This window comes from Bidens hawaiensis, unplaced genomic scaffold, assembly GCF_021521415.1.
Source record: "Bidens hawaiensis isolate Kalapana, Puna unplaced genomic scaffold, B.hawaiensis_p1.1 tig00012085_1, whole genome shotgun sequence".
Taxonomy (NCBI): domain Eukaryota; kingdom Viridiplantae; phylum Streptophyta; class Magnoliopsida; order Asterales; family Asteraceae; genus Bidens; species Bidens hawaiensis.
Window position 1 is genome coordinate 362444 of NW_027491971.1, and position 144179 is coordinate 506622.

The 144179-nt window shown below is 36.9% G+C and overlaps 10 protein-coding genes, 1 non-coding gene and 1 pseudogene across 14 annotated transcripts; 4 read left to right on the forward strand and 8 right to left on the reverse strand.

Annotated features, from left to right (window-relative positions):
- Positions 1 to 4603: 4603 nt before the first annotated feature.
- Positions 4604 to 6336, reverse strand: LOC143539912 (transcription factor MYBS3-like). The gene is made up of 3 exons (XM_077033102.1): positions 5659 to 6336; positions 5292 to 5488; positions 4604 to 5004 (listed from the first exon to the last, which is right to left on the reverse strand). The coding sequence occupies exons 1-3, from the start codon at positions 5999 to 6001 to the stop codon at positions 4684 to 4686; spliced, it is 861 nt and encodes a 286-aa protein (XP_076889217.1). The 5' UTR covers positions 6002 to 6336; the 3' UTR covers positions 4604 to 4683.
- Positions 6337 to 11101: 4765 nt separating this feature from the next.
- Positions 11102 to 16214, reverse strand: LOC143539913 (inactive protein kinase SELMODRAFT_444075-like). Its single transcript, XM_077033103.1, has 8 exons — positions 15379 to 16214; positions 14617 to 14729; positions 14393 to 14487; positions 12604 to 13799; positions 11998 to 12158; positions 11679 to 11903; positions 11427 to 11576; positions 11102 to 11328 (listed from the first exon to the last, which is right to left on the reverse strand). Exons 1-8 carry the CDS (start codon positions 15539 to 15541, stop codon positions 11293 to 11295), a joined length of 2139 nt encoding a protein of 712 aa, XP_076889218.1. The 5' UTR covers positions 15542 to 16214; the 3' UTR covers positions 11102 to 11292.
- Positions 16215 to 31749: 15535 nt separating this feature from the next.
- On the reverse strand, positions 31750 to 35250 carry LOC143539914 (mitochondrial carrier protein CoAc2-like). Of its 3 annotated transcripts, XM_077033105.1 has the most exons (8): positions 35108 to 35250; positions 34104 to 34186; positions 33797 to 34004; positions 33398 to 33524; positions 32542 to 32726; positions 32247 to 32381; positions 31956 to 32124; positions 31752 to 31888 (listed from the first exon to the last, which is right to left on the reverse strand). In XM_077033105.1, exons 1-7 carry the CDS (start codon positions 35231 to 35233, stop codon positions 31972 to 31974), a joined length of 1017 nt encoding a protein of 338 aa, XP_076889220.1. In that variant the 5' UTR covers positions 35234 to 35250; the 3' UTR covers positions 31752 to 31888; positions 31956 to 31971. The 3 variants fall into 3 exon arrangements, with proteins under 3 accessions (XP_076889221.1, XP_076889219.1, XP_076889220.1); XM_077033106.1 differs by having other exon boundaries at positions 31750 to 32124; positions 32247 to 32366; XM_077033104.1 differs by having other exon boundaries at positions 31750 to 32124.
- Positions 35251 to 41206: 5956 nt separating this feature from the next.
- Positions 41207 to 45169, reverse strand: LOC143539915 (protein NDL1-like). The gene is made up of 10 exons (XM_077033107.1): positions 45009 to 45169; positions 43528 to 43627; positions 43348 to 43445; positions 43159 to 43247; positions 43019 to 43079; positions 42825 to 42911; positions 42646 to 42723; positions 42492 to 42548; positions 42210 to 42401; positions 41207 to 41661 (listed from the first exon to the last, which is right to left on the reverse strand). The coding sequence occupies exons 1-10, from the start codon at positions 45066 to 45068 to the stop codon at positions 41422 to 41424; spliced, it is 1062 nt and encodes a 353-aa protein (XP_076889222.1). The 5' UTR covers positions 45069 to 45169; the 3' UTR covers positions 41207 to 41421.
- A 4204-nt stretch (positions 45170 to 49373) lies between these two features.
- LOC143539888 (uncharacterized) lies at positions 49374 to 53696 on the forward strand. The gene is made up of 6 exons (XM_077033074.1): positions 49374 to 49779; positions 50601 to 50711; positions 51337 to 51405; positions 51533 to 51664; positions 51856 to 52053; positions 53343 to 53696. Exons 1-6 carry the CDS (start codon positions 49561 to 49563, stop codon positions 53538 to 53540), a joined length of 927 nt encoding a protein of 308 aa, XP_076889189.1. The 5' UTR covers positions 49374 to 49560; the 3' UTR covers positions 53541 to 53696.
- Positions 53697 to 54715: 1019 nt separating this feature from the next.
- Positions 54716 to 60639, reverse strand: LOC143539889 (protein arginine N-methyltransferase 1.1-like). The gene is made up of 8 exons (XM_077033075.1): positions 60443 to 60639; positions 59587 to 59749; positions 58870 to 58933; positions 58642 to 58784; positions 58452 to 58539; positions 58107 to 58222; positions 57665 to 57815; positions 54716 to 54956 (listed from the first exon to the last, which is right to left on the reverse strand). Exons 1-8 carry the CDS (start codon positions 60622 to 60624, stop codon positions 54754 to 54756), a joined length of 1110 nt encoding a protein of 369 aa, XP_076889190.1. The 5' UTR covers positions 60625 to 60639; the 3' UTR covers positions 54716 to 54753.
- A 1019-nt stretch (positions 60640 to 61658) lies between these two features.
- LOC143539917 (uncharacterized) lies at positions 61659 to 71367 on the reverse strand (annotated as a pseudogene). Its single transcript, XR_013136509.1, has 16 exons — positions 71167 to 71367; positions 71021 to 71070; positions 69975 to 70035; positions 69596 to 69690; positions 69323 to 69472; positions 68618 to 68749; positions 67819 to 67946; positions 64749 to 64791; positions 64187 to 64270; positions 63912 to 63953; positions 63677 to 63747; positions 63298 to 63351; positions 63109 to 63214; positions 62949 to 63017; positions 62611 to 62754; positions 61659 to 61924 (listed from the first exon to the last, which is right to left on the reverse strand). The product of XR_013136509.1 is annotated as an uncharacterized LOC143539917 (transcript).
- Positions 71368 to 89333: 17966 nt separating this feature from the next.
- LOC143539890 (1-aminocyclopropane-1-carboxylate synthase 7-like) lies at positions 89334 to 91355 on the forward strand. Its single transcript, XM_077033076.1, has 4 exons — positions 89334 to 89793; positions 89979 to 90107; positions 90207 to 90367; positions 90458 to 91355. Exons 1-4 carry the CDS (start codon positions 89623 to 89625, stop codon positions 91329 to 91331), a joined length of 1335 nt encoding a protein of 444 aa, XP_076889191.1. The 5' UTR covers positions 89334 to 89622; the 3' UTR covers positions 91332 to 91355.
- Positions 91356 to 94233: 2878 nt separating this feature from the next.
- LOC143539891 (uncharacterized) lies at positions 94234 to 95985 on the forward strand. Its single transcript, XM_077033077.1, has 2 exons — positions 94234 to 94456; positions 95559 to 95985. The coding sequence occupies exons 1-2, from the start codon at positions 94275 to 94277 to the stop codon at positions 95743 to 95745; spliced, it is 369 nt and encodes a 122-aa protein (XP_076889192.1). The 5' UTR covers positions 94234 to 94274; the 3' UTR covers positions 95746 to 95985.
- Positions 95986 to 118019: 22034 nt separating this feature from the next.
- Positions 118020 to 122061, reverse strand: LOC143539893 (meiotic nuclear division protein 1 homolog). The gene is made up of 10 exons (XM_077033078.1): positions 122019 to 122061; positions 120667 to 120747; positions 119972 to 120088; positions 119861 to 119899; positions 119662 to 119769; positions 119485 to 119547; positions 119354 to 119405; positions 119105 to 119149; positions 118742 to 118821; positions 118020 to 118214 (listed from the first exon to the last, which is right to left on the reverse strand). Exons 1-10 carry the CDS (start codon positions 122019 to 122021, stop codon positions 118134 to 118136), a joined length of 669 nt encoding a protein of 222 aa, XP_076889193.1. The 5' UTR covers positions 122022 to 122061; the 3' UTR covers positions 118020 to 118133.
- A 4803-nt stretch (positions 122062 to 126864) lies between these two features.
- On the forward strand, positions 126865 to 126936 carry TRNAE-UUC (transfer RNA glutamic acid (anticodon UUC)). The gene has a single exon. It is a non-coding gene; the product is annotated as a tRNA-Glu (tRNA).
- A 6057-nt stretch (positions 126937 to 132993) lies between these two features.
- LOC143539870 (uncharacterized) lies at positions 132994 to 133692 on the reverse strand. Its single transcript, XM_077033061.1, has one exon. It carries the CDS (start codon positions 133690 to 133692, stop codon positions 132994 to 132996), a length of 699 nt encoding a protein of 232 aa, XP_076889176.1.
- Positions 133693 to 144179: the final 10487 nt, after the last annotated feature.

Below are 144179 nucleotides of genomic sequence, written 5' to 3' on the forward strand. Positions count from 1 at the left end.
GTTAATGAAAATGAACAGTTAATAATCGGAAAAATATTTGTGCTCGTTTATGTACGTTTATTTTAAATTTAAACGAATAGTTCACGAACATAAATAAACACAATTGAACAAAGATAAACGAACATAGATGAACACACATAAATGAAGACAAACAAACGAATATAAAGTATTAAGTAGATGACTTGTCCAAAACTGAACATACACAAACGTTTATGCTGCCGAACATTTTACAAACAATTCACTGAACGTTCGATTCATTTAGAGTCCTAACTGTGCTGATGGTTGGTGAGTTGGTGATCCGTGGCTAACCATATAGTTTATATCATAATCTCTTGAGTAAGCTATATATGATTTACTTGATTAATTATGTTGATTAATAAGGGTATTGGTGTCTCATGATCATCACTAAGACCAAAATAAAAAAAATCTAAACCAATAACCAACCAAGAGTTTTAACAAAATATTAATTTATCTATATATTTTCTTAGTGTCACATGTTAATTAGATACATATCTGTATTATAAAATTGGCCTCGTTGCTGTAATTAAAACCCCACATGCTAGTCACCACTCAGATTTGGGAAAAGTCAAAGTGTCTATCTACAAATGTGACAACATGTATCATCTTAATTATGTCAGGACCAACTTCTTCCTTCTCGAAAGAAAACGTACCGTAACATTTAATTGTATTTTCCCCACAATTTAAATTCTCTAGCTGTGTTATAGTAAGATTTTTGTCTTATATATTTATCCTTTTCCTATATTTTTCAAAATTTTATTAACTATTTTTGATAGATAAAAAGTATGTGCAATTAAAGATAGTTAGAAGAAGAGAGGAAGGGTGTTGATATGTTTTCTTTTTTTGTTATTTTAACAGTAGGAATATAAATAAAATAGTTATTTTCCTTATTTGATAAAAATTAACAATTTAACACAACTTTTAACGTTAGTTAATGACATTAACAATGTTACAACAAAGTAAAGAGTATAAATAGTAAGTGTAATTTTCAAAAACTTACAATCAAAACCGTAATATTACCACATAGAGCATCCATGTAATTACTCTACTGTGTATCGTTACAGATAAAACTTTGTGCAAGGATCGCTAGCTAAGTAGCTAACCGATATTTCTCAAAATAAAAATAACTTAGAATAAACTAATATGTAAATAATCTGCCAAATATCATTAGAAAATGTGGGATAAGTCTGGGATGAGGTTGATGGTGACACTATTGGACATATATATCCATAGTAACGATAAGATAGATTAATGTCTCCCCCCAAATACTTGTGCAGTGGCAAGTTTTTTCATTTTCTATCAACTTATATCATTATGTGAATGTGTGTTATTTTTTAAAGCACAATATTGACAGCTAGTTTTCTAGCAAAAGTATATATATAGTTATATGATTTGTAAAAATATAATATAGTAATTTATCGGCGCATAAGAACTAAAACTTTGTTTTTAGTATGATTTGGTTTACCTGTCACTTCACTGTAATCGTTTGAATGTTTTTTATATAATGAAAAAACCTTTTATATAAGTATAGGTTAATTTAGATGAGTGAATCTAATAAAAATCGTGTTAAATCCCGAGTGACTCTCACGAATTGGATGGATTCATTTACACCCTTACTTTGATGGTTGGGGACAAAGGTGTATCCTCCACACAAAAACATGTGAATACTATTGATGATACATAAGATGAACAAACAAACGCAAAACAAAAAAGATGATAAAAGACATCCCAGAAACGGCTAATACAGGAGACAAAGGTTTTTTGTTTTTCATGGGTCACTGTTTCTTAAAAGTGTTCATCCAAGAATATGATAGTAAAACAAAGAGATATAATGAGAGTGGTCAACTTCTTATGAGCCAAGTTGGTACTTCACAATTCACATATGAGAATATGTCAAATAGTGTTAATGTTTGTGGTTTCGAATACATATAATATACTTAATTCTTGTAATAGATTGGCTTCATAGAACAAAAAGACTTAATTTGAGGAATGATGTAGTTTGATAGATGGATGGATCATGGTTGGAAACCTAAAACATCATCGAGTCCTATAAGTTTCATTTCTTTTCTTTTTTTAACAACGGTGAAATATCATAAATAACGAAACACCTTTAGTTAGACGTCACTAGTTCGAGAACCAAAGAAAATACAACCATGCATTATCCACTTTAAATTAAAATAAAATTACACCAATCACTCCACTTTAAACTATACATCTTTGATCTAGTGCTAACCCACAAGTAAGCTAGCTATCACCTTTACCTCCTCGATAATTCTTGAAACGAACACCATTCGAGAGATAATAATCCCCCGGACCTACCATAGTATTTACCCCCATCTAAATCGAACGCAGAATTTCCCCAAAATTTTCAACCGATATTCCTAGAACCTTATGGGTGGTACGTACAACAGTAAACAACAATTCAGCCTCTCTTGCAAAGGTAATTCGTTTTTGAATCCAATGTTATGTGTTTTAACCCCTTGAAGACCACCTGCCCGATGTAAGCTAGTTTTTAATTACTTAGTTGGGGTCTAACATGTTTTATGAAAATATGTTCTCAGCTTCTCATGGTCATAAAAAAACCAACTCTTAAGAGGGTAACCATATAAGCACAAAAGCCTGCTAACATACCCGAATTTCACGAGTTACACATCAAAGAGACAAAGACTATATATTTTTAAAGGTTAGATTTGGATGAAGGGATCTTAATCGGATTTGAAATAACCAAATGATTTAGATTTTAGATGATCCAACTCAAGAAAGTTGTGTCCAAGTTAAACGAACCCATCCTTTTCAAACCGGGCTTAATCCTCCAAAAAAAATCTTTTTTTCTTTGATTCTTGTTCATCATGTAGGAATGAACTATAAGGAGACAAAAGCTTGATGATTATATATAAAGCTCTAGACACATCTAAAATCTTTTCTCAGATTGATTGAATCTTTTCATCTTGTCTTCATCCTCTCAGAAGGTCCACATATCAATTCTTAGGTCTCCATCTTAATAGCTTCTAGTTGCTTATACAAAGGGTACAACTCCTTGTTAAATTAGTGGTCCATTTCTTTCAATTCTTGCAATATCACATCCTAATTTCTTGTCTAAATCCAAGGACTCAAAGGTACCCTTGTTACATTGTAGCATCTTTTCATGGTTATGTTCTATCCACAGTCTTTTCTTGCATTAAATTCCAACTAAGAAGATCATATACATATTATTATAGGTAATTTCCAAGATAATTTTCTTGAATCGTGTTATCACTTTCAGATTAAAGTAATTCGATAAATGTCTTTATATCTCAAATAATTAAGAAAAAACAAGAACTGTTATGTATGTTTTTATTGTGAGCATCAACCTAAAGTAGACCAAAGATGGCATTTTATAGTTAGCAAAGCATCACAACATCAACTTAAATGACATAATGCTTCATGAAACTATGTGACAGTTGTTGGTTACCGAAGGTTTCTACTCTTGGTTACCAAGGGGTCATCTATTGTCCGTGTCTGGTAATATATAATGTATCACGTGGTGATTAATAGTTATGCGTTTTTAATGGCTATGATTTATCATTTTAATTATCTATTGTGGTCTATAATTATTGCATAATGTATGTGTTTAATGACTACAATGCGTTAAAGTTTCATTACACGCACAACACATTATTTATTTACCCTTTCGTTTGTTTTTATATAGCCTGATGTTTTTTTTCGAAACGTAACCTTTTAAAAACAAGCAACGTCAACAACAGCCACCTCCCCACGAAACGTAACCTTTTATAAACAAACGTCAACAAGAGCCAAAAAAACACCACTAATTATATTAAGTTAAACGAGCAGAAATTCGACCATAAATTTAAATTTCAAACTATTTATATAGCCTGATGTCACCTGCCGAGTCTTTAATGGTTTTAAGAATTTATGATTTTTATTAGTTTATCATCTGTGACTAAAACACATTTATAATTTAACACCAAAGATATTAAAGTATACTTCGTGTTTCATGACTAAAGAGTAATTAGGTATTGACAATGATGGAATCCTTTTTTACAATATAATATTGTGTTCATGATATGAATATCAATCTATCATTACGAAAGATTATCATTAATTATAAATTATAGAAAAACACATGATAATATTTTTTACTTTTTTATTATCTATACACAAAACGTATTTTATTTTTTTTCGTACATGATACATCTACTTTTCACTTATTTAATTTATTGTTATAGGAACAGTTAATTTTTGGATAAGTTAATTTTTGGATAATGGCATCTTATTGTCTATTTGTCTTCTATTTTGTTGTAAAGCTTACTTTTCCTTTTAAAAAGGTTTATTTCTCGTAAAAAATAGTTAATAGTAGATTCTAAGACATTAATGATGTTACACTAGATACACAGTTTTTAATTTTTTTTTTCTTTTTAACTATAAGAACCAATATATTGCACATAGCATGTTGTTTAAATATACCAAAAAAATATAAAGATTATTCTCTGGATTTTTCCTAATTAAAAAAAGCATACACATATATTTGTAGTTACAAAAATATTATCTATCCGGAGTAGAAGACCTATTCCAAAGGTCTCAAAACTCAAGAAATATATCTACAACATTTGATAATCAGATTCTTAAACAATTAACATACAACAAGTGTTAAGATAAAACCGAACCCTAAACAACACTAATTATCGGACCAAGTTGGAGGGAGGTAGTAGACGATTTGTTCTGGTCCATCGGATTTGGAGATGCAAGAGTAAGTTCTAAATCAAGTGTAGCGCTTGGAGAAGCATGCATCTTGGAACATATTGATGATGTTTCATAGGATTTGATCCTCGGATTAAAGTAGTTCTCTTGTTTTAGAGAACCAAAATCAATCAAAGAATGATTATTGTCGTTGTGATCCTTGTATTCTTCATCGAATGAGCTTGTTCGACTCATGGTACAATTCATTTGTTGATTTTGTAGCACATTCTTCATGCTGTTATCCCTTACCTATAACCACCAAGATAACAAGTTTAGGAACATTTTCATTTACTTACCAAGAAAATAATATGGGTTACAAGTTCACCATAAATTTAGAGTGTCGGTTATCTGCAATATAGTGTTGTATATGTTGCATTATGGGTTGTATTTTGCTCTTAAAGCTTCAAGCCACCCGAAATATATTGTATGGTGAATAAAAGCAAAACTCCGGGTGGTACTTGAGGCAACCAAGAGTGGTACAACCTTTTTATTGCAAAGTGCAACATCGCAATGCATGACCATGCAAAAATACCTACCAAGTCAAAGAGGCTTGAACGACGTTTCTTCTTGACAAGACTCGCCTGCCGGAGGAAGTACTTTTGAGCGTGACTTGCAACTTGTGTAGGTGTCCTTGTGGTCACAAAGTTTCTTGAAATTCCTCTCCAATCACCTTTTCCTAGCTTTTCAAGTCCGGCTAGAAAGCGCCTATGTTCGTCTTCAGACCAAGGAAGACCTATCATATCAACCACTCCAAAATGTTACCATTGAAATCTACATTCTTATATCTCAAGATGTGAATGTATCATGTAACATAACATAACATAAAACATATATATATATATATATATATAGTCATACATGATTTAAGTAACTACTGGAAGATATATAAGTATCCTTGCGTACCCTTTTTTCTTTCTTGAGCGCGAGCAATGAGGCCGTCTGAAAGATAACCAACCGACACACTCTTGTCGGTAAGGTCATTGATGGAGACACGCGAGGAAGATAAAGAAGAAGAAGGTGAAACCGAAGTTGGTAATGGTGAAGAAGATGGGAAACAATCCATGCTAAGGCATTTCTTCATGACCATAGAGTGTGGTGAGTCAAGTTGAACTCCAAAGAGCCTTAATCCTCCTCCACCACCACCATTTCCTACCAAAACTGTGCTATTGACATTGCCTCTATTGAAACTAGTGCAAGTTCTTGAATTGTGGCCTATGTTACCACAGTGTGAGCACTTTCTCCCCATTTTTGCTCAAAGTTGTGTTGCAAAAACAAAGAAGTAAGAATGACCCACAATCATTCAACACCTAAAAAGCACACATAAAGAGAGAAAGATAGACAAGTCTTAGGTTTGGCACCAAGGGAAATAATGATGATGATATATGTGTGGTGGGAGGTGGGGTTTTGAACAAAATTGGATGTAAACCTAAGAATAAATGATTGGATGGATATTCCTTTTTACAATATGGGCACTTACAATTAAAAAAAGGATAACATTTTTATGACTAAAATCACTTATCTTCACAAAATAATATTTTATAAAACAAAAGAATCTACCAAATTGGCATCTCAAAAGGTTATCCCTAGAATATATGAAATAATATGCAAGTGATTATTGCGTACACACAATAGCTAGGTTGTAGAGATCAAGATATTATGTAAAAAAAATCTTCTTTTTTACAACAAAACAATGACTTCTCAAGAGTCTCGTCGCTCTTATTGATATCACTCTCGTCTAAAAATGCTTAACTACATTATTTTAGTGGATTTGTTGTTCTTTGGCCACTAACCGCATTCCTTAAAGTGTTATAGCTTTCTTATATCTGTTTCGGTTAAGATTAATAAGCAAATTAAACTCATGACACATATTTGACAATTTTTAATAATAATGATAAGAATATACTTACAAGATTTTAGTCTTGAAAACTTAAAAATGAAAACAAGTTTGGACTGTTAGAAATATATTTCACAACAGCCGGCATTCATTATTATAGTGGGTAAAGCTCAATTAACATTTTAAATAATCTTCACATTAACATCATTAAAGTTGTAAACATATGTTGACATGATAAATAAAGAAATTATTGCCAAGAATCCAAGATTAGAATAAAATGTAGGTTATTTGATCAACCAAGACAAAACTATTATGGATATTTTCATACCTTAGGTCATCTAATATGTCTAGAAGTTTATATAAAAGTAAAACCTACCCATCTATTATTCAACCATGATATTTTTTTAACATGTATACCAAGGCTTATCGTAGACGGGTCTCTTCAATATTAGAAGTCAACTAACTCAACCAATTAGGTCGTGTCGAATTTATACATTTTATATGTCAACAAATACGCCAAGGGGTATATATGACATTGCCCCGTCAATTATTCAATGTTTTTAAGTTTAGTTTTTAAAGATCGATCTTCATGATTAGAGGTCGACCGAATCAACCAATTAGGTGGGATTAGATTTTATAAATCGAGTTCATACATACAAAATCACTTCATTGGGTGATCTATGCAAAAGCGTATGGAAATTGGCATTACTATAAGAAGGAATCTTTTAACACCATATATGTAGCCTAATAAACCTCCATTGGTTATGCCTTCTCATGACAAAATATTCTATATAATAAAGTTAAGATATCTTAAATAAATATATCAAGTGTTGATCAAACTATATAATAATTCACAACCTAAGTCATATTGGCCAAACAAGATAGTCTCCACTCTGAAAAAAAAAGGTGACAGATTTGGAGTTTGGTTGGCATCATATGTAAACAACATACAATAATATGGCAACTTGCCAACTATAGTTATTATAAGTTTATAACTAACCTTTTGGTTCCTTCTAGAAAAGCAAAGTCTAAACACACATGTAATACTATGCATGCATCAAGTACAACCCTGAAAACAAGCTATATATATATATCCAAAAACCAAAATTGTTGTAAATTACTAAAATATGGCGAATATCGATCCACATTTGTAGCAATGTAAGGATTTAAAATGGTGCTTGGAAGTATATATGTTTGAAGGTGATTCCCGAAACGGTTCTAATATTTAATTTGGCGTGAAGCCAAAATATTACAGAGTTTTCATGAAAATGGTAAGGATAGATAATGTTAGGTTTACAAACAAAAAGAAACCGGACTCTATTTGGTACCATCATACCTTTGTTTTTATTTTATTTCAACTTCATACATGATTATGCAAATCTAATTATGTTGATCAAGAATCATAACCATAATCACTTTGATCAACCTAATATGTTGTTTAAAGTGAAAAAGGTCCACATATATTTTCTAGCACTAATCTTATCATTACCTAAAACCATTTTAACTTTAGTGGCAATAAAAATAATATCTGTTCTAGATATCAGTTGTGGAAAAGCACTAATATAGTTATACTAGATTACTAGGATCAAATCTGAGCACTTTGATCTAATCAGAAGTACTATAGAAGTACAAAAAACATTACAACACTATACCCTTTTTGTACTTGTATTGCATCATTATGTTGTATTATCATCATGTATCAATCTAGTACTTGTTACAAAAGCAAAGACAAACAAACTATGCAACCACTCCCACATATGTTTATAAATGACTTAATACACAAGAAAGGTGTTTAAAATAGGGGTGTAGGGCACATATTAGTGTCAAACATGAGCAACTAGGCCTAAAAAGTACAATTGTGTTAAGTTAAAAGCCAACTAACATGAAAGATTTTTTTTTTCTTTTGTATATATCAACTTGAAAGAATACTGGGTGTAGAAGAAATCTGTAAGAGTCTTATTGGTGTTTTCAAAAAGCCAATAAGTTTAAATGTGTTTGGCAATCATAAATTTTTTTTTCTTATTTTAGCTTTTTGAAATGGCTAAAAAGTAGTTTTCCAAAAGCCTTAAATCTTGGCTTTTTAAAATGACTTGTTGAAAAGCCATAAGCATTTTTCAAACTCATTCCCAAATATGCTCATAGAGTGGTAAGCGGTACACGGCCCGCTTACTTAATAATGGTATTTTTATTTCTTACACATAAAACGGGTACAAATGATCAAAAGTTAGCTAAAACAGAATTAGGTTAAATGATTGTATGTTACGTACCTAAATCAAAAATCTTTCTCAAGTGTATGCTTATCTTTATATTCAAATGCTTACAACCTCCTAAATCATTTTCCACAAAACAAAACATAAATATATGAATAAACTTTTTCATTCATAACAAAATCATGATCGTATATGTGTAGGTAAAAAAGATTTGTTTTCACCTAAGCTTGCTTTGGCCAGCCATAAATAGTATAATTACAACTCTATGTGGCAATTTTGACATGTTTAATTGTAAGTGTGTTGATTTGGTTGTGTTATATTTCAAATACGTACGTCAAATAAAAAAATAGCTAACTAAATGAGTCTAACGTGTCGAAGAGTTTGTACGTAAGTCGGTAACATATGCATACAATCTATTAAATCATTTTGTTTAAAGTAATATAATTATGTTACTAATCATAATTAACACATTATTGATATATAAGAAAACTTGAAAGAAGTGTTTGCAAGCCAACCGAAACCGAACATGTTTCGACCAATCCTAAAAATGACGGCGTTTCAACCCAACCATCTATTCTTGACACCTGCCCACCTTAACATTTTTTTGTTATAACAACCATGTCTATATTACTTTCAGTCCATTTTTGGTTTGATTTCTGTCTAAAGCTAACATTTTATATGATAATGGTGTTGTCACCATCTGAAAAAAACAAGATGAAATGAATCCACTGTCTCGAAGTCATGAACTGTCTGCATCAATTATTAACAGATATATGCGTACCGTGAATAGGTGAAACTGCTAATAATGATGGTAATATGGACACTAGAAAATGCAATGAAAAAAACTGTGAGTTTTGGTGAAGGTATAAATTGTGACGGAGATGCGTGTAGCTTGTTGTCCGTTTGCCTTCTGTATCAATGTCAGCATTGTCTTTTAATGAATGAAACACGAATAAAAAATATGTATCTATTTCATCATATGATACGTCCTCATTTGCATGTAAATATATACATAATACATATGCTACACTTTGAGGTGTTTTATTTTTATAAGGTTAAACTAAAGTGAAAAATAGTTAAAATGATTTAAAGAAACCTGATGATGAGATAATAATAGATAGGGATGAGAACAAAAATGATTAATCGAACTGAAACCGAAAACCAAAATCACTTGTCCAAGCTAATAACAATTTTCGACAAAACTTATGCTTAGTTTTGGTTACGCCTCATTCCAAAATCGAGCCGAACCAAACAACATCGAACTTTTTTGAATATTTATAATTGGATTTATTGCGCAATTCATTATTGTAGCCAACGGTTTCAAGCTCGAATTCATTTACAATTAGTTAAATAAATACTTATAGCTAGAAGTTTCAGGTCTAAATTCATTACTTTCAAAACACCCCTAGAGGTGCACACAATGCCCGGTTCCGGACCCAACCCAGTGTATCTGACCTCCAACTGATTCCTACCTGTACCTAACCCGCGGGTACGACCTGGTATTGGGTTTCTCCCCGAACTTGTACCCGGAACCGGGCCCGTCGGAAACGGTTCCACCTTAACCCGATCAAAACCTGACTCGAAAAATCCCGGTCAAATACCCGACTATACTCGAAACCGGTTCTTACCCAACCTGGTTTTGACTTTTATTGACCATATCCGAACCGTAGTTACCCGGTTCCTACAAAATACCCGGTTTGTGCACCTCTAGACACCCCTAAAATAGATCAAGATATTTCAGTCTTAACTAATGGGCTAAAGTTAAAACGCAACTGGATTAAATGTAAATGGGCCGAAATGAAATTGTGTCTGCTATCGGCAATAAAAAGAAGACTGTTTCTTATCTTGTGCTTTAGCTTTTGTATGTCATGTGTTCTTGTTTAACATAAGCTTAATTCAACAGATCAACACATATCTTTAGATATTAATTTTCACAATCATATAAAATGTATAATACTAACCACGCAGGATACAATACACTACTTACTTTAGTTATCTAGGTCCGTTCGGGTTGACACAAACAAAGTCGGTTCAAGTGTTTTTATTTCTATATATCACTACCAAGTTTACCCAAAAACACAGATTTATGCAAAATAATTGTGTTTAAGCGGCTGAAACATCGCACCGATTTATATTTTAGCATTTAAGAATTGACATACAATACTCGAATAAGTATTACTTCATAACACAAAGTTATCTTTTCTCAAAATAAATAAATAAAAAAACAAACGGGTTGACCCATGAACTAGTTAATTACACCCAGCCCGTTAAGCTAACGTATTCGCCCCAAACTTACAAGTTACAAGTTCGTTTAACATGTAACACTTTTTACTTCTGTATATATAAATGTATATGTACAGTTGTACAAGTATTCCACTAAATGCATAAAATGTTAATATTTCAACTATCCATCGACTCTGCGTACTAAACTACGTCTCCATCAACTGTCCAGCCCGAAAATGGTTGCTGAAAACACACCCGTTTACGTATCAATCACTTAATATCATTATTTTCCAACATCCATAGCACCTAATTACCAAAAAAAAATAATAAAAAATTGAGACAATCGTTACAAATAATTATACAACCCAAAAGTGTGTTCGGACTTCAGAGTTTAATGTTCATACCTGAGACATTCGAGGTCTCGAATGTGGGTCCCGTCCAATGCACAACCATGCACAACGTGACATGCATCTAACCTCTTGTTCCGTGTAATTGTCTTTAAGTTGCGGGTCAATCAAATCAGCAATGGCGGTCTCCTTGAGCAACGGCTGGGCCTGTTCACAAAATGCACAAGAATTAAAGGCAAAATGGATAAAGCGCCAATATATTTTCGGGTCATACAGGTTGGGCCAACCCGCAGACATTTTTTTCCATACCCATTTAGTAAGACATTGTTGGCCCCTAGGTCGGGTCATATCAATCGCTTTTCGTCCTGTAATGAGCTCAATCAACACCACCCCGAATGAATACACATCCGCCTTTTCAGTAATTTCACCACTTTTCGCGTATTCTGGAGCCAAATACCCGAACATTCCAATTATTTTAGTTTCAGCACCCGATTCACCATCCGGCTGCCACCTAGCCAGTCCAAAATCTCCAACCTGTGTTCACATTCCAAAACGAGGTCTTGATCAGGGTTGACTTGAAAAGTCAAAATCTACTGGAAATTGAAAACAGAGTTACATTTATGCATACCAAAGCTTCAAAATCATGAGTTAGTAGAATATTATTCGGACGTATATCGCGATGAACAATACAACCCACTCTGCATTCTTCATGAAGGTACCTTAACCCACAGGCAGCTCCGATCGCAATCTTTTGCCGGGCAGACCATTCCAATATCCCGTGATTTTGCTCTAAAATAAAAATGCAGCTTCTTCAATCAATTTTTGTTCATTTGAATGTTGAACTTCACCAAATTTGACATGTATAAAAGATAATTATAAATGAATGTATATAATTATTTAATAACAATCGAGCCAAACTTAAATGAACTCGATCCTATAAATAAGCTAACGAGCCCAAGCCCGAACTTTACTTATCCAGCTCATGCTGGCTCACGAGCGTATAATTTATATAACTATTATATATATATAATAATTGTATTCATAAATGAATTAATGAATAACAAACAAGCCGAGCTCAAGCAGGCGAGCTTCAAAACTACTCACTAGCTGAACTCGAGCTTTAGAAACAAAGCTCGTAACGAGCCGGGCTCAAGCTCTAGTAAGTCAAGCGAGGCGAGCTTGAGCCCAAATGTATCTTAAAACAGAACAGAGGATTTGTAATGTAATGTTGTACCATAAAGATGAGAATCTAGTGAGCCATTACAAACATATTCATAAACCAGCAGCCTCTGGTCATCATCCACACAATATCCGATCAGCATTACAATATTACGGTGCTGTGCACAGCTCAAACACTCAACTTCAGAGTAAAACTCATTGTCACCTTGAACACTACCAATCTTTAACTGTTTAACAGCAACCATCCGGTTATCTTTCAGCACTCCTCGGTGGACTGACCCGAACCCGCCTTCTGCCAAGAAGTTGGCCTCTGAAAACCCGTCTGTGGCGTCTTCGAGTTCGTTATAAAGGAACAGTTTTGGTGGTGTTCCGGCCACGGGTGGGTTGTGTTGGCATATGGAACAAAGTGGTGGAGGTTTATGTGGCGGGTGTCGGGTTGATGGAAGTGTGTTTTTTGCGTGTTTGGGTGTCGTTTCGAGGCGGTTGTCGAGTTTGGAGAATTTGGCGCGTAACGCGTCGGTGATTGGGGAATGTGAGCTTGTGTTTTCGCGGTCGGAACTGGAACTGGAATTGGAATTAGAATTTGAATTGGAATTACTGGAAGTGGATTTAAAACTGAAGCATGAATTGTAAGTGGAATTGGAATTGGAAGTGGTATTGGAATTGGAAGTGGAATTGAAGTTGGAGTTAAAAATGGAATTGGAAGTGGTAATGGAATTTGAGTTGGAGTTGGAGTTGGAGTTGGAGTTGGAGTTGGAGTTGGAGTTGGAGTTGGAGTTGGAGTTGGAGTTGGAGTTGGAGTTGGAGTTGGAGTTGGAATTGGAATTGGAATTGGAATTGTCAAGTTTGTTATAACTCATGTTTTCACAGTCAGGAACGGAATTGGAAATGGAATCGGAATGGGAATGAAACCCGGGTTTTTTTGAATCCCAATCATGATCAGCTACGAAAAACGGGGAGAACTGTAGATCTAAACTTGATAACGAGGAAGTGTTGCGGCCGTTTGTGGTGAAGGACGAGTGTTCGGGGCTGCCTATGGGTGTTACATTGGGGACTTTGGTTGTATCCCAAATGGTCTCATTTTCTTTGAAACAATCTGTTGGTGTTTCTAAGAAAAAAATCGAGTTTTCGGCTTCTTTTGTTGGTGATTCGACTAAATTTACGAGAAGTACTTTCGGGCCGGATTTGTTTATCACGACGACGTTGCATTCTAGATCCTCGATGCATGTTTTTGCCTCTTTATTCAAGTTCCTGCGACCAGAAATCATTTATACAGTATTAATATTTAATTAAAATTCAAAGAAAATCGAGACAAAAAAGTTGATTTTGGGCCACACCGGATTGGTTTTAAAACCGCTTCGGTTCGAGTAAAAAGGTCAACACCAAATCCGATTAAAATCTGAGAAAACCCAGATCGGTCCAGTTTTAAGCAGATTTAAACTGGTGTCAACCGATATACTTCCACACCGATCGGTTAGGTTGGGGACCGGTTGGTTTTGGATCGGACCAGAGCTCGTTTTGGTGCTTTGACCCGACCCAAATCCCATATTTTAGGGCTCTAATTTTGGATTTTTCTCATGTAGACATATTTAAAGATCTGCTAAGTTTTTAATTTATTTTGTTTTCTATGTAAATGATGTAATTTGACTATTTTGGACAATATATTTTGATCAATATCTACCAAAAAGTACAACATCTAGCAATTCTATAACCTTTAACAATTCAAGCTTTTAACAACTTCAACCCACTATTTATTAATTTTAATCTACTTCCTAAATCATACAAAATATTTTCCGCCAATGCGGGTTTAAATCATATGATATATTTTGCTATAACGTACTTACTGATCCAAAACAACCCATTGTGTTCGTGCTTTCTTAGCCTCAGCAGCCACCACTCCGTGCGTGGTGCCAGAAACGACCTTGATCCTCATCTTTATCTAACAAACCACACAGATTCAATACAAAATCAAACATCAATATAAAAAACGAGCCATTCCAGCCTTGGTTGGGTGGTAAAGGCTCATGCATTTTGTCGTTCTAAAAAATATATATATAACAAAACTCACTTTGTCAGAATCATATATATTATGCAGCTGAAGTATCATTTCAGAGCATGATTCCGTGATATCTCCTTTTTTATCGCGAACATCACTCCGATGAGCTTTCCATAACTTACGACCTAAAAAGATCAACAATAGCGTTTAGTTTATAGAATTCGGTCAATCCCCCCCTTCCCCTTCTGTATTTGTTATTTTTGGTTTGGATATCATATCTACCAAAAGCGTAAAACCCCTTGTAAATAGGGGTGAAAACGAGATGGGCCACTCGCGAACTACTTGAGCTCATATCGATTAAAAGCTCGAAACGAGCCGAGCCTTATCGAGCTCGATCTTAACTCAAGCCTCAAATATAGCTCGTTTAGTTATCGAGCCCGAGCCTGATCCTTATATGGGAAGATCGTTTACGCTTGTCGAGCCTTAACGAGCCTTATGTATATTAAAGTTTCAACCCTTTTGTACTTCTATGTGTTAATTTCACATTGCACAGCCAAACTCGAGTCAAGCTTTGGCATATAAGGTACTAGTGTACTACGCTCGAGCTCGAGACGAGCCTAGGCCTGTTTAAAGTTTTCTCAAATAAATATATAAAAATAAATAATAACCGAGCCGAGCTTGAGCTGAGATCAAGCTTGAGAAAACGACTCACGAGCCAAGCTAGAGCCTAGTCGAGCTCAGCTTGGCTCTTTTACACCCATACTCATAAACCCTTTAACCCAAAGAGAGCCTATGAACCCTAAATAACAAAAAAAAAAGCATAAAATGGTTTACTTGTTTGAGCAGGGATGACCACCAACAATTTAGCATAATCACCAGGTTGAACAACATGAGTCAAAGCCCAAATCAAAGCACTTTTTGAAATTTCTTTTGATGCTTTCACAGCAATAATCACAACTCTCTCTTCCACATCATCTTTAACACCACTTTTCACCATCTTTCAACAACACCAACACAAATGTGCACCCAAAACAGCAAGATTTACCCAAAATAAAACAACCCAAATCTCCTTATTTCTTAAAATCATTATACAATGAACACCCACCTAAATATTCCACTTTGTTCATCATATTTTCAAGAAATTTCAAGAAACCAAGACAAGATTGACCAAAATTTAATAAAGTTGCAAACTTGTTAAAAATTATCAAATACCCATTAACAGATTTGTTTTCTTAAGTTGAAAAACTAATAAATGAGTAAACTTTTTCACAAAATCATAAAGACAAGATTAACCAAAACTGATAAATGTGCAAACTTTGTTAGAAATGATCAAATACCCATTAACAGATTTGTTTTCTTAAGTTGAAAAACTAATAAATGAGTAAACTTTTTCACAAAATCATAAAGACAAGATTGACCAAAACTGATAAATTTGCAAACTTTGTTAGAAATGATCAAATACCCATTAAAAGATTTGTTTTCTTAAGTTGAAAAACTAATAAATGTGGAAACTTTTTCACAAAATCATAGCCCAAAAAGGTATCTTTGAGTCAAGACTTCACAAGAAATGTATGAGTAGAAAGAAAACAAAGAAAGCCTGCAAAGGTAATCAGATCACAATATTTGCACACCAGAGTTTCTGTGTGAAAAGAACAAAAGAGAAGAGCCAAAAGGGTACTAATGTATCATAGAAACAGCAAAACAAAACAAAACAAAACAAAACAAAAACCTTGAAACAGACATGGCGTTTAATGTATTCACAAGGGTGGCCTACATCTTCGTATAATATACTAAAATTTTTGAGTCAATTTTTTTTTTGAACGACCAACTAAGTAACGACGGGTACTTCGTACGCAGGCCCCATTGGCCAAAGGTAGCCCTAGCCGGCCACTATTTCGGACGGACGAAGCCCCTAGCGGTCCACCTTATTGAGGGATTCACCGGATAAAACCCGACTCCCACACCCGCCTAATGGCACGACAGCGAGGAGCCGGTAAAACCGGGTGAGATCAGGACTCAAACCCTGGCAAGCCAAGGTCATCCCTTATATCTCCCATAAAAATAGGTGATAGTGAGGTTTGAACCCCCTATCTCTCACTAGTGAAGTGAGTGCTCTACCATTGAGCCACGTCTGACTTATAAAAAATTATTGAGTCAATGGTAGAGAAAATTGGAAGCCTTTCTCTATTTTGCTATATATATTTAATTGTTACATTTGTATGTAAAGTTGTTTAAAGACACATTTAATAAATCTCATTCCCTAGAACAATCATTATACCAAAGTTTTTAAAGTTGCTTTAAATCTTGGACAGTGTAGAAAGGCCCTTAGGCCTGCGGGTTATACACGAGCTGAGCTGAACTGAAACGAGTGAGGGTTTACTCATCCCTGGCATATTTACAAACTAAACCGAGTTTGAACATTTAAAGTGAACAAATGAACTCTGAAAGTAAAAAGAGAGAGAAATTTTGTAAGCGTTCGACAATTTAATTGTGTGTCAAATAAATATAAAAATAACTCGAGTCAACCGAATCAAGCGTACCTTTACTCATGCTTGGCTCATTTACAAATTGAACCGAGTCAAAATCAAACGAGCGCCTTTTGAACGTATATGAGCAAGTGCCAGGCGATCAACGAGCGTTAACAATTTGGACAGTCCCAGTCAGGCAGTCATGGTCCTTGACATATCACACAAGGTTTTACTTTGTATAAGCCATCTTACTATATCAGTCATTTTATCTAATAAATATATATTTAAACATGATATATTAGTGTATGCGCCTAGTATACATTTGTATATTTCTTAAATATCTTGTGGTATGTAGTGTATGTCATTATATTTCCTGTTTAATACATACGTATACCGTCAAATTACATCATAACAATAGATGGTTTATTAGTATACTATGGGTGTTTGTTTAGCCTCTCTTGTAGCTTATTTTGTATGTTTGTTTATGAAAAAACAAGAGAAATAGAGTAAACTACATGAATAGTATCGTTTGTTAAAGTAACATATTTGATTGTTGCTTTTAAATGATTTTGTAACCTTTTATTAAAAGGAAATGTTATTTTCTTTTTATAAAACTTTTTTATGATAAACAAAATTAATGTTAATAATAATAACAGTTTCAGCAATAGTAATAAGTGAGACTATATAATTAATGATTTCTCCATATAGTCTAGGCAATAGTTGATGACCACAAAATATGATTATAGAACAACTAGGTAATAAGTGATGAAGTAAACGTCTTCACTTCTCTAACATCCTTCAAATCATCATAATCTATTATCTGGCATCTTAATTTTTTCTTACCCTCAAAACTTCCTCGTTGGTCTGTCTTCTCTTTCATCATGTATTCTAACTTTAGAAGAAGAATTGTCGCTTAATATATCTCTTGGGTAAACAATTGTCTTGTGATCGATACAATGCCGCGCAAACATTGTTACTCTTCAGACTAATGTGTCTTTCTAACATAGTTAAAACTAACTTCTTTTTTTGTTTAAAAAAAATACACTATATTTAGATTTCTTTAAGCTTATTTGATCCAAACCCTCTACATTTAATGTATTACTTGCTTTCAAAGTATAAGTAACATGTGCAATTTAATGGAACTCATCGGTTAGCCTTGGATCCCATTTTTTCGTTGAAAACCAATTCTCAATTTATTATTATTAATTTTTTGGGTGTTTTCATTTAGTCAAAAGCAATACCCACTATTTACCACTATCTGCCTATTTGGACATAGTGGGACACTAGTAATATTCTTTTAATGCTTGATATATTTGATTATTAATAAATAAATTCTATTTTGTATTAATAAATAAATTCTATTTTGATATATTTTGTAATATTCTTTTAGTGTTTATTCCTAAATGTATAAATATTCACTCAAATAAAGTTCGTGTATCTATTTTATTTATATAAACCAACTCATGCTCTTTGAATTAAATAAATAGCATATTCTTCACCTTTTGATATTTTCCATCTAATTACATGAAATTTGGAATAGATTATATTATTATATTAGGTAACATTTACCTATATATAAGTGACAAACAAGCAATAAGCTGTGTCGTTAGTTCTTGCATAGATATTTTATTTTTTAAGCATGAAACTTTTATAAAGGCACATAGATCATTGTTGGGTGCGGATTTTTATCCTCGGAATTGAGCCTAACTTAAGGATGTTGACTTAAGCTGTTATTCTAAGGAATGTACGTTGACTAATTCAATTGCCCTATATTATCTAATTGTTTTGCAGATAAGAGCACGTGTTAAATATGTTTATAAGAACGTGGATTGCAACGGAATGCTACTTGAACTTCGTCAACAAACAACGTGGGCAGTAACGGCTTGTTAAAGACTTAGTCTAGGGTTTCCGGAATAATCGGAATAACAGTTGTAATCTTCTTATTATAAATTCGAGCTGATAGTATCGATAGGTCACACACAATTCACTTGTTTAGTTGCTAGTACTCATTGTATCACTTAGCTCACGTTTACTAACCAGCTCCAACCTTTGTAATCACTGATTTTGTTATTAATAATATCGACGGTGATGGTTTTCACCGTCCGGGGGTTTTTTGTGCCGGAGATCATAATAATCAAGCGTAATTCGACCAAAAGTTAATTTCATAATCTTTAACCGAAGAGATTCGACTAAAGATTACGTTGTAAACTCTTGACCGAAACGAAGATTATCATAATCAAGGGTTTTTTCCCTCGTAATCATATCCTCGTGTTCAATCTTTTTACCATTAAGCACTTCGCCTCACGCACTAATTTGATCAAAAGTTAGTTTGTTAATTTTTGACCGAAACAATTTTGCGCCCACCGTGGGGCAAACGGTGATTTGATCATTATTCACTTTCAAACTAAACCCTACTTTCAATATCCACAACATGTCTTCCCAACCAAAGATTGTTTCTCCTTCTGCCGCAGCCTCAGATTCCTCCGGGAAACCGTCCATGCCTCCTCCTCCTTCTGCCGATGTTATTCCGAAGAAACCTGACAACATTCAGAAGAAAACTGCTAATCCAGTATTTTCGGGAACAAGACCATCTCCCCAGGATCCCGTTATGGTATCTAATAATGAACTTTTGTCTATTTATAAGCGGTTACAGGAACAGATGGATCGCCAGAACAAGACCAACCAGATGCTGGTGAAGGAACTGGAAGATATCAGAAAAGCCAAGAAGCCGGCGGAAGAATTCACGCCATTAATCCCGAGATCTCTGGATTTAACTCCTCCAGGATCCTCAGGATTGGTTCGTCCGGAGTCAACCACGGCGTACAACCCTGGATCCTCGCTCTTCCAGCACTCAGGGTCTGCAGGATTGTACTCATCTGGATCCCAAGGATACCTGCATGCATCCTCTGCAGGATTGTACTCATCTGGATCCCAAGGATACCTGCATGCGTCCTTTGCTGGGCCGTTTCAACATGTAGGATCCTCAGGATTGTTGCAGCAGGGAGGATCCTCATGTCCTTTTCAGCAGGCGTTATCCTCAGGATTGTCGCAGTAGGGAGGATCTTCAGGTCCTTATCAGCAGGCGTTATCCTCAGGATTGTCGCAGCAGGGAGGATCCTCAGGTCCTTATCAGCAGATGGTATCCTCAGGATTTCCGCAGCAAGCAGGATTCTCAGAAGTGCCTCCATCAAGGTCCTTCAATCCTCAACAACCATTTGCTCAGACTCAGCAGTTTGCAGGGTCCTCCGAGATGCACCAGGGAGACTTCATCCCGATGCAGACTAACACCTCGACCACTTCATTTGTCACTCCAGGAAATACTATGTTCGGGAATGCTAGCTACAACACCCAAACCGTTCCTCAGAATATCAATCAGGGTAACACTTTCAATACAATTCCTTTTAATGCTAATCAAGGATTTTTGCAGGATGCAGGCATAAGTTCAAGTTTAGCCCGAGAATTACAGAAGCTTAATGACATGATATCAAATGAACCTGGTGTTACCCGTCCCATAGCTGAAGTTCCCACTGATAGCCATAGAATATCCCGATTTGTGCCATCAATTGGTGACGTACAAATCCCAAAATGGTTTCAAACCCCAAATATGAAACTGTACGATGGTTCAACGAATCCCGGGGAACACGTTGCACAGTATAGAGAACGTATGGAGATCAACCCAATCCCTATGGAAATCAAGGAAGCATGTCTTTGCAAGGGGTTTGGATCTACCTTGACCGGAGCAGCCATGAAATGGCTACTAAGTATTCCTCCTAATACTATCACTTCTTTTTCTCACTTAATTAACTTGTTCAATAACCAGTTTTCTTGCAGTAGAACATTTGAGAAAATGACAGGTGATCTTTACAGGGTTACCCAAAATCCTGGGGAATCCTTGAGAGATTTTATTACTAGGTTTAGCAAGGAGTCATTGGAAATTCCAAATCTAAACCCGGCTTCAGCGGTGGAAGCTCTTAAGATGGGGTTGGAAAAATGCTCTTCTTTATATGAAGATCTTGTTATGACTCCATGCAGGTCATTAGATGAAGCGAGAAGCAGAGCTCTGAGGTTTATCAGGCTGGAGGATGATAAGAAAAATTATAAGATCGATATCCCGAAGTATGACCAGACGAACAGGAAAGCCGAATCCCCATGAAAATCATATCAGTCAAAACCTTATTACAAGCCTGATAACCCCAGGATCAATGCAGTTGATGATGAGGATAATGAAGAATATCCTAAAATTTCTTAATATTGTTTTTCTGTTGATATTGGTGGATTAATATGTGACATGCAGGATTTAGGTGAAAAAGCCAAGTGGCCAAAGAAGGTGGAAAAACAAGGAGTCTACAAAGACAAGTCAAAGTGGTGTGCCTTCCACGAAGACTTTGGACACTTGACTGATGATTGCATTGCTCTCAGAAGAGAAATTAGCTATCTTCTCAGTAAAGGCCACTTGAAAGAATTACTTGGCAGGAAAAGGGGAAGAGAGCAGAATCCTGAGAATGTTCCTAAAAAGCCAACTCCTCCACCAACGGATGCAAAAACAATCATGTTCATATCCGAATGATCCAACATCTGTGGAACCTCTTATTCTGCTGCAAAAAGAAATGTTGATCAGAGGAAGTTAGAAGTGGCTGACAGACCAACAAAAACATCCATTCTCACTCAAACACAGACCATGACCTTCGATGAAAGCGATAGAGTCAACATCCAGGATCCCCACCATGATAGTTTGGTAATAACCTTATATGTAGCTAACCATTATGTGCGCAAGATCCTCGTAGATGGTGGAAGCTCTGTCAACATTATTCAATTAGATGTGCTGAGAAAGATGAATATTCCTGAGGATGAGATCGTTCCCAGTTCCTCAGTATTGGTTGGATTCAACGGAGAGACTAAGAACACTATTGGGGAAATAAAGCTCCCAGTATACGTCGAAGGGGTAAATAAAATACAAAAATTTTGTGTTATTGACTGTTTGTCTTGTTGCAATATTATATTAGGCAGGCCCTGGATACACGACATGAAAGCAGTCCCCTCCACCTATCATCAGTGTGTGAAACTCTCAAGTCTGTGGAGAGTCAACAAAATCATCAGCGATCAACAAGATGCAAAAAATTGCTACACATCCTCTATGAAGTGTACTGCCAAACCCCAGCAGGCATAGCAATTACAGAAACCAGCACGAGGCGTAATGGAGGCCAGGGAACAAGAAATCAAAGAAGTACTCCCTTATCCCGAGGATCCTGAAGTCAAAGTTCTGATGGGAACCAGCATTCCTGAGGATATTGAGTCAAAATTGCTCGATTTTCTCAAGTCAAGACTGTCGACATTCGCATGGAAACATGAAGATATGACAGGTATTTCCAAAGATATTATAACACATAAACTTGGAATTGATAATTCTTTCAGGCTAATCCATCAAAAGAGAAGAAAGTTTGCACCTGAGAGAAACATAATTATCCAAGAAGAAGTTGAAAGACTTTTGAAGGAAAATATGATCAGGGAAGTTCAATATCCCCGATGGTTAGCAAATGTAGTAGTGGTGCAGAAAAAGAATGGAAAATGGAGAGTTTGTGTGGATTTTACAGACTTGAATAAAGCCTGTCCTAAAGATCCATTCCCTCTACCACACATCGATTCAATGGTAGATGCTACAGCCGGTCACGAGATGCTGACGTTTATGGACGCATCCTAAGGATTTCAGCAAATCCAAATGGAGCCCTCAGATCAAGAAGACACGGCCTTCATGACTCCCACAGGTATTTATTGTTATATTGCTATGCCCTTTGGACTTAGAAATGCAGGTGCAACCTATCAAAGGTTAGTCAACATGATGTTCAAAGAGCAACTGGGGGACACGATGGAAGTCTATATTGATGATATGGTGGTGAAGTCCAAGAAAGCTGAGGATCACCTCCAAGATCTCAAGACCGCATTCGATATCCTCGACAAATATAACATGAAGCTGAATCCTTCAAAATGCCATTTCGGAGTGAAGGCTGGCAAATTCTTGAGATACATGGTCACCAAAAGGGGGATAGAGGCAAGTCCGGAGTAGATACAAGCTATCCTGAATCTAAAATCCCCAGAATCAGTCAATGATGTTCAAAGGCTAACCGGCAGAATAGCGGCGCTCAACAGATTCATATCCAAATCCTCAGAAAAATGTAAAGAATTTTATAATATCCTGAGGAAAAACAAAAGGTTCGAGTGGACCAGTAAGCATGAGGAAGCTTTAGCATCCTTAAAAGCTTATCTTTCTTCTGCTCCTCTACTGATAAAACCCGAGGAAGGTGAATCCCTATCTCTATATCTAGCTGTATCAAATAATGCTATAAGTGCAGTTTTGGCTAAGGATCTCGAAGGTCAACAGCATCCCATATACTATGTAAGTAAAAGTCTTTTGGATGCTGAAACCAGGTATTCTTATCTTGAAAAATTAATTTTAGCGCTTATTATGGCATCTACTAAACTTAGACATTATTTTGAAACTCATCATATTCTTGTTAAAACTAATTACCCTATTAAGTCTGCTTTGAGAAAACCAGAAACGTCAGGTAGGATGGCAAAATGGGCTGTAAAGCTGAGTGCATATGATATAGCATATGAACCCAGAACTGCTATCAAATCCCATGCATTAGCAGACTTTGTGGCTGATTTCACCAGTGAACTTAAAGAAGAAGCAGACTTGGAAGTCCAACAACTTGAAGAAACCAAAGATAAGTGGACTCTATACACTGATGGTGCTTCAAATGTTAGAGGAAAATGTCTCGGGATCCTGCTGAAATCGCCACAGGGGGACATTATGCCTCAATCCATATCCTGCGGATTCCAAGCCACAAACAATGAGGCGGAATACGAAGCTTTGATAGCAGGATTACAACTAGCAATCGACATGAAAATCAGGTTTATTCAAGTACATGTTGATTCATTATTATTAACAAATCATTTTAATGGTTCATATACTGTTAGAGGAGAAAAACTAATGAAATATTTATAGCTATTCAAAAAACTTGCAAAATGTTTCGAAATATTTGATATTTCACAGGTACCTAGATAAGAGAATGTTGAAGCAGATGCCCTAGCATACTTAGCTTCATCCTTCAGAATACCAGAGGGTGTCAAGATTCCTATCATACACATCCTGAGCCCAGCAATAGAAGAGCAAGGTGTCAATGAAATATCAGAAAATGATGAAGATATGAGAGTCAAGGATCCTGAGGATAATGAAAATTCTTGGATTATTCCCATCAGGAAATATATTCAGGATGGCGTTATCCCCAAAGATGAAAACCCAAGAGCTTTTCGCACAAAGGTAATACCATATACTATAATGAATGATATATTATACAGAAAATCTCTTGCAGGACCATATCTTAGGTGCTTGAAGAAGGCAGAAGCTCAAGAAGTTCTTCAGGATATCCATGAAGGAGACTGTGGGAATCATACTGGGGGCAGAGCACTATTCTCCAAAATCCTGAGAACAGGATACTTCTGGCCAACGATGAAGAGGGATGCTATGAATTATTCTCGGAAATGTGATGCATGCCAAAGACACAGCAACATACTGCACCAGCCGGCTGAACCATTGTATCCTATTATATCCCCTTGGCCTTTCATGAAGTGGGGTATGGATATAGTGGGAAATCTACGAAGAGCTCCGGGAGGAAAAGTCTTTATGCTGGAAATGACAGACTATTTCTCAAAGTGGATCGAGGCTGAATCATTTGTTCAAGTCAGAGAGAAAGAAGTTATCTCATTCATCAAGCGCAACATCCTGACAAGATTTGGAATCCCAGCAGAGATAGTATGTGACAATGGCTCGCAGTTCATTGGTAAGAGGACCACCAACTTCTGTGCCAGTTGGGGAATCAAAATGATCACTACAACACCTGTCCATCCTCAAGCTAACGGACAGGCCGAGTTAAGCAACAAAATCATTATCAATAACCTGAAGAAAAAGTTGGGGTCTAAGAAAGGAAAGTGGGCCGAGGAACTACCCTTTGTTCTTTGGGAAGACAGGATCACTTCAAAGAATGCTACTGGTCAGACTCCTTTCTCATTGGTGTTTGGAGCTGAAACAGTTATCCTGACAGAAATGGTTATCCCTACAGCTAGAGTCAGTCATCAAAATCCCGAAGATAACACTCAAAGTTTACTTGAAGATTTAGATGTAGTAGAAGAACTCAGGGATTTAGAAAAGATCAGAATGACCTCTTATCAACAAAAGATTGCAAAGTCCTACAACAAAAATATCAGGGTTCGTAGATTTCAAGAAGGGGATTTGGTTCTCCGAAAAGCCTTTCAGAATACTACAAATCCTGCAGATGGAAAGCTTGCACCAAAATAGGAAGGTCCTTACTTGATAGATTCGGAAGCAGAAAAGGGGGCATACAAATTGTCCACTTTGGATGGTGACTTACTACCAAGGGCTTGGAAGGCTATCCACCTCAAAAAATATTTTATGTAAGATCTCTATCCCGAGGATAATTTAACAGTAATGTTAAACAAATAAGGTATGTATTCTAATTTATCTTTTTACTTTTTCAATATTATTATTCTTCTATCATGGTACTGATTTAAGCATCGGAGGGGTGTTAGCAAGGCTAACACCCACCCCTCACATAGAGTTGACTGTTTTGTAGCTTGAAAATATGTGGTTTCCCCACATGGAATGGAGTTAAAGTAGGCCATGTCGCCAGTATCTTTGAGTCTTGTCGCCAGTTTATCTCTAAGGTTTAAGGGGTTTTCACCTCTTCTCAAGGGCCTTGTCGCCCGTCGGCTTGTGTCGCCAGTTAAAGGTATTATTCAATACTTTCTAAGGTTTAAGGGGTTTTCACCTCTTCTTAAGATCGCCTGTAGCGCATGTTTATTCGACCATAGTTTGAGAGACGGGGCCAGCACATGAAATATAGTGACTTGTTACCTCGTTATCCTCAGCTATTGGTTTGAATCTCAAGTTTATGGTAGACGTACCATTTCCTAAGGTTTAAGGGGTCTTCACCTCTTCTTAAGGGCCATGTCGCCAGTTTAATCCTAAGGTTTAAGGGGTTTTCACCTCTTCTCAAGGGCCATGTCGCCAGTTTAATCATAAGGTTTAAGGGGTTTTCACCTCTTCTCAGGGCCTTGTCGCCAGTTTAGGCCTTGTCGCCAGTATATTTGGGCCTTGTCGCCAGAATTTCTGAAATTATTCTCAGGATAATATTGCGGGATATCTTTATGATTAGAAGAACAACCTGAGAGGTAATCTTATTAACAAGGACGAAGTGGTCTATACCTTATCAAGTTGGTTACTAAATAATTCTGGTATGACTTCCTATTTTGCAATGTTCTTTATTCCCTTCTATTTAATGAATTTTATGACTTTATGTTTGTTCATTAACTTAAACCTAAATTTTGTTTCTTATCTCACTTAGATTTCTAAAATCAACTTTATTGCGAAAATTCGATAACATAAACGAGGATAAAACACCAACACAAGTCATAAAAGGTTATTCTACTAATATTAAAAGTGCAGGAAAGAGACGATTCAGGTTTCACTCAAAAAAGAGCCCATCCACCTGAACCATCATATTGTCTTAAAGCAGGAAATAAAAGGTTTGGGCTTCGTCCTGAACCAGGATCCCTCCACCCAAGCCGTTATCCTAAGAATACTATGTTATCCTTACATAACCAAAATAGAAATTGTTCAAAACAACCATTGAAAACACATAAAAACAAACTGAAAACCATGTTCAAACTTTTCCACCTTCAGCATCGTCACCTTCCTTCTTCTCCAAATCCCTCGCCTCCCCAGCCTTAGTCTCATTCACATCCTCACCAGCTCCAGCATCTTTGATCACCTCAGAAGTTCCATCCGTCTCATCCTCTTCAAGCTTCTCCCCCCTTAGCATCTTGAGCTTCTTCTTCCAAGCCACAGAATTCCAGGAGTCCATCACATGACCTTTTGCTTGTGCTTCCTCTGACATCTTGATCATCGACTCCAGAATGCTGGCGGCTGCACACTTCTTGGTCTCCTCTAAGAACTCGGTCTTCTCCAACTCAAATGAGGCTTTGAGATCCGAAATCTCTTTATCCTTCTTTTTGAGTAGCTGGTCCTTGGTGTTAACAACTTGTAGAAGATCGACGAGCTTGGTTTCGGCCTCTCTCTTGGACAATTCAGTATCTTGGGATATCGACAGTAACTTTCGGTTTTCTGTTATTCCCAAATTAATATTAGTTTTTCTACATATTATTATTTTCAGGATAAGCAAAAAATACTTATGTTCCAAGAAAGTTAGCAAGAGCTTGAAGCTTCTTCACAGCATCGGTAATGGTCATGTCAGCGAAAGGCTCGGTCTCAGCCGAAGTAGTGGCTTTCCTCTTCTTCTGTGCGGTGCTTTTTTGGCGAGTTGTTGGGACTCTCACCGATGGAGAAAGTGTCTTGGAGTGTTCTTGCTTCACCACAGTCCTATCCTTAATAAGATCATCCAAATCCACTAAGCTAAAAGACTTTGGCTTCGGCATCCCTATACAATGGTTTATCGAGTTATTTTCAAGATAGCAAAATCCCTAGAAAACCTAATATCCCCAAAACACTAACCAGAATTCATGCTCTCAGCGGGTTTTGCAGCAATCACACTCGTTTCTCCTGTTTCTTCCTCTAAGCAAAACTCTCTTTCCTCTGCTGGAATCTTGAACAACGCCTTGAGCCTTTTCTTCGTATCCTTCCTAAGCTTTATCAAATCCTCAAACACAACTGTCAAAAAACAAACCATGTTAAGATGAATCATTTGCAAAGAGAAGTTTTATCCTACAGATTTCCTACCCTTATGAACCCATTTAGTAGGCAAGTTCATCCCATCAGGAATAGAATCCCGACGAACAAAAAAGAAATGTTTTTTCCAATCAGGGTCGCTACCGGACACCTTGGGAACCATGTAAAGACGGTTGGACTTGGATTGAAGACAATAGCGAAAGGATCCGTGAGTCCGGAGGTTATAAGTTGCGGCAATCTCAGGCACACCTATGGATAGTCCACGGGTTTTATTCAGACGGTCTACTGTTGCCAAAACCCTCCACACCATCGGCATGACTTGTGAATACGAGAATCCGGTCACGTCAAAGAACTTTCGTATGAGCGGGGAAAACGGATATGAAAGGCCTATCGAAAAGGGATAATAAAAGAAACACACCCAGGTTTTGGAAGAAAAGTCGGCTTTGGTTTTGGGGTCGTAAGGTCTAATAATGGCTTCGGAAGGCAGCAAACTTGAATCTTTCAAGAACCTGATGTCAAGATCCTTGAAAAGACATTGGTCTTCATCAGTCGCCGGAATGAGAGCTTGGTCAATGAAATCATCTGAGATTGCGAAACAGAAAGGATTGGGCGCACGAGGGGTTCTTTTCCTCATATTTTATGTGAATCGGAAGAAAAACTTCAAGAAATTAAGAAGACAAGAGAGGAGAACTAACCTGATTATGAATCGGTGGAAGAGAATTATAGTGTAGAAGATTGGGAATGCTTTAATTATAACCTAGAGAAACATTTGTAGAGTCTCCTCAATTCCCGCAACACGTCATTTCAAACTGCAGAGATAACATTGATTTTAAAATTCAAAATTTTTGCAGCTGTCACGCGGTAAAAATTGGGGGCAATTGTTGGGTGCGGATTTTTATCCTCGGAATTGAGCCTAACTTAAGGATGTTGACTTAAGTTGTTATTCTGAGGAAGGTACGTTGACTAATTCAATTGTCCTATATTATCTAATTGTTTTGCAGATAAGAGCACGGGTTAAATATGTTTATAAGAACGTGGATTGCAACGGAATGCTACTTGAACTTCGTCAACAAACAACGTGGGCAGTAACGGCTTGTTAAAGACTTAGTCTAGGGTTTCCGGAATAATCGGAATAACAGTTGTAATCTTCTTATTATAAATTCGAGCTGATAGTATCGATAGGTCACACAATTCACTTGTTTAGTTGCTAGTACTCATTGTATCACTTAGCTCACGTTTACTAACCAGCTCCAACCGTTGTAATAACCGATTTTGTTATTAATAATATCGACGGTGATGGTTTTCACCGTCCGGGGGTTTTTTGTGCCGGAGATCATAATAATCAAGCGTAATTCGACCAAAAGTTAAGTTCATAATCTTTAACCGAAGAGATTTGACTAAAGATTACGTTGTAAACTCTTGACCGAAACGAAGATTATCATAATCAAGGGTTTTTTCCCTCGTAATCATATTCTCGTGTTCAATCTTTTTACCATTAAGCACCTCGTCTCACGTACTAATTTGATCAAAAGTTAGTTTGTTAATTTTTGACCGAAACAATCGTTAGGTTTGTCAATTTAATACATTTATGATTGTTCACAAATCTACATTGGATACATGAAACTTATTCATGTGTTTCATAACTATCAAAGTAAAATGTTGTCTAAATATAAATCTACCTAAAATATATATTATGTGCATATTGTAAAAACCTTTAATAATTAATATAAAGCTTATTATGTCTCGATAGTCAACGAAAACAAAACATGGTGACTTGATTTTTTATAGTTATGATTTATATTCTTGGATTTTGTGACAAGATAATTAAAGAATTATTAATAAGTAAAATATATAGCACGTCTTATGATACCACGAGTCACATGAGTATGTGCATAAAAAATGATAAATTAATATAATCATTTAATAATTACAGAATGGATTGTCTTTCCAAATCAAATGGATGATGATGGCACGTAAAAGTTACGTCTAATCAAATTACTTAAATCTAATCTAAGGTTGGAAAAGATGGCTGAAGTTGAAAAAATGCACAAAAAGTCATATGATTGAAATTGATTTATGATGTACAGAAAAAGTTCACAAAATCATTGTTGTGTTTATGTCATTATATATTTTTATTGAACGTCTAATTATATTGAACGAATAATTATTAAGGCTAGCAAGAAGCTAGACACAATATAACATACACACCCACTACATTTACACAATTACATTACATTACATTACATTGCTTAAAAAGAAAACTAACACCATTTCATCCAATCTAACTCCATCATTTCCCTCTTATATTTTACCCTGAGAAAACTATGCCTTTTGATATCTTATTTGAATTGATTAATTGATACCCTTGAACCTTCAAATATTGCCAAATTTCTTTTCTTCCAAATACACCAAATAGCCGTGAGTACTATTGATTGAATGACTTTTCGCTTACTTTCTTGAACCCCATTTGTATAATAAATCGTTAGAAGATCCCGAAATTCGAAAGCAAAAATCGACAGGATCCCACACCAAGAGCTTACAAATTGCAATATTATCGTTGCAACATAGCAAGATAAGAAGATATGATCAACCGACTCCCTTTTGTCCTCACAAAACGGGCACCACTTTATTTCATCTATTGCCTTTCTTTGGAAAAGGGCATCCGATGTGGCAAGACTACCCATTTCCGCTTTCCACCCGAAGAGGTTAACTTTCAAGAGGTTGTGCAAAGGTTAACTTTTGATGTCATTATATATGTTATTGAGTTAATTATGCGAATGTTTGTCAAAAATAACAGTTGATGCATAATTTTAAGAATTAACAAATTTATGTGGTTATAAGAGGGGTGAAATGTGATTTTGAGTTCATCGAGTAGATGACACGCAGACGATGAAGCTTTCACAGTTTACATCCAAAAGATGTGTTATGGGCTTATGGTGAAATGTGAATGTAGAATGAGATGAATGAAATGACTAGTTACATCTTTAATTAGTAATATTTTTTATATAAAAAAAAAGCTTTACAATGTCCTCACGCCAGCTAGCCAACTCACACCACGACCTTTTGCACAGTTTGATGCCCCGGATTGTGCTCCCTTGGTGCCCACATGGCACGGGCTCATGCTCACTCCAACTAATTTTATTAACAACCCAATCGAACTTATTTCTTTCTCTTCCACGTACACAACCCAACCTAACCCAATTTTACACTTTTATTCACAACCCAACCCAAACCAATTATTTTAATACATATATCTAATTAGGTTTTAATTAACTTTTTATTAAAACTAAAAAAATGTTTATTTTTTAAACAATATTATTTTAAGTATAAAAAAATATTAAAAAAGATAATATCATAATTCTATAAAAGTACCTTAAATTTTTACAAGTATTAAAAATTACATATGATAATATTAAAAATTACATATTTTTAAAAGCGCTCCGTTTTTAATAAGTTAAATAATATAAATTATTAAATAAAAATCAAATTATATTAAAAACAAATTGTTTGAAAGAAATTACGACATAGGTTGGGGTTGTGATCTAGGTAATGGGAATATGGGATAAAAAGGATTTTAACTTTTTGTTTATTCCTTAAATAGTGTCATGACCTCTTATAAGTTCAAGCCAATTTAGTCATTTTTTTAAGATCCTCGTTTTTCCATGTTTTTGCAATTTTGCGCATGGACAGTGGACAGACGCAAGCTGATTTGGTTGTATTGAAGCTTGAACGAGAACCCGGGGGGGGGGGGGGTAAGGTATTAACAAAAATCATTAAGCCTGGGTTCAAATTTTTGATTGAAAACGGGTAAATTTACACTACATATAAAAGTTTTCAAACGAAAAGCGGATAAATTTACACTACTGCGCAAAAAAACAGAGGGGGGGTCACTATGCTTCGCCCATGCTTGGCAGTTGGCGCCTAGGCGAGTGTCTACGGTACATGTTATAAACTCAATTAACGGACTTTATACTCACTTTCTTTGTATCAAAATATGCCCCATGAATAGTTGTTACAAAATTGATCTACAAACTTATTGTAATGTACACAATGTTTTGGATCTTGAGATGTAACATATACCATGCATTATTATTACTCTCAACCTATACATTATACACTGCCATAAAACCTAGGTTAGGTTACACAACAATCAAATGTACAATTTAAAATGAGAAAAAGAATACCAGATTATGTTAGATTTTAAGAAGCAGATTGTGATGACGGCAAAGTTGATGTCTGGAGCTCTCTTTTCTTTGTGGCCACTTCAACAGTGGCTTTCTCTCGTGGTGGGACCCGCAAGTACGCTTTCATAGCGTCGTACACAGTAAATCCAACTGCAACGGACGGTACAGCCTGAAAGTTGACAAATTACCAACCAGATTATCAGAACCTATAACTTTTTGCTATTGACTGTATTTAACATGCTTTCAATATTTCCTTGTCACCATAATTAACTGTATTTTCAAGTATTTTACCTTCAGATAATTAATGCTCAGTCCTGAAAATAATTGCTTCCATCCTTCTTTCTGTATAATCATAAAAAGAGTTCCGATTGTTCCTTTAACTGCGCTGTTTGAATTTCGCAACCGTTGAACCTGTGATAATCGAAACTGAGTGGTTGATATAATGCTGCTAAATATGCAAAAAATGTTTGGTTGATAAAGTCGGTAATATGGTGCAAATTGTTTGCTAAAATCATGAAGAAGTGCTGACTTATGTTTATACTTTGACACTTAGGCCCTGTAAAGAAAACTGGATTTTATAGATTACCTGCATTTGCCTTCGCACGACATCTAAAGGATATGTGAAAGTTTGACCAAGTAAACCAGCAACAGATCCACAAGCAAGTTTGACTATTATATTCTTTTTGTAATCATCAGGGACATGGCTTTTCATTTCCTCATAGAAGTAAAACTTCAAACCCGCATAAGGGAAGATTCCGTATAGGGATGGAGCTAACAAAAAAGATAAAAAAATGTTAAAAATAAATCAATATCTTATCTGCATCATAGATCATATCTAAGCAATATAAAGAAAAAACCATAGTACACTAGAGTGGGCTATTTTGACCCATTTATTTATGAGTTCGCCATTCGGGTTAAATTTTTTCTCAAACTTATCAAAAACATAAAGGGGCCAATTTATATGTTTCTAGAACAGTAGGGAAACTGATTTTTATTTTCTTTATCTATGCAATGCGTAAATTTACTCTTTTATTCAGAATATATTTGAAAATTTAAAACTTTTACAAGGATGTGTATGAAAATAATCCATACAAACATGTAGCTAGCTAATAAAGAAAATGGGTTAATATAACTTTTACAAGGAGTGATCTTTTTAATGCATGAAACCTCTCCTTATTCAATTTCTTATGGAAGAGTAGTCTTAAAATAATATAACTTTAGATTAGATTCATATACATTATATTAAAGTTCAATATTTCAAAATTATCCTTCTAAATTTTGTTATAGTATATCGTATTCACTGTTTACACACTGATTGCCCATAGCAATTTTGAACATCTAGAAGGACATATATGAAGTTGACTGCAATACTTTTACACCATCAATGACATTTCAATTGATAAAAAACAAATTAACAAAAAAGTGTTCCGAGTCAACCATACCTACACCACGATAAAGGCCTCTCATCCCAGCGTCTTTATAAGTTTTTGTAAAGCAATCTCTAATTCCTCTAAATGCTTGTTCCCTAACCATGGCTCCTTTAACATTCAATTTAGGAGTGTCCACAACCTATACTGTCATATAATAACTTTTGGTCAAAAGTCAACAATTTTAGCAGACATGGCATAATAATCCATTTACTTTGACAATTAGCTAAATGGGAATGAGACAACAGGTTGAGCTATTTAAACAGGTTAAATGTCATCCTCGTTATTTTTTATGCATACAACCTCCTAAATCACTTTATCCAAAGGTTTGCTATTGTTGTAACAATATAGTTTTTTTAATTAATAATAAATGGCTTCATTTTATTTAAGAAAGTTATTAAAAATGTTTTATACCTGGTAAGCGAGTTTAGTTCTAACTAAATCAAGTGGATATGTAAAGAGAACCGCAGTTCCACCAGATAATGATCCTGCAACTAGATCAACAACCGGCCCGTTGCCCATGGCAGGAAAGTGATAGTTAATCTGCCTTCTATATTGTTCATACGCCATATAATGTAATGCTGCATAAGGAACGATCCTTGCAACACTAGCTCCATTTCCACTGCATACAATATTACATATTATATAAATAAAATTATCTAAAGTTCATATCTTTTCCGTGCAATTTGGCCAAGAAAGAACAGCAAAACTTTAATCTAACCTGTAAAATCCTAGAAGCCCTTCGGTCTTTGCAATCCTTCTAAAAGATGCTAGCAATCCTATATTCTGAAATTCACTTCTTGTCTGTAACATCAACAGTAAAGGAACACATATGGTTACTTCTTGATATATAAACATGTAAGAACAGAAAGCAGGTAAACTGAAAATTTATCATAGATCAAAGAGAATATATCATAAAATAGTAATCAAGTTTCACCATTGTTACACGTAGGCCGTCGGTAAAACATTTTTGAAATATATAGTTATGCATATGTACTGCAATCATGAACCATCTTTATAACTTTAATCTAACCTAATGCTTTCAAAAATAAAACAAAATAAATTCAAAACGCTTAACCGTTAACAAATCCAGCAGGTTCAGCCAACACCCAACTCAGCTGGTTTGATTTAGCTGTTCGGCAAATTTTTTTTGTCAAAACTGGTCGAATTGAGCCTGGTGTTGTAAAAATCGTGATTAGTCACCGATTAAACGCTAATCGACTTGCTACTGATTCAATTTCACCAAAGCAGTGGTCAGTCAAATTGAGTCCAAATCAGTCAAAAGGGGTCAAAATAAGTGTTTGAAAATTACATATAAAACTCCAATCGGATTAATCAGTAGTTGGTACCCGACCAACGCGTACAGAATTCTACAAATGGACCCTGAACACCCTAATGTAATCTAATGGGCTTTTCAAAAAGCTCGCAACTCGCTCGATAAAAGCTTGAACAAAACTAGTTAAAAAAAACTTGATTTGAAACAACCTGAGCTGAGCTGGCTCATTTTCGAAACCAACCCAAGCTCAGCTCAGGTCATGGCTCGATCGTTTAAATTCAAAATCGAGGTCGAGCCTAGCTGAGCTGCCAGCAGCCCATCTAATTTGTTATTTGTGAAAATTAGGGTTTAGGAAGGTTTTATCAATGAAACTCAACAAATCACATTAATAATATAAATAATAATAATTGTAAACCCTAACCTAAACAGAATCACAATGAATAATAAACCTGAAACAAGATCTTGAGGCGCTCGAGAGGAGCAACGACGGTCTTGGCAACACCACCGGCAACGCCACCGGCGATCAATTCTCTAGCAAACAAAGGTATACCTTCTACTGCATCATCTTTGCGCATCCTTGCCTCTCTCTCTATAATAATAATAATAATAATAATCTAGAGAGAGAAAGAAAAGAGATTATTATACTAATAATAATATTATTATACACGACGACTAATGTGAAGAATCGAGATTATTAATGCTATATATTTCGTGAGAGGATGGACAGGATGCTTGATCAATATATACGGCTACTATTTATATTATTTAATTTTATAAACATGTTCTATATATACATATAAATATTCTTTCTACATTACTTTTATTTCTGCCTTACACGAATATAAAACCTACATAATCTCCTAGTCATTTTTAACTTTTCCTTTTCTTATTATCGTAGTTATTTAGTATATGATGTAATAGTTTTCACCTTTTTAATACATAAGACAGATATTTAGTCACTTAATTTCGTTCTCTCTCTTTGGTTAAGTCAATGAAGGATTTTGTATAAATGGTTTCCGTGTAATGAAAGTGATTTTGTATTGAACGCCACTGCATATACAAGTATTCTAAAAATGGGAAACAAAAAGCTTTATTTTATAGGCCACTTCCATATCAAAATAAATTTTACAACACGGGTCATTTTTGTAGTATTTTACAAACCTCAATGCACAAAAATAAAATATAAATATTCTCTCTCAATATTACTATTATATATATATATATATATATTAAAAACTATTTTCGGTTAACTCACATAAACAACTATTTATCTAACTCTTGGTTCTTCTTTTAACACGTGTATCATGGTCGTTATAAGCTTATTACATCTTATTTGTTCTCTTTCTACATCTTATTTTTTTAGCTCCACTGTCACTTGATTCTCTCCATAGTTAAATCTCCTCCGCAATCATCGTCTTCTCCACCATGTAATGTCAGTACAACATATGTCGACAGCGGCACACGGTTCTTTATGCGGGAGTTGTCTTCGTTTTTGGTTTCTATGATCTTTTCCCTATCTTGTTACAAATTGAAAGGGTAATGTATTTCCTTTTCATTATATGTTATACTTTACTAAATCACGTGATATAACAAATGGAAAATAGTGTATACTTTAGATATGGGATATTGGTTTTTAATACTCCTAACTTTCCCTCATTGGTAGATAACACTCCCAACTTTTGATTTGTCACCCACCACTCCCAACTTTCACCCTATTTTCCTGTACCACTTCCCGTCTAAATGAACACTAACCTCGTTAATGTTTTGGACTAAAAATGTCATTCAAATTAGTTGAGAGGGTAAAAAAGAAATTTTATTTTTAACACACAACCTCCATTTCCGATGACTTCGTTTTTCCGGCGACCTCATTTTTTCCGGATAATTTGAGTTTTCCGGCTATCCCGCCTTTCAGAATATCATATCCATCATTTCACCGAGCTTCACATATGATAGTTTTCCGGCGAGCTGCAGGTTTCTGGCGAACACCATATCCATCATTTCACCGCCCACAGCCCCAAACCGCAACCCCCGCCGCCACCAATGTCTCACCCGGCCACCTTTCGGGATCGCCTGCGTGCCGGAAAATCGAGTTGCAAGTTTCCGGCGAGCACCATCTTCATCATATCTCCACCAGTGCACAATCTTCATGATCTCCATCACCTTTTTACACCTCTGAACCATCTCCATTTTCTGAAAAACGAGATAGTCGTAAAAATCAAATTCGCCGGAAAAAAAGAGGTCGCCGGAAAAACGAGGTCACCAAAAATGGAGGTTGTGTGTTAAAAATAAAATTTCTGGTTTACCCCCTCAACTAATTTGAATGACATTTTTTGTCCAAAACATTAACGAGGTTAGTGTTCATTTAGACGGGGAGTGGTACAGGAAAATAGGGTGAAAGTTGGGAGTAGTGGGTGACAAATCAAAGTTGAGAGTGTTTTCTACCAATGAGGGGAAATTGGGGGTATTAAAAACCAATATCCCTTTATATATTCACATGTTACTTTTAAGCCGATTAAAATATGTTCTCAACCCAAAAGCCCACAGCTGAAAATCTGACAAGCCCAGCTCAGAAAATAAGTCCTGTCCAGCCCATCGAAAAATAATACCAAAAAAACAAACACACATGACAACCCCAGAAGTAGAGGTGTTCCATACTTCCGTAGACCGGCAAGACCGGCCGAACTAATCATGTTAAGCGAACCAGTCGTTTAACATTATTAAGTAATGCTTTGGCTTATGTTTTATACATTCTCTTCTTTGTCTTCGATGTGCTTTATACCTAACAAACTTTTTTACTTGAGTCTTTGGCCATTGGGTAACTCTGCGACTTAAGTTTTCATTCTTTAATTGTATACGAAATTATTCGGTGGCGGATCTAAAAATATTCATTAACAGGGTTGAAAATATGTCGCTTTGAAGCAAGACAAGTAAAAATATTTACATTAAGTCGTATTAAAATCAAACTTTTAAGTGGAATACTAATAAAATTACACAAGGCTATAACATATATAAATGAAACTGTAATTCTCAAAAAAAAAAAGAGGAAAAAAGAAATAATAATGATAATAATAATAATAATAATAATAATAATAATAATAAAAATAAAAGATTTTAAGTGTCAAGTCACATTTAAGTAAGTTGTTGTCCTCTCAACATGCTTCGGGTCCTTTCCTATGTTATCTCTTAATTGAATTAGGTATTTAACCATCAACACGTTCTTTTGTCTAGTCATAATGTATTAAATGTATATAGCTACACTAGTTTTTATCCCCCGTATTACGGAGGTTGTGTTTATTTTTCGTGTCTAATATTCATATTTTTTTGTATTTTAATTTTATGTATTATAAAAAAGTTAATAATATACTTAGGTTTGATGATGAAATAGTTTCACAAATAAATGACATGTTATAACCTGTTTAAAAGCTATGAGTTTGATAAGACTCATGACCCACTTATTTTTTTACTATAAAATTGTTTCTTATTATAAATAATATATTTTTCTTAAAAAATTGGATATTAATATTTAGTATATCCATGCTTTATAAGATTTGCATATTAAATACTTTGTGATATTTATTTTTATAACAGTGAGATGTTATAACTCGTTTAAGGTTATTTAGGTATGATGAGACCCATACCGTGAATTCGGGTCAAATGCACTTGAAGTCTTCATTTACAAATAAAACAATATGGTGGCTTGAGTAAATGTAAGAAACAATCATAAAGCTTTTAAATGTTTCGTTTATTTACGGGGGTTGTTTTATATTATTTGTTTTTAATATTTATTTATGTTTTGAATTTTTTTTTATTGTATGAAAGTTAATAATATACTTATGGTTTTATGATAAACTGTTTCACAAATAAATGAGATGTTATAACCCGGTTTAAAAGCTATGTTGCTTGATGAGACCTAGGGCTGTGCAACGGTTCAGAACCGGAACCGAACCGGAACCGAAACTGAGTGAAAAGTAGAACCGGAACCTATTATAGTAAACCGGTCGGTTCCAGAACCGCTAAAGCCGGTTCTCGCTATACGGTTCTGGCTAGAACCGGTTCGATCATTTATTTATCAAATGAGTTATGCAAACTTTGCGATTTGCAAAACAAGTTTATACAATTGTATGTTTTCTTTCACGGTAAAACTAATTTAGATTACAACATGAACATCCATTATATTTTTTATTAAAACCTAAGTGTTCAAGTTAAATAAATTATTAACAACGATAGATTAATGGAAGATCATATCATTTTATATTAAATTACATTGATAGCTTAAATCAAAATTTATCATGGTTGCTAGTTCTTGAACGTAAAGAAAGAAGATTTTGAATCAAAAAATGATTGAACGGATGCCGGTTAATAAGTTACTCTATAAAAAATGGGGATTGGTAAATTTATTTAAAACGTTTTGAATATTCCGGTTCTTCGATTCCGAGTCTAGAACCGCCGGTTTTACCCAGAACCGAACCGGGAACCGTTTTATGCAAATTCTGATAACCGAGAACCGAACCGGTACACACATTGGCGGTTTTGAGGCACCGGTTCGGTTCCGGTTCCTCGGTTCTAACGGTTCCGAACCGTTTTCTGCTCACCCCTAATGAGACCCCAGACCTGTTTATTTTTTTTACTATAAAATTGGTTTTTTAATTATAAATAATATATATATTTTATTAATAAATCAGATATTAATTTTTAGTATATCCCTACTTTATAAGATTTTTATATCAAATATTTGGCGGGATTAGTTTTTAATTTAATGAGATGTTATAACCCGTTTAAGAAATATTGGGTTTGATTAGACCCATATCCATGAATTCGGGTCAAATGCATGAGAAGTCTCCATTTAAAAATCAAGAAAATCTGGTGACTCCAAAAAAATGGGGAGCGACCACATCGCGACACATAGGATTTTATTGTTTTCGTTTATATATATTATAGATAAATACATAGTATGGTAAAAACAATTCATATTCTAACCTTTATTTTACTAAAATAACAAATGAGAATAAAAACTAAGTTTTTTTCTAAAAAATATGGTTTTCAACTTGGTTCAATTAAATAAAATCACGCTTACAAATTGAAACCAACGTGTGTACGCATTTGGCTTACTTCGGAAGACTTTCAAATGAAAATTAACTCGAAACTAACTTTTGGAGATTTTAAATCGGTTAGATTAATCTTTTTAAACTTGTTATGTAAAAAAAATGATGTGCAATAACAACATAATTAGTATTTTGATGTGAGTTATAATAATGAATGGATTCGTTTGAAAGAACCCAATCAAGCGAATAACTTTCATTGTAGCGGGCGTGCATAGATCGGGCAACACTTGAGTGTAACATGCCTACTTCCAACATTTATGTTTCAAACGATAGAACTACACACGTTTGAAATCTCACTTGTTTGATCCGACAATAAGCACATATCGGGCATGGATCACGTACCAAATTATTACTTAGCAAATGACCTTTAAAACAGTTTATTTCAAGATTATACAATATAATTTTTGTAATATTTATAATAAAATAGAAAATAAAAATAAAAATAAAAATAAAAAGCAAATTTTAGGTTATTTTGTAACCACTAACATTTAAAATGTTGAGGGTGGTTGAGATATGCTTTAAAATGGGACTATTGAAAGCTATAAAAATAATGCATTTTAATTTTCTTTCGGCTACTTTATATTTGCTTTTTAATATTCAACTATAAACTACTTATCTTAATTCTTAGGCATAAATTAAATTCGTACCTTCTAACATTATAAAATTGATCATTACAGTTTAAAAGGGTATATTTTGTTTTCTTAATGTATGTATAGGTAACTTTTTTTTTAAATAGTGTGGTTCAAGGAATCATTCTTGAGTACACGTGTGTTAAAAGCAAGTGATTGTTTAATATAATGTGTTCGAGACATGTCATAAACTCAAGCTTCATGTGTCGAGCTTGATTATGTTCGCACCTAAATGACCATAAGCGAGTCAAACTTAAAACTCTCCAAAGTTAGCAGAGTTAATCTCGAGCTTCATACATTAAAATGTGTGTGTACATGAGTCGGGTTAAAACCAGACCAAACCGAACTTTAAATTGCTGAAAAAATCAAAACAGAATACCAAGCCAAGATAGGTGAGGCGATGGGCTGGTCTCGGATTGGACCAAAACCGAATATAAATATTTTATGCTAAGATCTGATCTTGTATATTTCGGTTTTCATCCGGACTGAACTAAACCGGACCAAACTGAACCCGAATTCACCCTAACAATAAAAACAAAAAGTCAAACCGAACAGAATATGATTAACAAACAATCACACGCTAAATTATGTCATTACAGCAACTTTTGTTGCATACAACCATATTGAATTGTTATATATATATATATATATATATATATATAAAGGTATAAAATCAATCATCTAGATTTGCCATAATTTCCACTCAAACAAAATGACAGATCATTGACAGCATACAAAAGAGAAAGGTTTGTTGCTTTTCATCATAAATAAATAAACAAATACAATGAAATTAATGCATCATATTCCTTTTACAAAATACAATGTTTCTGTTCTATGGCCACCAATCCTACAAATAAATGAATATGTCCACCGTTCCAAAGAATATGTCCCCTTTCTCCTCTATATCTACATATATCACATACGTATATCTACCTTTGAATACAAATACAAAAAATGACAAAAAGATTACCAACAAACTATATGTGAACATCATGATCGATTTCTTCTCTTTTTTAATGCGGAAAACAATGTCTACCTCTCGATGGTATTTGAATCAGGAGATGACACTCGGGTCTTTATCGGTGTTAGCTTTAATCCCATGCTTTCGGGAGAGAGTAGCTCTGGTGCGATGCATGATGGGCTTAACGGGCTTCTTGGGCTGCCAGTAGACGGGCTCGGTCTATAAAGTCCATACCCCATTAGAAAGTATTCCATGGGTATCAACATTGCATGTGGTTGCTCTTCGGTCACCATTGATCCACAAACTTGTACCTGTATAATTAAAGTTAAAGCCAGTATTTTAAAACTATAAGACTGAATTTTGATACAAACTTTTAACTTTGTTAGCACCCTTTGGTTTGACAGAAATCAATCTTTGCATAATATAACATTCACATCAACTTTGAAACTAAAGAATAGAAGGTTTGACTTTCAGAGTCGAAGCATTTCTTAGTGATTAAAAAATAAATTTTAGATAAAATAAACTTTGAAGTGCCTCATGTATGAATATGTTAGGAGTTATAAATCTTTGAAACATAACTAAAATAATTCACATCAGAATTTTCAAGTTAAAGTCAACCTATCAAAGTCAAGCCTAGCACTTCTAAAAGACAAATTTAGAACAAAATCCTTACGCCTTTTCACCGCCATTTCTTCTTATAGAGTGCTACTTATATGATCTAATAAGGGTATCAATCTTTATCACTAAAACTAACAAATTCACATCACAATACCATCGACAAAATTAGCATGTTTGACTACCAAAGTCAAAACACATAGTATATTTGATCATCAAAGAGTAAATATTTAAACAAAATTACCTCAACTAACGCACAATATCGTCTGTCCAATTTTCCAGTCATGTGAAGGGCTTCTGAATGAAACGGTGAGCTGTCACCGACAAATATAAGTGTTCTGCATTTTAGCTTTTTTAAACCCTCGGTTATATCGGGTCTCTTATCAATTGCTTGAAGATACCTCCACACGTTAATACTCTGTCTTTCATCCAATAACTGAAAATATAAAATAAACAAATTTAAATTAAAGACTTAAAGTACACATAAGCATGATATCTAGATCTAAAGATGAAATTAATGACCAACCTTCCTGCAAGAATGAACTATATCTGATTCCGGGATTTCTGGATTGCCTCGGACTTCCTGATTTAATTTAAGGATATAATTAAATAAAATACAAAAAATGGTATTAAGTTAAAAATAGAAAAAAAAAATCTTATTAAAGAAAGTCAAAATCTACCTTGCTGAAGTATCTTTGAAGCAAACATTCTTTCAATAATCCACACATACCATAGTAATAGAGTAAATTTGACATCAACTACACACAAGAAGCAATGATACAGTTAGTATAAACCTAATTTATATAAGGCCCGAATATAATTACTTTATTAACCCTTTTCTTTTCTTTATCTAATGTACCTTATTGTAAAACCATTCGGTCCATGAAGGTGCTTTGCAAAGAGGGGAAACAAGTATTAAACCAGTAACTCTGTCTCTATACTTTATCTGTAAGACAAAACCATATTTTGTTAAACTTAAAAAAATAAAATTCAATTTGCAAGGGTATAATGGTAAATTATCAAGAATGAAAAAGGGTCAACGAGTAGTCTAACCGCAAAGAGTGTAAGAATGTAGGCACCCGCCATTGCCCCCATACACATCACTGCACCAAGCCTAATCAACAAGAAAAAAAATATATAATTTTAAGACAAAGTAAAATCAATAATAGAAATATCAGTTTTAAATGGTTTACCTAAAATAATTGAGGACCTCGAGAATCTGATCACAAAGATCTTCCACAGATAGAATAGGATCATCGGGACTTATGGCTGCTGCTCCTAACTGCAACGACTCTTGTACAAATCCCAGACGAGAACTTTAACGTTAATAATATAATTTTAAAAACAATAACGCATAATTACAAAATAGCCCGTTCACAGACCTCGTGTCCAGGTGGACTGATGTGATAAATGCAGAAATTATGAAGGAGCAATGAAGCTGCTTCGGGACAGAAGAATAGTCCTTGAAAACATAACATATCTGTTCACAAAAATAAACCTTAATTAGACCAAATGAATCATAAAATAACATGAATGGGATCAAAAAAGTTACGATTGCTCACGATTTAAAGCTAAATCAGGATATGTAATCAAAGGTGGTTTTTCTTGGTCTCCATACACGATTATAGACAAGGACCCACGTCCAGTTTGAATAATATGTTCCTGAAAATATATTTGGCAGCACATATTAATCACCATATAATGAGACGTGTAATTAAAAAGCTATTGAAATCATATTCTATTATTCTAAAAGAAGATGGGAACTTAGTTTTACATGAACAATTATTTGTTTTAAACCTTGATCATTGTTTTATTCCATAAGGAGTCGGCTGAAGAATATTTATAAAATTAAAAAGAACTATATAAAAACAAAAATGAATGAACACGCGTCATTGTATTGAAATGCATATGTAAGTCAATAATTAAAAAGTGATATCAATGATGTTTGAAGTCGATAACGACTGATGAACCAACAAGATATAAGACAGTAACTTCTAACCAGCAATTTTTACCATTAAAACAAGAATCTAGTATTAAAAACTTGAGCTAATTCAATCAATATGAGGTCATTCAACAACCAGATTCCAAATTGAAGTAATTTAACATTAAAAAATTCATCCTTTTCAAGTTTGTGTAATTCTAACAATAACCTAACAGTCATTAAAAAGGAATTAGTCCAATAAAATTGAGACTTTTTGGATTTTGTGGCATTCATGATAAGAAACAAACACAGAGAAACAGATGTTAACAGCTGGCAAATGTAGACAATATACATAAATTCAAGAACATATTTGGTTGTAATTAGAATAATATTGCTTTAATATTTCAAGATTTTGACAGTGAAAATAAAAGTCAAAACAGATCTACAATTCCATAGGTAATTAATTGACAGTTGAAAAGGAGTAAATTGTACTGCAAATATAAACCTAAAAATAAAAAAAAGTGGTTTCTAAACTGGGAAAGAGCATGAGTTCATCCCTCAAAAGCATATAAAAAAAAACACTAAATCACAACAAATACAAATACAAATACAAAAAAATAAAAAAAAACCCATTAGTTTTCTCATTTCAGCATTTCATCAAACACCTTCTGTGCAATACACAAAAGTGAATCAAAACTAGTTAGAAAAGAAAAAATTGAGCTCATCCCTCAAAAGTGAATCAAAATATCCTCTAAATCACACCAAACACAAATACAGATTGAAAAAAAAATAGTTTTTTTTTCATTTGAGCAATATACAAACTCAAATTAAACCAAAACATTGAGCTCATCCCTCAAAAGTGAATCAAAACATCCCACTAATCACACCAAATACAAATAAAAATTGAAAAAAAAATAGTTTTTTTTTTTTTTCATTTAAGCATTTTATCAAACACCTTCCGTGCAATATAGAAACTCAAATTAAACCAAAACAATGAGCTCATCCCACAAAAGTAAATCAAAAAATCAACTAAATCACACCAAAAAAAACTAATTATTCCCATTGAAGCATTTCATCAAACACCTTGTGTGCAATATATACAAACCCAACAAAAGAACAAACCTTTCCACCAAGATAAATAGTTTCCATATCAACAGAGACGGAATCGCTTGAATCCGCCATGGATATTATTATTATTGTCTTCTTCTTCTTCTTCTTCTTCAATTTGAGGTTTAATTGAACTTAACTTTCTCTCTCTAGAAATTAGAAATAGAAATAGAAATAGAAAGTGTGCTGTCTTATCATTTATAATAATAATAATAATAATAATAATAATAATAAATAAGCTTCTTCTTCGGTGGTTTAAATACGAAGCAATTCTTTCTTCCCTCTAATAATAACAATCTCTCTCTATAAAAATAAATAAACTCCACCGACGGTATTCTCTCTCTCTCTCTCTCTCTAAAATGCGCACATGGGGGTCCGAGAAGATGATAGCGAGGTTTCCGTCACAACGGCTGTTTACTTAACTATATGTTCTGGTTAACTTTTAACCATGGTTACCGACACACTACCATCAACCCATCGAAACGTCGTCGGCAGCACGATTATCTTTTATTTATTATTTTGGATATTAGACATAATGTTTTTGTTGTCCTGTTTGGTATGTGTACTCTTTTTAGTTTTACTTCTTGTCTTTAGACCGAATGTCATTTCATTGTATAACGGTCATATTGTATATGAATACACGATAGAATATCTTTTTATATGTGTTTTGAGAATTGAAGAGGTAGGTCCCCGCAAAGCTCGGTTGGACCCGCAAGACTCACCTTGAAGAGGTACGTCTGCGCAAAGACCAACTGGATTCGCAGGACCCACTATGCTCAGAGAGATGAAGACCTTACACGCAGTAAGCCAGCTGTTCCCGCAGGAAAGCCTCCCTTGGTACAGTACCCTGCCTGTCCCCGCAGCTGTGGGTACAAGCCAAGAAGAAAGGCTACTCGCATTAACAGTAAGGCTACACGCATAAGGCACTAACTCTTAATACTTCAGTAATGTCACCTGAAGAAGGAATGAGCAGGGCGGGAATATTTCCGCCCAAAAGAGCCAGTCCGTACGCTTCTAGAAGATCTTTTGTACTATACCTACCAAGGTATGGACAAATGGACAAGATCTGACGAAAGCGACCCATGAACCAATCACAGGGTGACAGCTCACCGACAATAGTACGAGGAGGAGCACGCTCCAGTACAAAATGTCACTATCAGCCGCTGCCTACCCACCAACTCCCATCGTGGCACGAACATAGCCCATAGTTGGTGGAAAAGGAATATTATACAGCTGGCCGTACCTGCTTGGAAACCTACCTTCGGCTATAAATACTCCAACACCTTGGAACGGTATCATCATCTTCTCTCTAGCTATTTCTCTCTATATACACTTATATTCAGAGCAATCTAGTCTGAGTCTCACGCCGGAGGGTGGTCACAAGGAGGAAACCCCCCCTCTCAGTGACGAGCTCACGGTGTCTCTTTTGCAGGTCGAGAAGAATAACCATCTTTGCCGGACCTAACCCTCGTGGGGAAATATCTACTTAACCCTAAGATTATCCTTAATCTGCGGGGGCCATTTAGTGTTTCTTCAAGAATGGTCGTTATATTCAAACACCACTCTCAGTGTGTGTTAACAATTATATATAATTCGTATAGTTCTCACATGACTAACTAATGTACGGATGACAACTTTTTCAGTCTATACGGGTTGTATAGCCCCTATACTAGCTGTATAGGCTTCAAACACATAACACTCTCCAACGCAAAACAACAAAATTTTGCACCTATGCGTACGAGCCGTATAGGCGCATGTGGTGTCCAAATAACCTATATAGCGTGTGAAAAACCTATGCTTCTGAGAATGTTTTATGCCATATGTTTAATTATAAGAAACTCTTACTAGAAAGTTTACTGAGTTAAGGGAAATGATTAATATCATGCTAACTAATGTGATTAGGTCAATTGTAGCTTACTTTGTTCAATTGACGATCATAAAGTTATAGTAAGAAAGTAATAAAAGGAACAATCTAATAGGATATTCTAGATGAGAATCGGGTATTTACTACTGTACAACTTTTTAAAGATTTATTTAGGGGGTGTTTAAATGTTAGAATTTCATTTTATTTTATTTAAGTTTCATTCGGTTGTAACTGAAAACCAAGCTAATTCAAATTCAATAAGTTTCATACCGGCTTGGAGTTCGGTTTTTCTTTTTTTGTTTTTGGTCGAAGAACCTTTTCTTTAATATTCTTATTTTTTATATATTTTTTAAAGTACTGGGTTTGATTATGATAAATAAGATTGGTCTAAAATTGTTATTGGATTGAGTTAAATGCCAAAACTAGAATAACCATTTTTTATTATTTTGTTTATTCAAGTTATTCTGTTTGAATTGTATTAAGCTTTTGTGAACGCGAAAAGTTAATCTGAAATTTAGTTTCGTTTTAATAAGTTCCAGTTTGATTAAGTTTTCAATTTAATCGGGTTTTAATCAAATAATTAACACCCTATGATTAATAAAACCATACTTGTTTGTTTCATCTAGCTAATTAATAGGTTTTTTCAGTTTGATTCGGTTTCAATTAATCGATTTCAATCCAAATAATTAACACCATTAGGATTATTTATACCATATATGTATGTTTCATTTAACTAAAACTACACGTAGAATTATGCTTTGCATTTTTTAACACGAATGATTTGTGTTGGACCTATATATGTTTTCTTTATCTTTTTTGTTGAATTCGATTTGGAATTAAGTATATGATTTTGCTCTTTTTCGGTATATTTCCATTTGTCAATTGGAATCAAATCAAATTTTCTAATAAATTAGGTTGCTTTGACTGATTGAAGCATATATTATACTATAATAAAATCAACTACCAAAATTAGGTTCTGATTAGGGTTAAATGCAAATAAATGTTGTGACCCCATTTTCTTTATCTTTTAAAATTAGTGCACGTTTATGTTTAAAGGACATTATAATATTAATTCAAATAAATATGTTGAATAGGGTGATGCGATAAACAAGGTTGAGGCGGGTAAAGTAGCTAAGCACGAGAAAGCTTGCCTTGAGAATCAGCACGTGTTCGTACCATTTGCTTTTGACACTTTTGGCACTCTCGGCCCTGACGCGGTTCAGTTCCTTAAGCGGGTTCAGCAGGTGGTCAGCAGTAACTCCGCTCATGCTAAGGGGAACGTTGTGTTTAGTAGGGTATGGTTTGCTATTCAGAAGGGGGGTAGCGGCGCAGCTTGTTGCCCGTCTATTTGCAGTTAGTCTGTAATTATCTATGTAATAGTAACCAAAATATTAATTGCTTTAAAATAAATAATCTAACACATTGTTTCCGGTTACATGTTCAAGCCCAAATTTGAAGGATGTAAAGCCATGTATAAACCTTGTCATTACTCATTACTTCAAGAGAAGTTAAGATCATACCATAACTATATGAAGAGCTATCATAGGAACCAAGATAATATGTTGAGCTCAACCACAATCTTATGGTCTATTTTGTATTCCAATGTCCTTAAGTACCTTCTAAAAGACAATTAACCTGAATGTTTGACTATTAATTTACCATCCAGTTCAGTGATCTATTTCCAAACCCCAATTACTTAAGGGTGAACTGGGATGTAAGAGCCAATCAACGACTGTTGGGGATAAGCAAGCATCACCCAATTCAACAGGTGGGACCCCCTCACACTTAGACCGCCAAAGCCACTTCGAGAAAAAGCTGAGAATGAACTGTTTTAGCAAGAAAGTCCCAACACGCCTTGGTTTTAGGTTTCACCGCCTTATCCGAATTGACCTAATGCATGTATAATGCATGCAATTTGTACCTCCTCCCCAGCCCCCCCCCCCCCTCCCTTTTCTAAAAAAACGATAAGAACTTCCTTCTAAGATCACCAAGCTTTTGGAAAACTTTATCTAGGACACTATATAGAGTAAAATACTACACTAGAAGACATTCAAACACACAAATTTCAACAAATAAGGAACTCTACATAAAGTAAAATAATGCACTTAAAACATTCAAAACACAAATTTCAATAAATACGACACTACCTCTAAAAAAAAATCAAAGTCTACCATGTCAATCACCGACATTTTAACTCCATCCTACTTTACTTTTCTTATTTAAAATTACTTGTACTAATGCAATTGTACTTGTGGATCACTTACAAGATTTATACGTCGCATATAGCCATAGTTCACAATTAAAAAGTTTTTAGTTAACACGTGTATATTTTGTTTTGAACAATGAATCTCATTTTAATTTTTCTCATTTGTGTAACTCGGACCCAAAACCTCAACCTCCCGACGCAAGGTATTTAAAATGCATTCAACATGTTTGATATTATTTTTAGGAAAAAAAACTTATAAATTTTATTACGAAAAATGTTGTCATTACGAAGAGCAAGTGAATATTTACCAAAGTGCCAGCCAAGTGTCCTCTAGCTTCCTATTGGTTAACAGCGTGTACTCTCACACGTGGCACCAATTCAACCAATCAGAAGCAAAGAAACACGTGTATCCTCCAAGGGCAATTCCGTCCAAAAACATTTCCACCAAAATCAAAGACTCAAACTCAACCGCTGTAACTGAACACACCTAACAAACAATGGCGGTAATCGATAGAAGAAAACTGGCGTATAAGTTATTAATAGTATCAAGTTTACTGTTATGCAACAGTATACAGATCTCGTATGGTTCTAAATCATCACCTGGAGTTGCTCGTAGAGATGATATACCTTTTATTAAATGTCAAGTGTGCGAGAAGCTTGCCAAGGAATTGTACGAACAGGTTCGAGATAAGCAGTCGAAGATCACTCCGAAGAAGGTAGTTATTATTATTATTATCGTTTGTCTATCTATTCATCGGTTTTAGTTTTAGTTTTAGTTTCAGTTTTTTATAAATTGTTAGTAGTTTAGTGATTTGTTAGTGACCTAATTGTTATATAATTAGGGACTGAGCATATATCAGGCTGTAAATGAATCCGCTAAGTGTTTACCGGACAAATGAACAGTTCATGGACAGTTAACTGAACAAAATTATTTGTTCGTGTTCGTTTATTAAGGAAATGAGCTTGTTCGTGAACAGGTCACGAACGTAAATGAATGAATACAAATGGACATGATCACACGAACAATGTTTTATTTCATTTGAGTAACAGGAAATGGTCAGTGTACATTATGGTTCGGTCCGGCTACCAAGTTTGTGTATGTGTTTCTTTTAAGTTTTAACAACTATTTTTACATATAAATAATCAGATGATATTCATATATATTAATTGTATTCGCCTGTTAATTTTACATATATATGTTTTATAGCTAATAAATTTGCTTAGATCTATGCGATAAGATTAGAAATTTTGTTAAAAAGTATTAAAAAACATTTAATGAACGAATATAAACGAACATAAGTGGACGTCAGCGAGCACACTATCGAATGCTCACAAACACAATTGAACGAAGAATCGAAGATGAACTCTGTAACTAATCGAATGAAATTTCTTGTTCATTCATTTATTAAACGAGCAAACATAAACGAACTTCCCATCGAACAATTCACCAAACTTTCGGTTCGTTTACAGCCGTAAACATCCATGTGGATTAGTTCGTATTTGTGTGTAATTGATTTTTATGATAATTTTGTATCAGATCTCAGAGTATGATGTAATTGAGATTTCGGAGAATATATGCAATTTGAAGAAGCATGAAGCTGATTGGATGTTGAAAATCGATATTGTAGAACAAGGTGATAGATTGGAGGTAAATGTTCACTTGATTTTTGCTATTTGTTTCTGTTCAATTATAGTGTATGGAAAACTGGCAAATGATTAGGATTTACATGTACCTAGTTGATTTTTTAGCGCCTGTTACTTTCTAGATAATTAAGATGTACCGCCATCTGCCTTGTTATAAGGAGATGTTAAGCATCTACGTCTACTTTTATAAATTTGGCAGATTCTGGAAGTCTATTTCAGTCAATGATTTAGCTTCAAAACTTGCAAAAGTTGGAAGATTTGATGAAATAAAATGGTATAAATGGATAGCCTTGACTTTATATGATGCTTTGGATAGGTATCATACCTTTTGAATTTGGCCCATTGGTAGGGTAACGCAACACGAGAATATTAGATGCTCAAAATACCAACTTACATATACACATATAGAATCAGGAATGTAGACTTTAAGATTTGCTACTAATTATCTTTTACTTTTTCCGCTTTTCCATTTTTGAGTCTCATTAATGCGGTACAAGGTTATAGTAAGATGTAGTTATGGATAATGATTTTGAGACCCTGAAGTAGAGAATGAAGTTTGGTATAAAGTAAATGGAACTTTGTTTGATTCTTTGGTTGGTATCTTATCTTTTGTTTTGGACCACCGGCAGCTTGTTGAACAAGATTCCGAAGGCCAATGTGGTTCAGAATGCAAAACTATCGAACGAGCTTGTCAAGAGGTAACTACTTATTTATTCTTTTCTAGGGTGCAAGCGTTTACTTGTAAATCCATCTTTAAACACTTACTTTGTAACGTTCCTGTTACTTTTCGTGGATTAATTTTGAATACTTTCGGTATTTTTTTAGGTTATAGGATACTGTGACACGGATGTTGCGGAGTATATATACAAAAAGAAGCCTACATTGAGTTCATTGGTTAATTTCCTCTGCAAAGATCTCACTACAGCATGTAGTACTAAGCCACCGCCTGTCCCTAAGGTAAATCCATTATCTCACTCGTGACATAAAGCTTCATTCTCTTCTAATAAATCAAACGTTTTTTTTTTTGTCTTTTTAAGTTGTTTTTATTACCATAAATCACCAAAATACTGTTAGATTTCAGTATATCATATTTTATTCTGCTAAAAGCTTCAAATACATCTACTTTTTTTACTGTGTAAACCTTTTAGGGTCGGGAGCCGGGGGAGACTTTTGTCCCAAAGTCCGCAAAAGAGGCTGAAATGGAAAAGATGTTAAAATCAATGGAGGGTATGCCAGGAGCACCTGGCATGAAAATGTATTCAAGAGAAGAACTCATGAGTGGAAAAGGCTTAGATGATGAAGACGATGATGACGACGACGATGAACCATCAATCCCTTCGAATTTGGTAAGAACTTAGGAACCTCTAAGTGGTAATTTCAACCTTGTTTCTTAGAAGTGGTGGATTTTGGTTATGTTTAATCTTTAAAGGGTCTAAGGTTAGAAATATTATATGAAAAAAGGGTCAAATGTAGGCCTGTAAACGAACCGAATGAACACGAACACTTAACCGGACATATATTTTGTGTTCATGTTCATTTATATAAAAAATGAACATGTTCGTGTTCGTTTATGTTAGTTCGTTTAAACTCTAAATGAACAGTTCACGAACATAAACGAACATTGATGAACAAATATAAACAAACATAAATGAACATATATGAACAAATGTAAATGAACACAAACAAACATTAACGGAAATAAATGAACACACTTAAATGAATATAAATGAGCTAATATAAAACCATTAAGTTGATGAGTCATCTAGATAATATTTAATTATTTTCTATTAACATGTAAACAAATATAAATAAACGAATGTTCACAAACATAAATGAACGAATGAAACATGTGTTCGTGTTCATTCGTTTAATTAAACGAACACATTTTTTGTTCATGTTCGTTCGTTTATTATTATTATAAACGAACATAAACGAACTTCTCGCCGAACGGTTCACGAACAGTTCGCTGAACGTTCGGTTCGTTTACAGGCCTAGTCAAATGGGTCAAAGAGGTCTTCCCAAAGTGTATGCCAACAGCCTCTTACATAGTTTCACCAAAAAGAAGGGAAAAAAAAGATTATTATATATGCTATGCCAAGGCCACACAGGTTTTCAGTATTCTTAACACCTTGGATGACAATAAAATGCAGTTTTAATTTTTGAAAGACAATATGTTAAAAACTTAAAATTGTTCTCTTCTAAGAAGTTTAAAGGCATTTTCGTCATCTGGTGTTATTTTCACTAGAATTTATGTTAACGAAACCACATATAATCTGGTTTTGCAGTCATGTTTAATATATTAGTTAGTTATGAGTTTAAAAAAACATAAAAGTCCCAAAATTTGTCGAGAATATATGTAAAGTCCCTCGAGCTAAATATTAAAGTCTATACACTTGTAAAAAAATGCACATACTTGTCAAAAAAAAAATTTGAATTTGGCGATACAAATTTATCGTGCAGTGTTGAACGCCATTCATCAAAGTTTGACCAGTTTAACAGATAAGGAGTCGATATATGTTAGTGCTTGTATTTTAGACACGTTTAGGGATATTAACATACAAAAGCTAGGTCGAGTGCTTTTTACGTTCAATTTATGGTTATTGATGGAAAACTTTGTTTAATGTGACACGAATAGGGCAAGATTATGAGAGAAAAAGATAGAAGCAAGAAGGTGGTGGATTGGAAACAAAAGATGGCAAAAGGGATAAAATATGCTCATGAAGCAACAAAGAAACATGCAACCAAGATGGCATTTAAGTTGCAGAGATGGTGGAAAGCAAAGAAGGCAAGCTTCACACAAAACAAGTCAAAATCTACCAAAGTTGAGCTTTAGGGTGTGTTTCTTCCCTTCTTTTGTCAACTTAATTTTGTAATCAGTTTATTAATTTTTACTTAATTTTGGGTATTGAGTTGTATAATTTTTGTTTATTTAAGGGAAAATGATAGGTTATAATGTTACCTGAACCATGCTTCACTAAGCTTCATTTGTCACAGGGCGAGTTATATTAAACAACAATTACATATACCTTTGGGTTCTATTTTCTTGCCATTCTACTCGTTATTGTTCATGTAGTCCGTTTAGGGGGGTAAATGAGCCGAGCTACGATTTGTTAAAAACTTGAATCCAATTGACTTTAAGCGATCTCGGGCTTGAATTTGAGCTCATTTAATAAACAAGTTGCTTCACATACAAAGCTTTAATAAATATTTATTATTTTATGAAATGTATATATTTACTTAACAAAAACTAATATACATATAGTTAAGGTAAAATAACTAAATTATGTTTTATTATATATAAATCCAAAAATTATAAATATTTATAAAATAAATACACATGTATATAAATTTTAAATACTGGACGAGTGATGAACGATCTAAACCCGAACCACACTCAAACTTTAAACGTATCGCCTAAAACAAACGAAGCTCAAGCTGAAGACAGCTCGAAACTGTCTGAGCTTGGGGTCTCACTCTTAAACTAAACGGCCAAGCTTAAGCTTTAAACAAAGTGCTCGATCGAGCCAAGCTTCAGCGGGTTGGAGACTTGAAGCTAGGCCTTCTTACACCCCTAAATAAATGATTTTCATTTGCAATGAGATAAATAAAGAATCAATACGTGTTAAATATTTTGATACAGAAAACAATTGCAAAATGAAATTGCACTAATTTTGACGTTATTTTACTAATCTCGTGAAAAAAACGTTAAAAGTGACGGACGGTTAATCAGGCATCATGTAGTGGCGTTGATAGCTGAAAGATAAGGGTACATGCACCGATCAGCCGGTGTCCCGATGATTGAGTGCTATGTGCCTTATGTCCAAAGCTTGATGCAAAACTACTATCGAGCCGGGGGTCTCACCGGAAGCAGCCTCTCTATCCCTATGGGGTAGAGGTAAGGCTGCCTACATCTTACCCTCCTCAGACCCTACCATAGCTTTGCTATTGGTAGGATATACTGAGTACGATGATGATGATGATGAGAAAACAATTGCAAAACAACAAATTCAACAGTGCAAGAATTCCAATGACATAGGATGTGTGTATTAGCGCATTTTGTAATGTTGGGTTCTTGAGACGGCACATCGTTGACCGTTTAACGAGTATTTGAGTGTGATATCCACGTCTCGTGGATTCTTATTTTGCGCGACAGTCATGCTTCCAGTAATAAATTCACCTTCACGTACAGTCAGCACCTCTTCAAGGTATAAAACAGTTTGTTTCCAGTGTGTGTTTCTTGATCTTGGTCCTGGATTGCAACAATATCAAAACTTAATCACCAGAAGTGATAAAATAATAAAATAAATAAGCGTAATGGTTGACCCGAACCCTGTTCGTCAAAACATTTTTTTTAACAAATAACTAGTGAATAGGCAGTCCTCTATGTTTATTTCAAGAATGGTTCTTTATAAACATTAAAACTAGCATAAAATAAGCAAAACAGGAATCAGAAATGAGTAATACCCTTCTACTAGGAGAGCAAAAGTGCTAAAACCTGTGAGCAAACACCCACACCATACTAGTATATGTAATAGCATTTCAACAGCAAATGTTGTGCTGATTACTATACATTACAAATAACTGGTTCAGGTCTATAAAAATATACAAAACTGTTTGTTAAACAATCTGGTGCAATTAGTTTATTTCATTATATACTATTTGGATTAACATGCGTTGTTACCACATACACAAACAGTGGCGAAGCTTGGGCTTATTTACAGGGGTGACCGAAGTCATGGACAAAAAGAATTTCAGGTCAACGATTCGGTTCGTGTCGGTGATTCATGTCGGGTCAGTGATTCGGGTCGGGTTGGATCAAGCAATATGACATTTATATATCTAATTTTTCTTCATTTATTCAAACAATTGTTCTTACAATAATAAAAACAAAATAATTTTTTAACCAACAAAGACCTAGAATATTAATGATGATGCGAGAGGAAGGGCGAGCAGGGATAAGCAAATTCGGCATTGATACCGTTAACGAAATCGGTACAGATTTGGTACCGTCGGTACCGAATAGATACCAAAGTTTTGAGGTTTGGTACCGGTATATCTCAAATTTTACCTTCAACACCGGTATCGAACCGAATATTTTGGTATCGGTACCGGCACCGCTACGGTACCGATCTCATCCCTAAGGGTGAATATCCAGAAGAAGAATTCCAAAGACCTAAAATATTTATAAAAACAAATCTTTTACTATTCGACTACTATTTTGTAACTTTTGTTTATAAATATTGCGAGGTTTTAGAAAAAAAAACAAACTATGGGGTATTATATTTAAAAAAAAAATCAGTAGTGACCGGCGGCATTTTGGAAAAATACATCAGGGGTGACCGCGCTTAATACCTATAAAAATTTTCGACAAAAATCACGAAATTTACCCCACTAACGGAGAACACGGCAGTGGCCGGGGCCACCCCTGGTCCCCACATAGCTTCGCCCTTGTACACAAAAATAGAGAGAGAGGGGGGGGGGGGCATCAACCCTACGCGCACGCTCTTAAAATTGTGTTAACCGGAAGGCAACCTAAAATGGGTTAGCGGGTCTACCTGCTTAGTTAAACAAATTGACCAGTTTAACTAAACGAGTTAAACATGAATATGACCCCTTTTCAAACAAGGTGGATATGACAAAACCTTGCTATCTCCGCGCCATGTTAGGAATTGGCCGCTACTCACAAGCATATAACATGAAACATGCAATGGATTCCAAGTTACTCTGATGACGAAATAACTGAAAAGTCAATAACACTTTCAAGAATATCACATGCAATTATGGAGATCTCAACAAGAATCCATATGAAATTGGTCATCTTACCATAGTCATTTTTGCAATGCTAAGCAAAATGTCTCCCAAGAGCATTATACATAAAAACATTTACCTAGAATTGATTTTCATGTATAATACATCAATACTCTTGATAAACATTTAGCCGAACATTGCAGAAACAATGAGATGGTGACTAAATTCATTAGATGCATGTCAGAATCATGAAGGTATTTTGCCTTTCTAGCTATTTCATCTTCTGATTAACTTGGAATCCATCGAATGTTATATGTAATATTACTTTTGAGCTTTCTTTTTGTAGAAACAACACATGTTATGCCAAATAATGTTTGAAACAGATGAATTTTGCTTAAAGTATTCTTTTAAGATGTAATTTAATGAAATAAACTCATTGCATCAGATAGTTACAAAGAAAAATTAGTTTTTTTTTAGGACTTGAAACTGTTATCGTAATATACAGCTATTGGCACAGCATTTGCTTTGAATATGCTATTCCATAATCTAATATAGTGTGGTGTGGTGCTCACTGCTCGCAAACTTTAGCACTTTGGTTCTACTAGTAGGATAAGGATATTACTCATTTGACACATTTCTTTCTTCAGTTTGACCAATTCTTATTCCGGTCCGCTTATTTGATGCTTGATTCTGATTCGCTTATTTGATGCTAGTTCTATTATTCATATAAAAACACTCTTGAATTTTGAAATACAATTTTGAAAGTGATAAACACAGAAAAGGGCTGACTTCAGTTTCTTGAATTTTGAAATCTGATTTGCTTGTTTAGTGCCATTTTGTAATCTTTTTAAAAGTTTATAAAATTTTTCAGGCAACACCCATTACTGAAAAAAAATATCCAGGCTTGTGCACCAATTCCTGTTTTCAGGCAACACCCATTACTGAATCGGTTTAATAGCATATGTGGACAACTTTTCAAGTTTCCATATTTTTACCAAATACTTAATACTATCTCGAAAATTTTAAAAACTAAAATAAAGTTTCTGCGACTAAAAAAATGACCGTTGCATGCTGCTATGGGCTATTTTTGCAAAATAATAAAGTTTGATGATATTCTAGAGGATTTGTGTAGTTGGTTGCTAGAAGTAAAAACTGAGGCAGAGTATCTTGCTATTTTCGCAAAAAAGAATAAAAAAAGCACTAACGAACCTGTAGAAAACCCTGTTAGTTTGTGACACACGGTAAACGCTACATCAAAATATGCTACTAACGCATGAATGTAATCGTCACGTTCAGCCACAAGTTTAAAAGGTGCTGTGAAAGAAGCATCTCCTGATGTCATCTTTGAGATATCCATGGTCTGTAGAAACAAGTTGAAGATTGTCAGTGGCAAAATGGTAAAACTAGCATGTTGGGTAACAGGTCAAAACGTTTAAAACTTAAAAGGTTCATGTTTACTGAAAGCGGCTAATTTCACGTGAAGAGCAAATTGATAAACTTGAATCCACCAAAAATAACAGGTTTAAAATAAGGCCTTATTTCACCCAGTCATTCGAGTGGATACATTTTCATAAATATAATATGAGTAAGTTTTTAAACTGTTTTGACCCGTTATCATAAAAATAATTTGAAATGGACCAATCACTCCTACCTTAAGTAACTGGCAGTTTGTGACAATCTGATTCTGGTCAACTGTGTCAACAAGAGGTTCCATAATTGACTGCTTCCTAATGCAACTCATGTCAAAACCGTACACATTGTTCCAAACTGCATGTTTATGAAAATCTTAATAGGATAGGATTAAAAAAAGCACTAATTAATACTACAGAAAGTATTCTTTGAGGTAAGTGATATTCGCAGTGTTTTGAAAGAGTACATATGGTATCTTCAGTGTTTGAAAATGTAAAAATGATGCGATGAAATTTATATGATTTTTAGCAAGATAATATATAAAACAATGATTTCTGTTATTTTTTGGGAGGGTGGGATCACTTACATTCAATCTTGTCTTCTTTGTACTCGGCATCCTCAATTGCAGTCAGATAGAGAGAAGCATTATCAGGTAGCACAATTCCATTATTAACCTGTGAAGGGAAATCAAGACAAATTTAGAATTAAGAAGAAAATAAGTTTCAGTTCTACTATGAAAGTTCTAACGCATGACAAAAGAGAGGTGTTAAAATTACCAGCCATTTATCCCGAGCATATAAAACAGTATTTAACATGTTTTCATATAACAAGAAATATCCCATCCATTCTGAAATAATAATATCCACTTGAGGGACCGGAAGGTCAAGTTCTTCAATTTTTCCTTTCAAAACGGTTATAACTGCAATATTTATCAAATTGGCAATGAGTTACAAGCATATTATACGTCTTAAACCATGAAAAAACTTAGATTTACAAGTCATTACCATTTGAATAGCCATTTGCTTCAACAATCTCTTTTGCCATGTCAGCCATCTGAGAGCACTCAACCTGTAAACACACCAAGTGGTGTGACACAGAAATTTTACATAATACTGACAACATGAAATCTATATAATCAATAACATTGTATACATAAAAAAAAAGAAAGAAAGACGCGATCTTTGGTAAACATTACAATGCGGTCAAAAAGAAGATCTATAATAAAAAGGATGATTGGCAGAAAGATGGCTTGATATTCAGTAAGCAAGGCAAAAAAAAAACATTCTTGCTTAATCATTGTACCCAAGATGATACACATTCTTCGAACTGATGATGCATACCTAGTAAGCAGAATAAAGTATATCAAAAGAGTTAACTAAAACAAAATCCACTTACTTTCGCCTTTTACTATGTATATAAGAGAAAATGCGTTTCCAATGCATGTAACATACCTTCAAGTTTTATCATTATAAGTACTTTCCTATAGTTGGTAAAATGATGGTGTTAATAATCTCTTAACTGCTTATTGGAAATAGCTTATTAAGCATGCTTCATCCAAATACTCAAAAGTGACTAATTGCTTTCAAAAAAACACAAATATAGACATTTGTTTAAACAAACAGCAACATCCCCTTCAGTGCACCGTGTACCAACAGATCACCACGCCATATTCATGCAATGATTCTAATCAGTTAATATAAGAGATAAAATGGGATACATACAGCATAAACATGTTTTGCCCCGGCTTTTGCACAAAACAGAGATAAAATCCCTGTCCCTGCACCGACATCAAGAACAATCTTGTCCTTGAATAAGAATGTGTTTCTATAGATAACATTTTGGTAAGTCTTAGTTCTCACAACATCCTTCAGCATTTCCTGCAAAGTAAACAACTGTTAGGCCTCACAATAAAAGATAAACATACTTGTGTGACTGTGTCTAGATAAAACAAGATAACCAGTTCACATCAATAGTTATTCTAACCATCAATACATTGCTTCACTTTACTTCTCTGTATTTACAAAGCATGTTCTCATCAGGGGTGTAAACAAGCCAAGCCAAGCACAAGCTCGACTAGACTCGTTCAACTTATAGAGAGCTCGGGCTCGGCTCTTTTTGAGCTCCATTACTAAGGCTGGAGCCAAGCCCAGCTCATGAACAGTTTTTCAAGCTCAAGCTCAGCTCGTTTTCTATTTATTAATTAACTATTTAAATATTTATGCTATTTATATAAAATTATATGTATATATATCTTGATATATACTACTTAGTATGCTTTTATCATAACTTTATATACAATAATTATTATTAAATAAAAACTCGTGAGCCAGCTTGATAAGTGAAGCTCGGCCTAATATAAACTCTGGAATAAATTAAATAGGAATAAAAAAGCAATTATTTTAACAGACAGCAGCCAAATGTAACGTTGCTTGCTTTGCATCAATCAACTTACTTCATGAATACCTGCAACACAAAATTAAATAATAAAATGAGTCAACAGTCAATAATAACTACATTATATACTAATGGAATGATACACGTAACGTAATTAGTGATTAGTGATTTGATTTGATTTAGTTACCGAAGTGAGAGTATGAATCGAAGTAATAATCTGCGCTGGTTTTATCATCATCAGCTACAGGCTCACTCATGGATGAATCTTCATTATCAAGGTTAGAGCAGCTTCCAGTAGCAGCAATTGCTTCTTCTTCATTGTCTCCGTATTCGAATCTAATCTTTGTTGGCTTACCACCATTCATTGTTATTGTTTCTAGGGTTTGGATTCTTATTATTATTATTGAGAGTGAAGAATGAATGTGACGACGGACGGAGAGTTTGGTTTTAGGGTTTACGAGACTTTATATGGCGGGTGGGCGGGACCCTTAATTAAATAAACACAGATTTCTTTCTTATCTTCTAAAATTATTTTTTTTGTTTTAATATATATGGATAAACGAATTCGGTCGGTATAGGTTACGTTTGTTTGTAAAAGCATGCACAACGGTTTTTTTTATTTACACTTTTGTCCATCTAGTTGGCAGCCCACAAACGAGGAAGAAAAAACCAGTAGCGTTGTGGGGCAAATTCATTGGACCAAAGTTCTTCACGGTAGACTAAAAGACGGAAATCAAATCATTACACCTGTCTTACATTAATATATACATACATTCATAGTTTTAATAATTTTTAATTGGGTTTATGGAGGTTTTGTGTTGTAGAAGAAAGTGTGGGTTTTTTTTAAAAAAGTTTGGAAACTGATGTGACGCAGATGTGGGTTTATTGAGGTCCATAATAACATTGACATTTGTATAGCTTAGGCCCTTAGATATACCTTAACGCTCAGGGCGTTAAAACTAATTTGGCAAAAGGTAACGAACAGGGCACCACTCCTGTTATGGTTTAAGGGGCGTTAAAGACAATATGAGTTAAAATGTTGACGTACTTTGAAACAGTTACACTCACACACAATAAGAATTGATTTTATATTAGATTGAGGGTTAAGTGAGGTTAAACCGTTTCCTGTAAATGAGATGACGTAAAAATATGTGAGTTTGCGCTTACGTGGAGATAAAGAGCATGATTGTATACAACAAGCCTTATAATAAATAAAATAAAATGATTGGTAAAAACACAAAAATAATAAAACCACTAATTAATTAAAGACATTTGGCAGTTTGGTGTATTAAAAGCAACATTTAGTGTGGCATGTTCCCTTCGGCAAATAGACGAATACGTGGATCAAAACAGCATTCTTTGACACACAAAAGGTTTATTTTTGGACCAAACTTGCCACCAGAAACAATAAAATGTTGGATTAAAGTTTTACACCACCAACCAAACCACCATTTCTACTACCATATCTTAACATAGATTTAAACAGACATCCATAGTACCACTCTTATGCTAATCAATTACTAGCAAAGCAAGCTATAATCCTCCGTTTTCAAAACCATACATGGATTTCTTGATAGGCCATGGTGCACCGCTCATAACAGCTTCAACGTCCTCGATTTTCCTAGGAACCTTCGTCATGTTTAAACAACCATCCGCGGTAACATACTGTCACATCCCACAAGAAAATAATGTTATATATCGGAAATTGGATATCCAACACTTATTAGCATTATATATTTGACTCTCAAATACACATATCCATGAGTATATTAGTTAGAATTTAGGTCAAAATTTTATTCGGGTTATTCAGATCATCGAGAAATTATGAAACTAACCCGCAATCCAATCTGTGTAACCCGCATAAAACTCCCAAACCAGATTAAGGCGACCTGCTTAAACCGAATCATTTTTCGGGTCGAATGTTAACTTATTTGGGTCAACTTGTTTTGACACAAACACTTTTCTGCTTAGAACCCGTTTTTATCGTCACCCAACCCAACCCGTCCATTTTGTCATGCTAAGATTCATCCCTAACGATTCAAATAAGCTAAAAAAAATTGAATCATATGGGTTGCCGAAAGTCGCCAAAAACGTGTTTTTTCAATGCAAAAAACAATTTCAAAACAAAAATAAAATTACTGTAACCGTATTTGACACACTAATTGCTTAAAAAAACTACAAAATTTTAAGTAATGGTTCACGTCAACCCAACCCGACTAGCTTTGAACCATAGAAAACCCCCCGACCCACCCATTTTGCCACATATAGTCAAAGTGGCTCATCAGTAGGTAAAATAATGCATTATGAAAAATAATATTCTGGAAAGAAAAAGTCAAAAGGTATTCATTTACCAAATCGCTCTCAATTCTAACTCCACCAAATCCCCTAAATTTGTTGATTGCTTCGTGATTGAAGAATTTTGATGTTTCGGGGGATTCCATGGCCGGAACCAGCAATGCATCAATGAAATAGCATCCAGGTTCAACCGTGATCACCTACAGAAGATATTGCAAGTGTCCTTCATTATAAGTATGTCGATACCAGGAGAGAGAAAATGGCATTAGCAAATAAGTCATGTACTTTAATTCTAAAAGGCACATTTGCCTTTTGGTGATTTAATGATAAAAGAAAATGCAAACAATTAATTTTCTTGCAAATGCAAAAGGTTAAGGGAGCATGATAAACAAACCATTCCATCCAATAGATTTCTACTTGTGCGTAGGGACTTTAATCCTTTTTCTTTGGATCTTTCAGCTCCCTGTAGATATGTTCCATAATTAATATCATTAATTGAACATCAAGAAATAGTAACCAAAAAATGAAACAAATAATGTGCAATTTCTATGAACCTGTAAATAGCCACCGGGATCGTGGGTATCAAGTCCCATGAGGTGTCCCAAGCCATGTGGCATGAAAACAGAACCCAATCGTTCAACCATCATTTCATCAACATCACTAGAACCAATATCACATGAATTAACGCATAATTATTAAGATAGGTTGAAAAATATATTATTTTATCAAGAAGTGAATAATACCCAACAAGAAGAGATCCTTTCTTCAGCGTTTGAAGAATAATTTTCTCTGCCAATCTGATTATAATAAAAGAAAAAGAAAATCAGACTAAGAGAGCCTTATGATGTCACTAATTCCACCATATAAGCTTATAACATAGATAACATCAAAACACGTTTATAGTCATTGTCGTTGCTGTCAACGTTCTTAAATATGCATCTGATGCATGTGTCATGTGAATTTAAACTAATTTTAGGTGCTTCTAATCTTTTTGGACTGGTGGATTCATACTAATTCTTGCACTTAACGGAAAAACTGTTCAGCTATAAAACTGATTTAACTTTATGATTTTCACAAATAGCTAAATTGTCTTCATTAGGGAAAGAAAGACCAAAATCTTACTTGTGCATATCCACCCAGTTTACACCTGCCCTCATGCTAGATATAACAGCATCATGAGCATCAAGAACAGCCTGGAAATTCAAAAGGTAAAGAAAAAAAATAAGTTAATAAGCTGAAAAATGTCAGTTTCAGGGTTAGTTAAAACCATAAAATAAGCTAAGTTTAAGACATGAAGAACCCACAATAAATCCAAGTAACTTGCTTTTTTAACACTAGAGCAGAAGAAAACCCTTACATTGTAAATTAGACGTTGATCGCTTGTGAATTTCCCGTTCACCTGCACATGCATGATCATGTTACCAAAAAAAACAAATACTAACTTGCATTATTAGCTTTTTTGTAAGCATTTGGCAGATAAACGACAAGCTTCATATGGTATTGAATAACGCACTAGTTAAGCATACCTAAAGACCTAATTTTACTGCTGAAAATAAAAATCACTTTATAATTTTCTTTTAAGGATCTCATCATAGCACAAACTAGTTACACGATTTGTTGCAATAAACTTACAGGGAATGAGCAGGTTATGTCAGAAGCATAGAAATGGAATTCAGCTCCCATATCCAGTAATGCCATATCTCCATCTCGCAATGTCTGCACAATAGAAAAGACATCATTCGAAAGTTGTTTAGAGCAAAAGAAAGTTGAATTAGAAGAAAAGGAGTTATCAAAAAATTTGTATTAGGGATATAATCAAGGAAAGTATAAAGTGTTAGCTAGTTTGGTTGAATACAAAGACGGGTTGGAGCAATGAACTGTAGTTCATTTAAGTTTTGACTATTCTGACATCCCATGTATAACACCATTTCAAAATAATTATTATTCACAGCGTTTGTAATATTTGATTCAAAAGGCAGTTTTCCATAAATCAGACTAACCAGAATAGATTTCAAAATGGAGATAAACACTTGTTTCTAGACATCTTAAAGAAGAAAAAGAAACAAGTTTTATGATGAAATATCATTTAGTTATTTTCGAGTTTGGCCCAACCAGACGAAAAATTTGTACTGTCACCTCAGAAAAGGTACATGAAAAGAATTCATCATTCTTGTATAATAAAAAAAATCCATACCCTGTCATTTGGAGCTGCTGCATGCCCGTAATGAAGTACAGAACTGCCAGATGGAAAATCCAACCATTGGTAAGCATCTCATAGAAGCAAGAATATGTAAAAGTCATATAATACAGATTCAATCAGAATAAACAAGCACTATATATATCCATTTGTTTTTATCGTCAAACCAATAAGTAACACAATATTTTTAATTTTTTTTCCACAAGTTTTTGTTTTTCACAATAACCAAACAAATCATGTTTTTCTTCTGCATATATTGTATCCATGTCAATCCAATATTAGCAGCAGCATTGCATGCTCCATTCAGCTAATGCCAAGTTCAACCATACTATCATTGAATCTTTATTTATTTTCAAGAACCTACTTTTTTCACAAAGATCGATTTTAGTAATTTAAATGTAACATCCTATTTTCGGTTATTATAACAAAAATAAATTTCGTTATTTCATAGTGGGTCGTTATCGGTTTAGATAAATAGAATACGAGTTGGGCTAGTGTTGGGTAAATGAATATGGGTTATGGACTTGGGTTAGGAAAGAAAGAAGGAAAGACCATGGGCTTAAGCCCATGATCCATAAATATATAAACCCTTAATATCCATTTAATCCTCATTCACACATATTCCATACACCACCCAAAACACACACTTAAGATTTCTCTCTAGTTCTTCCTTATCTCTAGCCGAAATCAAGAAGGAAACCGAGCACCGACCCGAGGTAATGATAGTTTAATATTGTACGAGCCTAAACCGTTAGTTATAGTCGCGTAACGACGAGCCGACACCGTTAAACCGTTTAAATCACAAGATTCGGGTGGAATCGGGTATAAACCGGACCTAAGATGAGTTTAGGGATCACCCTAGCTCAAATCTGGATCAAACGGGACGAAAAACGATGAAAACGGTGGAAGAACGAGTGAGATCTCGTTTTTCCGGCGAAAACGCGGTTTTCCAGCGATGACGGCGCCGGAAAAGATAAAGGTGTCAGGGAATGTTCCCTGACCTAACCCTAGTTCGCTAAGGAAACTTAGAGAACTAGAGGGTGATTCGTTAGCTAGTTCGCTAAGGAAACTTAGAGAACTAGAGGGTGATTCGTTAGCTAGTTCGCTAAGGAAACTTAGAGAACTAGGGGGTGATTCTTTAGCTAGTTCGTTATGGGAGCTTAGCGAATCAGAGGGTGATTCGTTAGCTAATTGTTATGGGAGCTTAGCGAAATAGAGGGTGATTCGTTAGCTAGTTCGTTATGGGAGCTTAGCGAATCAGAGGGTGATTCGTTAGCTAGTTCGTTATGAGAGCTTAGCGAATCAGAGGGTGATTCGTTAGCTAGTTCGTTATGGGAGCTTAGCGAATCAGAGGGTGATTCTCTACCCAATTCGTTAAGGGAAAAGTAACGAACTAGGAGTTTAATATAAAGACAGAATGGTACCTGGACTTAGAAAAGAATTATATAATTACATAACAGCCCTTGGAGTTTGGCAATTTATGAAAGATACCTTTAAAGGTAAATGAGTAACGATTAATTAACCAGGTAATTATTTAATGAAGTAAAACAGCTTAGACGTGTAAGACTAATTAAGTAGCAATGAGATGACTAGAGCGGTACTTAATACTGTAATTATTATACAGTTAGTCGTGCACAGCTCAAGAAGGGAATAACCGTAAACGGTGAACGCAACCGCATTGAGGTGAGTTTCTAGCCCCACTTCTGTGTTATCTTTTCGGGGCTGTGTGCATACTCGATATGTTTGTTAATACACTTATCCTAAGTGATAAGTGTATGCCTTATATGAATGATGTGAAATGTATGAATGATTGCTTGTTAGTACGTGAACGATCTTCGGATATTGCACGTACTGTCAGGTTGTAGTGTTACGTATAAGGTAAGTATAATGTATTTGCTTATATGTATGAACGCGATAAAGTTAACAAACGAAGGAAAGGCATGGTTGTATGGTAACGAAGAGGGACCAGACCCTAATAATATCTGTGATGTTAGGGACCAGATCCTAATAATACCTGTGATGTATTTCATGAAAGGACAAAACATATTGAGGTCGACTGCCACCTTATCAGAGATCGAGTAGTAGGCACACAAACTGATCCTCCATCCATTCAACCGGTTCATGTGAAGACAAACTTTCAGCTTGCAGACATTCTAACTAAACCGCTCCGGAAAGCTCAGATAGATTTCATTTGTAACAAGTTGGGCATGATTAACATCTATGCTCCAACTTGAGGAGGAGTGTTAAATGTATTGCTAGTTGTTTTAATTAGGGTTTTAGCCCATGTAGTTTGCTAAAGCCCATGGGCCCTTTATGGGTTGTAGTTAGGGTTTTACTTGTGTATATATAGGTGGTTCCCCCTTTGTATTATTCACACCTTCAAGTAATAAACATTACTTCACTACAACCATCTTATTCTTTACAGGGACCAGACCCTAATAATATCTGTGATGTTAGGGACCAAACCCTTATAATATCTGTGATGTTAGGGACCAGACCCTTATAATATCTGTGAGGTTATAGGGCGAAAGGCTCTTTAAAACGTATGATTATGTATGTAAAGAAAGTATGAAGGTAAGAATGAAAGTATATGCACTTATGTGTGTACGAAAGAAAGTTAAGAGGTTAAGTATGAAATGTAAGAAGGTATTGTATGATTATGTGATTAACTAGAACTCACTCAGAGTAGCTGACTTTTAGTATGCACGCAGGTGAGTAGAATGAGGCAGGTAGCTTGAGGAGGACACATGGCAGAGTTGGACGAAGCTGGCATCTGAAGATTTTGCTATGATGTTTTATTTTAAAAGACTATGTTTTGTTTTTAAATGACTATGAATGCTCGATAAGACAAGAATTATGGTTATAGAATGTAATGGTTTGAATGTTTTTAATATTCCGCGAATGTTTTAATTAACTATGATATTTAGAACTGCGTTTATGAGTAAATCCAACACGAAAGTAGGGCTACCGGTAACGGGGCCTTACATTAAAAAACTAGCCAATGTCATTCATTACAGAAATACAGTGCAAAACAACGATATTCTTGCAGCAGAAACGATATCATTACCTGTTGTCACCAGTTGCACAGATACAAGTGTATGAACAATGCCTACAACTGCCATGAAAATAGGTGTGATAAAGAAATATGCTTTCCAGTTGATACTCTTACATTCCTGGTTTGACCTTCCTCATTACCTGCTCAAGATGCCAAAAATTTTACTATAGAGTGGAATAAAATATACAAGAAAAAAATTATAGCCAGCAATCAGAATGGGAAAAAGAATCCTTTGGTGTTTTAAGAGTATGCCTAAATTTGTGGATTAAATATCCATTTTCTAAAATCATTAACCAAACACTTCTATTAAGAATGCAAGGCGTTCCTTCATTCCCACATCCATAAACCAAACACTACCTAGATAAGTAGCGAAGATAGACACCGTACAACAAACAAACTAAAAGACAACTATAAATTAAATTCACCGCCTATATTTCAACAAGAAATAACTGTAATCTATTGCACGATTTAGATGTCTAAGAAACCTGAAGGAACAGTCAACTACTCGGCAGTCCACTACCTTAAAAAGAGAAGCCCAACAGGACCAATGAATGGAATGAAAATAAGAGAAAGATGCATGGTAGACGTGGAAGGATTTAGTTAATTTTGATGTGAGAGAATACTATATAGGCAGGCAGGCATGAGTATTATGTGTGTCCTCCATTCTTAAAACTCAAACCCATCAACCAGACACTTGTATTATGAATATAAGTCATTACTTTATTCCCATCCATAAACCAAACACCACCTGAAGATTATTCAGTAATCAACCATTTGCAACTAACCTATTGCATAATGGAAATTTACCCACCTCAACATGAGCTTCAGAGCTTATATCATTGGCATACTGGATTGCAGCAAGTTCCAATTTTGACTTCAGGACACGACATTCGGTCAAAATAGGGTGCAAGATCTTAAGATCTGTCTCAAACTTCTCGATGCCCTGGAGAGCAAATAAAATCAATTATTGTCATGACAAGTGTACTTTAAGAGTACTATAAAGTATAAACTTCAACAATAACATAATTATGTTCGGCACTTTTAGCTTGCAGAAACTGCTTGGTGTAACACTAGTACACTACTCATCACACCCAATTTTTATAATTCACGTATTCATCAAATTTTAACATTTGAATCAGTATAAAGTTTTAATATTAAATTACTTATTTTAAATCTATTAAATTTTAACAGGACCAAATTAATGTGTAAATCCAAATCATCTAGTGTAAAATCTTTATGTAATAATTGGATGCAGACATCAAAGCTGATATAAATTTAGTGCATAAACATTCCAAAAGTATCAACCTATTCACACCACCATGGTGTAAATGTTTTAAGGGCATTAGAGATGCTTAAGGTAAGCCCAAAACACATTTCGTTATGAACTCAACCATATGCCATACAAATTTAAACTGCAAATACAAATAAAACCATACTGCCCTACGGTGCCATTATTAAAGAAAAATGGGAGCTAATGCTACAAAATAAACAAGACATAGCTGCAGTTACAAGGTACCTCAAATTCTGCTGGTTTAGAGAAGTTTTGGCTATCAGTATTCAACCCATGTAGAAGAAACAACAAGGGTTTTCCAGATCCCTGGTATTCATTATTAAGGACTTGTATAATCTCATCAGTGTAATATGCCTTGCTAACCTTGTATGTTTCCTAGAAGATAGATATATTGCAGAGATTAAAATTACTAAGATACACAGTAAATCAAGACTTCCATCTAAATGATGGAAAGCAATGTACTGCTACCTCAGACACGAACTGTGGTGATGGACTTACTTCGAAATATGACAATGACTTTATTTCTCCCATCCAAACAGCATACTCAGCAGGCAATCTTGGAGCAAAAGAATTGATTTCCCAGTATTTACATCCTGCACCAGCACAAAAGAAGAGATAATGAACAGCAATAGAAAAAAGGACTTCAATGATCATACAAAATACAAAAAACAATACACACTGATAGGTTGATGTTTTTTTCCTGATATATAAGATATATAGCTTGTGTTAGAAAAATATAGAACTATAGTGACATGTTTTAAGGACAGTCGAGACTGATATATTCAAGAACAATATGCATATATCTAAGGCCTTATAACAGTTTCTAAATAAACCATAAAGTAACATCAAAATTAACATGAACACAAAAGGTACTCACAATAGCTCCATAGAAACCAGGCTCTCTCACTCCAAACAAATATGCAAAATAGCTTTCCTGCCTAGAATAAAGTCATCAATTATCACTTATCAGTTAAAAAAGTTATAATTATCGCTTATCAGTAAAATACTTAATCACACGTCCTGATACAAAATAAACATATAAAGGAAATAAAGTGCACCAATCACTGAAGCAGAAGATAACCATATTTACTTTTTCAACATCAATCACACAAATAGCATAAATTTAAGGAGGTTACAAACTAGTACTGTAAGAAAGCATCTGTGCATCATGTAGTCATCATTAATTTAAACTCATCGTAAAAGCATCTGCAGGCTGACTGTTTTATGAATCAGAATCAGTGTAGATACTCTAAAATTGATGTAAAATAAACTTACCTAACATTAGGCAAACCGTTTGGCAGGAAGTTCATTTATGTTTGCTTGCTTAATAAATAAACAAACATGAACAAGGAGTTTCGTTCGATTAACTAAATGAACAAACACAAACAGAGACCACATCCGTTCAATTGTGTTCGTGAACATTTGATAATGTGTTCATTTATATTTATTTGTTTGTGTTTGTTCATTAAAGATTTTTAATACTTTTTAACAACTTTTCTAATCTTATCATATAGATTCGATCAAAATTATTAACTCTAAAACAATAATATGTATGCATGTTAACAAAAATACACCAACACAAACTTAGTAGCCGGACAAAAATGTTGACACTGACCATAAACATTGTTTGTAATCATTTGTACTCGGTCCATTTATGCGCGTGAATTCATTTCCTTAAACAATGAACACGAACAAGAAACTTCGTACAGCTGTTCGTGAACTGTTCGCTTGTTTGTGCTGCTTAACGATCGAACATGAACAAGGCCTTTGTTAGGTTCTGATCGTATACAGCCCTAGATGATAAACTACAAATTACAAATTCAATAACATGCACTAATATCTTCGATTACAGGCAACGAAACTATAACTATAACTACCGATGAATCAATGATCTAATTCAAATTGATAGATGAAAAATAATACCTAAATAAGTCCTCGTGATCAGTACAGTAACGAGTTTGCTCCTGTCCGCCCTAACAACACAATCAATCGGATTATTATTATTATTATTATTATAAAACTGAATTCAACTAAAGTAAAGTCGTTTAAATGAAATGAATTAGGTTTACCTGAAGAAGCACAAATCCATGTAAAGGACGAGATGATGAGTTCAGGTATTCGCGTAGGTGTTTCAACAGTTTCTCACGGTTTGCGATGTGAAGCTTCATCGGAACCACCGGAGGAGGATGCAGTGAAGAAGAAGAAGAAGAATCCATGGCGATTGACGCCATTGACGAGCTTCATCCGTCTGACCGTAAATGATTGTTATATTGATTACAGTACAACTTTTGATGCAGACTGAACAAACTGTTTTAATACTTTTGGGCCTACGTGTGTTAACTGGACTGGACTAGACTAGACTGCCTTTTGTGAGTGAGTGAGCTAGAGACGCACACATATTTGTATCTAATTAGTATCCGATTCTCTAATTGGTAACTCTCTAACCGGTTTATAACTGAAAAGATTTGCCGGCTAGTAATCGGTTATTTATTTTGGCTTCAAAACCGGTTAACCAGAGTCGATTTTAAGTTTTTTAATTATTTTTTTAAACATGTTTTCTTCCCGGTTATACCCAAAACTGGTTATACAGGTTAAAGTTTTTGTGCTTGAAAACTGGCAGTGCCGACCTGATTAATCGGTCTAACCGGTTAGTTGATCACTGATCATTAACCGGTTTTAGAATAATAGGTTAACCGGTTTGTGCATGTCCCGATAAAACCTTAGAGATAGAGGTGTACAAATTGGAATATAGGGCCAAACTAGTTCTGGTTAGTTATAAACCAAATTGGTTTGGTCAACATTGTTTGAGGAGAAATCGAGAAACCGATTCGGGTCATAAATCGGTTTGGTGGAAAATATACGAACTCATACAAATCAGTTTAGGTCGAGTTGGAAACAGGTTCATGTAAGCAAACTGACGTTTTGGTCGGTTTGAATATGATTTTTGAGTTGTCGGGTTACGAAATGGTTTGGGTCACAAGAGGGGGAATTGCTATCTAGAGTAGGGTCGAGTTGGAATTATGGGTGTGCACAAAACCGAAAAAACCGAATTGAAACCGATAAAACCAAAAAAACTGAACCGAATAAACCAAACCGAATTAGAAACCGACTGTTCGGTTTTGAACTTTAGCAGAAACCGGAATATTGGTTTTGGTTCGGTTTTGTATTTTGTTAAGAACCGAAAAAACCGAACCGAAATAACCAAAAAATTGAAATAACCATAAACATTAAAATAAAATATATATCGACGACCTTATGTTTAGTTTTACATATGGTTAATAACAAATATATTTGGTTGCTACATATGATTAATAACTAATAGTACTACTACTTTTAGTTTGATTTTTATTTTTGATTTTTAATGCATTTTTTCTTAGCTTTTGATATTTGAATCCCAAATATTCAATATTCTATTAGTCATTAGTTTAAAGATAAAAAAAATATCATGCTGAATTTCATTATCTGAAGTGCCTTTTTTGCCCAAAATGTTTTGGCTTGATTAGCAAAACCGAAAAAACCGTTGTCGAAACCGAACTGAAAAACCAAAAACAGAAAACCGAAAAAACCGAAACCGAACGGTTTTAAAAAATCATAAAACCGAAAGTTTGGTTTTTGGTTCGGTTTTAATCAATAACCACATCGAACCGCACCACACACACCCCTAGTTGGAATCGATTTGGGTAAAATTGTTTTTTTTATGTTATCGGGTTGGGTTAGAAACTAGTTCATTGGGGATCAAACAAGTTTTTTTGTCCATCTATATATGTGAACATGAAGATTCGTGTCTTTTTTTTCTCCCCCCTTAACTAGGAGGTTCGATTCGTGTACCCATCATATAGTTTCGGTGGCATCAACGAGGTGATGATGGGAGTGTAGGCGAATAGGTGACGTCCACTAGTCAGATTCTTGAACTAAACGTGTTTTATCTCACCGCATTTGCGTGCCTTCGAGCGAGTGTTCACTGGCTTTGGCCTTATGTGAGAGTTTTCGTCGATTCAGAAATTCCTGATGTCATGAATTTAATCAATAACTCATTTGAAAGATTCGTTGACCGTTAAAAAATTAACATATTAACAACTTTTATCTTTCATTCTTAACTTCAAAAAATATATATTTGTGAGTTAATTTTGTCAAGGAAGTCCAATCATGTAGGTAGTTTGTCAAGTTATTCACTTATTTTAAGAGTGTATTTTATTAATAAAATATACGAAAAAAAAAATATAAAAAAGACATTTGTAAACTTGTTATGTCACCTACTTTCAACAAAAGGTTATGTGCATCAGTGAACAAGTGTATGCACATGCATATACACAAGGGACAATAATTCTATTATGAATACAAGTTTTAAAAAACGTAAGACCCAACATGACTAGACACGTATACCACAAGAACTAGTAAACATGTTGTAACATGACAAAAACATTTACAGATGTATAAACCTATTAAAACTTATTATAACAAATGTATCAATTTATAATATAAAATTAAGTAATGTTTAAATTTCCTATACAATTTGTAAGATTTTCATAATATATATGTCTAGTTATATTATATTAAATGATAAAATTAGCAATTGAAACAATTATAAAAAATCTGTTAACGTTGCCAAAAATAATTTGTAAATAGGTAAGTTACATTTAAAATTTGAAATGGATTAAACTAATTCTTAGACCTCTCTTTACACTTGTCGTGTCTTCGAGCGAGTGTCTACTGCCGTTGGCCTTAGATGAGGCTTTTTCTTGGACTGAAAGACGAGTGGATCTCGATACAGTGAATTTAGCCAGTAACTCACTTGAACGATTCGTTGGTTGTTCAATAAAAAAATCATTTACTTCTATTAAATATCCAAACTAAAACATATTTAACAAAACTGTTTTTTATTTTTTAAAAACTAAAAAACAAATAAAAACTAAAATAAAAACAAGTGGTGGTTATACTAATCAACGGGTGAGATCTAAATAGATACGGAGAAGGGTGGATGGTGTTGCACCACTCAATTTCAGCCTGTTAAGGCTTTTAACCTCCAAATGCAATTCTTGATGCTGATTCTGTCGGCTTATTTGTCTCCCACGGCAAACTTCTTTTTTTAATAATATTAATAATATTCTACTTGCCTCTTATTATAATTTTAATAGTGTTTGTTAAACACAATTCCAACTGTTGTGATTAACATGGTACCTTTCATTAACATCTGTAGAGAAATATTTATCAGTGTCTTTCTATCAGAGTCCTGATAAAATAATTTGAACGGCACCCATACACACGGTGAAAAAGAAAAGGAAAAAAAAACCTATACATGATTTCGGATTAATAGTATTTGTAAGGTTTAAACTTTAAATATACTGATCTATCAAAAATCCGATTAAATGATCCGAACAACACTCCTGATAAGGATGACAATGGAATGGGTTTGTGACGGGTGTGTTGGTAGACAATAACATACTTGATTGTAAGATTGTATACCATAACCGGTCTCAAAGTCGTCGAGAGGACCTTATGTATTAAGTATAGTTATGTGTTAAAAACTAACCTTTGGGGCATACCTTTAATTTTTATATAATTTTATTAGCCTAAGAAATTAGAAATATAAAAACAAAAATATAGTGAATCAACAGATAACTCTATTGCCAAGGAAAAAGAAAAACAGAGATAAATTGTTTTAAGCATATGTTTGGGTTAACATATGTTTGATGTTTCGTGTAACTGGATCGAGTATGCATATTGCATTCGAGTTCTTACTCGGAGACTCTACTAAAACCAATCACGTATATGAATTTCCGTCCCAAATATATATTCGAGTATGCATATCCGGTTCGAGTTCATTTCCCATCTCTAATTCTATGCCCGTGAATTAAGGTCATAGACTCATAGCTGTGATAAGTAGTTTTTAAGGGAAAAGGCTTATAATAATGTTTAGAATATTTATTATTATTATTATTATTATTATTATTATTATTATTGAGTAATGAACATTTGGCTAAACTCCTGAAAAACTTTTAAGGGGTTCGATGTCGTGAGACCTAATCTACTCAGTAGTGCTTCACCCAAGCTTAAACACGGAAACATAACACATGATTGAGATTGAAACCCACGCCGTTAAACAGGAAAAACTCTTAAGGGAACCTTGTTTTCATTTATGATAACTTTTTATAGAAAAGGCATATTTGAATGTGTTTTATGATATCATATTTTTCTTTAATCATTTATCGTGAACACACTTTATAGTTTACACCTAAACGCACCATTAATATTTTAATATTATCATGTTCGGTTGAGTTGATAACAAATATATCATTTACTCCTGGAACAAAATATTTGAACTACGTCAATAAATCGAATATTCAACCGTCTGTTCTTATTGTTTTTTCTTAGTATCAATTAAGAAAAAACAAAATATATGTTACATAAATCTTGGGCCATTTGGCCTGCATGAATATCTGCTAACATGTTTTTTGCCATCATCTTAGGGTACAAGGTTAGTAAACATACATTAATGTCGGTTTAGGTCAATTAAATACGCAATTAAAACACGTAATCTATATTTTATACTTATTACGTATATTCTCTTTTCCCAATTTTTAATTTACTTTATATTTTAAACAAATTTTATTTAATACCATCGAATTAACGATAAAACATCTTAAAGGAATTTACATTTTATAGGAGTCTCACTGATCTTGATATTGTTAATAGTTTAGGGTCTTAACAACCATTAATAGGCTATCAAAGTATTTTTAAACACACGCGATCTTTAAGGATAAAACATCTTGATTTCATATATAAACAACTAAGAAGTATAATGGGCGAATTAAATAAGAGTTTAAAGATAAAAGGAGATAAAGAATAGATAACAGATTAGCTAGTTAGCGTATTTTGTGGAGATAATTGTTATAGCTATAGATAAAATATAAGTTTATTTTATTATGTGTTTTGAGTGTGAGTATTATTATAGATGGCTTAGGGTTATTGTTTTTTATGTGGTTTTCGTTCTTAATAATATTCAAAGAGCTGTCGTGAGTTACCACAAACTCAATATTCCTGATAATATGAATAATTTAGTCTTTTATGTTAACACACACATATAGATTGTGATCTCCTACACATGGTTAATGTAAACAATTATAAAAGCTTTAGGATTGAAGCTAACTATGGACACAAATCATGTATAACTTCATCATTACAACATGACGTTTATGCATCATACGTGTCATCCTAATCCATAAGATCCATTGTACCTGAATAAATCCAAATCTTGTATGATGATATATATACATTCAAGAAGATTATTAGAACCACCGTGTTTTGAGGAATGGCAAGTACCGCGTTCTTGCTAAGGCTTTTTGTTGGCTATATGAAGAAACACTAACCGGACCCCGGGCAGGTTACTGTTAACCTGGGGGTTGGAGAGATGTTTCCCACGAGGGGTTAGACCCTTGGAAGATGGTTCTTCTGATACCCTGCAAAACAGACACCGTGAGCTCGTCACTGAGAAGGGGGGGGTTCCTCCTTGTGACCACCCTCCGGCGTGAGAATCAGACTAGATTGCTCTTTAAATATAAAAGTATATTAAGAGATTGCTAGAGCAGATATCAGGTATATATGATGATAATATGATAAGATATGATGATCATACCATTTGTGGTATTTATAGCCGAAGGTAGGTTTCCAAGGGGTTTAGCCGGCCCAACACGCTACCAACTGTAACCTATGCACGTGCCCTGCCTGTGAGTGGTGGATAGGTAGCGGCTGACACAGAGCAGGCGTGTCGTGCACTCTTCCTCTTCTGCCAACTACAGGCTAGGCACGTGGTATGGCAGGAGTTGGTGGGTAGGCGGCGGCTATTGGTCACAGTGCTGTGGCGTGCTGTCTGCCATGCTGCTGTCAGTGAGCTGTCGCATCTCTGATCAGATCTTTTGCCCATACCTCGTCAGGTACAGTAAAAGATCCTTCAGTATACGGACTGGCTTATTTGGGCGGGAGTATTCCCCCTCCCGCCTCTGTGCGGGATTGCTCCCGGCTTGGCTCATTCCTTCAGGTGACTGAACGATTGAGAGCTAAGTGCCTTGTGCGTGTAGCCATGCTGCGCGGGTGGCCTTCCCTCATGGCTTGTATCCGAGGCTGCGGGAACAGGCGGAGTCCTTCACCATGGGAGGCATTTCCTGCGGGACCAGCTTGCATACTGCGCGTAAGGACGTCACTTCTCTGAGCATGGTTGGTCCTGCGGATCCAGTTGGTCTCTGCGCAGACGTCCCTGTTTAAGGTGAGTCTTGCGGGTCCAACTGGGCTCTGCTGGGACCTACCTCTTCAAGTCCCCCCAGTCCAATGTTCTTCTCATGAGTGTTTAATGAAGTGAGGTGAACTTTTGGACTTGAGCAAAGGGTTTTGAAAAGGGTTTTGTAAGGTTTTCCATGGGGATTCTTTCCGCGGAAGTCCTTGTCACTTGCAGAAATGCCCGAGTTTCCTGCTTGGTCTTTGGGTATGATGCGGGTAGGTCTGTAACCTCCTCGCAAGTCAGGAGCATTGAGTCCCAGTTGTATGTATTTTCCATGAGGTTTTGGTAGTTTTGAACATAGTGATCAATTATGTTAAGACCACCAATTCCATCCTGGAGCTTCAAACAACGTAGTTCTCGATGTTCCCGCTATGCGGGGATGCTATTTCCGTTTCCGCAAGCATTGCCCAGAAGATCCTTCTTGGTTTCAATTCCCAGCGGAGCGCTAGGTATGTGAAGGGTTTTGCCTTAACACTGTACCTGCGCTCGTCTTACGGTTACTTTACTCTCAAGGTATTCCTGGCGTCAATTCCCTGCGGGTGCTAGGTATGTGAAGGGTTTTGCCTTTACACTGTACCCGCACCTGTCTTATAGTTACTTGGTTGCCGAGGTACTTGGCTTCAATTCCCTGCGGGTGCTAGGTATGTGAAGGGTTTTGCGTTAACACTGTACCCGCATCCGTCTTATGGTTACTTGTTCGCCAAGGTTTTCTTGGCTTCAATTCCCTGCGGGTGCTAGGTATGTGAAGGGTTTTGCCTTTACACTGTACCCGCATCCGTCTTATGGTTACTTGTTCGCCAAGGTTTTCTTGGCTTCAATTCCCTGCGGGTGCTAGGTATGTGAAGGGTTTTGCCTTAACACTGTACCCGCATCCGTCTTATGGTTACTTGTTCGCCAAGGTAAGGGGGTATTTTCCCGCTTCTTTTTAAATTTTGAATTTTGAAATTCGAAAGGTTGGTGAAAAGATAAGTCCAAACCTTTGAAACGTCGTGCGACGGTTTCTTCTGACTGTGTCAGGACGTGCAGGAAGTTATGGTGACGTGACAGAACATGGTCATTCCAGTCGCTTTTTCAGGCGCGTGGGAGCGATTTTTCGGGCGCGTGGCCGCGAAATTACTGGCACACGTCCTTTCAACAGCTGTTGCCAGCTTGCTTTTTGCCACGTGTCATAGTTTCATTGCACATTTGATTTCTCTCTCCTCCGCATTAAATTCACCGCATTAATTGCGATTACTATATAAAGGGGGAGAGGGTTATTTGCAATTCACACTTTCCACTTTCATCTCTTCTTCTCAAGTAATTTCCGGCGAATTTTTCTGTTCAGTAAAGCTTTACCCTGAAATCTCTTTTCGTCTTTCTTCCACCATGTCTTCTCATGATGCTGATGACCAGAAGACTGCTGGCGAATGCCAGTGCTCTCTTCCTGTCGATCTGTACCAGTATATCATCAGGAAGTTCATGCTCGAGTCTCTCGAGCCTGAGTTTCCTGAACCCCACCATACTGTGTACGATGCCCCTAGTGGCAAGATCGGGGTTTATGCTGCATTCTTTGTCTACGGGAACCTTAGGTTTCCGTTGACAAAGTTTGTGTACCGTGTCCTAGAGAGGCACGGTGTGCACCTGACAGAGGTGCACCCCATGGCCATTGCCAAGGTCCGGCACTTTGAGTGGGTGTGCCGGATACTGGGCCTTGAGCCCCTCGTTGATCGCCTGATGACCTTCTATACATGGAGGTGCATCCAAGGGTGGTACACTCTTACAACCCGTATCAAGGGTTTGAAGATTTGTACCACCGAGCGGAGTCTTCGCTCATGGAGAAGAGAGTTCTTCTTCATATCCGCTCGCGCCATCCCCATCGCCATGAAGTTCAAGAATGGCCAGGCGCTTCCGAACCTTCCCGCCCTCAACTACGAGGAGGCGGAATGGTTCTCGAAGATTTCCCGGGTCCAGTCCCCGGTTTTCCGTTTTCCGGAGTCGGCGATGGTGATGTTGGGGATGAGCCGGGTGTGGAAGGCGGCGAATGTGGATAAGGTTCCGATCGTCCTTGAATATGGTTCGAACTCTGTCCCTTATGGTACGTCTTGTTTCATTTTGCTGACTTCGATTTTTACTAACTTTCTTGTTGATTTCAGAGGGGAACGATCTTCAGTCGCTCCTGAACCCGCGGGAGGAAGATGGTCCCGCGCGGATGGGTACTCGTGCTCTGGATGAGAACGAGTTGCCCATCTTAGAGCAGACCGCGGGTCGGTTCGTGGAGGTTTACCCGCCAGGCCAAGAGATCCTGAGCCACCGACGGCCAGGTAAGCCTATCTTCTACCCTGAACCTGTCAATGCTGTGCCTGCTGCTGGAGTTCATGACATTTCTTCTTCTGAGGAATTCGCAGAAGGTCCTCCACTGGTGCGGAAGAAAAAGGCTGCCGTCGGGAAGGGCAAGGAGAAGGTGGCCTCTACGACCGACCCGGTAGTCCTATCTGACTCGGAGTCAGATAATGCAGAGGTTGCGGGGAAGCCCGGTGGTGAGGAGACCACCGCTCCGGAGGCTGCAGGTGTTACCTCCGGGGAGGCAGCGACGACGACGGTTACCGGTGTCAAGAGGCCGGCTCCATCGGGTTCGCCCCCGCTCGTCCGTGCGTTCAAGCTCAAGAAACCCCGTGAGTACCCCCATAATTCTTGTCTAAATTTGTTGTTTCAAACAAATTTTTCTAACACTTTTGCTTGTGCAGGTGTGGATGTTGACGCATTCCAGGGTGGAGTTGGAGCAAGTGTTCCCCCGCCAATGACGGTAGGCTCGGTCAGCCTTCCCGAGGCGTCGACCCAGGCGTCTACGCCTGCTTCCGCTGGTTCCAGCCTTCCTGAGGCTGTTCCAGCTGAGAAGGTGTCTCCGCCGGCCGTGAGTGCAATTTTTACAGCATCTTTCACGGAGCCGGCGGTTACTGTTGCTGAGGAGGTGGCGCCAAACATGGCTACCACAGCGGCTGCCACTATACCTGCGCCACCGGCACCGACGGCCGGACCATCAGGTATGCGCCAGGCTTCCCGCCGATCTATGCCACCTTCCCGTCTGCCTGACCTGTTGGATGGATTTCCTTTAGGTTCAGGTGATGGGTTTGGCGGCTATCGGCCTGTTATTGACCCTACAGGTACGTAGGGTTCTTTTTTCCCTTATATATTTTTATCATCTTTTCCTAACTGCCTTTGTTTCTTTTGCAGTGTCGGATTCCAATGAAGTGTACGTTCCAAGATGGAACATACGCCGAGGAACAACCCTTCGTACCCCTGTGGAGTGCGTGGACTGGGCTCGCCACGCTGCTCCTCATGGTGCGTTGGGGGAAGCCATGGCTAGCTACCAAGAGGGTAGGCTAACCAATGAGCTTCGGGTTCTCCAGGCCCGGACGCAGCCCCGCGTCGAGCTGCTTTGTCGTGAAAACGACAAGTTAAAAGCAGCTCGCGCCAAAGATGTATCTGAAGCGCGGGCTCTTCGGGAGGAGAACCGGCAGTTGGCCGCTGCCGCAGCCGAGAAGGAGAAGGCATTCAAGGCCCTCGAGGTTGAAGTCCAGGCGCGACTCGAGGCCCGCTCCAAGGCTGCCCAAGCTGTGAATGAACAGCTTCGGCTGGCCAAGGAGACTGCGCGAAACTCAACTGAGAGGGCTGCCAAGGCTGAAGCTGTTGCTGAGCCACTTCGCGAAGAGAATGAGCAGCTTAAATGCAAATTAAAGGCTCTTCAGCATGCTCATGACGCCTTGGCAATGGAAGACGCCAAGAAGCTGCAAGAGATTCTTGACCAGAGGGGGGTGCTTGACCAAACCGAGCGGAAGCTTAAGGGCGTCGAAGAGGCTGCCGCAAAGGAAGTATTACTTGCCAATCTGAACCAAAGCGAAGCCGAACGCGCCCGTGACGAAGTGCAAGCTACCCTCCAATGGCTACTTCGAGAAGCGTTGCCTCAGGTATCCTCTTTTTTTCTCTCTTTTCTACTTGTAATTAGAAAATGTTCTAACTTGTATTCTTTTGTAGGTTGCGCGTCGGGCCCTTTCAGAGACCTCTTATGACGATGCGATGAGCGCAGCCCTCAACGCTTCTCATGAGGATGGGGAGAAGACTGGCTTCCTGCTTGGTCTAGGGTTTGCTGAGAGAGGCTTTCCGCCCTCCAACTTCCCTTTATTCAATGTTAATACTGAAGCTGCTTATGACCAAGCTGTGAACCAGTACGCTGCCTTCCCGCATCCAGTGGTGGAGAAGGTGAATGAGGCTGCTGCTGCTGATGATGGGCTAAACATCCTTAAGGCTTTCCTTGGGCAGCCACGCTCAGACGGTGCTGGTCCAAGCGGAGGTGGCCCTGAAGCCTGATCCTGAAGATCTCTTCCCACCGCTAGGATAGACTTAGCTTTGTATAGATTTCTTTTAGGCGGGTAGTTACCCGGCCACTGTTGTAATACATCATTGAAATATTAATCTTTTTGCGTATAAGACTGTTATTTCCTTCTTTGGGTTCCTTGCTTTATAAACTTATTACTTGCATGTTTAAATTAGCAATTTTCCAAGTGTTCAGAGTAAGAACCTTTGAACGTGGTTGATAGTGGGTTAAAGTTTCGCTTCCTCCTTCGTGATTGTGCGGGTAGAACCGTCACTTGCACTTGGTAGGATGGCTAAACTTTAATTTTTATCTAACCTGCGTGCTGGTTTTTCTTATTTTTTTTTAGGATAAGTTAACCTTTGAACGTGGTTGATAATAGGTGTGAAGTTTTGCTTCCTCTTTCGTGATTGTGCGGGTAGAACCGTCACTTGCACTTAGTAGGATGGCAGAACTTTACCCTTATCTGACCTGCGTGTAGGTTTCTCATCTTTTTAAGAATTTTGTTTTGAACCGTTCGACGCGCGGTTGTTGGTGCAGTTCCTTCGAATGATTCATGCGGGATAGACCGGCACTTTCATTTAATGGGATGAACTCCTTCAACTGACCTGCGTGAAGGTTTGCCACGTTATTGGGTTCGTGCGGGTAAGACCGCCTTCCCACGCAACGACTTCACGTAATATGAATGTCGTCCAGTGTTGGATAGTTTTAACCGTTCGACGCGCGGTTGTTGACAGGTTATTATCCAGTTTCCTTAATGATTCATGCGGATAGACCGGCACTTTCATTTTTGGGTGCTGAATTTTTTCCCCTTCAACTGACCTGCGTGAAGGTTTGTTACGTTATTGGGTTCGTGCGGGTAGGACCGCCTTCCCATGCAATGACTTCACGTAATTATGCGGTGAAAACCGGCATATTAGTGTCCAGAAAAGTATAAATGTAAAATCATCAGCTTCGATGTTCTAGAGAGAATCATTTCCATTAGAAGTGGCTCTTGGCCTTTTCTTTACAAATTGGAATTGATTTACATGCAAACTGTGTAAATGAGCTCCCTTCCATGTTGGGATGGGAGCGCCATCGAGCCGACACGCACCTGTTTCGGGATCTCGTTCTTTACGCAGCATGTAGTCTATTGAAGCTGATTTTTTATTCGTGTTTACCCCAGCCGTGGTTCCACACGCACCTGCCTGCCTGCTTAGCTTTTATTTCGCCACGAGGTGCGCGAGCGTCCCATCTCTGACGAATGTTTCGACCATGTCTTTTACGTCTATGCATTCTTCAGTGTTGTGGCCTTTTGTTCTGTGATAATCACAGTACTTGCTCCGATCAGCATCGTGACGATGTCTGATTTCTGGAGGCTTTGGCCATGGGAGCTCTTCAGTAGCAAATATGTCAGTGACGCTTTTGGTAAGTGGCGTCCATCTGGGGTTCCGGTGCGGCTTTACATTATCCCTTTCACCCAATCGGTGTTGTAAGCCGGATGAGGTGTCAAAGTTTACCCTTGACTGCCAAATGCCTTGCTTCCGTTTTTTGTTCAACCGGGCGGTGAGGACGTTGTCCTCTCTCGTCCTCTGGGTGTAAAGGTTTGTGTTCTGCGGAAGGTCTCTACCCAGTTGCTTCTCCGTTTCCGCATAGCGTTTGGCTGCTGTCATGATGCCATCCCATGTGGATGGCATTCCATCTTTACCCGTTAGGGTGCGGATAAGCTCTGGGTCTTGCGCGCCCTGGATGAAGGCTGCGCGAACAAGATCCTCGCTGATCTTGCCCAAACTTAACTTCTTTGAGTTGAAGCGAGTGATGAAGTTTGGCAGAGATTCATCTTCTTCCCGTGTGCATTTGAGGATTGTCCATTGCTCCTCGGTATACTTTCGCTGCTGGCTGAAGTGTTGGCTAAACTTCTGCTGGAAGTCTGCCCAGTCGTAAATGTGGTTAACCGGTAAACGATCAAACCAAGCCCTAGCAGCCCCCACCAGCGTCATTTGGAACATGTAACACCACGTGGGTTCCGTCCAATTGCTAACGGTTGCCCCCGCTATGAACCTGTTCAAATGATCGTCTGGATCAGATAGGCCGTCATATGTGCCTATGTTAGGCATTTGTTTAGCACTTTTCGGGGCAATTGCTTCAGCAATGTCCCTTGCAAATTTGGACGTTCCTGCATTTGTAACGTTTGGTCTGAACGTTTTAGAGAAGTCTCGTGGACTTCCATCTATGCTTTTTGGTTTGAAGGCTTGTCCAAAATGCCTTTTCGGTTGGGTTTCCGTTTCTTTACGCTTCCCTTTTGCCTTATGACGAGGGTTCGCGTCGGAGTCGGATTCCTCCGAGTCATCCTCCCAGTATTCGAATTCGTCGGCCTGTTGCACGGAACGCAAGCGTTCGTTCAACTCAGCCTGGAATTCCTTTTGTCGTGCCTCCGCCCATGCCTTGACTTCGTCGAGAGTCTGGCGGGGGAGTCTTCGTTTTTCAAACTGGGTATCGGTGGATCCCAGTAGGCGGTCATTTACTGCACTTGCCCCTGCTTTAGTAAGTGGGGTAGTGTTCGTAAAATTTACTTCACTTGCTCCGGCTTCGGTAGCCGGAGTAGTGTTTGTAAAAACTGTGTTGCCGGTATTCCCCCCAATAGCTGGGGTTGTGGTTACCGGAATTTCTCTAACCATCTTTTGTATAAAGTTTTGAAAAAACTGGAGAAAATTGTAGTTCTAGCTTTATGCACGGATGGCGCCAATGAAGAAACACTAACCGGACCCCGGGCAGGTTACTGTTAACCTGGGGGTTGGAGAGATGTTTCCCACGAGGGGTTAGACCCTTGGAAGATGGTTCTTCTGATACCCTGCAAAACAGACACCGTGAGCTCGTCACTGAGAAGGGGGGGGTTCCTCCTTGTGACCACCCTCCGGCGTGAGAATCAGACTAGATTGCTCTTTAAATATAAAAGTATATTAAGAGATTGCTAGAGCAGATATCAGGTATATATGATGATAATATGATAAGATATGATGATCATACCATTTGTGGTATTTATAGCCGAAGGTAGGTTTCCAAGGGGTTTAGCCGGCCCAACACGCTACCAACTGTAACCTATGCACGTGCCCTGCCTGTGAGTGGTGGATAGGTAGCGGCTGACACAGAGCAGGCGTGTCGTGCACTCTTCCTCTTCTGCCAACTACAGGCTAGGCACGTGGTATGGCAGGAGTTGGTGGGTAGGCGGCGGCTATTGGTCACAGTGCTGTGGCGTGCTGTCTGCCATGCTGCTGTCAGTGAGCTGTCGCATCTCTGATCAGATCTTTTGCCCATACCTCGTCAGGTACAGTAAAAGATCCTTCAGTATACGGACTGGCTTATTTGGGCGGGAGTATTCCCCCTCCCGCCTCTGTGCGGGATTGCTCCCGGCTTGGCTCATTCCTTCAGGTGACACTGAACGATTGAGAGCTAAGTGCCTTGTGCGTGTAGCCATGCTGCGCGGGTGGCCTTCCCTCATGGCTTGTATCCGAGGCTGCGGGAACAGGCGGAGTCCTTCACCATGGGAGGCATTTCCTGCGGGACCAGCTTGCATACTGCGCGTAAGGACGTCACTTCTCTGAGCATGGTTGGTCCTGCGGATCCAGTTGGTCTCTGCGCAGACGTCCCTGTTTAAGGTGAGTCTTGCGGGTCCAACTGGGCTCTGCTGGGACCTACCTCTTCACTATATCTATTATTTATGGTGTACCACATTACATGACATAAGAGGAGAAAAATGAGAAGTAACATTAGTGACAACAACATTTGTCCTGCTCCAACCTTATTGGAGGATTTTTTAAGTTTGTCTAGGTAAAAAACAAACAAGAACTCAAAGCAGTATTGAAGGAACATGAATTGGTCCTTTTTAACAACATGAGTTGGTAACTATATCAAACATGTCTTGCTAATGTTTGATTAATTCAAGCATTCAACTACGTTAGTGCAATTTTATTACAGCAAACACCATTTTCTTTGTCTCCATTAAACTCACTGATTTGTATTATTATTATTATTATTATTATTATTATTATTATTATTTGAAACGACGACTTTCTAGTATGTTAGGTTATCATACTCTTCAATTTTGGAGATTGAGCCACGCTGCCCCACTATGACCAAACTATGTTTTTTAACCAGACTCACGTTGGCTTTAGAGTTTAATTAAGGTATTCCTAAAAAAACCCATATTCACCGAATGTTATTTAATAGTTGTTGTGACACCACTGATTTGGTTTGTTTAAGCGGTTAAATTAAATAGGTGTTAGATTGAAATGTAGTAAAAATTTACCTTTTCTTATAACTTTGGGATTAGACGGCCCCACAAGAAGAAAATTATATGGATAATTTGGACTTTTAGGCTTGTATCAAAATTCAAAAAGTCACACATGTCACTTCCTTCTAATCAAATTATACTATTCTATCCATAAACAATAGAACAAATAAAACAAGATAGTAAACTCCAACTTATACGGTTTTAAGCTTATAAAGTCGAGATGACACATTGTGAATATATAATAACTAGCTTTTTACCCGGCGTGCTGCACCGGACATGTTAGTAAACTCGAACGATGGTAAAACCCAAGTGTTGCCGGCCCCAAGCATTGAGTCGGTAAGTCGAGCCGAATTCGGTCGGTTACGATGACGTGTGTTATGTGTGTTATTGTACCGAAGTTAAAACCACACTAGTATTTAGAACCCGCACTTTGTCGCGGGACCGTCATGTTGTGGCCTGTTAAGCGTTAAAAGGGGTACCATTATTTGTATCGAAACGTTGATAAAACTAAAGATGCCGCAATGGAAATCCCAGTATTATAAAACATCATGTTCTTGAAGTTTGAAAGCGAAGTAATAGAAGAAAATAAATTGAAAGTTAAAGAGTATTTAAATCCAATAAGCCATTATAAAACAATATTTAATTGTGTATAAATTACTGACTAATAATTTGATATAATTGAAATAAAATATATCTCATATAAATATTTTATTTAATATGTTATGTTTTATTTAAATATCTAATACTCAATATGGTTAGAAAATAAATATTGGGTTCAAAGAGTTGTGACATGTGACGCAACCATTTACCTATAGGTTTAGACAAGAGACGACTAGCAATGGAAGTAAAATAAGAAAGTCAGATATCATAATTTTACGATCATAATGATAAATTAGCATAATTACTAAACATACATACATACATATTATTGTTAGATCACTGGCCATGCCATAAAAAATAAACGGAGTTAAGGATTCGTTAGACTGAGATTGTTATTAGTAACATAACTGAAAGTTGAATTTTCCATAGTAAAATTATTTGTTGGGATTAACATTGCCTAATTGATAATAGTTTAAATTATTAAAATATCAATTTTTCCTAATCCAATTCCTTACAATTTTTTATAATCAGTCATATACTAGTATTAATAGTCATGAGTGACAATTAGAAAACAAAATGTTGACTTTGATTAGAGAGATGCTAGCTATTATTAATTAGTAGCTCTAAGAAGCACGGATAATCCTAATTAATCAGCTATATATGCACATGAACCAATCATTAACATCAACTATAATCTAATGATTGGATTAGAAGGAAACCAAATAAAACAGTGTGTGATATAGATAAAAAAATATTCATAGTTCCAAAAGAAGCACTAATTAAAAGGGGTTAACTTTGATTCACATGTTCGCATCATCCATAGTTCCATACTTTAGTAGGCTAATTCAATAAAACAATGTATAATAGTAATATATATAGATAATAAATATCCGTATTTTCAAAGGGCTTATATTCTTATGGAATCAAGATTTTGCTAAGATGAAGTTCCTTTCAAACGACGAAGTTTCAAATCTCATAGTAAATGAAAATGGTTTTATAAATATTTGCCAATAAAAAAAAGAAGAAAAAACTGAACCCCAAGGTCAAGCTTGCAACCCATACATCAAACTTATGTCTCTTTATTTAAAGACTTCAATGTCATAGTTACTATTATAAACCAAGCAGTACAATACGAATTTAATAGTTACTATTTAAATTCATAATCGTTTTAAAACATTGTCAAACCTAATGTCCGCCATAAATGTACCGGACGGGTTATGTTTATATCAAATCCGATTAAAATATAATATATGATGAACATCTTTCAAATTAATTTGCGATCATTTGATTTTCTTTATGATTTTTACCGCTCCGCATAGTAATTGGTAAACATAACCAAAATAAATTATGACATGCAAACGTTTACATGGAGTAGAGGACATTTAAGCACATATTTATCTGTCTGTAAAGATAGAATATGTTTTCTTTAACAAAAATCTTAGTATTTATATGATAAATATACCGTAATCTATATAAGTACATCATGTATGATTTGAACCCTCGAATTTTTGGTTGTGCGACACACACCTTTACCACTAAGATGTACCATCAAAGACAAAGATAGGATGTGTAGATGCATTATTGATACATATAATTTTCCTGAAAAAGTTTTTTTTATATATATTTTTGTGGTGATGCATTTTTAATTTGATATATACATAAACAATTAAACATCTAAATTTCTAACAATCTATAAAGCAGCTTAAGTATTGGCAAATACAATGATGAAGTATAAACATATATACATTTAACTCGTTTTTTTAAACAAAAGCATCTTAAAAGTATGGTTAGAGCCAAACAACTAATATAAAAAAATACCACATATATATATTATAACAACTTTTATAAATTTGTTGGGTTATTTTTCTTGATCAAATCTAATCAAGACCATTGCAAATCTGCAGCTGGTTGGGATCTAATTGCACATGGATCTTCATCATATCAAACCCACGTCAATACGATTCGTAAATCTCATGATATGTTTTTTAATTAGACAAATTCCACATTTTTAATTTCATTTTTTTATTTAATTTATTTGGATTTTTTAGTTGAAAGATCATCACATACATAACAAAGGAATCTCAACCCCTACATCTACATGGCTACATCTAGTCATACACCTAAAGTATGGTAGATATATACAGATACACTTACACATTGTACATACATGTATGTATACATAAACCAATAAACTTAATTAAGTACTTTTTAATACCTTTTAGGCGTTATACATAAATATTGCTATTGTATATCACTACTAGAAAAACGAGTTTCACCACCATTAAAAACAAGAATTACCTATGTTTTTTTTTCTGATCTACGTTGGTGAAACGAAATGTTAGCAAAAGACCCTAAAAACTTAATTGATAAAAACATCCATTGGTAATTCATCCAAGTGATAAGTCAACGTGATATTTCGTTAAATCTGTCTGAGTTTTATTATCGTGTATTAGGTCGGTGATCCGTTAGTGAATACTGAATATACGTTCGGTGATTGTAGATAAATTTATATGTTGGTAAAGGTGCTTTAGTATATAATATTTTAATAATATACTTTTAACTACAGTATAAATAAAATGAAAACAATAACACATATTTAATCATTTTGTACATAATTTAGGAATGGTGGCAAATTGCAAAATTTGGAGTTGGTCAAATTGGAAATGGCTAGACCAAACAGTTGTCACCAGAAATAAAATACATATTACAATTTTATAAAAAGGTGACTTTTGATAATCCAAACTTATTATATAAAGTTATTCAATCATTGGTCCCTTAGCTAATTTAAAATACACTTTCTCTTATACACACAATTTGTTTTAATGCAGGACCATCCAAACCACATAACTTTACAACTCTCAACACACATTGTACAAATAATCATATAAACTCTCATTTGGATTTAATAATTTGTGCTCTGGGAAGGATAAACCACCTCCATATATAAATAGAGTTGTTTGGAAAGGTTTCATCAACTAAAAAAACACACACACTAATAAGTCATAACAGTTGTTTGCAACAAAACAGTTGTGCAAATGGCAATAGATATTGTTCAACCAACTGTAGGGTTATCAAAGATTGCTGTTTCAGAAACACATGGAGAAAACTCACCATATTTTGCTGGATGGAAGGCATATGATGAAAACCCATATCATGAAATACATAACCCTTCTGGAGTTATACAAATGGGCTTAGCTGAAAACCAGGTAAATTTCACTACATGACATGACATGCATGACATATTAGTAATATGTCATGACTTATGACTATATCAGTTCGTGACAGTTTTGTCGATTAGTACTGGTGTGTCCCATCAGAACTTTATAATTACATTATGTGCATGGACATACATGACTAATATTGGTTCGTGGGTTTCGGTTTTCTTAAACAGGTTTCGTTCGATTTGCTTGAAGAATACTTGGAATCACATCAAGAAGCAACAAGTTGGGGTAAAAAAGTGTCTGGTTTTAGAGAAAATGCTTTGTTTCAAGATTATCATGGGCTTCTAGCTTTCAGAAAGGTAATAATAATACTCTTTTAACAAAATGTGAAGTACATTCTAGCATTGTTCATCATGGTTCAAAAAGTCTTAACTAGTTTATATTTGATTGTTTTATAGGCCATGGCAAGTTTTATGGAACAAGTAAGGGGAGGTAAAGCAAAATTTAACCCCAAAAGAGTCGTGTTGACCGCGGGTGCAACCGCTGCCAACGAGCTTTTAACCTTCATCTTAGCGAACCCCGGTGACGCGTTGCTCGTCCCAACTCCCTACTATCCAGGGTACGGATGTTTTCTTTATCATCCTGAAGTATGTTGTTAATAATATATGTATGCATGTTTTATTAACATGACATTTCTTGAATGTTTCAGATTCGATCGTGACTTGAGATGGAGAACGGGTGTGGAAATCGTTCCAATCCATTGCGAGAGCTCGAACAATTTCCAAATCACTCCCGAAGCCCTGGAATCTGCATATGATCATGCAAGATCCATGGGCATGAAAGTACAAGGGGTTTTAATAACAAACCCCTCAAATCCGTTGGGTGCAACCATCCAACGGAAAGTTCTAGAACAGATCCTGGATTTCGTCACGAGAAAAAATATTCATTTAGTCTCGGACGAAATCTATTCAGGATCTGCATTTCATGCTGACGAATTCGCCAGCATAGCAGAAATCCTGGAATCAAGAAACTATCAAGACGCAGAACGGTGTCACATTGTGTATAGTCTTTCTAAAGATCTCGGCCTCCCAGGCTTCCGCGTTGGGACCGTGTACTCTTACAACGACCAAGTGGTTACAACCGCCCGACGCATGTCGAGTTTCACCTTAATATCATCACAAACACAGTTTTTGTTGGCGTCCATGTTATCAAACAAGGAGTTTACAGAAAAATATATAAAAATCAACCGAGAAAGATTGAGGAAACGATATGAAATGATCGTTAACGGGTTAAAGAAAGCGGGAATCGAGTGTTTGAAAGGGAATGCCGGGTTGTTTTGTTGGATGAACTTGAGTCCTTATTTAAAGGAAGCAACAAGAGAAAGCGAACTCGAGATATGGAAGACGATAATGGACGAAGTGCGGCTAAATATATCGCCGGGAAGCTCTTGCCGATGCTCGGAGCCTGGTTGGTTTAGGGTTTGTTTTGCAAACATGAGTGAAGAGACACTTGAAGTTGCACTTAGAAGGTTGCATGAGTTTATGGATAAAAGAAGAAATGAAGAAATGAGTTTATTGTATTAGTTCTATACTTTTAAAGGTAATTAAGGATTAATTAGCTTTTTATTATTTATATATTTTTCTCTTGTGCAAATCATGAGAATACACATGAAAAGTGGAATTTGTTTTTTAATTACATGTGTAATTGTAATCCGATTGTATCTAAGATGATTGTTACATTTCTATGGATGTAACTTTCTTTAAACTATCAAAATTTCTCAATATCTTGTGTAACAAAAATATAGAGAAGGGATCAAGTTGATCCATAAAGAAAATACGAAATACTGAAGTATACATTTACACGGGTCTTAAACTAGTAATTTTATAAAAGTTACAGCATACTATTGCTATATACCGCCACTATTACATAAAACAAGTCTAATAACTCATCCATATAATCAACTAACTAAATAATTATAAAAGTCTAAAATCCAATGACATAACACATAAACATGGTTATACTATATTACGCCATGCTCGTTGATCTTACTCTCATCGAACACTTGAGAGCTAGAAATCATTTACATGAACAAATAATTCATATTCATTTGAGTATATATATATATATAGTAATATAAACAATAACAATAAATGTAGTTCTCTTTATTATTGTTACAAATTAAGTCATTTGTAAAATATAAAATTTGGAAACGTATAGGACGGCCAAATATACTTATTTTATTTCTTTATTTACTCTTTTAACACTTATAATATCAAAGGTCGTTTAGCTCAAAGATATCTACTTGTTAGTATTTGGTGTAAAATTCCTTTCATTTTCGTCTTTTCGGTTAGAGATTTGCTCATAATTCATTAATCAATCCTGCTTTGCAATAAAAAGAAGGTGTTACGAGGCAATTATCATGACGACGTGTTGGTGCATATAAAATTCAAGAAACGAAGTTATTTTTCATCAGAAAGTCTCCACGACGTCTAAAGTGCTTGGCGACATCAAATCTTTAGCGTTTCTTTGGATAAAAATTATATCTTCGTTTAAAGGGCTAAATTGGAAGGATTTGTGTATTTTTTTCTTTCTAATGGTTTTGTTTGTTGGTCGCTAGTGTTTTGCTAGTTTGCCTTTGTTTAATGAAAGTTGCTGTTAAAAAAAATCTGCTTGTGCGTTAAACAAGTTGAACTGAACTTGAGCCCAATCGAACTCGGACTTGGCCGAACTCTTTTTACAAATTAGAACTCAAAAGTATCTGGATTTACCCCCATGATCTCACCTAGTAAAAGTGTAAAAACGAGGTTTAATAGTACTAACTAAGACACGACTTTGTTTGTTTGTTTGTTTGTTTCTGACCTCGTACAAGTCAAAAGCTTCTGTGTCTGTCGGAGACGTTGTTCGGCGAGAGTAGCAAACATAAGATCGATCCGAGGTAAATGCTACTTGTATATAACTTCATCATCATCATCATCATCATCATCATCATCTGATCTAATTTCCACATTTTTAGTAGTATTTGTGTTTAGTTGACTTTGAATACGTACCATTTGCTTGCTTAGATGAGATCTACTGATTATACATATCATCATCATCATCATCATCATCATCTTGATTTAGGATTAATTACCTTGTTGAATCAGCTTTGTTGTGCTGCTTTAATTGACTTAATTGGTCAGTGATTTGAGATTTAGTGTTTTAATTAATCCTTGTCATATTTGCTGGATAATTTAGTGTAATTAGATTGAATTCTTGACCAATGTGTGTTATATAATATTCATCAAATAATTCTCAGGAGGTGCGCGTGCAAACGAGGCGAGCTACTCCAGATCGGCTCGTCGATCGAGCGGAGCTTAAACGACCCCGAACCTGAACTCGTGTCTAAATTAAGCTCGTTCAGTAATCGAGCCCAAACCCGAGCTTCACTTATCGAGCTCGAGCCGGCTCACCAGCCTAAATGAGCCTAAATGAGCCTGTTATTTATATAGATTTTATAAAATGTTATGGAAAGATAACTATTTAATATATATTATATATAAAAACATAATTAAAATTTATTATAAATATATATAAATTATTTAATAACTAGTAAACGAGCCGAGCTCAAGCTTTAGAAACAAAGATCAAAACAAGTCGAGCGAGCTCGAGCTATATGTAAGTTAAACAAGCCGAGCTCGAGCTATGTGTAAGTTAAACGATCCAAGCTCAAGTGATAGAACCCCAAAAATAGTATATTGAGTTAATAAAAATAAACAAGAACAAGGATAGTTGGCCCGATTCGAGAGGGGCTAGTCTCCAGTTAATCTGATTCGAGAGGGATTAGATCTCCGATTTAAAAGGTATAAAAACCCTTAATTTGATAAACATAAACATTGATATCCATAAACTAAAGCATGAACACTTATATAGACACAATTTTATTAATATATGTTACGTTACGTAGACCATTCAGTGTCCTCACCCATTTGTCTCCCTTGGACCCTTCAGCTTAAGACGGGTTTGTATCATCGAGCCTAGGCGAGCTCGGCTCGTTTGCACCCCCGCGCACACTTGTTTGAGTTTATTATGATCTTCAGCTCATTGAATCCCCTAAGCAATGGGGTATCCCTTGGCAGGGGTTCCGGGGGGGGGGGGGGGGGGTAGGGCTGGCATAGCAGGTAAGACACAACATGACAAGACACGATTATTTGTGGTGCCAGACACGAACACAACACGATAACCAATCGTGTCATTTTTTCCAAGCACGGACTTGTTTAGAAACAGGTTACACGACACCATCAGTATAGGGACACAATAAATATTGCATATTTTTTGATCTGAAAGTGTTTCACGACTCCCAGATTATCCAAGCGTTATCTAGCACGAGTTCCCAGCAATATTTCAATCTCAGTTTATGTTTAAAACTTAAATAACATGTTAAACATGGATTCAGTTTCATCATACCTTGTGTTGTTGATTAGATCACCTGTTTATTGTTTCGTGTTTGGACGATGAAATAACAAAATTGAGTGTGAATTGCAGATAAGATGGCAGCAAGATTGAAGCAGTTGCAATCGAAGGCCGGTCAGGCATCAGAATTTTTATCCAAACACGGAAGTGCTTACTACAAGCAGCTAATGGAGCAAAACAAACAATATGTTCAAGAGCCTGCAACTGTTGAGAAGTGCAATGAGTTGGCCAAACAGTTGTTCTACACGCGTCTTGCCAGGTTAACTCTATGGGTCCCATATCTTGGTTTTCTTGTCACTTTCTAGTTGTTTATGTTCTGTTTGGTGGCATAGTAACGGGTGTAAACGAGCTTAGCCCGAGCTCGATTAGGCTCGAGCTCGGCTCGCTTCAAGCTTTGTTTCTAAAGCTCGGGCTTGGCTCGTGAGCTGTTTTTTCATGCTCGGCTCGTTTTTATTTATTAGTAATTTATTTACATTTTTTTAATTATTTTTGTATGTTTTGAGAAAAAACCTTAAACGAGCGAAAGCTCAGCTCGAGCTCGTGTAGTACCTGAAATGAGCCAAAGCTCGGATGGATGTGCAGTGTAAAAATTAATATAGAAGTCCAAAAAAGGTAAAACATATAGGCTCGAGCTCTGGCTCGATAACTTTACGAACTTTGATTGAGGCTCAAGCTTGGCTTGAACCCGAAAAAGCTCAGCTCATTTCGAGCTTATTATCAATGCCACCTCGAGTAGCTCGCGAGCGGCTCGGTTCATTTGCACCTCTATTGTATGTTAACACACAATAACGTTAACTTAAATTTAATTTTTCTAAAAGCTTGATGTATCGAAGCAAATCAGGAAAATCCCTTTGAAATTGCAAAGTTTTAGCCTGCAGTTCTCGGTCGCAAACAATTTGTTTCAATTTCTGTTAAGATCTTTAAGGGATTATTTCTACAAGTTGGTTTATGACTTTGTGGCACTTTAGAAGCAATTAGCAAACAAACGATGAACTCTTAGCTGATACCGAAATTTGTTTGCATGTCATATAAAAACAAGAATATCATTTAAGGTTAAACATTATAAAAGCAAACAATCATTTTGGATGGATTGTTTAAGTTTCTAGTAGAGAGGCCAGTTTCGCCTACTTATAAAGGAGTTGTTTTGGATCGTCTTTTCATCCAAAACGACTCAAATAAAAAAAAAAATAGCTAAAAGGTGAACGAGTTGAAAGTCATCCAAAGTTCATTCGAAACGCATACAACACCCTAAATTGTTTTTTTAAAGATTTTGATTCATGGTTCCCATTGCGATTAGCTTATAAAAATAAAACTACAGTGTTATTTAGCAAGCTGAGTTTTGTAATTGATTATGTATGCAGCCTTCCTAGCCGTAACGAATCATTCTGGAAGGAACTGGACTACGTGAAGAATTTATGGAAAAACAAGAAAGATTTGCACGTTGAACAAGCGGGAATCGCCGCTCTGTTTGGCATTGAATGCTTTGCATGGTTTTGTGCTGGTGAGATTGTCGGAAGAGGTTTCACAATCACCGGCTACCATGTTTGAGTTTTCACCGTTCGCTATACATAAAAGAAAACCCTGTTTTGGGTTTTCTGTTTCATGATCAAACTTGATTTAACTAAATGCAATGTAATATTCTTTCTTGGAAATTTTGAAGCTCGTTGTAATTCGGTTGCGTTAATAATCTCTGCTCCTGCTGTTGTTAGTTTGATCAATGTATCTGCAGAATGGCATACAAGAGTTATTACTTGTTTTCTGTTGCTGAATCGAGAGGGTACTTTCGTCGTTTTGTTATTTATTATTTCTTGATGGTAACTAATATCAAAATTTTGGTTTTGTTATATCTATGATTATATTTATTGTTAATCACTTAATCGGTCCTCAGTGTCTTACATTTTTTTCTCGCATAGGTGTTATTCGTGTGCATCGGGTAGTCTTTTTGAGTCGATATTGTATTAGAGGCCAATGGACTCTGTTGGCTGGAAACTGTAACCGGTTATTAACTGGTATAGTAGAAGCCAGTTTGGAAACGAAAACAACCATAGGTTAGGGACCAATTACAAACATAGAAACTGGTTAATCGGTTGAAATCAGTTATTAACTGGTATAGTAGAAACCAGTTAGTTTTTTTTTTTTTTTTTTTTTTACAAATAGTTATTATATATAACACAAACCGAGCTACATCTGGATAATGGGTAAGCGAGCAACAAGCTGCGCCGCTATCCCCTTTTGAATCGCAAAGCCCATTCTACTAAATATAAATCCTTGGTTCCTCGGGCTCTGCGAGTCACTGTGGACCACCTTCTGCACCCGCTCCAAGAAGCGACCGCCACGGGAGCTAGGGATCCAAATGTGTCGAAGGCAAATGGAATGAGCACGTGCTGATTCTCCAAACACGCTGCCTCATGCTTAGCAGTTTTGAAAACGAGAATAACCATAGGTTACGGTTAAGGACATAGGAAATGGTTAACCGAATTGTTTTTCGTTGGTGTCGTGTTTTTAAGACATGTTGATACTCGTTCTATATAACATCCAATTTCACTTAATGTTTCACTGTGGTTCTATTGATTTTTGTATTTTGTTTACTGGATAAATCTATATTTGGGTGAATAAGCATAAGTTATTATTCAGTTTCTTAATTTACTATGCTTATAAAATAATTTCTTGGTTATTTTATTATAATTATGCCTGTTAAGTAATGTATTTATTAACAAGAAGGTTAAAAAATATATAAATAAATATATCAAATAATTGTATTATATTTTCTATATAAATAATATGTTGTTTTGGCTCGTGATTCAGTTTCTATACAAAATAATTGTTGTTTTAACTCACGATTCAGTTTCTTTATTTATTTATAGTTATAAATTAATATATTATTTAGTTATATTATTTTAATTATTTCTAAAATAATATGTTGTGTTCATTATTCGGGTTATATCACGAATCAAACCAATCCCGAATTACAAATTTGATTTAATTCGATTTTAAATCGAAACTGAATTTCTAATTCTATGTTGATTTTACAAAATCAGATTCAGTTTAAACCGAATAACCCAAAAAATAAACCTATGAACACCCAACCTATGGACTCGGCTCATTTAAACCTTTGTTTACATCTTTTAAACAAAAAACTTATACGTATCGAGTATCGATCGACGTATGTGTACATGTTTGCGTATATCACAACATCCAAAATCCAATTTAATATGAACAAAACCAAAAAGATAAGACACATAACAAAGATACCATGCATATTCCATAATATTTTCCACAACTTAAAATAACAGTAACGGAAGATAGCTTGATATTACTAATAAATTCAATTTTTACAATAAACAATAGCCGATTTAAGCTTCTCGTCGCGTTCTTCATGATTCATATCGCTATAATAATTCGGCGACAACGTCATACTATGGCTACAACTGCTTGTCGCCACAACTTTATTGTTCTTCGTCTCTAAACACTTTGAATCTTTGGACTTCAAACATCCCAGATACCGTTTCAACTTTCTTGTAAAACGGTAACAGAATGTTTGGTGATTGCATCTTAGTAAATCAGCGATCTCGGGCGTCGATGGGGGCGGAGAGACCGTTGGAGTGGTGGTGTTAGATTGAGATGGCACCATTGTGATACAGAAATGAGAAATGAGAAATTTCGGTTTTGAAAAGTGAATTTATTGATGATAAATTTGGTTGTGAATTTGAAAAGAGATGTTTTCCATAAATGTTTATTGTTGGAAACTTTCACAAGTATCTTTCCTACATATGTATTTATTGAAAGTTCAGAATTATATGTGAATATATTGACTTAGGTTGAAAATTATTAAATGATTTTTCAAAGTGTTAAAATGTGTGATTTTTGTAAGCTTTGATAATTCGATTAAGATATGTTAGTGGTTGGTGGTCCAGTAACAATGACAAAATTTCTTAAACAGCTAAAGGTCCGGCGTTCGAGTTCCGGGAGTTAAATTAGAGAAAAAAACACATTACACATAAAAGTTAATAAAGCTTTAAAAGTTTCTTTAAGATATATGGTTGTGGATGATATACGAAGTCTAATATAAATGGTCTACACGAAGTACAAAATACAACCGAAAAGAGGATAAATAAGGAAACAGAATAAATCTATACACAATTAATATCTATCTAAATTAACCGAAACTGATAAATTGTTAGGATCCGCTACTAAGACAAATTATTAAGTTAAATCCTACTTTAGTAAGTCTAATTTAAAAAATAAAATGAATTATCGTATTTTGCAGTTTTAAATTTTTAGAACAAGTTGTGTCTCGGCGTAGCTTATATAATTACCGTCGTATGCATTTTTTTAACCTAAAGAGAAAATGTTTGAAATTTGTTACCTGACTCGACAGTTTTTTTTCAACATTCATACACTGATAAATTGTTAGGATCAGGTACCAAGACAAACCGTCATTTGAAGTTACAAATTTAATTTGTTAGCTAGCTGCCAATATTCAGCCTAAGTTTTGACCTAATATTTTGTTGCCACTTAAAGAAGTTGATGGAATGAAGCTGTTGAGGTAACATCTATAGAGAATCAATGGATCATCACCACAAGAAAAAGAAAAGGAAAAAAAAAACTCTTAAAATGAAACTTGGTTCATAAAGCTCCAAAAAGGAAGTTTCAATAAACCAAGCTTTAAAGTTGTGGTTAAGAGCATGACGAACCTACCCTATCGAAGCCAGTCAAGGGAACTCGTACTTTTATTCTTTTATATATTGAGAGGTTGTTGGGGGTTTAAATTAAGGGTTAACGATGCTTAGTAGTAATTTAACAGAATTGCGGGTAAATTCGTATTTAACAGACTAAGGGACTCAAAAGTGGATGAAAGTGTTGACATCGGGGTGTAGGTTGCTTAAATTCAAAAATGAGATGCGATCATACGAAGTACATTTGTCCATTGATTACAAGGGAGAAAAAAGTGCTTAACTCTTATTTTTTAATATACTTTTATTTTTTTCATTTTGCCTTTTGTTAATTCGGATACTTTTTATTCATTTAAGAGGATGCCATTGAATGTGCTCTTGACGTGCGTGAAGGATGTGGCCTATGTTAGGTACTAAGGTCCATAAGATAGCACAACTTTTGGTCTTATATGATTCACCTCTGAATTATGAGTAGAACAGAAAGAGTTTTTTTATTTTTCTCATAAGAGGGGTGTCATTTTTAACCACAACTCAAAAGCATACACGAATAACTATTAACTCGAATTCAAAAGTGCCCGTGGTCATGAAAGCCGATCTAATAAACCCGAGTACAACCCGAACTAATACGAGTCGAGTACCACATACTTTTTAATGGGTTTCGGGTAACCCGAATAACCCGTTTGACTAACTATTCTAGTCAATTATTATATCTTATGCCTTAGCCTATTCAATGAATGTCGCTGCCTATCCAATTCGTTTTTCAAGTCACATATTCCGTTCCGATTCCAACCCTGTCTATCGATTACTATTCCAACATTAATTAAATTCCATCGATTAGAAATGACTATTTATTCAACAATCGATTCATTGTTGGAATTGGTAGTCTTGGAAAATATGGTAAAATCTTAGTGTCGTCCTACAATTTAGAGTGAATTGCATTTTCCGTTCTTTATATTTGCATCAAATTAAAGGTGTTGTCCTATAATCAGCGTATTTACGTTGGATCTCCTTTACATAAGTACAACTTAAATTCATAAACAACTGATTCCATTTTTTACCAATTTTGAGAAGTGTGGTTTGAGTCCGGGATGTTTGTTCAAATTTAATATTTTCTGTCCAAAAGTTTAAAAATTTGCTATTTCTGTTCATAGAGTTTCATTTTCGTCCTTGCTAACCACTTGGAAGGAAATTGCAACAAAAATAAAACCCTACGGACAGAAATAGCAAACTTTAAACATTTTGACTGAAATTGCAAACTTGGGCCAAAACCACAGTTCTCTCTTCAGAAAAGCATAATCAACGAAAAAACAATTTGCATCCAATAAAATCCAGCATCATCATAGCAAAAATAAACTTTACATACCAAAGAATATAAATTAGAATGATAAAATAATCCCAAAAAAGTTGTCAACCTGAAAATAAATAATAAGAAATTTGCAGCCAAAAAACCCCCAAAATCAAAATCTAGTGAATGATGTAAGTTAAAGCCAATGCAACCACCATCAGCACATATGCTATCCCTTGGTCGATCGATGCTCCTATAAAACAAGAAAAAATTTAAACTCAATCTGCAATTCATTCCGAAACCCAAAATTATCAATCAAATCTTATAAAACTAAATCGAAGTTGATAGTACAGAAAGAAAGAAAGAAAAAAGGAGATCTACTACAATTTTTATCAGGATTAGAAATTTGCATTCTATATTTTTTTTGTTTTAGAAAAGCAAACTTCATTACCAAAAAAAAAGGAGCTAGCAAGACAATAAGCACCGCAAAATACCCCAAGAAAGAATTAAAATTGAAATTTACACCATCTATCTGATCTAAAGCCTCGAGTTTAGCTCAGTGCTTAACCCATAAAAATTAGCACTATATGTAACTGATTAATAATGAAAAAAATACCTAAACCAATCACGCGGATTCCACTCTAAACCCCTAAAGTATCGGCCATGCGTGGCATACCGGTCAACAACGGGGCTTTTTGCAAAAAGTGGGTATAGTGATATATTGGTATAAAGCCATAGAACCCCCTTGCAATCGTTACCCAATGATGATTGGTTTGGATGCAGAAAGGGGGGAGGGGGGGGGGTCTTGGAAAAAACGGCCAAAACCAAAAGCACCCCCATATAGCGCCCCGGCCACTGCGGATGGTCTAAATCGAAGACGATAATACAAAAATAAGTTGCAGATTTACTCTAGTTTTTTATCCAGAATATGAATTTTCATTATATGTGATTGATTAATTACAGATGCTCTTCAAAAGCCCTAAATCAATCACTAATTTCACTCTAAGGTCGCTAAATTATCAATCAGATCTCATAAAACAATAACTCAAAGTCGGTAACACAAAAATAAATTCCAGATCTACTCTAATTTCATTCAATTCACTCTAATTCTTACTCGGATTACTAATTTTCATTCAATCGAGTGATTATTTCACTCTAAAACCTAAATCATCATCAATCATCAGATCTCGTAAAGCTATACATCAAAGACGTTAACACAGACAACAGTTCCAGATCTAGTCCAGTTTTAGCTCGATTACAAATTTTCATTCAATATTCAATTCGAGTGAATAATAACACCTAAATCAATATCAATCAGGTCGTACAAAACTACAAAAAACAGTTCCAGATCTACTCTAATTTTAGCTCGATTACGAACCAGATTAATAATAATAATAAGTTACCGTCATTTGAAGGAGCAGGAGCTGCAGCAGGACCTTGAGCATTGATGGACGGAAGAAGCAACGTCATCACCAGAGCAAACAGCGTCATCACGAAGCAGATTCTCACGGTTTCCATTTCGAATTCAATTAAATGATTAAATTCAACTGAATTCAAAACTCAACCTAATCAGTGTGTGTGTGGTTTAGAGGTTTGTTTAGTTAGTTATATAATGAGAATTTTGAATTTGTTTTTTTGGAATACCGTTGTTGATGATGAGTGGTGGCCACGTGGACGGATGGAGATGGGATGGAAGGGTGTAGTGGGATGCAGAGAAAGGTTCTTTCGCACATGGGGGGGGGGGGGGGGGGCTGCCATTTTCCAGAGTGGCTGCCGTCTTATTATTTTCATTTTGTTGTATTATTTTTAATTATATAAAATATTTGTTTTTTTAGAACGGTATGTTATCTCATCTTGATCGTCTTAATCAGGATTAAGCTGACTTAGAGTTTGGCTTGGGAGTTCCCAGGAAACTATACCGCCAATTGCCACTTGACAGTTGTTGTGCCACTACAAGATCATAATTTTCTGACGTAACACACGGTGAAACGAAAACTCGGATGGACTCAGAATTCAAACTGACAACGTTGCACTGCCTAGCTTAAATCCTTCGTTATCATAATTATCAAAAGTGATACAAATAAAAACTGAACTTACGTTTTTATTAGAGAACCCAAGTCTTCCTATCATTAAATCTGGATTGGCATTTTCTAGAGTGGCTGTTATGTTATTGTTTTATTTCATTTTGTAGTATTTTTTTAGTTAAATAAAATATTTGGCTGATTGGCATGTGGAAATTTATTTAATATATTTTTTATTTATTTTTGGAAGTATATTTGATATTTTTTATACATATATTGTAGTCTCTTTCCTAGAATGATCTGTTAATATATTTACTAGAAATTGTATAGATCATTATTGTTTATGGAAGATTTGGTTGTAGAGAAATTTCATTTACATAATCAGTTTCTGAAGAGGTAGGTCCCAGCAGAGCCCAGTTGGACCCGCAACTCACCTTGAACAGGGACGTTTGCGCAACGACCAACTGCTTCCGCAGGACCCACCATGCTCAGAGAAGACCTTACGCGCAGTACGCCAGCTGTACCCGCAGGGAAAGCCTCCCAATGGTGAAGTACCCCGCTTGTTCCCGCAGTTGCGGATACAAGCCATCAGGGAAGGCTACCCGCACTGATAGCAAGGCTACACGCACAAGGCACTAACTCTTGCTACTTCAGTAGTCACCTGAAGGAATGAGCAAGGCGGGAATACTCCCGCCCAAATGAGCCAGTCCGTATGCTTCTGGAAGATCTTTTGTACTATACCTACCAAGGTATGGGCAAAACAGACGATCTGACCAGAGACGCCCATGAACCAATCACAGGGTGACAGCTCACCGACAACAGTACGAGGAGGAGCACCCTCTAGTACTGTTTGTCACTATTAGCCGCTGCCTACTCACCAACCCTTACTGTGGGACGTGCGCAGCCTACAGTTGGTGGAACAGTGCATAGCCGGCAGTAAAGGAACAGTATACAGCCGACCTTGTCACTGTCGGCCGCAGCCTATCCACCAACCAGCATGGCTTGTGCGTAGCCCACTGTTGGTAGAACATGTAACATCCTGAAATTTCAAAGGTAATATTAATTATATTACTTATTAATAGATGGGAAGTTTACTCGGGTTATCAGGAAATAAATAAAAGAATAGGAGTTGGTATGGGTCGGGCTAGTGTCGGGTAATGGAAGTGGGTTATGGACTTGGGTTAATTGAGATAGGTTAAATGAGAATGGGATTTCAGGGATATAAATACCCCCAAAATCCCAAAATATCTCATTTCTCACCAAACTCCCTAACACACACTCCTTACACCCTCAAAACACACACATTCTAACCGATCTAGATTCGTAGCCGAGACCCGAGATTTGTTGATAGATCTGAGTTGGTAAGGTAAGAACTAATCTAACAAAGCTATTATTACTGAAAATGGTTAGGATTGGATGGGTTAACCGGACCCGAAACCCAACTGCCCAAATCGGACCCCTAAAACGTCGATTTTAGGCCGATTTGATGGTTGGGGTTTGTAGGCGCCGATCATACGGTTCCGTGGGTACCAAAATCGAGTTATTTGGCTAAGAAACGAAGGAGTTATGGGCAAACAGATCTGCAGCGCGACAACTTCGCCTGCAAGATTAAGTTCGCCTGATGAACTTCGCCTTCAAGCGTAACTTCGCCTTCAAGCGTAACTTCGCCTAAGGATAACTTCGCCTGAAGCCAAGTTCGCCTAAGGATAACTTCGCCTGAAGCCAAGTTCGCCTAAGGTTTAACTTCGCCTGAAGCCAAGTTCGCCTAAGGTTTAACTTCGCCTGAAGCCAAGTTCGCCTAAGGTTTAACTTCGCCTGAAGCCAAGTTCGCCTAAGGTTTAACTTCGCCTGAAGCCAAGTTCGCCTAAGGTTTAACTTCGCCTGAAGCCAAGTTCGCCTAAGGTTTAACTTCGCCTGAAGCCAAGTTCGCCCGAGGTTTAACTTCGCCTGAAGTGAGGTTCGTTTAGAAAATAAATTAAAAACCTAATGGAAAATGTGTTAAGGCAGTTATCGAAAATAAAATTTTTCCAAGCTGACCTGGCAGCTTAACCCCAGCCAGGGGCTCTGCCCCTTGGACCCCGCTAGGGGCTGCCGCCCCTAGAACCCCGCTGCCAGGGGCGCTGCCCCCGGACCCCCGTTCGTTGTGGGTCATATAAAGATAGAAACGCAACATAAGTAGTAGTAGCTAATTGATACGTGTAAATATTATACAGTTAGCCGTGCACAGCTCAAGAGGGGAATAACTATTAACGGAGAGCGTAACAGTATTCAGGTGAGTTCCTAGCCCCATTTATGTGTTATGTTTTCGGGGCTGTGTGCATACTCGATGTGTTGTTAATACATTTATCCTAAGTGATAAGTGTATGCCATATGTGATATATGTGATGGATATGAATGGTTGCTTGTCGGTACGCGAACGATCTTCGGATATTGCGCGTACTGTCAGGTCAAAAATAAAGGTACGAATATTATACATCGAAGATGTATGAACATTACAAATGAATACTTGTCGGGGCGTGAACGATCTTCGGATATTGCACGTATCGACAAGAGGTATGGTTGTTAAATGAATGATGTAAAGAACGCCTAGGGTGTTCTTATGCTATGATGTAATTATTGTATATGTGAAGTAGGTGTATACAGGTACACGAATGGTATGTGAGTTCTACGTTCGACATAGTAAGTTAGGATGGCAAATCCCTCTAGCTTTTGTCGGACATAGACTCGGCTGGTGATGGCGTAGTTAAGGACTGCGGGCCTTATACGTAAAGTAGATGATAGATGTAAACGTAGTTAAGGACTGCGGGCCTTATACGTAAAGTAGATGATAGATGTAAACGTAGTTAAGGACTGCGGGCCTTATAACTAAAGTAGATGATAGATGTAAACGTAGATAGGGACGGTGGGCCTTATACGTGTTACAGATAATAGACGACAACGTAGTTAAGGACTGCGGACCTTATACGTATTATAGATAGGCATCAGCATAGGAAAGGACTGTGGACCTTATACGTGCTGTAGTTGTATTGTGGTAGCATAGGGGAGGACTGCGGACCTCGTACGTGCTATGGTTTAGGTTGCAACATAGGGGAGGACTGTGGACCTTGTACGTGTTGTGGATGTGGGATGGTATAGGGAAGGACTGCGGACCTTGCACGTACCATAAAGGGTGAACATAGGTAAGGACTGCGGACCTTTGTACGTGTTCACGACCTTGAGTACAGGTATAGACGGTGAACTATGAACGTACTCTCGGTAGACTGAGGTTAGTGATTGTAGATATGTATGTATGTATGGTAGCAAGTATGTAAGTAAGAAAGAAAGTATGTAAGTAAGAATAAAGATATGAGTACTTATGTGTGTATGAAAGAAAGTTATGAGGTTAAGTACGTATGTATGTAATAAGGTATTGTATGGTATTGTATGATTAACTAGAACTCACTCAGCGTAGCTGACTTTTAGTATGCACGCAGGTGAGCTGATTACAGAGTTAGCATGAGGATGACACACGGCATGGATTGAACGGCTGGCATCTGAAGAATGAAGTAAAGATGTTTTAAATATAAAGTTTTGTGTTATGGTATCAAAGAAAAGGTTTAACGTTTTGTAACAAATGATTGATGTTTTATATTCCGCGAAAAGTTTTAATAAACTCTGATTTGAAGAACTGTGTTTATGAGTAAATCCGACGCTAAAGTAGGGCTACCGGGTTCGGGGCCTTACAGAACAGGAATACTATTCGGCCGGCTGTACCTTCTAGGAAACCTACCTTCGGCTATAAATACTCCAACACCTTGGAATGGTAAGGACATCATCTGATATCTCATTATCTTATCTTATCTAGCAATTTCTTAATATACACTTATATTCAAGAGCAATCTAGTCTGATTCTCACGCCGGAGGGTGGTCACAAGGAGGTACCCCCCCCCTTCTCAGTGACGAGCTCACGGTGTCTGTTTTGCAGGTCATCGGAAGAATAACCATCTTGCCGGACACAACCCTCGTGGGAAACATCTATTTAACCCCCAGATTATCCGTAATCTGCCCGGGGTCACTTAGTGTTTCTTCATTGGCGCCATCCGTGCATAAAAGCTAGAACTAATTCTTAGTTTTTTCAAAATATCTGAAGAAATGGTTAACGTTACTCCGGTCCCAAGGCCAGTAAGTGACCAAGAAACCCCAGTGACCACAACCCAGCAACTGGGAACACCGGCGGTTATACAAATTTTACGAACACTACCCCGGTTACCCAAGCCGGGACAAGTGCAGTAAACAATATTTCACTGGGGTTCACTGATGCCCAGTTGGAGAAACGGACGAGGGTCCCTCGCCAAACACTAGATCAAGTTAAGGCGTGGGCCGAAGCACGTCAGAAAGAGTTCCAAGCTGAGTTGGATGAACGCTTGCGTTCACTTCAACAGGCTGACGAATTCGGCAGTACTCGCCAACATCTCAATATGAACAGTGAGTGCGAGTACTCAGACGATGAGCGGGAAGAATCCGATACCGACGCAAACCCTCGCCATAAGGCAAAAGGGAAGCGTAAGGAAACGGACTTCCAACCGACAAGGAATTTTGGAGAAACCTTTAAACCAACGAATGCGGAGAGAAACCCGCGTGACTTCTCCAAAACCTTTAGACCAACTGCTGCAAATGCAGGAAAGTCAAAGTTTGCAAGGGACATTGCGGAAGCAATCGCCCCGAGAAGTGCCAAACAAATGTCCAACATCGGCACTTATGATGGTCTATCCGACCCAGACGACCACTTGAACAGATTCATTGCGGGGGCAACCGTCAGTAACTGGACGGAACCCACGTGGTGTTATATGTTCCAGATGACTCTGGTTGGAGCGGCCAGGGCATGGTTCGATCGTTTACCGGTCCACCACATCTATGATTGGGCGGACTTTCAAAACAAGTTCAGCCAACACTTCAGCCAACAAAGGAAATATACTGAAGAACAGTGGACGATCCTCAACTGCGTGAGAGAGGAGGATGAATCTTTACTAGACTTCATCACTCGCTTCAACTTCAAAAAGCTAAGTCTGGGCAACATAAGTGAAGATCTTGTTCGCGCCGCTTTCATCCAGGGCGCCGAATACCCAGAGCTTATCCGCACATTGACGGGTAAGGACGGCATGCCATCCACATGGGATGCCATCATGACGGCGGCCAAGCGCTTTGCTGAGACGGAGAAGCAACTGGGAAGGGATCTTCCCCAGAGTACACACCTCTACACGCAAAGGACTAGAGAAAACAATGTTCGGATCGCCCGGCAGAACAAAAAGAGGAAGCTAGGTATTTGGAAGTCAATGGTAAACTTTGACACCTCATCCAGCTCTCACCCTCTTGTTGACGGAAGAGATAACACACACCCTTCAAGCCGAAAACACCGGTGGACGCCACTCACCAAAAGCGTCACGGAGATATTTGCCACCGAAAAACTACCATGGCCAAAAGCTCCAATGATCCGGCAGCGACCTAATGCGGATCAGAGCAAATCCTGTGACTTCCACGGGACAAAAGGTCATAGTACGGAAGAGTGTACATCCTTGAAGGATATTGTTGAAACATTCGTCAAGGATGGAAGACTTGCACACCTTGTGGCATCAATCAAGAAGGGAGGAAGGAATGATAACCGGTACAGAGGCAACGGACGAAAGCCCGTTGACATCAGCATCAACATGGTCCATGGTAAGATCAGAGGAAGAAAAAGGCGAGCGACAGAACCATGCGCGTGGAAGGAAGCTGAGGTGCGCTTCCCGCGAGTGCCAGGAGGACCCAGCAAAGACGGCCCTATCGTCATCAAAAGCCAGCTGGGGCACTACATCACTTCTCGCACTCTTGCTGACAACGGCGCCTCGTCAACGGTGATGTACAGGCAGTTCTTCGACAAGCTGGATGACGAAGACAAGGAACGCCTGGAAACGATCTACGCCTCGATGGAAGGGTTCGATGGCAGCACAAACACCCCCCTGGGTATCCTATCTTTCCCCGTCACTCTTACGGACGGGAATCACTCACGCACGGAAGACGTGGATTTTGTCGTGATGAGGAAGCCACACCACACATACGACATTCTCTTCGGAAGAGACGGGATGGCAAGATTCAACGCCGTGGTATCTTCAGTCCACGGCATGATGGGATGGCCAACAGCTGAGGGTGTAGCGATGATCACCGGCATTCCCCAGGTATGCATCGCATCTGTCTCATCTAAACCCAAACCAAAGATGGTTAAACCAACCATCACCGAACCGGAAAGATGGGCCTTCAACGGCAAATACCCGGACCAGGCCGTTACTATTGGCCCAACAGTTGTCGATCCCACACGCACCTTACTCAAACGCTTATTACAGAAAAACGCTGACATCTTCGCGTGGACACCAGCTGACATGACTGGTGTACCCCGAAGTAAGGCAGAGCATAAGCTCAAGTGCGATCCGGCTGTTACACCAGTCGTACAAAAGCGCAGAGTAATGGGGCCAGAACAAACTAACGCGTGTAGAACCCAAGTCAAGGAACTCCTTGACGCAGGCATCGTACGCGTTAGCAAATATCAAACATGGGTTGCAAATCCCGTTATGGTACCGAAGAATAACAAACAATGGCGCATGTGCATAGATTTCAAGGACTTGAACAAAGCATGCCCCAAAGATTGTTATCCGTTACCCGAAATTGATCTTAAGGTGGATTCGTTAGCACCGTTTCGCCTTAAATGCTTCCTGGATGCGTATAAGGGGTACCATCAAATCCACATGGCCGTTGATGATCAGGACAAAACCGCTTTTCGGACGCCCGATGGCACATTTTGTTACCAAATGATGCCATTTTGACTTAAGAATGCCGGGTCCACATACCAACGTCTGATGGACAACCAGTTTCATGCCCAAATCGGGAGGAACTTGGAAGTCTACATGGATGACTTGGTCATCAAAAGCCCTGACGCAGAAGCGATGTTGAAAGACATCGAAGAAACTTTCAACACGCTTAGGAAGATAAACATGAAACTCAACCCGAGCAAGTGTGCCTTTGGAATGGAAGAAGGGAAGTTCTTGGGGGTCATCGTCACTAAAGATGGCTTCAGAGCGAACCCTGAAAAGGTCGAAGCCATTATCAAAATGGTATCACCTACTACCATCAAACAGGCTCAGACACTGAATGGACGACTAGTGGCACTTAATCGCTTTTTGGCAAACCACGCGGATAAATCGTTTCCTTTCGTGTCAACATTGAGAAACTGTTTAAAGAAAACGCACTTCCGCTGGACACCAGAAGCGGAAGCAGCTTTTCAGGAGATTCGGTCACGCTTGATCGAACTCCCAACGCTCACAGCACCAAAAGCGGGAGAGGAGTTAATCCTATACCTTTCCGCAACAGATAGAGCAACCGGGGCAGTCCTGCTAGTAGAGCGAAAAGGCATCCAGATGCAATCTATTATGTCAGCCGTAAAGTATAAGCCAAGACCAGCCATAAAAGGCCAGGTTTTGGCCGACTTTATTGCGGAAGTGCCTGCATCGCGGGAAAAAGAGTGCCAAGAAGAGGCTCAACCCTCTCCAGCACAGGACATCAATGATGTCTGGCGACTCTACACTGATGGAGCAGCCAGTAACGAGGGTTCAGGCGCAGGGCTGAAACTAACCAACCCAGCAGGCCAAGAATACACTTACGCTATTCGACTGGATTTTCCAAGTACGAATAACGAAGCCGAGTATGAAGCATTCTTGGCTGGGCTGAGAATTGCGCGTAAGATGGGAGTGAAACACTTGGAAGCCCACGTGGATTCCATGTTAGTAGCCAACCAAATCAACGGGACGTACACGGCCGTGAACGACACAATGGCCCTGTACCTCGCACAAGCAAAAACCCTTATGCGCGATTTTAACGATTGCAAAGTCATACACGTCAAGCGTAGTGAAAACAAATATGCGGATGCGTTAAGCAAGCTTGCATCATTAGCCTTCACCCACTTGGGAAAGGACATCCGCATTGAACTCCTCGAGGCACCTTCGGTCCCGCACAAGGAAATTTGTGTCATCCAAACCGGCACAGAAACGTGGATGACACCAATAATAAAATACCTCGCGGCAGGTACACTACCAGAGTCAAAAACACAGGCAAGAAAACTACGCTGTAAAGCACTGAATTATCAACTCATCGATGACATCCTTTACAGACGTAACTTTCTTGGCCCACTCTTAAGATGCGTGGACAACCAAGATGCTGACTACCTCCTAAGGGAAGTACACGAAGGCATCTGTGGAGTACACGCAGGTCCACGCGCTGTTGTAGCTAAGCTAAACAACGCGGGATACTTTTGGCCGGGGATGCATACGGATGCGCTGGCATACATCAGAAAATGCAGGTCCTGTCAGCTCTACGCACCCAACACGCACCGCCCGAAGAATGAACTTGTTCCAGTCACCTCTTCATGGCCATTTCAGAAGTGGGCCATCGATGTGACAGGCCCATTTCCTACAGCAGCAGGAAATGTTCAGTTCCTAGTGGTAGCCATCGACTACTTCACCAAGTGGATAGAAGCAAAACCCTTAGCCCAAACAACCGCGAAACATATCAAAAAATTTATTTGGGAATTTATTATTTGTCGTTTTGGACTTCCACATAATTTGGTGAGCGATAACGGCACCAACTTTGCTGACAAGAAGCTACAACAGTGGCTGAAAGAACTTCAAATCACCCACACCTTTACCTCAGTGGCACACCCGCAAGGTAATGGTGAGGTGGAAAGAGCAAATAAGAGCATCGTCGAAGGCATAAAGAAAAGACTCTTGGAACATAGATCCGGCTTGGTGGACGAGCTTCCGCACGTCCTTTGGGCAAACAGAACGCTGAAAAAGGCCAGTACGGGAAAAACCCCGTTCAGTCTCACTTATGGCACTGAAGCCATGGTCCCGGTTGAAATTGGTTTACCCTCACCAAGGGTCTTGATTCAGCCAGAAGACAATGATACGGAAAGACGGTTAGACCTTATGCTAACCGAGGAACGCAGAGACTTAGCCGCAGTGCGTGAAGAGAACTACAAGCGACAAATGCAAAAGTACTACAACACGCGGGTAAAACTCTGCAACTTCAATGTAGGAGACTACATACTGCGTAACAACGAGGCTTCGAACCAACAACGCCCAGGAAAACTGGCCCCGGTCTGGGAAGGGCCATACATTATCAAAGAAGTTCTAGGAAAGGGCGCATACCGGCTCGAAAGGCTCGATGGCACTCCCATCCCAAGAACATGGAATGGAGCTCAATTACGCAAATGTTATATGTAGATCAATTCCAAACTTGTAAAGAAAAGGCCTAGAGCCACTTCTAATGGAAATGATTCTCCTTTCACAATGTATTGATAGCCTTACCTTTATACTTATGAACTTCCCACACTGATGTGCCGGTATTCACCGCATAAATAGGGGAAGAAGTAAGTCGTTACGTGTGGAAGGCGGCAAAACCAGCATAAACACAAAACGGTAAAAATTTCAAGTTTTAAGGAAAACCTCCGCGCAGGTCAGATGTAGGCAAAGTTTAGCCATCCTACTAAGTGCAAGTGACGGTCTTACCCGCACAATCACGAACAAGGAGGCAAAACTTCAACCTATTATCTACCACGTTCAAAGGTTAACTTATTCTGAACACTTAGAAAATTTCAAAGGAAAAGATGAGGAAAACTTCCACGCAGGTCAGATATAAGTAAAGTTAAGCCATCATACTAAGTGTAAGTGACGGTCATACCCGCACAATCATGAAAGAGGAAGCGAAACAAACTTATAATTTGCCACGTTAAAAAGTTAACTTATCTAAGTACTAAAGAAATTGCTAAGATAAATCAAAACATGCGTAAAATAAACAAGGCAAGGAATTAACACAATCTTTATTCCATCAAAATTCAATTATTACAAAGATTGCTGGGTACATACCCGCATACAAAAGAAGCTATACAAAAAAACAAAAATCTATGCTAATGGTGGAAAGGGATCTTCAGGATCATGCTTCAGGACCACTTCCACTTGGACCCGCACCATCAGTAGAGCGTGGCGGTTCAAGGAAAGCTTTAAGAATAGCTAGCCCATCATCAGCAGCAGCGACTTCGTTTACCTTCTCCACCACCAGATGCGGGAAGGCGGCATACTGATTCACTGCTTGGTCATAAACAGCTTCAGTATCCACATCATACAAAGGGAAGTTGGAAGGCGGGATGCCTTTCTCAACAAACCCTAGACCAAGCAGGAAGCCGGCCTTTTCCCCATCCTCATGAGAAGCGTTGAGGGCTGTACTCATAGCATCGTCATAAGACGTCTCCGTGAAGACCCGATGCACAACCTACAAAAAGAAAAAAAATACAAGTATTAAAACCTTTTCTATTTACAAAGAAAAGCGTAAAGACAGGAAAAGCTTACCTGAGACAACGCTTCTCGAAGAAGCCATTCCTTGGCAACCAGAGCTTCTTGGAGGGCGGCTTGAGCTTGGTTACAGGCGCGTTCGGCTTCACTTTTATTGAGGTTGGCAAGCAACACTTCCTTTGCAGCAGCCTCTTCGATGCCCTTTAGCTTCCGCTCAGTGTGGTTAAGCACGCCCCTCTGGTCCAGGATCTCTTGGAGCTTCTTCGCGTCCTCCATCGCCAAGGCATCATGAGCCTGTTGGAGCGCCTCTAATTTAGCTTTAAGTTCCTCATTCTCGAGGCGTAGAGGCTCGGCAACAGCTTCAGCCTTGGTGGCCCTTTCAGTTGCGTTCCTAGCAGTTTCCTTAGCCAGCCGAAGCTGTTCGTTAACAGCTTGGGCAGCCTTGGAACGGGCCTCGAGACGGGCCTGAACCTCAACTTCAAGGGCCTTGAACGCCTTCTCCTTCTCCGCAGCCGCGGCGGAGAGCCTCCTATTCTCCTCCCGGACAGCCCGCGCCTGAGCTACTTCTTGAATGCGAGCTGCTTTTAACTTGTCGTTTTCACGACAAAGCAGCTCGACGCGCGGCTGCATCCGGGCCAGGAGAATCCGAAGCTCATTGGTTAGCCTACCCTCCTGGTAGCTAGCCATGGCTTCCCCCAACGCACCACTGGGAGCTGCGTGACGAGCCCACTCCACGCACTCCACAAGTGTGCGAAGGGTTGTTCCTCGGCGGATGTTCCATCGTGGAACATACACTTCATTGGAATCCGACACTGCAAAAAACAAAAAGCAGTTAGGAAAAGATGATATAAAAAAAAAATAGGCCAAAAGAACCCTACGCACCTGTAGGGTCAATAACAGGCCGATAGCCGCCAAACCCATCACCTGAACCCAAGGGAAATCCGTCCAAGAGGTCATGTAGATGGGAAGGAGGCAGAGGTTGGCGAGAAGCCCCATGCATACCTGAAGGATCGGCTGTCGTTGCCGATGACGGAGGAGGCATGGTGAAGGCCGCCGCGGTCGCCGCTGCGGAGTCCGCAGCAAAAGTAACCGCCGGCTCAGTGAAAGATGCGGTAAATATGGCACTGACAGCCGGCGGTGATGTCATCACAGCTGGAATAGTTGGCTCAACGGAGTGAGCAACTGAACCAGCGGAAGCAGGCGTAGGCGTAGCCGCCTGGGTCGTCGCCTCAGGTAGGCTGACCAAGCCTACCGTCATGGGCGGGGAGGTACTCCTCCCCGCTCCACCCTGGAATGCGGTAGCATCAACGCCTGCACAAGGAAGATAAGTATTAATGATGGAAAGCTATGAAGTTAAAAATAAAGGAAGTTTGTACTTACGGGTTTTCTTGAGCCTAAAAGTGCGGACAGGCGGGGACGAACCCGATGGAGCCGGCCTCTTTGCGCCGCTCACCGTCGTCATCCTAGGCTCTCCGGAGGTTACAGTCGCAGCCTCCGGAGCAGTGGTCTTATTACCACCGGGGTTCCCCGCCACCTCCTCGCTCTCGGTCTCTGAGTCAGACCGAGGCACCGGATCGGCAGTGGAGGCCACCTTCGCCTTCCCCTTCCCGCTGGCAGCCTTCTTCTTCCGCACCAACGAAGGACCATCTGCGGATTCCTCATCAGAACACAGGATTAGAGGAATTCCAGCAGAGGTTTCAACATTGAGGGGTCGAGGGTTGAATAACGCCTTACCTGGCCGCCTGGCGCTCAGGATCTCGTGGCCTGGCGGGTAGACCTCCACGAACCGATCCGCCGTCTGTGCAAGGATGGGCAACTCGTTCTCATCTATAGCACGAGTACCCATCCGAGCGGGACTATCAGCCTCCCGCGGATACAGGAGCGACTACAAGTCGTTCCCCTCTGAAATAAAAGACAAAACAGTTAGAAGACAAACAAATATAAACAAAGAAGACAGACCGTACCGTAAGGGACAGAGTTCAAACCGTATTCAAGGACGATCGGGATCTTTTGCGCATCCGCATCCTTCCACACCCGGCTCATCCCGAGCATCACCATCCCGGACTCCGCAAAGCGGTAAACCGGAGATTGGACTCGGGATATTTTCGAGAACCATTCCGCCTCCTGATAGTTAGAGGCGTGAAGGCTGGGGAGTGCTTGCCCATTCTTGAACTTCATGGCAAGGGGGATGGCGCGAGCGGAGATAAAAAAGAACTCCCGCTTCCACGAACGAAGACTGCGCTCGGTTGCGCAAATCTTCAAACCCTTTATACGGGTTATCAGAGTATACCACCCCTGGATGCACCTCCAAGAGTAGAAGGTCATCAGGCGGTCGACGAAGGGCTCAATGCCCAGAATCCGGCACACCCACTCGAAGTGGCGAATCTTCGCGATCGCCATCGGGTGCACCTCGGTCAGGTGTACACCGTGCCTCTCTAGGACACGGTACACAAACTTTGTCAATGGGAACCTAAGATTCCCATAGACAAAGAATGCGGCATATACCCCGATCTTGCCTCTGGGGGCATCATACACCGTCTGATGAGGTTCAGGAAACTCAGGCTCGAGAGACTCGAGCATGAACTTCCTGACGATGTACTGATATAGATCGACAGGCAGAGCACACTGGCACTCGCCAGCAGTACTCTTGTCATCCTTGTCGGACGTGGATGACGGGTGCTCGGCGTGCACCCCAGCCTCCTGGGCTGTACCCTCAAGATCGTAAGCAGAGGACATCTTGCAGGTATGAAAAAGAAAACGATTTCAAGAGAATGCTCGACTGAAAAGGTGATTATTCGCCGGAAATCGTTTTGAAGATGAAGAGAAAAGTGAAAGTGTGGATTTCAAAGGACCCTCTCCCCCTTTATATACTAATCGCAATTAATGCGGTGAATTTAATGCGGAAGAGAGAGAAATCGCAGGTGCAATGAAACTATGACACGTGGCAAAAAGCAAGCTGGCAACAGCTGTTGAAAGGACGCGTGCCAGTAATTTCGCGGCCACGCGCCCGAAAATTCGCACCCACGCGCCTGAAAAAGCGCCTGGAATGACCATATACTGTCACGTCGCCATAACTTCCTGCACGTCCTGACACTGTCAGAAGAAACCGTCAGATGACGTTTCAATAGTTTGGACTGTTCTTATCCTTTCACCAACTCTTCGAATTTCAAAATTTCAAAAAGATTCAAAAGCGGGAAAATACCCCTTACCTTGGCAACCAAGTAACTATAAGACATGTGCGAGTAAAGTGTTAAGGCAAAACCCTTCACATACTTAGCACCCGCAGTGAATTGACGCCAGGAATACCTTGGAAGTAAAGTAACCGTAAGACGAGTGCGGGTACAGTGTCAAGGCAAAACCCTTCACATACTTAGCACTCCGCAGGGAATTCAAACCAGGAAGGATCTTCTGGGCCATGCTTGCGGAAACGGGAATAACATCCCCGCATGGCGGGAACGTCGAGAACTATATTGTTTGAAACTCCAAGATGGAATTGGTGGTTTTAACATAATTGATCACTATGTTGAAAACTACCAAAACCCCATGGAGAATCCACACAAGTGGGACTCAACGCTCCTGACTTGCGAGGAGGTTACAGACCTACCCGCTTCATACCCAAAGATCAAGCAGAAAAGTCGGGAATTTCTGCGTGACATTAGGAAAACCGCGGGAAGAATCCCCACGGAAAACCTTAAAACTAAAAACCCTTTTCAAAACCCCTTGCTAGTCCAAAAGTTCACCTCACTTATTAATAATTCATGAGAAGAACATTGGACTGGGGGGACTTGAAGAGGTAGGTCCCAGCAGAGCCCAGTTGGACCCGCAACTCACCTTGAACAGGGACGTTTGCGCAACGACCAACTGCTTCCGCAGGACCCACCATGCTCAGAGAAGACCTTACGCGCAGTACGCCAGCTGTACCCGCAGGGAAAGCCTCCCAATGGTGAAGTACCCCGCTTGTTCCCGCAGTTGCGGATACAAGCCATCAGGGAAGGCTACCCGTACTGATAGCAAGGCTACACGCACAAGGCACTAACTCTTGCTACTTCAGTAGTCACCTGAAGGAATGAGCAAGGCGGGAATACTCCCGCCCAAATGAGCCAGTCCGTATGCTTCTGGAAGATCTTTTGTACTATACCTACCAAGGTATGGGCAAAACAGACGATCTGACCAGAGACGCCCATGAACCAATCACAGGGTGACAGCTCACCGACAACAGTACGAGGAGGAGCACCCTCTAGTACTGTTTGTCACTATTAGCCGCTGCCTACTCACCAACCCTTACTGTGGGACGTGCGCAGCCTACAGTTGGTGGAACAGTGCATAGCCGGCAGTAAAGGAACAGTATACAGCCGACCTTGTCACTGTCGGCCGCAGCCTATCCACCAACCAGCATGGCTTGTGCGTAGCCCACTGTTGGTAGAACAGGAATACTATTCGGCCGGCTGTACCTTCTAGGAAACCTACCTTCGGCTATAAATACTCCAACACCTTGGAATGGTAAGGACATCATCTGATATCTCATTATCTTATCTTATCTAGCAATCTCTTAATATACACTTATATTTAAGAGCAATCTAGTCTGATTCTCACGCCGGAGGGTGGTCACAAGGAGTTACCCCCCCCCCTTCTCAGTGACGAGCTCACGGTGTCTGTTTTGCAGGTCATCGGAAGAATAACCATCTTGCCGGACACAACCCTCGTGGGAAACATCTATTTAACCCCCAGATTATCCGTAATCTGCCCGGGGTCACTTAGTGTTTCTTCAGTTTCAAATAGAGAATTGTATGATCTTATAATTTGCTGTATGTTGTGGTTAGCAGATATAATTTAAAAACAGATGGGTAGATGGTCATTTTATGATCATATTTAAAATAAGGGTACAAGTATTCATTCGATTTTCATAATTTTTTTATTCAATATTGATTATATAGTATGCATGACACACTTGTTCTAATAATTTTTTTAAAAACTTTTAAGAGCATCTTTCAAATCATGTTATCATACTATATTTTCTAACTTTTTCGCCTTATATACACGAGATTTCATAGTTCAATTAATCTTTTTCATGTGTTGAACTACTCTGTATGTGTGCATACACTACTTAAGAGATTTCTCATTAGGGTTTGTATCCAAGAAGTGATTGTTGTTCATCTAATTGCAATAACTTTTTTATAAATAAATCCACCAAAGTTGACTAGAAGGCATTTTGGGTATGCTTTAACAGACAATCTAACCATGTGTGTAGTAAAAAACTGTACACCCAAGGATACACAAAGTTCTTTAGTCATTTTCATGTGGGGTGTTTCCTCTTTTGGACGTATACAATGTTATAATGAAGTGTCGCGAACATACATGTTGCACACACCATATGTTAGAACTTAGATGTGTTATCATCTGTTTGTAATATAAAGTAGTGAAGTACCCCTTAAATTTGTCAACTGGTTAGAAAATGAAATTTGCATAAACTTTGGAAACGATGAGTTATATATAAAACTGCACACATGCAATGTCTATAGTAATGACAGTTCAAGAACCCGCTACATATAAAACAACTTATGTAAATGATACTAGGATACTAGAGTAGTTGTGTACTTATCATGTAAGCTTATGGTGTCTTTTCGTCAACTTGCTTGAGAGGTGTCACTGCTGGTAACTCTATATAGTCAAAATCTTCTGTTATTCCCACCTGAAAATCAAATGTTAACCATGAACCAAGTTAGAGAACATATATTTCTCGGAAACTCATAGTTAATTGTTCTTTTAAAAAATTAAAATCAAGTTAAGAAGTTTTGAGTAAGAAATAGCACTTCAGAGCCAAAATCATAGTGACACGATTTCTCTTAAGAAACTGGTCAAATAAAAAAAATATAGTTTAAAAGGAAACAGATTAAGAATACAGTCATTCAAAGTTTATATTTAACGCATTAGCACTTCAGAGCCAAAATCATAGTGACACGGTTTCTCTTAAGAAACTGGTAAATTAAAAAAAAATAGTTTAAAAGGAAACAGATTAAGAATAGAAAGTCATTCGAAGTTTATATTTAACGCATAAGGCCTCCTAAATTAATATTCTTAAAAAACTAATCTTTGTAATCATATTTGGAATATATTATTAAAACTAATCTATTATCAAAATATAATAATCCTTGTAATCATATTTGGCATACTAATTATCAGAAATAAAGTTAATTTTTTTAAGAAATTAAAATTTACCTCATTGTACAAGTGTTCAAGCTGCTCTTTGGCCTGAGGAAAATTGTTAGAACACCACTGGCGCAATGTGAAAATATTGTCTGCAGAATATATCAATGGCACAGTTAAGAATACCCAGTGTAAAACTATAACTTGGGTGGTGTTTGGTTTGAGGGTACTGGCTTGATAGTGTTAAAAAAGTACGTTTTGTTTAATGCTATGGAGTTGATGCCCATATATAAATTGGGTATCCTCCATACTCGTCTTAACGGTTGTGTTTAGAAATCTACACCCATATCCATTACACGCCTTGTTATCAAACTCATACATTTAGTGATTCCTAAGTGCAAACCAAACACCACCTTAATGTGAAGGAGGTCAAACCTGTCCATCTGTTAGACGCTTCATGGGCAACCTTAATAGCTTCCTCTGAAATCAATAACAAATATTTCAGCATGTGTTTGTTTACAAGCTAGTAAATATATGAATTCAAATACTCAAAAGAAATGTGTTCTACTAGATTATGAAAAAATAAATTTTGGGTTATTTACACCAAAGAAAATACATTTTGGTGTAATTAACCAAAAAGTATAATGAAGAAAAAGAAGAAAAAGAAGACACTTAGTTCATTACTCATTGCTTCAACTGTAGCTGGATCATTGTCTGCATATTGTCCCATTTCTTTCTGAAATTAAGATTAGTTACAATGGTCAGATTCTTTAAGTTATATACTATATAGCGAGAGAGAATGAATGTGAACCTACTTTCAGTTCGTTATACTTTTGTTCAATGTCTTTCAGCTCACTCAAAGCCTCTTCTCGTGCATCCTGTTAAACATTGAAGTTAAAAGAGTATTAGTCAAAATAATTATATATCTTAAGTTATTCAGGGTTAGTGAATAATTTAATAATAATATAAAAAAAGTTAAGTCACCAACTTACTGAATCCTCTCGTCCTTTCTTTAGAGACTCGCATTGCTCCACAAGCTCTACATGCCGCTTCTTGCTGCTTTCAAGCTCTGACTCAAGTTTCTTTGTAACATTTCTTAGCTGTCAAATGAAAATGCATGTATAAGACATAAAAAAGAGAAACAATATTTATTTATATGTGATTTAATTCTGATGTAAAAGATTACTTTACCTGATTCCCAGCACAACTAGGAAGACTCCAAAAGTATATCTGAAAATTTTGAGATTAATATAGATTTATGAACTATTATACTGAGAAACAGAAACAGAAATTCTGTCTTACCGAGGTTCCGATCTTGTCTTTAGAGACCAAGTCATCATCCACTAGACTTTGGATAACATCTTTGACAGATTGACTGATGACACCCTTTTTGGGACCCAACTTTTCAAGTTCCTTGAGCTGACATTTGTACAAAAATGCATGCATGAATATAAGTTTCAAACATAACAGCCAGCCTTAAATTTGAGACAAATTGAACATTGCAATATAAGACCTTTATTGAATCATTTGATAACAAAAGAGTAAATCAATGAATCCCAAACCTATAATACATAAGGCCTTACTCTGCATCCAACTTATGCTAACACTCACAACAAGATATTTGTAATTTTAAAAATTCAGATATGCAAGTGAGAGTAACACCCATAATTTCTACATGATCCAACTGCTTGAAAATGAACATTTATCAGCTTCTTTCATAAGCTAAGACATGTGCTAGAATGTATGTGAGACAAGAGGGTGGTGAAAATAATTCTATTATTACATCCACAGACACTAGTAAATGCCTCAAAGAATACCAAAAATTGTAACAAACCAAACAACAAAATGCTCGTGATCTAACATTTCGGTCAATGAAATGTGTACCATACAAAATAAAAATACTGATGCAATTCAGGGGCACAAATTAGCAGATAATAATAGTAGTAATTATGTATTTTAAATAAAAACTGTAAATGAAAATGGTATTCTATACTCACCAGGTAAAAGTCTTGAGAGTCATAAAAGATTTGAAGCATCTTCTCCCGCTTCTCTTCCAGTGACAAACCTCTTTTCTTGGACTATGCCAACATGAAAACAGTAGTAAATAAAAATAAGATATGCTTAGTAATAGTAGAAGCGATTTGAGCAGCAACATCATAATCAATGTAGTTATAAGATCCACAAACAATATAAACAATTTGCAGCCACACACATCTGAGAAACAAATCAATCGAACTCTGTGGCTACTGTATTCAACATAGCTTTTGTGCTTTGGTTTAACAGATTAAACCATTTGATTATAGCTTAATTTTTAGTCTAAAGAAGCTACAGAGCAACACTCGGACACTATAATATGTCCAATCACAATTTCTCAAACTTATTGACATATACTCACCCAACAACATCTGCTTATTCCCGTAAACCTTCTAAAATCAAACAAAACTAGGGCACACATATTAACCAATAGATTTCTTCTAGTTCTCAATTGAAGCAACTCTAGGACACGAAACGAATCGACGTCGCATTTCACATATCTAGATTCAAAACTACCTCATCAACAAATATAATCGAAAATATGAACAACTTTTAACACCTAAAATGCGTGTTCGTATATGAAACGCTAGCAAAACAATTACCAGAACAGATTAACTGCACAGTACATTCACAATGTTGCTCTGTGGCTACTGTATTCAACATAGCCTTTCTGGCTTCTGCTTTCCCTCACCAGATTAAACCATTTAACTATAGCTTAACTTTCAGTCGAAAGAAGCTACAGAGCAACACTCGGAGACTACAATATGTTCAAACACAATTTCTCTAAATACTTATTAACAAATATTCACCCAACGGCATCTGCTTATTCCTGTAAACCTTCTAAAGTCATACCTCCAGTTTCATCATGTTCAGTGAAACAAAATAAAATCAAACAAAATTAAGGCACACAAACTAACCAATAGAATTTGGGCAAGTTCTCGATTGAAGCAAAGCTAGGCGACGAAACGGAACGAAACAATCAATCACAATCAATGTGATGTTATGTTAAATTAACACCGCATTTCACATATCTAGATTCGAAACTACCTAAGCAACATATTAATCGAAAATATGAACAACTTTTTACACCTAAAATGCGTGTTGGTGTATGAAACCCTATCAAAGCAATTATGATGTTCTTCGGAAACTTAATTTAACTACTGATTCCATCGCGATTTGGAAAACTCGAAACGAAACCAATAGATTGTTTTCGTTTGCACAAATCTAACCTAAAAACGATTAATCTTCAATAGATAATAGATTGGCTATGAACTATAGAATATTAAACCAGCGTGAGTTTGTTAGATGTACATACCATCGTGATTCTCGAAGCTTCCGCAGCTGAAGAAGAAAACTGATTAGTGAGATCGAATGATTTGTTATGTCTATTTGCAATTGAGTTTGGCGGGAAAGTGGAAAATATCTGTGTGGTGAAATTTGGGGTGCTTGGGTATACTGATATGGCTGAAAAATGATGTGGGCTCGAGCTTGACTTGTCAACTAATCGAGCCGGAAAATCAAGGTTGATTGAAACCTGAGCTTGAGCTCGTTGAGCCGAACTTGTTTATTTTTTATTTATGTTTTCTTTTTACGAATACTATTATATAAAAAACAAAGATGTAATTTTAAACATCAATTTATATACCATAGAATTTATTATATTATATATTTTTTATAATGTTTTAAAGCTCGAATGGCATAATAAATACATTATTTTTACTTTTTTTCTTATTTTGTTATGCTATTATTATATACTAAAATTCAGGTTTAATTTAAACAAGCCGAGCCAACCCCGGCTCAAGCTCGTTCATTTAGAAATCGAGTTGAGTCAAGTTTTGTACAGGCTATTTTTGAGCGAGCTTCGAGCAGGGCACAAACTTTTTGAACAGTCCTTAGTATACTGCAAGTAGAATATGAAAATTAGATTTTATCACTAGCCAATATTAATTTTAACTAACAATATGACTAGTGCGGTAATTCCAACTTTTTATTTTTTAAAAGTTAAGTACGATTTCATCCATGCGGTCACCGGGTGGATGCATTTTGCAACCTCACCTTCGAATTCAAGCCACCTGCACCCCGACACCTTCAATGTGATGCAATTTGAGCTCTGTCGTCATCTCCACGTTAATGGGTCCGTTATTGAGAAGGCTAATTATGTAATTATGCCTCCTAGTGGCTATAAATATTGTATGAAACCCCAAGGTTTACTTATATTCATAGTTCTTGGACCGATCGTCGTTCCCAAGTTTCAAACTTCATCGTCAACCATGTGCATTGCAAAACTGGAGCTTATTTTCTTCTAATGGCAGGTGGAATTTGGAGGATACGTTGACCTAAAGAGGAATTTGCAGCAGCGTAACATAGATGCCGATCATGATATATTTCAATGTAATGGTGATGATGACGACCACAACCTTGAGAGAGGTGGTAACAACGGTAAGAAGGAAAAAGGAATCCAATTGGAAGTGATGCATCATGTAATCCGTTTTATATTGGTCAACTTATAACAAATAAAGAAGACATATTTATACAAAGAAAAATGAACTATTAACGTATAGAGTAGTGTGTTTGGGTAAAATCAGAGTTCAGTCAAAGTAGTCTAGTCATTTGAAAGTTATTGTTATTACAAAAGTTGAGCATGTTAACTCATGTTGAGTGTCGATTTATACATTTAGGTTGCTAGGGGCTAAACCTGTGGAACCCATGTAAAAAGCGTGACACAAGCATTCACCTTCGTTTTTTTTTTTACAAGTAGGGGCGGATTTGTTAATGGTTAAAATTCCAATACAAAATCATAGGACTAAATCAAAATCCAAAATTGAGGTTTCAAAATAGCAACCCATTAGAATTCTCAAATGGCATATATCAATAAGATATTATTTGCTATTGGTTTAATTTTTTTTTATTTTTTACTTATTCCAGTTGTATTTGACCTATTCACTCCCAGAAAATAAAAATGGCACTAAATTTAGTTTTTGTTATTTTTCATAAGAATTAGGATTGTTTTCCATTTAGCATCACATTTTGCAGTAAAACATCAATATATAAACAAATACCCGCATCATATAAAAAATATTCCTTTAGTGACTTTGTTTATTAATGTTAAATGATGGTGGTCATAACTCATAACACACTACTTGAAATTGCCGGTCAAGGACGTCAGATAACAACCGTAACATAGCATAAAATCCAAAAAATGTCACATAACATAAAATCCAAAAATTAAGTAAAGATAAATTTTCTAAATATCCAGTCAACATATAATATTTGTTCGTATGACTACAAGAAACTTAAGCAATGTTAGGAAGCACAGTTGTCACAATTGCAGGTCACGGGGACGAAAGAACAAAGGCCGAAAGGTCTGTTCGGAAGCGTGCAATCTATGTTATAACAGCAAGGCATGTTTGAGCAGGTTTTTGGATCTGAAGCCACATGACAACACCTGCACTCATAGCATATCTTGAATGGAGAATACTTCGTACTCAGCCACTCTTTACTCGCCAACGTCATGTATTCGATCTTCCCAATTGGCACGGGGCTAGGCAATGACACTGGTGATGACACTGGCACTGACACTGCACCTTCAGCCGTGTTTACTTCTATGGGATGTGCATGCATGTTGAGCAGGTTAGAACTTAATTTGTGCATGAGTATATTATATAGAATTTGTTTGAGGTTTAGCATTATGGAGAAGTTGTTTATAGGTGCCTTTTGGATTTGTACAGGTTTCTAGGTACTTTGCTGGTTGATGAAATAGGCTCAAGCCCACTTGTTTTTTTGATAATTATGTTAACATGTAATTGATTTTTTTAGTTGTTCATTTTTAGGTTACTATTGGTGATTTGAATATAAATTATAGGTGTTACTATTGGTGATTTGAATATAAATTATAGGTGTGTAAGATATGTGTAAGGGAGTAAGAGTACTTGTTGATGAAAATAATTTATCTCATCTACTAGTGGCGACGAATAAGAGTGAGTTGGATTTTGGCTCTCGTACCATGTTGTTTTCGCACTTGTTATAGGCGATTAGCCCAAACCTCACTCTCCCGGCCTAGCTAGTTTGCCGCCTAGCTTTTTAAACTTGTTGGATAGTGGCAAATAAGGGATAAACAGGTCTGGTAGTGACGAATAAGAGAGAATGACTCATCCTTAAACAACAATGTTTAATTCTGGTAGTGACGAATAAGAGAGAATGACTCATCCTTAAACAACAATGTTTAATAAAGTATTATGGATAGATCGATGGAGCTACAAAAGAGATACTCCCATCCTCTCTTATTCACCACTATCAAACTCTCTCATCCTCTCTTATTTGCCACTACCAAACCTATTTATCCCGAATTCGCCACTGCCAAACGAGGTATAATAGATAGGGGGCAGGATCGGGAAAGTGAGGTTTAGATTAATTGCAAGTAGCGGTTGCTTAAAAAACATGGTCATCCAACTCACCCTTATTTGCCACTAAGAGATGAGATTAAGGATTTTCACTTACTACTGGTACTATTGCATTCCCTTACACATCTCTTACACCCCTACAATTAAAACTTAATCACCAATTGTAGATGGGAAAGCCCCATATGTGATTTTTCTCTAATTGTTTTAATATTTAACTATTTTTTAAATCAGAAGAAACGTTTTTGTTAGAAAAAAAAACTTGTGGACATTCTGTGTGCATGTGTTAAAAAATAAGAACCCTGTTTTCTTTTAGATAATAAAAACACAATGTTTTCCGATTTGTAAATAAAAAATTGAAAAAACCTTGGTTTATGATAGTGCCTCTCGATCCTTTAAAGGTTGAGGATTCGAGCCCCATAGTGAAAAATAGTATAAATTTAAAAGTAAGATTAGGATGTTTGTTAACAGCTTATAAAAATATAACAAGCTTAAGGGACTTTGATTTAACTTCCTCAACCGGCGGAGTACCTAGAAAGCTATGCAAAGTTGCAAACCCAAACACCACCTATAGATACACTTTGCTAAACCACCTAATATGATTAAAGTGTAAAAAACTAGATTTAACAATGATATAACTTTGTTTGAAGATGTTAATGATGAGCAACAGCAAAAAGAGATGTTTGGTTGAAAGGTGTTTCATGGCAGCCATGCTAAAAATCGTCACAATTGAGAGAGCCGAAGAAATATAACATATAAACAAATTCTTAGAAAGATGACACTATAGTAACCTAAATTAGATTATACGTGAATTTTGTTAAAAAAAAATTAAAAGTTTTGTCTCCTAAATTTATGAGGTCATTAAATGTATAATTACTGCGACCATATAAAAAGTTAATGCTTTTATATTCTGTGAGCATCTTTGATCTTTCGGACCAAGCTAAATAATAAACAAGATAAATCATGACACGAGTATAAAACCCGAAATACATATAACCAAGCTAAATACATATAATCGGTTTGATCCTTGCTGCTTCTCAGCGACTCAGCCTATTGCAGACCCTACATTGTTTTGGAATACAACTGTATTAATTTGGTTTGGTAATTATAAAACAGACTTATATTTAGATCATATTTCTTTCCATGTATTTCTTTCCATGCATGTATCTTTTTTTTTTCTTTCTTTCCATGTATCTAGCATTGATTGTTAATTTGTTAATATTCTATCTCAAAATAGGAGTTTGTAATATAATTAGGGATATGCTAAACGTACCCCTGCTCTACTTGTCATACCTCATCTCTTGAAGTTTCATTCTCTTTAAGAATTTTATTTGACATATTACTTCCTCCAACATTTATATTAGACAAATAAGATGTAGTAACATGATTTTAACCACTTAAAGCTGAAAATTTTGTTTCTCAAACTTGATGTATGCTTGCAAGTTATAAGCAAAGATGATTAACTATGCTTATAGAGAGATTGGTTAGGGAACTTACAACAAATCGAGTCGCTAGAAAGTGGACGAAGCCTTGGGTTAGGGATGAGCATTTGCTACAACAATTGACATGAATCGTGTTTCGAGCATAAACATGCCATCTTTCAACATGAAAATTCTTGTGTAATTAGTCCAGTTAAACAACTATTCTATCTTTCATTACAAAAACTTAAATATAAAGAAGCTAGCCTATTATTATGTTAGCCTAATTAACATCTTTCGAGCTGCATAAAGTCATTAGAAGATATGTATACAGCAAAACCAACAATCCATTGTCGTCCAGCGGTTAGGATATCTGGCTTTCACCCAGGAGACCCGGGTTCGATTCCCGGCAATGGAACTTTTTTTTACTGGGTTATTGCACATGCCATAAATTTATCAAGTCTTATTACAAGTGCCCGATTAACATACTAGATTATATATTGTCATGAGTGTTTTAGATAATTTTTGTTTCTATATAGTATTTAAGTATTAAAGACGGCTATTATGGATGCCATGGTCCATCTAGTTAGATAATTTAAACCAAACCGCTGGGTTGGCTAGGTCGGTCAAAGCGGCCAAAACATTTATTTATTTATACCTCGCTCAATTCAGTTTATCCCGACATGTCCTAAATGATAAACTGGAAATCAAATTGTCTTACATCTAACCTGCCGATTTGGTTTAAGTTAAAAAGTTCAATGAGTTTCGATAGTCTTTTAAACATCACTATATTGCGATAACCTTTAATGCTCACATTGATAAACGAATCAACCAGGCGCGTCAATTGTGTCTTGTTGGTGGTTTGAATTCGTCAACCCTAACCAACCCTTATATTTATCCGTGTTGTGTTTGACCTATTTAAAGTCGCGTCGTGTTCATGTTTGTGTTTTGTATGAATCTGTTTAATATTTTAATTTGTGAATATGAATAATAACTAGTGATTTCGTAACAATTTAAACAATCATTAATCCGACTCAAATAAAACTTATAGGAAACAACAAATAACCAAATATTTAACTACAAATATTAACACTTTTTAAACTATAAAATCCGAATACAAACATTTATAAAACCCTTAAATGGGGTTGTGTTCAGCTCGTTAGCAAACCGAAAACATGTATTTTATCGTGTCGTGTTCGGCTTGTGTTTTGGGCAATGTCATGAATTGTCACCCACCCACTCACCACTAAAAACACCCGAATAGCCGTTACACATATTAAGTTATTATACATGTTGAAGTCAATTACTAAGTGTAAACGGTTATTGGATTAACCGGTTTTGACCATGTTAACAATTAATCAGTTCGGTTTATCAACGTCTCATCAATACAAGTACATGTATTATTAACTTTAAAATCAAGTTCAAGCCTTGTTAAACTGTCTCGTTTAATTTCAAGCTCGAGCTTCAAACGACCCTGACTTGACTCGTGATAAGTAAGAAACAAGACCCTACACGTGCTGCGCTAATACTATTCTCACACGTGCGAACCCCCTCAACTTTTCATCTTCGTCACTCCAAGGGGGTGTTTGGCCTAGCTTTTATTTTTTGGCTTATGTTTATATCCTTACACAAATAAGCTAAAAAAACCATCTTCAAAAAAGTTTCGTCAAATTCGCTTGTACAAACTAATAAGCTTAAACTTAAAAAACTAAACCAAACACCAAATTAAACTTATTTTGTAAAAATAAGCTAAAAAAATATAAGCTTGGTTAAAAAAGCTAGGCCAAAAAAGTCTCCAAAACCCCCAAATATCGTGGCACAATCACCTCCCAATTTTGCTTCAACTGCTCGATCAGCGCAATTTCTATCTTCGAATATCATGCATCGTGCCGCATTTTCTAGACTCAGAACCCTAAATGTAAATGTAAGTAGTAGTGAATATTAATTTTTAACTCATTATTTGTTGTTTATGTTTTCATGTTTGTGCTGATCGCCACGTATTTTACACTCTCGTAGTTAAATGATTTGTGTGTGTATTTGTAGTAAATACTCTCACAAGTCACAATTAATTTAATAGCCTTAACGTAGGTTAGTGTGTGTCATGTATAAATTATAATGTGATTTATACAACTATATACGTTTAAATTACATAATATGGCAAAGATATAGCCGTATAGCTAATTTCTATTGACTGTCATAGCGGTGTAAACTAGCCAAGCCGAGCCCAAGCTCTACTAGGCTCGCGCTGGGCTCGTTTGGAGCTATTTTCTAAATCTCGAGCTGAGCTCACGAGTTGATTTTTCAAGCTCGGACTCGGCTCGTTTGTTATTGATTAGTTAATTTGTATACGTTTTTTATTGTTTTTATATATTTTGAGAACAACCTTAAACGAGTCTAAGCTTGGTTTGAGCTTGTGTAGTACCTTAAACGAGCCAAAGCTCGGCTTGAGCTTTGCTGTGTAGTGTGAATTTAATACATAGAAGTTCAAAAGAGGTAAAACTTAAAAATACACAAGGCTCGAGCCCGGGCTCAATAACTAAACGATCTTTACTTGAGGCTTGGGCATGGCTTGAGCTCTAAAAAGCTCGGCTCGTTTTGAGTTTTTTTATCGATCGGGTAGGTCGCAAGTGGCTCGGCTCCTTTGCACCACTGTTGACCGATACATTTTTGTTTGCTGTTTACATTTGGTTATTCAAGGATCATATTCCAGATTTCCAGCTTAGCGTGCAATCAAGAACTTATTAAATGTGCATAAACCTTATTTGGTATTGCAACATCTGAATGTAATGTTTGAATTGACAAGAACTGTAAAGAACTTACTGTACTATAGTGTGTAGTATTATGTTACACAGTACAAGTCGTTAATGCATGTGCGGCAAACGTGAGACTAAGACAGCCGGTTTTGGTAGTTTTTTTCTTCTGATATGCATTGAAGATGAACTTGAATCAGCTGAAAAAAGACATACGACCTTGGCAAGAACGTCGTTCCGCATAATATATGACTCATGCTCCTTTAGGTTCTTTAAATTACCCTATCGCGTGCGATAAACATGAGTCATGAGTGTCCATATTTATAGCCGGTTTTGAATATTAATGTAGAAAGAGATAATTGGTATAATTTGCTTGATTCTCATTATCACCAAACCGGTTACATATATACACAGGAAATCTCATTTAATTAGGGATGAAATTTTAACTAACAATATTATCTATATTTAACCGATATACATGCCAACTATACAATATCTATTAGACCTCCGCAGTCGAAGCTGGAGGTTCACGAAGGCTGAGACTGGTACGAAAATCTTCAAATAGGGCTTTAGGAAGGCCTTTCGTAAATATGTCAGCAATCTGGTAACGGGATGGAACGTGAAGAACGCGCACGAGACCTCGTTGAACTTGTTCTCGAACAAAGTGGATGTCAAGCTCAATGTGTTTAGTTCATTGGTGCTGGACTGGGTTACCGGATAGGTAAATGGAGCTTAAATTATCACAATACACCAATGAAGCATGAGTGAGTGGCCGATTGAGTTCCAGAAGAAGGTTTCGAATCCAACAAATTTCTGCAACAACATTTGCAATACCTCGGTATTCGGCTTCCGCGCTTGAACGTGAGATGGTTGATTGGCGTTTCGAGGACCAAGCTAGCAAGTTGTTGCCAAAGTATACGCAGTAGCCCAACGTGGATCGACGAGTTTCGGGACACCCCGCCCAATCGGCATCAGTGTAGGCACGTAACGAGGTCGAGGTCATCGATCCAAGAGTAAGTCCAAGATGAGAGGTGCCCCGAATGTATCGTATGATACGTTTTAAACTATCCCAGTGCGGAAGGCGCGGGGAATGCATGTGCATTAAAACCTGTTGGACCGCGTACGAGATGTCGGGTCTCGTAAAGGTGAGATACTGGAGGGCTCCGGCCAAGCTTCTGTAAAGGGACGGGTCCTCGAATTCGGGGCATCTGAAGGAAGCTTTCCTTTAGTGTCAACCGGAGTTGCAACGGGTTTGCAAGAGGTCATGCCGGCTCGATTTATTATGTCTTGCGCGTAATTCTTTTGTGAGAGGAACATTTCGTTACCCGTTCATTTTACTGATATCCCCAAGAAATAGCTAAACGGTCCCAAATCTTTCATTGCGAATTCCGAGCTTAAACGGTCCATCAGATTAATACAAAGTTGCTCGGACGATGTCGTGAGAAGTATGTCGTCCACATATAAAAGCAAATACGCGGTGTCAGAACCGTGATGATAGGTGAACAGTGAGTTGTCACTCCGGCTTTGCTTAAATCCCAATTTGAGAACAAATTCGGTGAAACGTTGGTACCAAGCTCGAGGTGCCTGTTTCAGACCGTATAATGACTTCTTAAGCAAGCAAACGTGATCCGGGAACCTTCTATCTCGAAAACGCATAGGTTGATGCATGTATACCGTCTCGTTTAGGTTCCCGTGAAGAAAAGCATTCGTGACGTCAAGTTGATGAACGGCCCACGATTGAGATAGTGCGATAGATAGGACCGTTCGGATGGTTTCCGGTTTGACAACTGGGCTAAAAGTTTTACCGCAATCAATACCAACCTGCTGACTACGACCATCGCACACCAAGCGCGCTTTATAGCGCTCCAATGACCCGTCGGATCTGAACTTATGCCTGAATAACCACATGCACCTGATAATATTCATAGTCGGTTGTCGCGGGACTAACTCCCATGTCTCATTTTTATGAAGGGCATCGTACTCGTTTTGCATAGCGTTTCGCCATACAGTATTGGACAAGGCAGTTTTCGGCGAGTTGGGTATTGGTTCGACATGTGTAGTGTTAAGGTTGAAGTGTGGTTTCGGTTTCAAGATCCCGTCCATGGCACGTGTCCGCATGGTACGAGTGGGAGGGGGGCCGTAGGCTGTGATGTGGAGTGTGTTGGCATTGGGGCCGTAGGCTGGGTGGTGGCTGCGGCTTTCGGACGGCGAGAGTAGGTGAGAATCGGTGAAGGTATATTAACCGAAGACGGTTCAGTTTGGGGAGAAGCCGGCTCGTTGGGAGTTTGACCGGTTGTTTGGGGAGTTTGGGGAGAAGTCGGTTCGTTTGGAGAAACCGGTTCTTTTATTGGATTGATGGGTGGGGTAGTAGACTCCCCCGGTTTGGAAATAGGTGGGTTTTGAGAGGAGGGTTTGTAAGGAGGGTTATGAAGGTTCGACCAAATGGATGGATGTAGTGGTTCGGACATGAATATATACGGGTTCGATGTCGGTTTGGTGGTTTTGGAATATGGAAAAACGGTTTCGTCAAAGATTACATGTCGGGAAGTAATCATTTGACGGGTGTTTAGATCGAAGCACCGGTAGCCGCGGTGGTTTGGTGGATATCCAAGGAAAACGCATGCATTTGACCGGTGTTCAAGTTTATGTATCATGGTGGATGGTTTGAGTGGGTAGCATAGGCAGCCAAACACTCGAAGATGAGTGTAGGATGGTTGACGGTTATATAGGACTGTGGTTGGGTTGTTGAGGTTATTTGGTTTGTTGGGTAGGATGTTTAAAAGGTAGGTTGTTGTTTCAAGAGCATAGTGCCAATAAGTGTTTGGTAGGTTGGATTGAGGAAGAAGAGTGCGAACCATGTTATTGATAGTGCGGATTTTGCGTTCGGCCCTACCATTTTGGGAGGAGGTATGAGGGCACGATAGACGGAACGTCATACCGTGTTGATTAAAGAATTGAGTAAATTGATTATTGATGTATTCTATGCCGTTATCGCATTGTAATTGTTTAATGCGTTTATCAAATTGTGTTCCAATCAGGTTATAAAATTGTTGAAAAATGGAGAAAACCTGTGATTTCCTAGTGATCGGGAATGTCCATATAAAATTAGAAAAATCATCAATAAATAAGATGTAGTAGTGGTGACCCCCGGAACTCAAGATCGATGAGGTCCAAAGGTCACTGTGAACAATTTCAAAAGGCAAATAAGTACGATTACATGAACCAATAAAAGGGAGTTTGACACTTTTCCCAAAAACTCACGGTTCGCAGACACGTTTATTAGACTTAGAAAAAGAAATAAAAGAAGACTTCTTGAGAGATTGTAAAGGACATGAGCCAGGGTGGCCAAGACGTTGATGCCACAGTGTTTGTGAGATTGTCACATTTGCTGATGGAGACTTGATTTTTGAGAGCATTTGTGGCGTCAGGAGATACAAATCACCGGTATTGTTGCATCGGAGGATACGGGTCCGCGTCTTGAGGTCCTTCACAGTAAAACCGAAATGGTCAAATTTAATAGAAACCCAGTTATCTGTGATTAAACGTCTAACAGATAAAAGATTATGGATTAAATTAGGTGCATAAAGGACGTTGGTTAATTTAAGTGGCGGAAACGGTGGGGGTAAGGTTTGATTGCCTTGTCCAAGAACCGGAACAGTGGTCCCGTTTCCAACGATAATATTACGATGAATGCCATTATTAAAGTAAGACGTGAAGTTACCTGGCTAGTTTGTCATGTGGGTGGTTGCTCCGTTGTCCATAGCCCATGGAGTATCCGGTGGATTAAGTGACATTGTGTATAAGGCCTGGTCAATGTCGGTCGGAGTGTAACCTGCTGTAAACGCCTGATTCGGTCGTGGGCCTAGGATACCCGGAGAATGACTACCAGTGGAACGAGGGGTGGTTGGATATGGGCACGGTGGTTGATTGGACCATTGATTTGCATGTGAACCGTGGCCCCATGAGGGCTGGAAAACCCATTGACCTTGAACCGAGTTGAATGGATTTGGTGGCTGTGAATAGGTGCGGTTGGGTGGTCCTCGACCACCAAAACGACCACGGCCCCTACAACGGGACCTACCGCTACCGCGGTCAGCCGATGCGTCAGGAGTGGACCGCTGGTCCGACCGAGGGGCTTGAGTGTCGGGTTTTTGAGAAGTTGTAGCATGAAGAGCGGCTCCCGCGTTCTGTGATGCATGTAAGGTCATGTTCGTTTTTCGATCATATTCCCGCATAAGCTTGGAACGTGCCTCGTGAAACGAGGGAAGCGGTTGAAGGTTGGAAATCAACATAGCAATCCCTTCGTATTGCTCGTTTAACCCGGTAACAAGTTGTTGAACCATCTTCGCATCCGTTAATGGCGCCTCGACATTAGCAAATTGGTCGCATATTATGACCATGACCTCTTGATAGTAGGCTGCCATGTTTTCAAAGTTATCGAGGCGGGTATTATTAAGTTTCTAGGTAAGGTAGATGGCTCTGGATGATTTGTTATCTTGGAATAATGTTTCAAGGGTGGTACAAGCTTCATGTGCCGTCGTGTTGGGTTTGAGGATGGTGTTGATAAGGTCAAGAGAGATGGTGCCATAGATCCATTGAAGGACTATGGCATCTAACCGATCCCAAAGGTCGGCGGCAGCAAGGGCAGCCGCGATGTCTTCGGCGGTTTGTTTTTCCTTGGACGCGGAGGAGGCAGCAAGGGCGGGTTTTGGCAATAGGTGATTGTAAACTTGATATGCACGGAAATGGATCTTGAACAATTCCGACCACGATGTGTATTGGCCGGTCTCGTTATTGGAAGAATCGGGACAGCATGCCTGATGTTGGAAACGGTGATTGCTGGGTGAAGTTTCGATTCCATTGTTGGTGAGTAGGATCGAGGGGGTACCGCCGGCGAGTGAAAGAGAGATGATGAAGGAGGAGAGGGTGGGCGGCGGCGGTGATTAGGCTAATGATACCATGTAAAAAGAGATAGTTGGTATAATTTGGTTGATTCTCATTATCACCGAACCGGTTACATATATACACAGGAAATCCCATTTAATTAGGGATGAAATCAACTAACAATATTATCTATATTTAACCGATATACATGCCAACTATACAATATTTATTAATTAATACAATATTATACGATACAAGTCATTAGCTGTTAGCGCGTTTTGAGGTGCAGAAAGTTAAATTTTTAAACTCTTGATATATCACTTGTTTCATGCATGTTTGAATACATGTTGAAAAAAGTTATAATCTGAAACTGATTAAAAAACAAGTTAATATGTACTGAGTAGTGACTTGCTATGTACAATACTACAATGTAATAAGTTGTGTGTGTGTTTTGCCCAATATTCCCTCAAGGGCCTTAAGTTGGTAATTCTGAGACAAATTCAAACTCACCTTTTTTAAATAATTGTTTTAAGTAAATGGGAATATTGATGGAATTGATTGAGTGAACCAAAAGAGTCCATATTAGATGAACCGAATCTTTTCTACTTTGTGGTTACAAGTCAAACCCAACTCACTCACTCACTCACTCACTCACTCACTCACTCACTCACCCTTTTAAAGTACTAACTCCAAACTAACTTGTGAAAATGCACAATAGGTTCATATACCAAATTTTTCAGTACCGGTATTACCCGAAATTCGCCTTCAGAACCGGTATCGAACATAAGATTTTGATACTAGTGCTATTACCAAGAATTTGAGAAAATCGGTACTGTTATTTTTGGTACCGGTACCGACTCATCTCTAATAACAATAGAATTGAACGTTTAATTGAATGGTGTAGATTAAAACTCTTAAACTAAATTACGTTGTGTTATGTAGTTTGTAATGAGGAAATCTATTACTGTAGGAAAACCACTCAAGTTAGGATTCATAATACATGATTTAAAGAATTTATATCACATTATATGGTTGAAGAAACACGGATCTCCTAGGAGGCTCATCGTACGTCAGGGTACGGCCATGGAAACGTTCATTCCAGACCCGACGTTCATACTCTGCTTTCAAACTATCCTGTTGAACACGAAGCCATTCGTCCGGAGACAAAGTTTCTTCGGTTCTGAAATCATGACGGTGAGCTCTTCTTAGATTAGAATCACCGGAATCTTCTTCCAAACCTAACTCCGATTGAGTTCGATGGACTTCTCTTACAACTCGTTCTAAATTCCTCAAGTTAGAACCTCATGGGGCTGTGACATGCCCCAAGTCAGTAGTTGGTGTGACAACATTTCCGTCGTCTACCGGAGTAACACCTTCTTGTTGAGCAAACAACCCCCGAGCCGTTGAACCACCCAAGGAAAAATTTCCTGGGTTGACGATGTTGGTTCTTGCGACAGGGGTCGAAATTCGAGCAAACACAGATGTTGCTCCTTCACGTGTTTCAAAGTTGAGATCACGTGGAGGTTGTGCTTGATTCTCCGTCGACCCTTTAGGTAACTGACTCATATCGTAAAGATAACGGAAAGTTTTTCTGCTGTTCTAACAAAAGCACGGATGGCGCCAATGAAGAAACACGGATCTACTCCCCACTAATGGGTCCTAGATCCGATGAGTCAACAGGGTAGGATACGGTTAACTGCTAATACGATATGAATACAATTGCCCAAAGTCTAGTGACGTGAACCTGCAAAACAGACACCGTGAGCTCGCTACGGGAAGGACAAGAGGGGGGGTCTTCCCGTAACCACCCTCCGGCGTGAGAATAAGTACAGTTCTGATGAGAGTAAAGTACTTAAGTAAATTGAGAGAGTACAGTGGGAGTGAATGAATACCTCATGATGATTGAGAGGGTATTTATTGCCGAAGAGTGTAGGGAAGTGATTGGACCAGCTGTCCTTTTAGAAGATGCCTCATAACCGTTTGGACGCGTGTTCTTATACAATAGGTTTAGCTTATACGTTGCATGTGCATGTATAACAACCTGGACACGTGTCTCTCTATCATTGGTTAATGGAGCAGTATTGGCCATGTGCACGGTTATAACGACCTTGCCAGGTGTCACTGGCTGATTGGCTGAAAGGTCACGTATTGCCCAAGAAAGCATCTTGGCAAGTCTTCTAGAAGGTAATTGGTTATTGACAGCTGTCCCATAGCATTTCCTCGTGGTTATTTACGCGGAAGGATATTCATTCTTGCAAATGACTTTTGAGGATGCTGTGATGCTTCCGCATGTGCTATGAGGGTGTTTCTTCCTCAAATGGTTATGCAGATGGTTTATATGCCCCGCGGGTGCCTTATGAGGGACTTCTGATTGACTTGCGGGTATTTCTAAATGGTATTTGGATCTTTTTGATACCCTACCTCTATAATAATTTAATATTTGTGGCAAGACTATTAGACGTTGCTTAATAATGAAGACTATGTATGCTTGCCGCCTCATATATACAGTTTCTACAAGCAAATCATCCATCAATTAAGAGTTGCAAGCCACATGCATGAATATGAGAGATAAGAGAGGAATATTAATATATTATTATTGTTGTTATTCGTTCTATTATAATTTTACATAATCAACGGTGCCACCAGCATAAGATAAGATTCTTCTTTTGTTCTTGATGTTAAAATAACACATAAACTTACTGTTTCCAAACGAAAATTATTTTTCACACTCTCACAATTGATTGGTACTTAAACCATGGGAGGACGCATTCTCCTTCATTTTTTTATTATCTTACTTGTCCTTTTATTTTACATAAATATGCGTAGTGCAAGCTTTACGAGGACATGAACGTTTCTATAATAAAACTCATATTTGTCTTGAAATATTAATGATTGAGTATGCATCAAAGACATTATCCATTACAATATTTTTTACGAAGATTTTTGATGATGATGTGACGTAAAATGTCCCTTATGGGCCATTAACCATAAGTTATTTTTATTATCTAAGTATACTTAATTTATAAATTTAACATAATTTGCCATTAAAAGTATAAATGATTTTAATTAAAAAAATGATATTTTGTTGTCCATAAAATCACGTAGTTAATTAATGACATATGAGATATTATAAAACCTAAAATTTGGTAGAAACATTGTTGCCAAGATAGCTACAGAAATTAGGTATACTTGTGTAGCTATTAATATGATATGTAGCTACAAGTTAAAAACATATATCCTTGTGTAAATGAGATGATTATAATGTTTTTATCTTTTTAATCCTAGTGTACTCTTGGATGTGATAACCGTTACAGGTTCCATGCACCATCAAGAACCATACAAGATATTATGGGTGTGCATAAAATCGAAAAAACCGAACCGAAACCAATAAAAACAAAATAACCGAACCAAAAAGACCAAACCGAAATAGAAACCGGTGGTTCGGTTTTGAGCTTTAGCAAAAACCGAAATATTGGTTTTGGTTCGGTTTTGTATTTTGTTAAGAACCGAACCGAAATAACCATAACATCTTAACCATAATCATTAAAACAAATCTACCAATGAATATTTGTTTAATTTTAACATATTCTTAATACAAATATGTTTGGTTTGCAAGATTGATTAAAAACCAATAATGGGTACTTTCGGTTTTGATTTTGAAATTACTTCAAATATGTCTTTTATTATCTTTTAATATTTTATGTCCAAATATTCAATTTTCTATTAATCATTAGTTTAAAGAAAAAGAAATGACATGCTCGATTTTAATATCTTGGGTCAAGTGTTTCTTGTTCAAAAAGTTTTCGCTCGACTAGCAAAACCGAAAAACCCGCTTTCAAAACCGAACCGAACCCAAAAACCGAAAACTAAAAACCGAAAAAACCGGAACCGAATGGTTTTAAAAAATCATAAAACTGAAAGTTTGGTTTTTGGTTCGGTTTAAGTTAAAAACCGCACCGAACCGCACCACGCACACCCCTACAAGATATGCCTAACTGTTAGGAAAAATATTCCTGTGATAATAAAAATAGTAATAGTAGTTATTTATTTTTAACGGCCAACAAATCCTCCAAATGTGTATTGTCTAAATTCATCACAACGGGATACACTCGTCTTCCGATTCAGGTTAAACCCTCACCTAAGGCCAACGCCCGTGAACACTTGTCTGAATGCACGACAGTGCTATGATATAAAAATCTCGTTCAATTTATGGATCCAACTAGTGAACGCTCTCTGTTCATTGAATCTCAATTAATGGCAATGATCAAACCTGGATCACATGAAACATAAAGTATTTTCCATAACACTCCACCACCATCTCGCTGGGCAATTTTTTTAAAACATAACTTCTATTTTTACAATAAACCAACTCTTAGAGCCCTAATATATCATATCTTTTTTTTTCTTTCAATAAAAAAGACAGTAAATATTATGACAAGTTTGATAAACTAATGCAGTTCCCTTTCATTGTGGTCCAATTGTGGTTAGTAGCAATGTGTCGACTTCAAAAGGGCAGGGTATGTCTTTAGCAGGTTAGGGTTTGCAATTCAGAAAGGGGTGGCGGCGCAACTTGTTGTCCGCCTACCTGCTATGTTGATGTAATATCTATGTTTCTATATAAAATCCGAAAGATTTGGAAATAAAAAAATAATAAATTTAGATAAGGTATAAAGCAGAGTTTCTTTTTCTTTATTTAATGACACTTTTATGGACCACAAAACTTAATTTGATTATGATTAACATATTGTCAAGAGATCACTTATGAAGGCAACAACACTACGTGGTGTGTGGCGGTGTGATAGATGGGTTAAGCAGAAGCAAGGGATATGGGACCGAGTAAGAGATTGGTAAAAAAATCGAGTTCGACAGAAATACCTAAAACCTAAAACATCCAGGTTGGGTATGGGATTGAGTATGAGACGGAAAAGAAAATGTCATGGGTGTGAGACGGGTATGTGATTGGGTGATACCTAACCCGATTAACCGAAATCATACGCCCATTTACTTGATCCATACACCCGAATCACATTCTCGAAAGTTTTAATTTTCTTTTATCTTCCTTAACGTTTGTCTAATAATGCTATTTCTACTAGCTTTGTTGCGTATAAAATGAAAGTTTCTTTTTATGATATGTATTTTGATAATATTACTTGTAGTAAAAAGCATAAAAGTATATAAAAATAGGAATGTGTTGTGAAACAAGCCTAATAGCTATAACAATATGACAATGAGATATAGGGAGAAGAAGAGAGATTTCATTAATAGGTGTATATTACAATGAGATGCAATAGAGTATATATAGGAGAGGAAAACTTGTAGAAGAAGCTAATCTATTTTAGGTGTTGATAACCATAATAATAATAATAATATATATTTATAACACTCCCCCTTGGTTATCAACTTAATACGCTTAGATATGCTGCCTCATTAAAAACCTTGCTAGGAAAACCCAGTGGGACAAAACCATAGCTAAGGGAAAAAGAGTGCAGCGCGTATTGTCTCCCCCTGATTTATGTATCCGTTAAAATGGTAAATATCGATCTTCTATGAAAGTTGCCCAAAACTTTTGTAGTCAATCATTTGCGTCTTCGTCATTTAACATTTGAATCCTTAAGTTGAATAATGTTGTATGATCTTCACGTGAAAACTTTTATTGCTTCATCTGGTAAACACTATAATCCTGTTGTGTTTCTCTGCATCAACAAGACTAACCAAACTTGTTTTGATGTGTTAGTAAAATATAAGCCCATATATTTCTTACCTGAAATATGTGTGCTAACCCATTTCGATGTCCTATTGCTGGACACATACTGATAAATATGAATAAAAGATATATAAGTCATATATAATTAGCAATAGATATTAATGCACATATGCACTTTAATTATGATATTTCCGAACCAATAATATTTCATATTCAGATAGGAAATAATATAGAGTCATTGGTAGATATCCCTTAACGTGCTAAAATGATTAAATTTGTACATGGTAAAATGTCTCAACATTTCATAGATATTTGATGGATTTATAAACCTATAAATATATAATTACACATATACTCGAACTATAAGTCGAGTAATAATCACACCTTGTCAAGGTTTTTCAAAAAGAATTTTCTCTTTAAAAGCTCATAATTTTCTCTCGGTGATATATCGTCATTGTAAACTGTGATTATAATGAACTTTTAAGAGTGAAATTTTGATAAAAAATATGGCTAATTATACCCAACATATCTCCCTCTTTATCAAAATATCTCTTGATTTGTGCCAAGCTCAATTCGAATAGTTTAGTTTATACGTAATAAGCATAAATCCATGCATTTACTAATCCATCGTGGACTTCTTTTCTACTTGACAAATTATGCATACGCATTCACTTTATCAGGATATTTGCTTCATAAACTTGCTCATTAACACATCACTTTGTTATCACATATCAAAATCCATATTGTACAATTTCTTTGTTTATTGAGATATAGTACTCATAATGTGTATTCTCTTCTATGTGTATGCTTATTGATGCACAGGATCAACTAATCTTTCAAGTATTCAATTACCTTAGGAAACTTTTTAGGAGTTCCATTTATGTTCAACATATTCAATATCGTAAAGTATCAAATATGACTCTATACATAACAATCATTATGTTCTCGAGAACTTACTTTACATGATTTGATAATTCAAATCCTTCATAGATTTTTTTGTAAACTCTCAGTATCAACTTAATAACAATATTTATTGGACGCATATCAATTCTCTCTTTATATTACCAGACTGTTTAGTTATCGGAAAGTCATTGTTTCCACCATTGGAGAATGTGTCTCCTCATAATTAATCATGGGTCTTTGCAAAAATTCTTATGCCATCAATTTGGCCTTATATCACTTGATGAATTTTCATAACTCATATACAATACCCATTTGTATCTAACACATTTTACAACTTTAGTTGTACGGACTGCTGGTCCAACAAACTTTCCGTTATTTAGAGAATTCAACTATGCCCTGTTTGCGTCTTTCCATTTTGGCCAATCATGTTATAGGCATATTTAGAATCTTAATCCTCATCATCATCATCATCATCATCATCATCATCATTTCAAGCGCTAATTATACATATATATAACGACGTCGACTTTATTTCGATTCCATATATCTTTGTAGACATGATACAATATAATTTATTGAGAGCTCTTTGTTTTCAGGTACCTAAGGTTCTTCAAGAACCATCATATCTAATTTCTTTCAAGAGACCTTTTACTACATCTCGACTTGACCATCTTTATTACTTGCTCCAATTTTCGAGGGAATTTTAACTTTGGAACCGATCAATCTACCACGCTACAAGCGTGCATTAGAATTATTATCAATACGCGTTTTTCCTTCCGGGACATTTATAAATTGGAGCATTAGCAGTTCGTATAGGTGTCTTAGCTAGACACTCTCTCTTGGTCAGTGAATCGTCTGGTAATTCATTCGCTAATCTTTATTCATGAATTATCCTTTGAACTTTTAGTTCATATAATTTAGTTTGAGGATCAATGATAATTTATTCCAATTAAATTTGTTTTCCAACTGCTTTAAATCTCCTCCTAATGTTGGGAATATTGATTCACTAAAGTGAAAACTAATGAGCCATAAGCAAATATCTCATTAGTGCCTCTACGTATATAATCATAAATAATATTTAATACCGACATAAATTCCCAACTTCCTTTGTGACCTCATCTTTGTGTTTTATGGTGGATTAATTTCAGTATATAACACACACGAAATATTAGATGAGAAAATCTTGGTTACTGACCAAAAACCAATTATAATGGGAAGGAAGTATCATAACTTGTTGGCTTGATGTGAATTAGTTTCTAAGACATGTAACATCATATGTACTCAAATTCAAACATGAACCTTTGTTCTCGTGATATTGCCTTTGCAACAAATTATAGACGCTGAGTAATCGTCTTTAACAAAACAATTTATGTAAGAACATAATTTGTTATGAAGTTCAACACTTATTCCATATCATTATTAACTTGGGGATCAAATTCATTATTATAACCGAATGTAAATATACCAATATGGAATAATATGCTTGCTATCTTATTAGATAAGCCATAGATCATGCAAACATCAAGTTGTAGTCTTGATAGCCATTTAGACGATGCATCGATTTTCAAAACACTAAATGGTATCATGTTAGGATATGTGTATCATTTTCTCAATTCCATAACATCTAGTGATTCACACCCTCCTTCAGTTGGTAAATAAATGATTTCCCTTGAGAGAAATATTACATGTATAAATATTATGAAGAATCTTTTAGTTCCTCAATAAATTTCACATCATTGACTCGGTGTGGTCGAACCGATCACGCCAAGATAATCATGATCCATAAACTTCAGGTTTATGATCATATATGCATTATGCTTCTTTAATGCAAATAGTTAAATATGAGAACATTGTATTACCTTTCTCAAGTGATCATGTGATTTCACTTTTATATTTCCACCTATATGATCAATCACGTTGTCACTTCTGATGGTTGATCGCATTATCAGCATGAACATTATAAAAAATTGATGGTCGATCTCTTTATTAATATGACCATCACTAGAAATCTTCTCAATTTTGTCCATGATCACAATGATTAATATATATTCGCATTCATTTGGGGAATGGAGTAAAACCAAACCATTTTCATGGCTTTTAGTATTTTCTTGGACTAATGAATATGAACACATCTCAAACACTTCATACTTTTTTTAATAATATTGATATATCTAGAGCATAAATGAGGCGTGACAAACAAAAGTTGTGTCATCCAGTTTTTTCCTCATAAAGAACATCCTCTTCACATTATATCAATAAAGAAGAAATTACATGACACTTTGAGTGTAAGAAGTGTAGGTCTTAAATCTTACGACGTTTAATTAATATGAGACTTCGAGTGTCATATCAATACATACTTACTCTTTTATAAGAGTAGTGATTAATCAATCACAACTTTTGCTTAGTTGTTCTTATCAGTACAATCTATCTAAAAATAATAACGTATATAATAAAAGGTATACTTCAGCATTATACTTAATGACGTAATTACATGACACCATATAAAACAAGTTATAATAAAACTTTATAAACTATTTTTTTCATCTCTTGCAAGTAAATAAATACATTCTATGCATAAATACTTGGTAGCATCTAAAAAACATACAACTGCAACAATAATAATATAGAACAACTTTAAGTTATTCACACTTTAATAATAAAGACAGTAGATGTGTGCTAAACTCAAAATCCATCTCAAAATAAAATTATGGTAAAGAAATTGACAATCACATATTAGCATGCATCAAATTATTAATCAAAATATATAAATCTGAAAACAATTTCTATATATTTTTTTTTCTTTTTCAATCAAATAATATGGTTACCAATTACAAAAAGAGATTTAGTTTGATATCGATCTATTTATTTCAAACATCATTTAATAAATTGGTATGTACCATTGCTATTTAAAAATCTTACAACTTTTTCCTCAAAACAATCGTGACAACTAACGAATTAAATTTATTGACTACTAAAGTAGTGAAGGAATTACGAAAGCATATTTGCACCTTAATGCATTGAAATATGTTCTGTTTAACTAACACAAATACACAATTTATTATAAATCTTAATACAAGTCATGCATGAATATTAAATATACATGATATCATCAAATAAGCAAATAAATCATGTTGTAACAAATAATAAATAATTTTACTTTAACAAGACCTAGAATTAAATGCACGTATAGCATGAAAACGAATTATAAGTCTTGTTATAAATCAACTTTGAATTTACTAATAATTTAGTAGAAAATATAAACAAGATGCGATTGCTATCCGATTATAAACAAACTATTATCTCGATTCTACTCATTTATTCTAGTAGAAGTATAAATGTAAGGCCCCGTTACCGGTAGCCCTACTTTCGTGTTGGATTTACTCATAAACACAGTTCTAAATATCAGAGTTAATTAAAACA

What these genes read in the sequence shown, in the direction of transcription:
- LOC143539912 (XM_077033102.1), bottom strand. Translation starts at nt 6,001, where the DNA reads ATGGGGAGAAAGTGCTCACACTGTGGTAACATAGGCCACAATTCAAGA. An exon ending in CGCTCAAGAAAGAAAAAAGG is followed by an intron (nt 5,489 to 5,658) that starts GTACGCAAGGAT and finishes TTGATATGATAG; the next exon opens with GTCTTCCTTGGTCTGAAGAC. An exon ending in GTTCAAGCCTCTTTGACTTG is followed by an intron (nt 5,005 to 5,291) that starts GTAGGTATTTTT and finishes TGGTGGTTATAG; the next exon opens with GTAAGGGATAACAGCATGAA.
- LOC143539891 (XM_077033077.1), top strand. Translation starts at nt 94,275, where the DNA reads ATGGCAGCAAGATTGAAGCAGTTGCAATCGAAGGCCGGTCAGGCATCA. An exon ending in TTCTACACGCGTCTTGCCAG is followed by an intron (nt 94,457 to 95,558) that starts GTTAACTCTATG and finishes TTATGTATGCAG; the next exon opens with CCTTCCTAGCCGTAACGAAT.
- LOC143539870 (XM_077033061.1), bottom strand. Translation starts at nt 133,692, where the DNA reads ATGGCAGCCTACTATCAAGAGGTCATGGTCATAATATGCGACCAATTT.
- LOC143539913 (XM_077033103.1), bottom strand. Translation starts at nt 15,541, where the DNA reads ATGGTGAAAAGTGGTGTTAAAGATGATGTGGAAGAGAGAGTTGTGATT. An exon ending in CAATGGGTTGTTTTGGATCA is followed by an intron (nt 13,800 to 14,392) that starts GTAAGTACGTTA and finishes TTCTGGTCGCAG; the next exon opens with GAACTTGAATAAAGAGGCAA. An exon ending in CGAGACCTCGAATGTCTCAG is followed by an intron (nt 11,329 to 11,426) that starts GTATGAACATTA and finishes TTTGGTAATTAG; the next exon opens with GTGCTATGGATGTTGGAAAA.
- LOC143539890 (XM_077033076.1), top strand. Translation starts at nt 89,623, where the DNA reads ATGGCAATAGATATTGTTCAACCAACTGTAGGGTTATCAAAGATTGCT. An exon ending in TGGGCTTAGCTGAAAACCAG is followed by an intron (nt 89,794 to 89,978) that starts GTAAATTTCACT and finishes TTTCTTAAACAG; the next exon opens with GTTTCGTTCGATTTGCTTGA. An exon ending in GGCTTCTAGCTTTCAGAAAG is followed by an intron (nt 90,108 to 90,206) that starts GTAATAATAATA and finishes ATTGTTTTATAG; the next exon opens with GCCATGGCAAGTTTTATGGA.
- LOC143539915 (XM_077033107.1), bottom strand. Translation starts at nt 45,068, where the DNA reads ATGGCGGATTCAAGCGATTCCGTCTCTGTTGATATGGAAACTATTTAT. An exon ending in TCCTGATTTAGCTTTAAATC is followed by an intron (nt 43,446 to 43,527) that starts GTGAGCAATCGT and finishes TTTTGTGAACAG; the next exon opens with ATATGTTATGTTTTCAAGGA. An exon ending in GAGGTCCTCAATTATTTTAG is followed by an intron (nt 43,080 to 43,158) that starts GTAAACCATTTA and finishes CTTGTTGATTAG; the next exon opens with GCTTGGTGCAGTGATGTGTA.
- LOC143539914 (XM_077033104.1), bottom strand. Translation starts at nt 35,233, where the DNA reads ATGCGCAAAGATGATGCAGTAGAAGGTATACCTTTGTTTGCTAGAGAA. An exon ending in GAACTAAACTCGCTTACCAG is followed by an intron (nt 33,525 to 33,796) that starts GTATAAAACATT and finishes ATGACAGTATAG; the next exon opens with GTTGTGGACACTCCTAAATT. An exon ending in TCGTGCGAAGGCAAATGCAG is followed by an intron (nt 32,382 to 32,541) that starts GTAATCTATAAA and finishes TCAACCACTCAG; the next exon opens with TTTCGATTATCACAGGTTCA.
- LOC143539893 (XM_077033078.1), bottom strand. An exon ending in AGCTACAGTTGAAGCAATGA is followed by an intron (nt 119,150 to 119,353) that starts GTAATGAACTAA and finishes TATTGATTTCAG; the next exon opens with AGGAAGCTATTAAGGTTGCC. An exon ending in AGCGTCTAACAGATGGACAG is followed by an intron (nt 118,822 to 119,104) that starts GTTTGACCTCCT and finishes TATATTCTGCAG; the next exon opens with ACAATATTTTCACATTGCGC.
- LOC143539889 (XM_077033075.1), bottom strand. Translation starts at nt 60,624, where the DNA reads ATGAATGGTGGTAAGCCAACAAAGATTAGATTCGAATACGGAGACAAT. An exon ending in CAAAGAAGACAAGATTGAAT is followed by an intron (nt 58,223 to 58,451) that starts GTAAGTGATCCC and finishes ATAAACATGCAG; the next exon opens with TTTGGAACAATGTGTACGGT. An exon ending in CAAACTGCCAGTTACTTAAG is followed by an intron (nt 57,816 to 58,106) that starts GTAGGAGTGATT and finishes TTGTTTCTACAG; the next exon opens with ACCATGGATATCTCAAAGAT.
- LOC143539888 (XM_077033074.1), top strand. Translation starts at nt 49,561, where the DNA reads ATGGCGGTAATCGATAGAAGAAAACTGGCGTATAAGTTATTAATAGTA. An exon ending in CGAAGATCACTCCGAAGAAG is followed by an intron (nt 49,780 to 50,600) that starts GTAGTTATTATT and finishes ATTTTGTATCAG; the next exon opens with ATCTCAGAGTATGATGTAAT. An exon ending in TCGAACGAGCTTGTCAAGAG is followed by an intron (nt 51,406 to 51,532) that starts GTAACTACTTAT and finishes GTATTTTTTTAG; the next exon opens with GTTATAGGATACTGTGACAC.